At 49.5% G+C, this 141,847-nt stretch overlaps 5 protein-coding genes across 5 annotated transcripts; 1 reads left to right on the plus strand and 4 right to left on the minus strand.

The window, feature by feature from the left end:
* The first annotated feature begins 30,180 nt into the window (after positions 1 to 30,180).
* CDK5R2 (cyclin dependent kinase 5 regulatory subunit 2) lies at positions 30,181 to 31,290 on the plus strand. The gene has a single exon (XM_061205072.1). It carries the CDS (start codon positions 30,181 to 30,183, stop codon positions 31,288 to 31,290), a length of 1,110 nt encoding a protein of 369 aa, XP_061061055.1.
* Positions 31,291 to 49,196: 17,906 nt separating this feature from the next.
* FEV (FEV transcription factor, ETS family member) lies at positions 49,197 to 54,087 on the minus strand. Its single transcript, XM_061191150.1, is given in 6 exon segments — positions 49,197 to 49,786; positions 51,784 to 51,858; positions 52,598 to 52,703; positions 52,706 to 52,834; positions 52,992 to 53,121; positions 53,999 to 54,087. Coding segments are annotated over 6 exon segments (1,119 nt in total).
* Positions 54,088 to 57,411: 3,324 nt separating this feature from the next.
* CRYBA2 (crystallin beta A2) lies at positions 57,412 to 60,408 on the minus strand. Its single transcript, XM_061205085.1, has 4 exons — positions 60,248 to 60,408; positions 59,329 to 59,470; positions 58,040 to 58,182; positions 57,412 to 57,559 (listed from the first exon to the last, which is right to left on the minus strand). Exons 1-4 carry the CDS (start codon positions 60,406 to 60,408, stop codon positions 57,412 to 57,414), a joined length of 594 nt encoding a protein of 197 aa, XP_061061068.1.
* Positions 60,409 to 70,318: 9,910 nt separating this feature from the next.
* CFAP65 (cilia and flagella associated protein 65) lies at positions 70,319 to 110,608 on the minus strand. The gene is made up of 32 exons (XM_061191159.1): positions 110,435 to 110,608; positions 108,352 to 108,536; positions 96,838 to 96,940; positions 96,195 to 96,361; positions 95,807 to 96,006; positions 95,376 to 95,521; positions 94,673 to 94,895; positions 94,055 to 94,320; positions 93,397 to 93,597; positions 92,808 to 93,167; positions 90,470 to 90,607; positions 88,780 to 89,025; positions 87,985 to 88,209; positions 86,934 to 87,092; positions 86,555 to 86,705; positions 85,970 to 86,098; positions 84,672 to 84,885; positions 84,231 to 84,359; positions 80,867 to 81,043; positions 80,509 to 80,575; positions 80,251 to 80,361; positions 77,746 to 77,937; positions 77,480 to 77,638; positions 76,147 to 76,290; positions 75,857 to 75,970; positions 75,557 to 75,664; positions 73,421 to 73,465; positions 72,984 to 73,183; positions 72,402 to 72,530; positions 71,399 to 71,863; positions 70,565 to 70,702; positions 70,319 to 70,451 (listed from the first exon to the last, which is right to left on the minus strand). Exons 1-32 carry the CDS (start codon positions 110,591 to 110,593, stop codon positions 70,319 to 70,321), a joined length of 5,583 nt encoding a protein of 1,860 aa, XP_061047142.1. The 5' UTR covers positions 110,594 to 110,608.
* A 20,155-nt stretch (positions 110,609 to 130,763) lies between these two features.
* On the minus strand, positions 130,764 to 137,127 carry IHH (Indian hedgehog signaling molecule). Its single transcript, XM_061205099.1, has 3 exons — positions 136,553 to 137,127; positions 133,867 to 134,128; positions 130,764 to 132,133 (listed from the first exon to the last, which is right to left on the minus strand). The coding sequence occupies exons 1-3, from the start codon at positions 136,862 to 136,864 to the stop codon at positions 131,475 to 131,477; spliced, it is 1,233 nt and encodes a 410-aa protein (XP_061061082.1). The 5' UTR covers positions 136,865 to 137,127; the 3' UTR covers positions 130,764 to 131,474.
* Between the last annotated feature and the right edge of the window lie 4,720 nt (positions 137,128 to 141,847).

Consider the following 141,847-nt stretch of genomic DNA (forward strand, 5'->3'; position numbering starts at 1 on the left):
GCTGACAAATAGAAAACAGTAACATATATCATAAATGTTAACCCAACTATATCAATAGTAATCATTTTGGACATCAAAGCTCTAAATGCACCAATTAAAAAACAGATTGTCAGAGTGGATAAAAAAACAAGAGCCAACTATATGTTGTCTACAAGATACACACTTTAAATACAAAGACACATATAAATTAAAAGTAAATGGATGGAGAAAGATGTACCATGCTAACAATAACTGAAAGAAAGTAGGGGGACTTCCCTGGTGGCACAGTGGTTAAGAATCAGCTTGCCATTGCAGGGGACATGGGTTCGAGCCCTGGTCCGGGAAGATCCCACATGCCATGGAGCAGCTAAGCCCGTCGTGCGCCACAACTACTGAGCCTGCGTTCTAGAGCCCGAGAGCCACAACTACTGAAGCCCTTGTGCCTAGAGCCCATGCTCCACAGCAAGAGAAGCAACCGCAATGAGAAGCCTGTGCACTGCAAGGAAGAGTAGCCCCCGCTCACCACAACTAGAGAAAGCCCGTGCGCAGCAACAAAGACCCAACACAGCCAAAAATAAATAAATAATAAATAAATTCATAAAAAAAACAAACCAATACGAAACAGCTTGAGCACTAGTTGCTTAAAAAAAATAAACTCTAAAAAAAAAAGAAAGAAAGAAAGTAGGAATAGCTACATTAATTTCAGATAGAGCAGACTTCAGAGCAGAGAAGGTTATCAGGGATAAAGAGGGGTATTACATAATGATAAAGGAGTCAATTCTCTAAGAAGACATAATAATCCTTAACGTGTATGCATCTAACAACAGAGTGTCAAAATACATGAGGCAAAAACTGATAGAACTGCAAGGAAAAGAAGATGAATCCACTATTATGGTTAGAGACTTCTACCCCTCTATTGGAAATGGATTGATCAAGCAGGCAGAAAAATCAGTAAGGATACAGTTGAACTCAACAACACCATCAAATAACTGGATATAATGGACATCTCATGGACTTCTTCATCCAACAACAGCACAAGGCACATTCTTAAGCTCACATGGAACATTCACTAAGATAGACCACATTCTGGGCCATAAAATACACCTTAACGAATTTAAAAGAATAGAAATCATACAATGGAATTAAACTAGAAATCAGTAACAGAAAGATAGTTGGAAAATCCCCAAATACTTGAAGATTAAACAACACACTTTTAAATAACACACGGGTCAAAAAAGAAATCTCAGAATAGCCAACACAATCTTGAAGAAGAGCGTGAAGTTGGAGGGCTGACACTACCCACCTTCAAGACCTACTATAAAGCTACAGCAATCAAGACAGTGTGGTAGCAGTGATAGGACAAATAGATCAATGGAACAGAATGGACAGGGCTGATATAGACCCACATCAATGCAGTCAACTGATCTTTGACAAAAGAGCAAGAGCAATACGATGGAGAAAAGACAGTCTTTCAGCAAATGGTGCTGGAACAACTGGACAATCCATGTGCTAAAAAGAATGAGTCTAAACAAAGACCTTCCACCTTCACAAAAGTTAACTCAAAATGGGTCACAGACTATTTTTTGTTTCTTTTTATCTTTTTCTTGCCTTCTTTTGTATTGATCAGTATTTTTTTATTATTCTGTTTCCTTCCTCTATAACTTGTTAGTTACACATTTACTATTATTATTATTATTTTGTTACCCTAGATATTACAGCATACATCCTTGACTTAACAAAGTCTCCTTTAAATTGTACTTTTACCTTTCTCTAGACAATTCAAGGACCTTACAACACTTTAATTCTGTTTAGCACCCTCCTGGCTTTCATACTATTGTTTATTCTAATATATTATAAACCTCACAATAGATGACATTTATTGTTCTGAACAGTCATTATTCAATGAAATTTACCTACAAATTTACCCTTTTTTCTGCTTTTCATTCTTTCTGCATTTCCATTCTCTCTGGTAACTTGGTTCTCGAGGTCCTGGTTGCCTTGGTTGTTTTTTGATGTCATCAAACAGCTATGGTTTGTGTTTTATCTAGCTTTAATATTTGTTTTCAGCGAGAGAGTTATTCTGGTACTAGCTACTTCATCATAGCCTGAAACAGAGTTTCTTTCCTGGGTTCTTAATCTTTCCCTCAATTCTAGCTCTTTCTGCTTAGTGTAAAAAATCATGTATTCACAATTCCCTAAACACAACCAGCCATTTCAGATCTCTGTGCCTTTGTTTATGCTGTTCCTTCTGCCTATCCTCAACATCCTCCTTGTTTTTATGGCTAAGAGTCCCTTTAAGTCTCAGCTCATATTGACAAGTTTTCTGGGACCCTACCTCCACCCTTGCATCTTGGGTGAACCTCTGTTGTATCAGTTATCACATTGTGCTATAACTGTTATCTATCCTCTATACCAGACTTACAGAGGATACTTTAGGGATTCCCACACCTAGTACAGTGCTTAGTACAGTACAAGACATTTTTTGATTGAATGAATGACAAGCATATCCTTCAGATGATCCTTCTCAAATCTTGTGCTAGTTAGGCTCCTCTGATCGCAAGGGATGGAGACACCCTCCCCACTATAGATTTATTCTGATGATATCACTTTATTCTAATATCATCATCTACATCATCTACATATGGCAAGAAGTTCAATAAATATTTTATAAGAAACCAAGAACAGTTAATCCTTATGTAGCCTGGGGCATAATTTGAGAACTAGAAGGTGATTTAGAACCTTAAGTAAACTTGTGACTGGGTCACAAGGGTTATCATGCCCACAACATCATAAGTGCTTCAGTTCCCTGCCATCATGGGGACTCAGCTTGTTTCTTTCTTTGATTCTCCTACTCTTCCTGCTGGCGGCCAACCCCTCAACCTCTTCTCTGAATATCATTTGCTTGTTCATTGATTTTGCTTACTCATAGCTTCTGCTTCTTTGTGGCCTCAAAACCTCTGCACTTGCCCCCTCTTTTTGTGTTCACTCAGTTTCTCAACCTGTCATCAACTTCCGACTTCTGCATCTCAGTTTCAGCTCCACAAGAGAGTGATCTGATTAGTTCATTTAGACAGCGTCAATTCTCTTGGCAAAGCTCTTGTGCCAGGTCACATCATGGTCATCATTCTTTCATTTATTTGCCTATTTAACAAATATGCACAGGCCACTGGCTCACTTCTAGATAATCTATCATAAGGTAGGTGCCCAATCCTGGGCTAACAGCTGTGGTTGGGGTAGAGTGGAGGACAAGGTCATAAAGTGGTAACAGTGTGGAGATCTATATTTAAGAAACTGTCTTAGGAAGGGGCTGTGGCCACACCATGCATTCTAAGCCTTGGCTAGTTCAGGAAACAAATTCCAGCAAGGCTTTTGAAAATAATTCAAAATTGAGAACCCTGGTGCTGAGTGAGCGGTATCTTATGTTCTGGTGAGTAAGAGTGTCTTTTGTTTGAGATATGAGTACTGAAGGTGACAGAGTTAGTTTGGAGGATGGGAAACAGAATTCATTTTAAGATGAAAACTGAAGAGTTGATTTGTATTCTGGCCTGGTGAGTGGTTGTCCCACCTTTGCTGCAGGAACACCTGTAAAGTCAAGATTCCCTAAGAAATTCTGTCCCCTAAAACCATGAGATACGTCTTGGTCTGGAAGATGTTCTGAGGAAAGAAGCTTAGAATGTTTGATTTTGGATTAAATGCACAGTTCAAGAATTTTTAAAAACTGATCCACAGATTAATTGTTGAAATGATCCTCCTGGATGCTGAATAGTATCAGCCAAAAATGGGGATTTGATATTGACATGTTCTTTCCTATGAACAGATCCAGCTTACTTCCTCCCACCTTTCTTCCCTCCCTCCTTCCCTCCCTCCCTTCTTTCTTTCCTTCCTTCTTTTCCTCCTCCCTCCCTCCCTCCTTTCCTTCCTTCCTTCCTTCCTCTTTCAAAATGTTTTCCTTTTTTCAAAAACTCAAGAAATACATCACATACACTTAAGTGTATTACATGAATATGTGTCGTTTAAAGATTAATCATCCAATGTATATTCATGCACCCACTATTTAGGTTAAGAAACAGAACATTCTGAGGGTTCCATATGCTCCCTGTGGACCCTTCCACAGTTACATCCCCCTTCCTCCTCCACAGAGACAACCTCTGCCTGTCTTCTGTGTTAGTTCTATCTTCTAGTCTCTATAATTATCCTTATAATTTCTAATACCTTGGTATTCCTCTACCGTATATTGTTTTGTTTCATAAAACAGTGACATGCACAAAACTGGATTAGTAAGGACAGTGTATCGTTGCCTCTTTAGATGAAGGTCCTCAGGAGAAGGTGAAACGATGACCTCTGGGTCAGAGGTGACCTCATGTTCACTGAAAGTTTACAGGACAAAGTCACAAGTGAGTCTATGGGAAATAGGACTCATCAAAATTGGCCTACATGGCAGGGTGAAGTGTCAGACAAATACTGGACATCAGGCAGAATATGGTCAGGAAGAGTGGGCGGCTCTGTATTTTGTGATTTGAAGTTCCTATGGCCTACTTGCAGCTCTCAGGAATGGGTCAGAGCAAAACATTTTTGTGAGAGTGAAATAAATATCTTCAAACAATGCAGGCAGGAGGGCATCAAGGGAAGAGCAGGGACTTCATCCACACACGGTCAAGACAAGCCTCCTGGTGATGCTCCAAACGCCAGAACCAACTAAAGGTTTATAGTCAACCAGAAGGGCTGTGGGAATGAGCCCCTCAAAAAGAAGAGATGGAAAGCCTTCAGCATCTGCGATGCTGCTGCTGCTGTTGATGGTGATGATGGTAGCTGAATGCTCACTCTGAGCCCTGCATGGTGCTAAGCAGTGTCCATTTTTGTCTCATTTAATCTTCATAACAATCCAGAGAGGTAGATATTAATATAATGCTTGTTGTCCAAATGAAGAGATTGAGCATCTGAGAGTTTCTTAATTAAGAAACTGGCCCAGCGTCACATAGCTGGTAAATTGCTTCAGATGTTTTCCAGGGATCAAGGCCACATTATCTGCTGGGAGAGAGACGAAGAGACTAGCACAGGTGGTGAACTGATGGGAGCACGCTTGAGTTAGTGGCAGTAATAATAGAAATAGGGGCATTCCCTGGTGGTCCAGTGGTTAGGACTCAGTGCTTTCACTGCCAAGGGCCCAGGTTCAATCCCTGGTCGGGGAACTAAAATCCCACAAGCTGTGTGGCCAAAAAAAAAAAAAAAAAAGCATTTACTGGATGTGCACTAAGTACCTGACATAGTTCTAAGCACTTTTACATGCATTAATTTGAAGTGAAATAATACCCAAATACACAGAACTGGCACATGAGGCACCAAGCTTGAGGCTTTTGGAAAACTTAGAAATACCCTCTGGCCACATCAAACAGGCAAAAAAATCCTAGCTGTACTGTAGATGTTTCTTCTGCTCAGAGGTATCCATTTATTCAAAATTTATTTATGAAATGCCTCTTGTCTCCCAGGTACTGTTTTAGGCACTGAGGACATAGCAGAGAACAGAACAGGCTCAAGGAGAAGAGGAAAGTCCAGAAACATAAAAAGAAATAAATAAATATTCAGAAGCATCTGAATTTTTGACCCTCTGATCAACACCACCAGAAAAGGAAAAAGAGAAGTACTATTACATTTGCTACTGATACTACAAAACTGTGCCCTTACCTAATTTCATTTCAGCAAGTCTTTACTGTGAACTATTAATGTGCCAGGCACCATGTGCGGAGGCGCTGGCCCAAAGATGAAGATGAGGTTTCTTTCCTTGGGAAGCGCAGTGTGGGAGGCAGACAGGTAAGCGGATAATTATATTACAGATGATTCGTGCTATGATTGAGGTGTGAACAAAATTCTGTAGGAGCAGAGAAGAGTGACTAATTCTGCCTGGAGTGTCAGATAATGTTTAATGGAGGAGAGGACATCTTAACTGGGTCTGAGGGAGGCTAGGAGATGGCCAGGTGGAGATGGAGAGAAAAGACATCTAGGGAGGAGTCATTTGTGGATAGAATGATGAAGTTACAGAGCTAAGTTCTGAAATATGGACTGCACATGGACAGCCTGGATCCCTCAGACAATGGTGGGGAGGGGTAGTCCACAGGGTTAATGATTTATTGGAAAGGAGGATTGAGGCTTGTGTTGCTACCAGTTAAAATAACTGAGTTGATAAGCAACCCACTGACTGTTTCTCTATGCAGAAACCATTCAGGCGTCCACCATAGTTTTTCCACTCTATGTTTAAGCTAAAGTATCAAAAAGACTTAAAGCACTGCTGTACATATTTGGGGAGGGCAGTGTAAGTTGGTACAGCCCACATGAAAAGCAGATTGTCAATATCTATAAAATTACAAATGCTGCATATATCTTGTGACCAAGCAGTTTCACTTCTAGGAATTTATCTTCAGATGCACTCACTGGCACATGAAATAACTTATGCATGAGTATCCATCGCATCTTGTTTGTTATAGCAAAAGACTGAATACATATTAAATGTTCATCAAGAGGGGACTGGTTAAATAAATTATGGTATCTCTTTAAAATGGGGTACTATTCAGTTTAAAAAGAAAAGAAAGAATAAAGTAGCTCTTTATAGTCCTGTTTGGAGTGATACATTGTCAAATGAAAAAAAGCAAGGGACAGGCCATTTGTATAAAATGGGGATGGAGAGAATTCAGGTCTTCCATAGAGTGTTCCAGCAGTTGAATTAAAGAACCCTGGGCTGCCCTGCCTCCAGACTCCTTGTGATAGGTGACAAGAAAGGTCAGCTGAGAAGGAGTCTTCTGTGACTTGTAGCCAAAAGCATACAGACACAAACCTGAGGTCTGCAGAGGTCTTTGTGTTTGGACCAGGAATAATGCAGAAGAGGGAGTTAAATCTTTGACTTGCAGAAATTCTCCAGTTGACTCCATTTTAACTCCAGTGGGCATCCCCAAGTGCTTCTTCCCTCTGGGTATCCTGAGCTCTGTATCTCAGAGCAGCCAGTCATTCACATGATGCAGCTGTGGGGATTTCTGTGCAGAGGTGCAATCTGGCAGAATTCAACTTGCCTTCTTTTAAAATACAACCTCATCAAAGTAAGAACACTAAAAGCCTGATAGAATCTATTTGTAGTCAGGGGCAAGAGGGCAATACACTGGATGCTAGAATCAAACCTAGCCATTCTCCACCCACAGGAGGACCCAGATAATCCTGACCTGCCATAGTGACTATAGAGCTGAGAAGTCTCTGGATCAAGCTTCATGTGGTCTGAGAACTTGTCCACACAGCTGAAACTGTCCTGTCAGTATCGTCCAGACAATTTTGAGGACTCACTGTCACTCACTTATCTATTCCTTCAAGAAAGTTATTTGTCCCTGGCACTCTGCTAGGTACTAGAGATACAACAGTGAGCAAAACTGAAATGGCCTTGCCTTTATTGACTTACAGTCTAGAGGAGGAGATGGCAATTAGTTGAATAATTATCAAATAGGTGTACAATTACAACTGAGCTAAGTATTGTAAAGGAAGTGTTCATGGTGGATAAGAGTGGTTAAGAAAGATACCTATATTAGAATGGGATCAGGGAAGGCCTACCTGAGGAAATGACACTTGAGCTGACATCTGAAGAATGAGTGAGAGTTAATTAGGTGATGTCGGAGAAAAGCATTCCAGCAGAAGGAATAGTTCCTGCAAAGGCTCTGGGGTTGGGGGTAGCATAGAACACTCAAGGAATTGGAAGAAGGCCAGTGTGGTTGGAGGGCAGAGAGTGAGGGGGTGTGCTGGGAGGTGAGGCTGAAGCCTGGAAAGACAAAACCAAGAGACATGTAAAGTATTTTTGTAAGAGCGATGGAAAACCATTTGTAGTACAGAGTGTTAGTTGTTCCCCAATATCCATTTTCCCCTCTGTTCTTTTAGTATTCAAGTCCCAGAGTTTTGGCTCAGTACATTCAGATCCCAGAGTTTTGGTTACCCAGTTAAAGACTATTTTCCAGACTCCTTTGCATATAGATTTGCCCATGTGACCAAGTTCTGACCAGTGGGTTGTGAGCAGAAGGACAGGCTCCCATTTGCTCCTATTTTCTTCTCACTGGCTGGTGTACAGACGTGATGGTCCGGGCTGGAGGAGTCATCCTAGACCGTGAGGTGGAAGCCATATGCTGAGGATGGCAAAGCAACAAGATAGAGGGAAACTGGCTCCCCATCACCATGGAGCAGCCCTAGCAGCCCCAGACTGTTAAACTCAGACTATATATGACAAGTTAATAAATTTCTAACCTGTGTAAACTACATTTTTTGGTCTTTATCATAGAAGTTACGCCTATATTCTTAGTGACTGTTACAGACTGAATGTTTGTGTCCCCTCAAAGTTCATATGGTGAAATCCTAACCCCCAGTGGTATTAGGAGGTGGGACCTTTGGGAGGTGATTAGGTCATGAGGGTGGAGCTCTCATGAATGGGATTAGTGTCTTTATAAAAGAGGCTCCAGAGAGCTCTCTTGCCCCTTCTACCATGTGAGGACACAGTGAGAAGACGGTCATCTGTGATCTAGGAAGGGGGCTTGCAGCAGACACCGAATCTGCCAGCACCTTGATTTTGGACTTCCCAGCCTCCAGAACTGTGAGAAATAAATGTTTGTTATTTAAGCCACCAATCTATGGTATTTTTGTTATGGCAGCCTGAAAGGTCTAAGACAGTGACACACCACTGAAGTGTTCTAGGTGACAGAATCAGATTTCTCTCTTGAAATGGTCGCTCTGGCTGCTGTGTGGAAGGTAAAAGCAGTGAGAACAGTCAGAAGCTATTGCAGCCGCCATCAAGGAGCCTGGTATCTTGGACCTGCAAAGTAGCTATGAAGATTGGACCGGACTCCATTAGAACACCTTTAGCCTGGTGTAGTGGAAAGAGCATGGACTCTGGCCTCAGGGAGAGCTAAGTTCTGCTCCTGGATCCACTACTCTGTAGCTGTGACCTTGGGCAAGTTACTTAGCATCTTTGAGTCTCATCTGTAAATTCAAATTGAGGTTCTTTTTAGGGGCTGTATGGTTAAGTTTAAGATGGCCTTCAGAATTGAACTGCAACATCAGCTCTTCTCTGGGTCTCCAGCCTGCCGACCTACCCGCAGAGACTTTGGACTTGCCAGTCTCCATAATCACTCTTTCCTTAAGATAAATGAGCCAATTCCTTAAGATAAATGCCCCCTCCCAGCTATCTATCTATCTATCTATCTATCTACACATCCTATTAGTTTTGTTTCTCTGGAGAACCCTAATACAGGAATAAACTTTCTATTGGTTTATAATATACATACAGCAGAGTGCACAAATATGAAGGGCACAGCTCAATGAATTTGTACAAAGTTAACACACTCAACCACTATCCACAAGAAGATATAAAACATTGGAATTCTGTGAAGATAGCTGTGGCAGAGGCATAGTGTTTCACTCTAAATCCCTACATAAAAACAGACATAACAATTAGATAGCAAAACTAAAAACCCATGGATAACGTTTACAACAAAATTAGGTGGTAAGTTATCCCCACGAAGCCCAAAATACAAGTGGGTGAGGACAAGGCAGCAAGACGGAATTGGCAACTGTGCAGAGGAAAGCAGAGGGAAGTAGTGGGCTTCTTATGAAACTGAGAACAGGAGGGACATAAAAATAACTGATAGGTGTTCATGCGTTAATTTGAGAAAGCAGAAACTGGGAGGGGTTTTACCTAATTCAATCATGGGTGAGTGCAAGCAGCCTACAGGAAGGTCTGAAATAAATGGAGCTCTCTAGCCCTTGTGAACTCCCAAGACGGCCATCAGTCAGGGCTCTCTGCCAGGACAGGAGCCCATGCTGAGAAGAAAGTACTTGGAGAAGAATCAAAATTTGGCAGGATAGGTACAACAAAGATAAAGACAAGACAAGGCCCAGACAAGAATGGGGAAGGGAGTAGAGCCAGGAAATCTGAGAAAGCATGCTGCCACATTTTTTATTACTATATGAAAATAGCAGAAAAAGGAACTCTGTGAAGTTAGAAGACTCACTCGGACCCACGTTTCCCTCTAAAGATTCAGGATAATTAATTTCATGTAAAAATAAACAACAGAAAAGTACTGAGTCCAAATCAATTACAAAGTTATAAGAAAATAAGCAGAGCCTACAGGCAAAGAAAGCATGCGTGAAAGACATGCCCACAGGGCAGATAAAAACTGTGACCTTAACTATTTAGAAAGAAGATAAAAGATGTTTAAAATAATACAAGACATAAAAGGACAATGGATAATGCAGCAATGGATAACTAATGGAATGGGCATTGGGATAGCTTCCAGTTGGGGCTATTTCAATGTCCCTGCTAAGCACATCCTAGTATATGCCTTATGGTGAATATATATGCATTTCTGTAGGTTATAAACCTAGGAGTGAAAATGCTGGGTCACAGGATATACATATGTAAAACTTCAGTAGGTACTGCTAAAGTGTTTTCCACAGTGCTCGTATCAATTTACACTCTCACCAGCAGTGTGTAAGCGTCCCTGTTGCTCATATTCTTACCAACACTTGCTATTTTCTGTCTGTTTTCATTTTAGTCATTTTGATGGATTGTAGTGGAATCTCACTGTGGTTTTAATTTACATTTTTCCTAGTGTCTGATGAGGTTTAGCACCTTTTCAAAAGCTTAACGGCCATTTAGACTTTCCATTTATAAAACACCTGTTCAAGTCTTCTACCCATTTAAAAAATTGAGTTGTCTGTCTTTTCCTGATTGATTCTTTTTATAGTTCTGAGATTCATTTTATATTCTGTAACCAGTCCTTTGGCAGATGTATAATATTTCTTCTCCCACTCTCTGGGTTTCCTTTTCACTCTCTCAATGATGACTTTTTTTTTTTAATAAATTTATTTATTTATTTATTTTTGGCTGCGTTGGGTCTTCGTTGCTGCGCGCGGGCAGTGTGCGGTCTTCTCATTGCGGTAGCTTCTCGTTGCGGAGCACAGGCTCTAGGCGCGGGGGCTTCAGTAGTTGCAGCACACAGGCTCAGTAGTTGTGGCGCACGGGCTTAGTTGCTCCGTGGCATGTGGGATCTTCCCGGACCAGGGCTCGAACCTGTGTCCCCTGCATTGGCAGGCAGATTCTTAACCGCTGCGCCACCAGGGAAGTCCCTCAATGATGACTTTTGATAAACAGAAGTTCTTTTTTTTAAAATTAATTAATTAATTTATTTATTTTTGGCTGCATTGGGTCTTCGTTGCTGCGTGCAGGCTTTCTTTAGTTGCGGCGAGCGGTGGCTACTGTTTGTTGCGGTGTGCAGGCTTCTCATTGTGGTGGCTTCTCTTGTTGCAGAGCACAGGCTCTAGGCGCACGGGCTTCAGTAGTTGTGGCTTGCGGGCTCTAGAGCGCAGGTCAGTAGTTGTGGCGCACGGGCTTAGTTGCTCCGTGGCATGTGGGATCTTCCTGGACCAGGACTCGAACCCATGTCCCCTGGCTCGAACCCATGTTCCCTGCATTGGCAGGTGGATTCTTAACCACTGTGCCACCAGGGAAGCCCCTAAACAGAAGTTCTTAATTTTAGTGTAGTCCAGTTTATCAATCACTTTTCATATGGTTAGTTATTTTAAATTTTATGTCCTATTTACAAAATATTTGCCTACTCTAAGTCATGAAAACATTTTCTTAAGTTATCATCAAGAAGCTCTATTCAGTCTATGATCCATTTAGAATTGATTTTTGTGTATGGTGTGAGGTAAAGATTAAGATTTACAATTGCTCCAGCACCATTTATTGAAAAAAAAAAATCATTTCCCCAGGGTATTAGGACTTTATCACAAATCAAGTGACCGTACATTTAGGGATCTGTTCATGGAGTTTGCTCCATTTGTCTATCCTTGCCCCAATACCATGCTGTTTTAGTTATTATAGATTTATAATAAGTTTTGATATCTGGTTACCTGGTAGATAAGCTTTCCAACTTCTTTTTCTTCAATATTGTCTTTGCTGTTTTGGCTATTTGATTTCCATATAAATTTTAGAGTCAGCCTGTCAATTTCCACTGAAACATCTACTGGGATTTTGATTGGGATTGCATTCAATCTCTTGATAAATTTGGGGGAAATGGATACACTATTGAGTCTTACAATCCATTAGTATGTTTTTTCTCTGTTTATTTAGGTTTTCTTTAATTTTTCTCACTGTTTCCTAGTTTTGCATGTAGAATCTTGAATATTTTTCATTAGATTTATTCCTAGGTGTTTGATGCTTTTTTGATGCTGTGTTAAATGACATCATTTTAAAAATTTCAATTCTAATTGTTATTGCTTATATGTAGAAATACACTTGATTTTTAAATATTGACCCTTATATCTAGTGACCTTGAGAAATTCTTTTGTTAGTTTTGTACATTCTTCTTTTTACTTTCTTCACACACAGTCTTGTAGTCTCTAAATAATAAAGTTTTCTATCCCTCTTTATACCTTTTATTTCTTTTCAGCTCAGATCTCCAGTATAATGTTGAATAGAAGTAATGATAATGACATTCTTGTCTTGGTCTTAATATCAGGAGGAAATCTTACAGTATTTCACTAGTAATTATAACACCTGATGTGGTGGTGGCCGTGCACAGTGTCGGATCTGATCCTGTGAGAAGGACATCTGCATAGGAGAGTGACCTGGCCTGGGACATAGGAGCCTGAATGGGGTGAGAAGGACATCCCAGCAGAAGGGTGATACAGTACAGGGTGTCAGAGCCCAGGAAGACTAAGGAGGGCATGTTAGGCAGCCTGGTATGGTGTGTTGGTGCCCCAACAGGGGGAGGAAAACGTCCATGCATGGTAAAAGGTATTAGACCCCAGGAGGGGTAAGGAGAGCTTCTACATAAGGGATGGCCTGGCACAGGGTATCAGAACCCAAGTGGAGTTAGAAGGACATTTATGGAAGATTTGCAGAGGAGGGAAAGTGGAGGTGACAGGAGATTGGTAACATACAAAGGGATGGATACAGTCGGGAAATATATTGAGGAAAATGGGAACCAGGTTTCTTACTGTTAGAGAAAGAGGTTATAAATATGAAGAGGTACAACTACAATGAATGCTGGAAGGTGAGATTAGAATTGGAGGTATTAGTGTGAATTTAAAGTTTTCAATGTACACAGATTGATATAGGGGTGTGTGTGTGTGTGTATGTGTGTACACATGCATATATTTCTTAGCTCTGTCCATTAAGAAGATCTAGGAGTAGCCCCACCCCAATAGCAATGAGCATATCTAGCATCCAGATCTTGGTTTCTAAATGCCTTTCTTTGCTAAAAGGAACCAGAGCTCCTTGAAGAAATGGTTGATTCCAGTCCTGAGGCAGGAAAAGTACAAGATAAGCCTAGAATTTCTTGTTGTGCCAGAAAATAAAGAAGTGCTCAAATGATAATATCCATTCTGTCAAAGGAACATAGAAACTAGCTTGAAGGGGCTCCCACTGGCCAAATCTGGGACAATTTGGACATGGAAATAAATGACAGTTGTAACACACTGAATGAAACAGGAATCCGTGAATCCGTATGATATAAATAAATTAATTCAAAATTTCATGATGAATGGGATATTTACATAGTCTCAAAGTACCTTGCCAAGGGAAGAAGAGTAACTTCTGCCAGCAGAGATGCTGGTGGATATAATATCTTAATCAAAGGATCAAGATTAAAATAACAGTAAAGAGACATAACAATTAAAAGCAATGTGAGATCCTGGGTTAGTTTCTGAAACTGAGAAAGGACCTTAGTGGGTCAATTGGTTGAGATTTGAGTAAGATGTGTAGATTAGATTATTTGGTAGTAATCCATCCATCAGTGTTAATACTGATTTTGATGGTTGCATTGTGGCTAGGAAATGTACACTAAAATATTCGTGGGTGATGAGGCATTGTATTACTCTCAAACAGGAGAAGAAAAAACATTCTTTGCACTGTATAAAGAAAAAAGGTTAACTACAGTTATTCTGGACTTGGGAGAGTGTTTATCTGGAGTCCTGATACATGAAGTAGGGAGGGCAACACCACTTCCAGGAGGAGTAAAGTCTTACCCAGAATGAGTGCTTTTATTGTAATTTGTGCAGGTTCCAACTGTGAATTCCTTGAGGGTGGGGCCTCTATCTTATTTAAAGGGGCAAGGGTAGATATTGTGGGGCCTGAAGGTTGTATAATCTCAGAGCCCTTCTTAAGAAAAAGGTTATAAAATTATGAGTATAACATTAGGCAGGAAAGTGAATATTTATTTAGAATGAGAATATAAATCATAACAAATTATAAATTCTAAAAACTGACAAATACCACTGATATCACAAAATCCAGAAAAATATAATTTTTTTGTTAGTTAACTGCTTGATATATCCCTCTGTAATACTTTTGTACCACATTTCTTGGCTGCATACTCTGTGATCACACCTTTATATGACAACAGTTTTATAATATCAGCGTCTAAGAGAGAATGGAAAGATAATTTAGTCTTTTCTCTAGCATGGGTGATCAAATAATTTTAAAAAATTATTCATAGCTTTAAAAAGTTCATTTTGGCTTCAAAACTCATTGATAATGTCATGTCAGTTTTTTGGTTTTTTTTTTAATTTAATTTTTATTTATTTATTTATTTATTTATTTGGTTGCATTGGGTCTTCGTTCCTGCACGCAGGCTTTCTCTAGTTGCATTGAGCGGGGGCTACTCTTTGTTGCGGTGCGCAGGCTTCTCATTGCAGTGGTTTCTCTTGTTGCGAAGCTCGGGCTCTAGGCGCGTGGGTTTCAGTAGTTGTGGCACGTGGGCTCAGTAGTTGTGGCTCGTGGGCTCTAGAGCGCAGGCTCAGTAGTTGTGGCGCACGGGCTTAGTTGCTCCGCGGCATGTGGGATCTTCCCGGACCAGGGATCGAACCCATGTCCCCTGCATTGGCAGGCGGATTCTTAGCCACTGTGCCACCAGGGAAATCCCTGCAGGTCAGTTTTTAAGATTGTTATCTAATTTGGAAAAACTGCTACTAAGCTTCTTTCATATACGAGTTGTACGATTTCAGGGCATAACCAAATATATTCCTAACAAGAGAGAACTTCCATTTTTGTGTCTGTGAGAACTGAATTCTCCATGTACAATTTTCCACACCTGATAATTGGAAGAATCTTCCACAGATAAGCCTCTGGCTCCCCACATTTCAAACCTTATCTTCCTTACTCATTCACTTCTGGTGCTAGGCGCTGTAGGACATGTCCATTCTGCAATATAACCTCTGACCTCACATTGCATCATGATGCTGGGTCCACTGGCATAGTGAGTGGGCACTAGCCATAGTTCTGGAAGACACTCTTATACCAGGATGTGAGATAGTTAATAGTTAGCTATACATAGAAACGCCTGCAGATTACACAACTACAGCCCACTGTATGGGTTGAATGGCTCTCCCTTCCCCTGTCCCCCCACCCAAAGATATATCCATATCCTAACCTGTAGAACCTGCAAATGTGACCTTATTTGGTTATAGGGCCTTGTGAATATAATTAAGTTAAGGATCTCAAGATGAAGTCATCTTGGATTTTGAGTGGGCCCTAAATCCAATGGCAGGTGTCCTTCTAAGAGAAAGGCAGAGGGAGACTTGAGAGACACAGAGGAGAAGGTGATGTGAAGATAGAAGCAGAGATTGGAGTGATGTTTCTACAAGCCAAGGAATGCCAATGATTGACACAGTCATCAGACGCTAGGAGAGAGGCATGGAATGGATTCTCCCTCAGAGCCTTTGGAAGGAACCCAACCTGCCAACACCTGGATTCTGGACTATGAGAGAGAAGTTTCTATTGTTTTAAGCCACCAAGTTTGTGGTGTTTTGTTACAGCAGCCCCAGGAAACTAATACAGCCACTAAATCCAAATTAAGTATTATCCCAATTTTAGCTTGATCCCAGAAACTTTCATAGCAATTCAACACCCTCTGCATAAGAGAACAGGTAACAGAGGGGAAGTTGGAGTGGTAACAGCAGTCTTAACCAATTTTGGTTAAAATATCAGTTTTTCAAATTTTACAAAGATCATATAACTCTCTGAATACATTAATAGGGCCCCTCCCAGGACGTTGGAAGGGGTCTGGCCAAGTGAGAGTCCCTGAAGCTTAGAAATAATAAGTTTCACAGAATGGCTACCTCTGTGTAAGAGGCGGTGTAGTGTTATAAAGACAAGCACTGGAGCCAGACGGCCTGGGTTCAAATCCCCTTTTCACAACTATCTGGCTGTTGACTTCAGACACGTTACTTAAACTTTCTGTGCCCCAATTTCTTCCTTTGTAAAATATGAATGATAAAAGCAATATCTACTTCATAGGGTTATTGACCGGGTCCAGTGATATAGTGCATATAAAGTGCATGGTACATGTAACACACATAGAACAGTACCTACTCCTTGGTAAGTACTCAATACACATTAGCCATTTTAAGATTTACTAGGCAAGCCATTGTACTAGGCATTGGGGTGTAAAGACAAATGAGAAATGGTCCTTGGTTTTAAGAAGCTCACCATCTATAGGGGAAATAGATTGTAAAACGGTTATAATACAATGCTTTAAGTGCAATGAAGTGGATGCTATGTCCCAGATGTATGGGAGTACAGAGGGGGATCCTCTGTTCGCAGATCGGGGTCATTCCAGGAAGGTTTCCTGGAGAGGGTGACATCTGAGTTGAATCTGTCCATATGTTCGTCTGACAAGATGATTTATTGAGCTATTAATTTTTATATTGTTTTTCCTGAATTCATTCATTGATTCAAATACTTGTTGAACACCTACTATTTGCCAGGCACTTTTATAGGCACTGGAAATACTGTAATGATCAAACATATCAAAAAGCCCTGAACTGGGACTTCCTTGGCAGTCCAGCAGTTAATACTCCGTGCTTCCACTGCAGGGGGCGTAGGTGTGATCACTGTTCGGGGAACTAAGATCCCACATGCTGCGCGGTGCAGCCAAAAATTAAAAAAAAAAAAAAAAAAAAAAAGCCCTGAACTTACTTATTTTGAAATGTATTAAAAAATAAGTTGGATAGAGGAATAATATGTGATAAAGCAAATATAGTAATAGGTTAATTATAGACTCTGTGGCGAATATATGGGTTTTCACTGTACAGTTCTTTCAACTTTTCTGTATATTAGAAAAGTTTCATAATGAAATGTTGGTTAAAAAAAATGAATATCTGTACAAACACTATACATCCATTAAAAATGTTTTGGTAAAATATTTATTCCAACAGAAAGATAAATATTATTTATTATAAACTGAAAAAAAGTAGGGTTCAAAACCATAATTGTAGTTCCATCCAGTTTTCTTTATGTCTATATGAAGAATGTACACTAGGAACAGCACATACAAAGGTCCTAGGCAGAAGCTTTACTGGAGCGTTTGAGACACTGCAAAGAAGCAGCTAGGATTAGAGAGAAGGAAGGGAGCAAGGTAGTAGATAAGCTGATAGAGATAATGGGAGGGGCAAGTTTCGTTAAGCTGTTCTGGGAATTTATTTCTGCGTAAGAGATTATCTCAAATTTAGTGACTTGAAACAACAACCATCTTTTCATAGCTCACAACTTGTAGGTCAAGAATTTGGACAGGGGGGCTTCCTTGGTGGCACAGTGGTTGAGAGTCCGCCTGCCAATGCAGGGGACATGGGTTCGAGCCCTGGTCCGGGAGGATCCCACATGCTGCAGAGCAACTAAGCCTGTGCGCCACAACTACTGAGCCTGCGCTCTAGAGCCCTTGAGCCACAACTACTGAACCCACGTGCCACAACTACTGAAGCCCGTGCACCTGGAGCCTGTGCTTAGCAACGGGAGAGGCCACCGCAATGAGAAGCCCATGCACCGCAGGGAACAGTAGCCCCCGCTCGCCGCAACTAGAGAAAGCCCACGTGCAGCGATGAAGACCCAATGCAGCCAAAAATAAAAAAATAAAAAATAAAAATAAAAAAAGAATTTGGACAGGACACAACTGGCTGATCTTTCCACGCCATGTGGCATTAACTGAGGTCACTCGGTGGTTTTTGGCTGGCAGATGGGTTGATCTGTAGGGTCCAGATTGGTTTCATTCTCATGTCCAGTGCCTTGGTGGGCATGACTAGACTCATCAAGGCTGGGCTCAGCTGGGACCCTTTTTCTCTCCGTATAGTCTCAGGGCTTTTCCATGTAGTCTCTCCAGCAGGGTAGCTGGATATCTTACATAGTGGCTCAAAGCGCCAAGATCAAATGTTTCAAGAGACAGGACAAAGAAGTTGCCTGTCTTTTTAGGCCTGGCTCCAGAAATGGGCGCAGTGGCACTTCTGCCATATTCTATTGGTCAAAGCAGTCATGAAACACACCCAGATTCAAGGGGTCGGGGAGCAGACACCAGTATACCTCTCAATGAGAGGAGTGGCCATCTTTAATCTACCACATAGGCCCTTGTAGGTCAGAATAAGGATTTCGGCTTTTACTCTGAATGAGAATGGAGCCATTGGAGTGTTTTAAACAGAGGAGTGACATGATCTGGCCTCTATTTTTTTTTTTTTTAATTTTATTTATTTATTTATTTATTTTTTAAATTTATGGCTGTGTTGGGTCTTCGCCTCTGTGCGAGGGCCCTCTCCAGTTGTGGCAAGTGGGGGCCACTCTTCATTGCAGCGCGCGGGCCTCTCACTATTGCGGCCTCTCTTGTTGTGGAGCACAGGCTCCAGACGCGCAGGCTCAGTAATTGTGGCTCACGGGCCCAGCTGCTCCGCGGCATGTGGGATCCTCCGGGACCAGGGCTCGAACCCGTGTCCCCTGCATTGGCAGGCGGATTCCCAACCACTGCGCCACCAGGGAAGCCCTGGCCTCTATTTTAACAAGACCACTCTAGCTGCCATTTAGGGAGAGGGAAGAAGTAGGAAGACCAGTTAGAGGGCTATTGCAATAAACCAAGCAAGAGATGATGGTGGCTTGGGCTAAGGTGGTGGTGAAAAGTGGTTGGATTCTGGACATACTTTGAAGGCAGAGTGATCAAGATTTGCTGCTGGATTAGATGTATGTGTGAAATAAAAAGAGGAGTCAAAGATAACTCCAAAGCTTTTGTCCTGAGCAAATGGTAGACTAGAATTGCTGTTAACAAAGATGGGGATGATAGCAAGAGTTGGTTTTTAACATGTTGAGATGCCTATACATCCAAGTGGAGATCTCAAGTAGGTCTGGTGCTTAAGGGCACAATCTAGACTGGAGATAAAAATGTGAATGTCATTAGCATATGGGTGAATTTCACCTAGAGACTGAATGGAGAGAGAGAAGAGGTCCAAGGACAGCCTGGGGCCCCAGACTCCCTCTTTTCCTTCCTTCAATCCCCCTTGGCATCCCTGGCCTCCAAAAAGTTGATGTTTCAGATGTTGCCTCCAGGCCACCTCTCTTCCAGTCTTTTGTGAAAGCCTAAACCCATTGAGAAGATTGTGCTTGGGAAGTGAAAACTGCAGTGGTTTTGAGGAGAGAGAGGCAGGAGCTGGGTGAGGAGAGGGGGTGATGTCTTCTGCTGGTGTCCTTATATGGCAGAGAGAGTGGGGAGAGAGAAAAGCTTTCTGTTGTCTCTTCTTATAAGGACACTAATCCCAACATGAGGGCCCCACCCTCCTGACCTCATCTAAACCTAGTTGTCTCCCAAAGGCCCCATCTCCAAATACCATCACATTGGGGGCTAGGGCTTAACATATGAATTTGGTGTGGGAGGGACACAATTCAGTCCATAGCAGGCTAGTTAGGGTAGACCTCATTAGGACAATGGTTTTTGACCAAATACTAAATAAGATGAGGAAGTCAGCCCAGCCTATAACTAGGAGAATGTTCCAAGAAGAGAAAAACAACTAGTGTAGAGCCGAAGGTGGGAGGCCAGCATGGTGGGGGCACAGTAAAGGGTGAGGTTGAAGAGATAAAGGCAAAGGGAAAATTACGTGGGGTCTCAGAAGCCACTTTCATACCTTTCCCACTGGATGAAAATTCTGTAGGACAAGGACTTTGTCTATTTTGTTCACTGCCTGACACGTAGTGCCACTTGATAAATGTGGCACTTGATAAATGTTAAATACATAAAATTCATATGTTATTACAATGAGTTATTTCACATAATCTGACAAGATCACAAGTTGGTGAGAATGTGAAGCAATAGGAACTTGCATACATTGCTCATGGGGGGTGTAAATTGGTACAGGCCCTTAGGAGAACAACTCAGCAATATCTAGCAAAGTTGAAAATGTGAATGCTCAATAATCCAGCAATTCCACTACTGAGCATATTCCTAGGGAAACGATTGCACATATGCACCAGAGACATAAAGTAATATTTATAACAACATTGTTTGTAATCACAAACAATTGAAAACAACCTACATATCAGTCATCAGGAGGGTAAATAAATAAAATTTACTATACTCATAAAGTAAAATATTATGCAGTAACAAAAATCAACATCAACAAGGATAAATCTTACTTTTTAATGTAAAGTAAAGAAAAAAATTTTCAAATTAATATAGTATGGTTTCACTTATATAAAGCTAAAGTATCTGAATAGATAGATAGATAGAAAAATAGGTATAGTGATAGGATTCTAAGATGGCCTCCATGTTCCCCCTTCCCCAAGTTACTCCCATGATTATGTTACATTATATGACAAAGGGGATTTTTGCAGATGTACTTGAAGTTACTACTCAGTTGACCTTAAAACAACCTTACAACCAACAATTGGGTAACAACCCAATTAAAACAACCTTAAAACAACCTTAAAACAACCTTACAACCAACAATCTGGGTAAGCCTAACTAACCTAATCATACGAAACCTTTAAAAGCAAGAAGTTGGGCTTCCCTGGTGGCGCAGTGGTTGAGAATCTGCCTGCCAATGCAGGGGACATGGGTTCGAGCCCTGGTCTGGGAAGATCCCACATCCCACATGCCGCGGGGCAACTAAGCCCTGAGCCACAACTGCTGAGCTTGCGCGTCTGGAGCCTGTGCTCGGCAACGGAGAGGCCGTGACAGTGAGAGGCCCGCGCACCGCGATGAAGAGTGGCCCCCACTCGTGCAACTGGAGAAAGCCCTCGCAGAGAAACGAAGACCCAACACAGCCAAAAGTAAATAAATAAATAAATAAATTTATTTAAAAAAAAAAAAGGCAAGAAGTTTTCTTCAACTGGTCACAGAAATGGGAATAAGAGACATTCCACGCGTGAGAAGGATTCCATCCATAATTACTGACTTGTGGGTGGCCTCCAAGAGCCAAGAGCTGGCCACAACTGACAGCCCGCAAGGTAACAAGGACCTCAGTTCTACAACCACAAGGAACTTCTGACAACCTAAATGAGCCTGGAAGCAGACTCTTCCCCAGAGCTCCCAGATAGGATCCCTGCCTTTGATTTCAGCCTTGTGAAACTCTAAGCAGAGAACTGAGCCAAGCCCTCCTGACCTACAGAAGCGAGCTAATAATTGGATGTTGTTTCAAGCCTCCAAATGTGTAGGTTTGTGGTAGTTGTTATGTAGCAATAACACACACACACATACACATTTGCTTAATTGGGATCTGTATATGTTGTAAGAGAATAAAGAAATATTTGGAAAGATAAACACCAAATTTGGAATACTGGTTATTCTGTTGGGCAGTTGGTGATAGGGAAGAGAAGGCTATTAGGGAGAAGATAAGAAAATTAAACTGTAGACAATATTTTATTATTTAAAGCAGGTATATTGTTTTAGTTTTTATACCTTTTTGTGTTTTTCACATATTGCATAACAATTTTAAAGATTCCTGACCCTCAATCACAGCCTGGAAACAGTAGAGATGCTAGACTCTGAGGGGCCCTTTGGGCTTGGACAATGAGTTCCCCCACAGGTATGTGCTAGAGACCTTCTTCTGGTTACTGAAAATATCGTGTAACCTTTGGGAGGAGGATGGAGTCTTCATAACGACGGAGATTGAATTTCCCTCCACCCCAGTAGAATCAGGCTAGGAGTCAGATTTAATTTAACACCCCACCTCCACCCCCCGCAAAAAAAAGAAAGAAAAAGAAAAAAGGAAAAGAAAATGTCTTGTTCACCAAATTTGTGTTGAGTGAACAAATGAATGAATGGAAAGATGAATTATGAATGGATGCCCAAGGACTCATGAAATCACTATCAAAATTGTGTATTTGGACCATAGAGTAGGATAGGAAAATATTGTCCTGTTGCAGAATAACCCGTAACTACTTGAAAGAAAATGGCCTCAGAGTTAGGAGAGAGAGAGAGATCTGAGCCATGTTGTAACTGAAAACTGTGGTTTGGTTGGAGCTCCAGTCACTCTCCTGAGAGAACTCCCAAGCGCAGGCCAGGCAGAAGTCCTGCAACAGAACCCTGGGGCAGCTTAAAGCTCAAACCCACCCCCACCCCAGAGACGCTGTGCTAATGACCCTGATAACAAATGGTTCTGTGTGGCCACAGCTGCCTCTTACACTGGTTGGGGGCAAACTTGATTCAGAAGCATGATGGAGGGTGAAGCATTAAATTTCTTATTTAGCAGGAAGCTGATACCCAAGGAATGCAACCTGGCAGCTGCCCAGAAAGAAGAGTTGACAATTGTGCAGCCTGTAGGAAAATGGCTTTCTTGTTCCAAGGCTTTTACTTTGAGAAAGGGTTACTGGGACTTGATGAAGAACACCAATCACCAGCTGTAGTTTGGACAGGGAGGTTTGAGAAATCCAGCAGGAAATAAGTCCTGGGGTCAGAACCCAGGCTGTGGTCAACAGTGTCTCATCCAGATTCAGTCCTTCACTGACAACCAGATGCGAGAGACCACCCTCCTCAGTCATCAAGACCAAACATGTACTTCTCTGAAGTTACCAACAAATTTCCAGAAGGAAAATTTCCAGGCAGGACATTCTAGTCACTGGAATTTTTTTCCTTGCAAATATTAGATTTGCTACTCAAATTACCTTAAGATTAGGAAAAATGTGGGAAAGAGGGGTGTTTATTGGGTCATAGACCTGCATCAGGCCCAGCTGGATCCAGGGGCTAAAATTACATCAGGAGTCTGTCCCTCCATCTGTTAACTGTTTCCCTGCATATTAGTTCAGATTTCAGATGACCTCCATCCATGTGGGGGCAAGAGAGTCACCGACGTCTCAATGCTTTCATCCCACTAGCTTAGCAACCTCAGAGGAAGGAAAGCATCTCATTCTCAATAGTTCTAGTAAAACTCTGAGAACTGAATCTCATTAAGATTGGCTTTGGTTACCAGCCCATCCCTGATCCATTATGACCGGAAAGGTAGACGGTCAGGTACATAACTATTAAAGAGGCTGTTGGAAGTATCAGGTGAAATCGTGTCTATGGATGTGCTTTGTAAGCTGTAAAGCACAGTACACAGTACAGGTGGTCCTGAGTCTGGCCCTTAGGTACATGGAAAAGACATGCCTATTGCCCCATGTAAACCACATGAATTGAGAGTGTGGGAGAAGTGGTTTCCCAAAAGCAAATTAGGGTATTCTTACTACAGGGAGGCTGGATGCTCCTCCAGCAGCAATAGCAGTGGTGCTCAACAGAAGAAACAGGTAGGACCCAGCCACCTCCCCGAGTTTTCCTCTTTCTCTTAATTTTTTCATACAGTGATGCCACCTTAAGACTACCCCAAGAAATTATGATTCCATAGGTCTGAAGTAGGCCCCAGAAATTGTATTTTTACAAAGTTCCTTCAGGTGGTTCTGCGAGGCAGAGTGGTTTAGAAGCTACCAATTAATCTAGCAGACAACCTTCTTACACTTCTCTGCTACCTACCCAAAATCAAAAGTGAGTATATGTGGGCCTCTAGGTGATAAAATCAGGACTGCTTTTTTACTTAAAGGGGATAAAAATAAAGGATTCACCTTATATTTTGAGATCATGGAAAGGAAAGCATAAATTAATGAATCTGTTACAAACCCCAGCCCCTAATCCTGGACAAATAGGAGGTAAACAGAAGTGGCTCCTATCCGACAAAATGTTGGGCCGTAAGCAGGCCCACCAGAGCTCTTCCCACAAGCAGTTACTCATTAACCCTCATGCCCAGAGGGCAGAATCGGTCACTGTGAGCAGGTGGTGGCTGAGGCCTGGCTCTGCCTTGGGAAAGGTGCTTAGCATCATCACAGCTTGGGGTCGGACAGGAAAGGCCATGGACTGGAAAGGACATAATACCAGACGGAGGAACTGGACCTCAGTTAAAAATTGATTTTAACCCCCTACCAGTGGTTGCTTAGCTGTGAGAATTCAGGATAAGCTGGAGTTAGATTAGTTGCAAAGGTAGAAGGTGGAGGGGAATGGGCAGGATCACTCAAGTTGTCCAGTTCCATTCTCTGTAACTGATCATAGGACACTGATCAACTTACTACTGTTTATTATTTTTTTTCATATGTCTCTAATTTCTGTTGTATGGTCTTTGAAGCCTGGAGACCCACCTCATCCTGTTTCCTATTCCCAGCACCTAGCCCAGTACCTTATAGGTGACGGTTTCTCAAATAGTATTTGCTAATATGGATTTTATAATTTTGCAGAATATTTTCTCAAACCTTTTGAAAAGAAAAACCGACCCTACATGGAGCCTCTGGAGCTTTGGAGAGACAGCAGTGTGTGGGATGAGTAGCCAGAGAGCGCCCTCTGAAAGGTGCAGTCAGAATATGGGGCCAGCATGGTGCCAGCACATAGCAGGTACACAGAGATTCACCAAATTAATGAGGCCTACAGTGGGCCAGAGAAGGGGACCAGTGCCTTATACGCTGTCAGGTCTTTGTAACCTCAGGAATCAAATCAGACAACCCCCCAGGAACAGTCTGAGTAGCAATAGCTGCCAGTACGATTGCCCAGAAGGAAGGACAGCTCTAAATTCAGGTCTCAAAAGCCAAACAAAAAGAAATGATAGTACAACCCTGTCCCTTTAATGAAGAATATTCTAATGAGAAAAACAAAAACAAAAACATGCTAATGGTACAGGTCAAATAAACTGTTCCTGCTCTGTAAAAATAATGATGACAGTATAATTTTGTAATAACTCACATTTTTTGAACACCAAGTACCATGCACATGTAATATACAAGCATCGTGGAGCATTGTGAGATTAAATAAAATCTTACAGCAACCCTGTGATGGTCCACCTTTATAGACCTCAGGAGAGTTTGGAAACTTGCCCGAAGTCCCTCAGCTCATAAGTGGAGGGGCTAGACTTGAACCCAGACCTGCATGACTCTAGAACCCACATAGGAACGCCCACACTCTCTTTTTTTAAGGTGACAGATATTTTCTGTGCTATTTGTGAATGAGTCAGATCTCTTCCTGGCCCCTCCCTCTGCTAACAAAGGAATCTGGGCCAGTGAGCCCCTCGTTCACTCCCAAAGGAGGACTGTACTCCAGGGCTCAGCCTCTCTCAGGCGGCAGCTCCCGAACTCCAGGGCCCCTGAGTGATTCCTGTAAGTCAAGATAAGAAAGGCTTTCATGGTCATGGCTAGAGTTTAGGGACTGAGTACCATGTAGGAGTCGTTGGGGCAGATGAAAGCGGGGCAGAGACAAAGGTTGTAGGGATCCAGGGAATATCTGACCTAGAGTTCTCGAAGGCTCTTCTCTTTCCCCAAGAATCTCCAAGACAGGGTTTTCAAACCTCCCTGGGGCCAGCCAGGGCAGAGGGCACCCCTCCCCCATCCCAGGGCACAGAGACGGGAAGGCAGGACTCACAGAGTGGAATTGAGATAGAGGAGGACAGAGACAGGGAAAGAGACAGACAAGTAGATGAAGACCCAGTCGCAGTGGCAGCTTTCCTGCAGCCACCTGCCTGGTTGAGATGGAAACGCTGATTCTAGCTCCAGCCCCCAAACAGGCTAAGAATATCCTAGAAAAGCAACAGCCACCACCCCCGCCCTCCTTGATCTGCTCCTACATCTGGAGTGCCGTGCTGGGCTCCAGCAGGGGCAGGGAAGAGACAGAGATGCTTGTGCCTTGGGGTTGGGGGTGAAAGGGAGGAGGCAAAAAAGGGGCGTGATGGGAGCAGGAGAAGAAGAACTGAGAAATAAAGCTATTGGAGAGTATACATATATTGAGAAATAAAGCTGGAAGGATTGGGCAGAGAGAACTGTTCACAGGGGGCACAAAGCGGGGTGAAAGCAGGAGCCAGAGATCTGGGGAGAAAATATCCAGGTATGAGGATGTGGGAGGGCTGGCATCAGTAACCCAGAAGGGAGACCAAGGCTTTATTAAGGAATCAGAGCCCAGGGCAAGGAAAAGGAGCTCCAGGCTCACCCTTGTCCTCCCCTGACCCTTAATCCTGGGCCCTCCAGCCTCTCAGCATTGGTCCCTTCTCTCCCTGTCCCAGAGCACCACCCTCAACTGTGCTTATCAACCCTATTTTCTGTTCTAAAAAATCTATATTTGGGCTCCTCAATTAAGTCCTCCTAGCAAGGGGCCTGCTGGAAAGGGAAAGGTGTGAGAACATGGGGGTCTCCCTCCTGGCAGCTAGCAGCACCTCCGTTGTCAAGTTCATCTCTTCTCTCTGCTCAGCCCCTTTCTCCACTCTCCACTGTTGCCTGGGGAGGGATTCTACTCCCTCCACTGCCTCCCCACCCCAGCTCCCCTGGGGTAAGGTCCTCCAGAGAGGGAGGGAGGGCTGGTGCATATCCTCTCCCTTTGCACACCTCAGGAGCTGAGACCCTGGGGTGGGAGTACTGAATCAGGGAAGGGGGACAGCAGGATCCAGGCATTCAGATGCCCAGGCTGAGTCTCTACTCTGGCTGTTTTAAGAATCTACATTATCATCACCTCCTTTGTAGGGGCCCCTTGGAGACCTGGGATGCAATGACCTTGAGTTCTAGGACCTCCAGCCTTGATGTTTACTGGGGGGACCCTGGAAATTGGCCATCTTGGCATCCTGTCCTTTGTCTCACCACCTTTCAGGGGCCCCCTAAAGCTTGAAGGGACCTAGGAAGGTTTATGTTGCTGAGAGCCTGAGCACCCCTCCCCTTCATCTCCTGGGCAGAACTGCAGAAGGGCAGGCCTCACACGGATGCTCTGCACACAAGACTGAGCCCATCAGGCAGAAACAGATTAGGGAGAACCAGACAGGGCTGGAGCTACAAAGTGAAACAGATTCATAGGGCAGATTTTATTTAGAATCAGAATCATAGAACTGGAAGAGGCTTTAGGAATCATTTTTAAGTTCAATCCCAAGATATTATCTTATTTCTTCAATATTCTTTTTTTTTTTGGTCTGATAATAAAAATATGTAGAATTCCTGCATTTTAGTATGAAGAAAGGGAGGCCCAGAGAGCTGAAATGACTTCCCCAAGTCATACAATTTATAAGCTGTGGACTTATAAACTCCTGCCTCCTAGACTGTGACCTCTCAGAAAAAAAGATAAAAACAGCCAATGGGCAGAAGAGTCTGAGCAGCATTGCCTGGGGATGTTCCCTTAAAGATGGGCCTCATCTGGGGAATTCCCTGGCGGTCCACTATCCTTCCATAAAGCCCGCCTTCTCATGACGCCTTTCTGGTTTCACTGTGCTTACCCCTCTTGGCCTCCACCCTGGAGAGATATAACCTCCCTCTCTCCTCCCTTAATTCTGCCAGCATTTTTTGTAACAGAAACGCCGTCACTCTTTATGGATTTGTTTTTTTATTTTGTCTGCTTGTCCTTTAAAATTCCATCCATATTCATCTGGCACATCTTTGACTAGGAACTCAGAGCCCAGCTCTTAACTAAGTTGTTATGTAGCAGCTGCTGCTGATGGGGGAAGAGGTTAGAAAGATTGATGTTAGAAGGGGCATCAGTTCCCTCCCAATCAGTCCAAAAAAGCTTCTTGGAAGAGATGGTATTTCAAGAGCTTGACCAAGGCAGGTTGGTGGTCTGAGGGAGGGTCCTGGCACCGTGATAGGAGCTCAGAGGTTCAAGAGGGTTAACCAGACTAGGAGGGTGGTGAGCATGTCAGCCAAAGACAGAGGGTCTGAGGCAGGGCAAGATGAAGAGTGAGAAGAGGCAGTAAGGTCTTTTAAGGTACCTGGTTTGGGGACCCTGAAGCAGAGGAGGGAACTCGCAATTCTAAGAGGACAACAGGAGGTCACTGCTGGGCCTGGAGTGGGGATACCATGGTGGTGACATCTGTGGGTGCTGCATAGACTCTTGTCCTAAATGACACCAGCAATAGGCCTTGTCAGTGAGGGACTCCTGGGATCAGAGCTGGGAGGACCCACATGCCATTCAGATCCACGTGCCCGGTATTTCTGCCAGTGCACCTCAGTCTCTATGGGGCCTGTCCTTAACTACTGGTGAACCAACTGTTCCTTGGGTGTCAGATAAAGGCTGACTCAGAAAGCCTTGTAGGAGGAAGTAGGGCCAATTACAGAAGCTGAAAAGAGGGAACATTCTTCTGTAACTATAGGGAGAATGAGAGGTTGGGCAGGTCAGCTTGAGCTGTGAGAGAATAAAGATCATATCTAAGGGAGCAGGAAAGACCCCACTGAGAAAGTACAAATGGGTGCTGAGTCAGGGAGGGGTACAAGCTGGCCTGTGTATGGTGGTGTACGGTGGTAAAGAGGTGGGGAATCAATACAGCTAGACCACAGGCCCCCACAGGGGCGGGCCTGTGGGACAGCTGCGAAGAGCTGGTGCCTCTGATTCTGGAATAGCCTCTCTGGAATGAACTAGGCGCACACATGCATACATACCAACCCTGACAGCAGTGGATCCTTGGAGCTGTCTTGGTGGTCTCTGAGGAACATGGAGGTGACTCCAGGGCCAATTCTGAGAATTCTGCTGAATCCATAGGCCAAGGCCTCTCTCCCCCATGAAACCCATACCTACCTCCAAGGCCCACTTAAGAAACCAGAAGACTCCTGTGTTGGGGAGCCAGAGAGCAGGCCAGACTGCCTTCTACAGTCCTACAAGGCAGATAGAACAGCCCAGAACCAGCTGGGCTCAGGAGGTGCAGGTAAGGCCCAGAGAGTACCAAATCCAGGACAAAGGCCTTGTGGGTGCCGAGGAGGGAAAAGACAGACCCAGAGAGAAATGAGCAGGATCCAGCCTAATAGCGTGCAGCTGGGAACTGGGACAGCTAGGACCTGAATGGCAGGGAGCATGTAACAATGAAAACCCATCTCAGCCTGGACCCAGGCTGGGCTGGAGGTGGGACCAACGCTCCTGGGCCTCCCTTCTCACAGGAGCCCCATCTGCTATCTGAGCCTGGGCAGACCAATTTTGACTTTCCCCAGGGACCAACCACCCATCATCCACCCAAGTGTGGAATCAGGGGATTTGGGTGGGGGAGGGGGCAAAGAGCACAAGAGCAGTGGCCCAGGGACCAGAGCTCATGGCCTCTCATCACAGACTCAGCAGCAGAGAATCAGGTCGGCAAACGGTGGCCTCAGGGACGAATCTGAGCGTCTTGCCACCCCCCAGAGTAAGGACCCCTAAGGAAGCGGTTTGTGACCTTCAGGAAGGCCAGGGCCCAGCCAGCACCCCATCACAGGCAGAACAAGAATGTGCCTGCTGCAGCCCTCCCAGGTGGCCTCCTAGGGGGAATGGAGGGGAGGAGAGCTAAGAGGGAATCAACTGACTGCTAGATTGGACGAGCCGGTGCAGTGCGACCCAGCTGGGGCCAGGGCCCCTTGATGAAGGCACTCACTGCTCACGCTGCCCCCCAACACATAATCAAAAGGGGGGAGAGGCTGTTCCCATGGCATCTCTGCTATCGCGATCCAGTGCATCAAAACAAGTTGACTCGGGGCCCTAGGACCTGGAGGGCTAGGTGGGAGCAGCCCCCCGCCCACCCCACCCACGGGCACTGACCCTGAGGAGGCCCTCGAACCAGCCACCTCCTCCTCCTTACCCCTTTCCAGCGAAGGGAAAGGACCAGAGACAGAGTTGGGGGATGGGCGGGACTTGAGATTGGCATGTGAGATTCTATTGGGCAGCGGAGTTGCCGGTTAGAAGGGCAGCTCAGGCGAGGATTGGCTGCGTGAGGCGGGGCGCGGCGCGGCGAAGACCGGGCCCAAGGGGTGGGGCTGACGCTGCAGCTGGCGCAGCTGAGACTCTGAGCAGCCGGCGCCGAGCAGCCGAGCAGCCACATTCTACTGCCCGTTCCCGCGCCCGGGCCGGGGCTGGGCCCCCACCGCCGGGTCCCCGGGGGCTGCAGCAGCGGGCAGCGGCGCCGCCCGCGGTTCCCGCCGGGGCCCGGGCGCCGGCCCCGCTCTGCAGGATGGGCACGGTGCTGTCTCTTTCCCCCGCCTCCTCGGCCAAGGGCCGGAGGCCCGGCGGGCTGCCCGAGGAGAAGAAGAAGGCGCCGCCCTCGGGAGACGAGGCGCTGGGGGGATACGGGGCGCCGCCAGTAGGCAAGGGCGGTAAAGGCGAGAGCCGGCTCAAGCGGCCGTCCGTGCTCATCTCGGCGCTCACCTGGAAGCGTCTGGTGGCCGCGTCTGCCAAGAAGAAGAAAGGCAGCAAGAAGGTGACGCCCAAGCCGGCGTCCACCGGCGCCGACTCCCTGGTCCAGCAACGCAACCGCGAGAACCTTCTCCGCAAGGGTCGGGACCCCCCCGACGGCGGCGGCGCCGCCAAGCCCCTGGCGGTGCCCGTGCCCACCGTGCCCGCGGCCGCCGCCACCTGCGAGCCGCCGTCGGGGGGCAGCGCCGTCGCCCCACCTCCAGGCTCGGGCGGAGGGAAACCGCCGCCGCCGCCGCCCCCAGCCCCGCAGGCGGCGCCGCCGGTACCTGGTGGCTCGCCGCGGCGGGTCATCGTGCAGGCGTCTACGGGAGAGCTGCTGCGCTGCCTGGGCGACTTCGTGTGCCGACGCTGCTACCGTCTCAAGGAGCTAAGCCCAGGCGAGCTGGTGGGCTGGTTCCGCGGAGTGGACCGCTCGCTGCTGCTGCAGGGCTGGCAAGACCAGGCCTTCATTACGCCCGCCAACCTGGTGTTCGTGTACCTGCTGTGCCGCGAGTCGCTGCGCGGGGATGAGCTGGCGTCGGCCGCCGAGCTGCAGGCTGCCTTCCTCACCTGCCTCTACCTCGCCTACTCCTACATGGGCAACGAGATCTCCTACCCGCTCAAGCCCTTCCTCGTGGAGCCCGACAAGGAGCGCTTCTGGCAACGCTGCCTGCGCCTCATCCAGCGGCTCAGTCCGCAGATGCTGCGGCTCAACGCCGACCCCCACTTCTTCACGCAGGTCTTCCAAGACCTCAAGAACGAGGGCGAGGCCGCTGCCGGCGCCGGGGGTCCTCCCAGCGGGGGAGCGCCCGCGGCCTCCTCCTCCTCGGCCGCCAGGGACAGCTGCGCGACTGGAGCCAAGCACTGGACTATGAACCTGGACCGCTAGGGATACCCAAGGGCCGCGCCCACCCCCCGCCCCAACCCCTGACACACACTCGGAGCCCCCGGGACCATCAAGCCGCCGCCGCTGTTACCGCCGCTCCGCGCCGTGGCCGGAGGAGGAGCCGCCCCTGTCCGGCAGGGGAAGGTGGAGGCCAGGATGCCAGAGGCCGCGGCGTCTGGATTTGCTGGGCGCAGGGTGGGGGTGGGGGATGAGCGCGGGAGGTGAACCCCCAACCTCACTCTTTCTATCTGTCTGCGCCCCCATCTCTCCAATTCTACCCGGGTCTCCCCCTTCCCTTCTCTGTGTGTCTGTAAGTCCATCTCCCTCGGATTTGTCCATTTCTTCATCTCCTTCCTGTATTTTCACCTTCCCTCCTTCCTTCATCTTCTGCCTTCCCAACTTCCTCCTTGCCTTTCCGTTTTCCATTCCTTGGGTGTGTATTTCCGTCTCCATCTTACCCCCTACCTCTCATTGCCCCGTTTCTCTTTCTGCACCTGTGTCCCCATCTCCCCTTCTTCTCTTTTTCCTCGCTCCTGGCATGTGTCACCATCTTCCCTCCTGTCTGCCTTCCCCCCTCCGCCTGTGTTAGCTTGCATTTCTTCCCCCAACTGAGCCCCCGTACTCTCCTCCCCAGACCAAAGGGAATATTAGCTCTTAATTTGGATCGGCTGAGGTACTGCGAGAAACTGCAGCCCCAGAAGCCCAGACAACCACCAGGATGGTCCTTCACCCCACCCCCAACCACCTCTCCCTACCTTTTCCAACGTGTTGCATGCCGGGAGATGGGGGGAGGGGGATGCCAGCTTCAGGAGACTGAGGTTTGGGGAAAAAATGAACCTAGGAGGTCACCCTGGCGGCGGCGGCGGTGCCTCAGCCGAAGGGTGGGAGGAGACAGAAAACTCTTCTTACTCTGAGGGAGGGACACCCCTCTTCCTTATCCTTAGGTGTTTTTGTTTCCCCCTCCGCCCCCACTCCTTTTAATTTATTTGGTTGTTTCCGGAGGGAGGGGGGAGGGGCGGGTTGGGCCGGGAGCTGTCTGAGGTGCTGATCTGAGGCCGGACCAGAATTCTCCCGGGAGGGTACCAGGGACTGGGTTGGGCCTGGTGCCGTGTCCAAGGTGCCAATGATGCGGGCCGACGATGCGGGCCGCATTGTCTGTCTGTCCTTCTGTCCGGGAGAGAACTATAAAGCGCTGGAAGCGCCTGCAGATGTTTTTGCGCCAGCCTTTTTTTGGGCCCTGGGAGGGAGGGAGCGGGAGTGGAACTGTCACAGGCAGGGCAGGAGGGCCCCCATGGGTTTAGTGGGGAAGATCGAGTCTCTGAGCACTGCTACTGTCTTCCTCCCCCCTCCCCCAATGGCTTCCATTTTACAGAGAGTAAAGTGAGGGAGCCACAGAATGGGGCCTGGTGGTGAAGCTGAATTCCTGCGCCTCTGCCCCCACCCCCCACCCCCGCCTTCATCTTTTCTGACCTACCTACTCATTAATGCCCAGGCCATTTAGGGAATAAGTAATGAGGACCTCAGAAGTTGTTCCCCTTTTACAGAGTGGCTCATTGAGGCAGCACCAGCTAGTTATTGTTGCTGCTTTTCTCTTCCTCCTCCATCTCTCCCTGCCATTCATCGTGTCAAGAGTCCAGTCTGGCCTAAGTCTGTCTTCACCACTCTCAGGTGGGGCCTGAATGCCACACTTAGCCTCATACGCTTCCGCCCACCCGTAGGGCTGCTTCAAGGCTGTTTCAGTCACACGCCCACCCAGGGCAGCTTTGGGAGGTCCAACCCTGTTTGAGATTCAGCCCTGGCCCTTTATCCCCAGGGAGGCTAGTACACAGGCAGCCTGGAAGACAGGAGCCATTCTTTGGGGTTGAAAGAAGAAAAATAAGCTATTTGGCCTGAAATTCCTCTTTGGTCTGAAATTCCTCTTTGGTCCCCATTGCCTTCTTAACCACATAGCTAAGCGCCCCCATTCACTATTTCATTGGCCCAAGGAGGCCTGGCTCCATTGGAGCGCTGGCGTCTCTGACCCTGGTCTCCACGGAGACCTCCGGAGGATTCGGAGAGAGAAGCGGGCGAGACCAGCCAAGAAAAGGCCCTGGTTCGCTGTCCGTGGTACTGACGGGCGCGCTCGGGCTGGGTGAGGGCTTGCAGGGGCAGGAGGATTTGCAGACTCGGCCTCAATTAGGTTTTCCGGATAATTTGGGAGTAGGGTGTGATCCATTTCTGGTGGCAAGGTACAGGAGTCTGGGCCAAGAACCCAGGAATGCCGGCTTCTACTTGCCCTCCTAGGAGGACAGACCTCGACTCTCCCCCGGCCTCGGCCCTGCGCCCTTTCACCGGGCCTGGAGCCGGAAATGCCCAGTCCAGATTTGTGAATCGAGTTCCCGGGGGGAGCTGGGGAGAGCTGGCGGAAGGGAAGGCGGGAGCAGCCGCCCATTGGCTGGAATTTGGCGCAGTCAGCGCGGTGCCGTCATCTTTCTAGGTTTGGGAGGAGAGAGGGAGGAGCACTCGGGTCACCCCGAGGCTGTCGCCATAGTAACCAGACTGAGCGGGCGGGGCCACCTTTCCACTCTCTCACCTCTGGCGGGGCGGATGGGGAGGAGGACAATCCTGGTCCGCCTTATTTGGAACTAGTTAGCGAGACTATTTTATTGGGATTTCTGTGTTAGAAGAGCCTAATGGGGATGGGAAAGAGACCCGAGAACCTACAGAGACCCCCAAACATCCTGCCCTTGGAGGGAGGGGCCTCTAGATTCTGCCCCTGAATGCATATACTCAACACCCTTCTGCTGCTGCTGCTCACGCGCGCGCACACGGACACACACACACACACACACACACGTACGCGCGCGCGCGCCTCCAAGAACCTGTGGTCTGGCACTTGGAGAGCTAGAATGAGAAAAAAGCCTCAGTGCGTGATGTCAAATTAAATCGCACTTTCCTTGCCATGCCCCAAGGCATGAAACACTGCCGTAATCCGATTAGGGGGTGCGGGACTGGAGGAGGATCAGCCTGAATACATGGAAGAATTAGCCTCCTGGGTCAGACTTGGTCAGACTCCTGTTTTATCAGGGAGAAGGCAGTCATAAGGAGGAGGACTCAGAACAGTCTTCTGAGAAGGCAAAGTGAGAAGGGAGTAAATGCAGAAACAGAGTGAAGTGCCTTCTCTTTATTGCCCAGAAGTGAACCTCTGGGAAAGTGAGTCCAGGCCTAGGAGGGAGGTGGTGAAGAGGGCCCAGAGCTTTAGAGAGAGTCCAGCAGGGATGAGGGAAGGATGGACTGAGGAAAGAATGGAGATGGAGGATAGGAGACAGAAACCCAGCTGGAGCCATGACTCAGCATTTCCCCTCAGCAAAGGGCAGGGGTGACTCTCCCAACACAGGGACAGCAGAGAGGGGAGGGAAGCAGGAAAGCAAATGGGCAGATAAATGGCGATCGGACCATTTGCATGATACATACATTGATATACAACACATTTTAACACAGAAGCAGGTACGTATGCATTTATACTGATGAAGTTTCATTCAATCATAACATATACACATCTCCACTTTCCTTCCCTCCCCCACTTCCTGGAGCAGAGGACATTCTGTCCTGAGAGCTATGTTTGCCTGTCCCTGGAACCCTGGAATACGTTGGCACTTAATGGGAAAGGAGAAATACCAAAAATTGCAGACGTGTGTGTGTGTGTGTGTGTGTGTGTGTGTGTGTGTGTGTGTGTGTGTGTGGAGTGGTTGTCATGGTAACTGCTTTGCCTGCCAGGCATGGTGCCCAGCAACCAGAGCATCTGGCAGTATCCAAGGGGACATCCTATGGCCTTTACCCACTGGGACTCTGCCTCAGGCACCCAGATGGGCATCTCCAGAAGATTTCTACTACAGAGGCTGCCAAAGCAGCCCCTCCGACCATGCCACCATGACCAGGGACATCTGGCAGCCAGGTTTGGGGGCCTGACCTTCTTAATGTGCCCCACTTTAAGTGCTACTCCTGACCCCTTTATACATCGTAAACAACACTTACCATGAGTAGCCTCAAGAGAGCTGGAGTTAACACTTTAAAGACCTTTATTAAGACCATTACCTTTCCTCTCAGCACCTTGCCAGACATCCAACAAGAAGGTCATCTATACCCACACACGTTAGGTGTGTAATTGAGGGATAGAAAAATAGTTTTAGTTCAGTGTGATGAAAGATTGGGTGTAAGATAGATAAACTGCAGGGCACAGTCTCAGGATTCAAATTCCTTTGGCCTGAGTCTAATACACTGATGAGGTTTTTAGAAGCAGTCTCTCTTTTTCACTCGCAGGCTGGCTGACTGACGTTTTACTCCAGCACTCAACCTTCCTTTTTTTTCTGGGCATTCAGGTTTAACCTCTTAGTTTCTGGCTTAAAATTCTCCCAATCCAGTTTGGGCTTTCAGGGGGTTTCTTTTCCCCTGGATTCTATTTATTTAGCAATTAGCTGCTCCCAAGGTCTCTTTCTACTTGGCGATACTGCGCACCATAGTTACTCCCCTTTTACGACTTTCCCCCCACCCCCATTACTTTATACCCCTTGATCATAGTGTCCTGTGACTGATATTTAGCTTCAAGCCCATAAAATATAAAATTAGTCTCTCTGTGTGCATTTTTATATGTGACAACCTAAAAGGATGGAGGGGTGTTGAACAATGTAAATAGGGAAAGACGTATTTCTTTATAACCTTTCTACATTTTACTCCTTTTAAAAAATAATTTACATATTATCCCAGAAAAACACAGAATATCAAGAAAAGCATAAGAAAGAAGAGTAATGATGGAAGGCTTGCCCTACCAGATATTAAAATTTACTATAGAGCTAAGGTAGCTAAAACATAAGGCACTGATACAGGAATAGACATATCAATAGAACAGAACAGATAATCCAAAACTAAACTCCAGCATACATAGGAATTTAATATATGATAAAGGCACCATTTCAAATCCACGGGGGAAAGATAGATTAGTCAGTAAATGGTTTTGGAACAACTGGATAGTCATTTATATGAAGAAAAAATGTCAATACTTCCTGATTCTTTACCCCCAAATAAGTTCCAAATTGATTAAAAAGACTTAAAGAAAAAAAACTATAAAAGTGTTAGAAGAGAGAACAATTTGAAAGTATCTATTAGAAATCTAAACGCACATACTTTTCTACTCTGGAATTCCAGTTTCTAGTATTGACCCTAGAGAAATACTTAAACATATAAAGAGACGTGATAAAGATTTTTTATTGTATTATTGTTTAGAGAAAGATAAATTGAAAGCAACCTAAATATCCACCAATAGGTTAGAAATTTTAAAAACTTTGATACATTCAAATTACTAAATCTACAGTATTCAGTTTAAAAGAGTGGATTGGACTGTATGTATTATACTGACATGAAAGATCTCCAAAACATGTAGTATCATTAGAAGTTGCATAACAACACACACAGTACAATATCATTTATGCAAAAGCAAAACAAATCAAACTATAATTTGTGTGTGTGTGTGTGTATGGATAATAGAAGCTTAAGAAAGATACACATTACTCTTAAGTGACTTCTGGGAAGGAACTGGGATTGATGTTGTCTAGGGAACTTTTGCCTTATCTATGGAGTTTAATTTTTTTACAATAAAAATGTATTAGTATGTTATTTGCATAATTAGAAAATAGTAATTAGTATGTGACAGTAGTCAAATATTAAATAAAAATACTCGAAGAGTACCTGTATTATTATTATTAGTAGTAGTAGTAGTAGTATTGCATCTTGGGTTGAGTGGAGAACATCTTTTTAGAGATAGAGCGAGCTTAAAGAAAAAGATTGATTCATCTGACTCCATTTAAGCTTTTGAATATTAGAGAAATAGAGAAAAAGAACAACCATAAACAAGATTGAAAAACAAATGACAAGATGAGAGAACATATTTGCAACACAATATATTTTCCATAGAAAATTAGTTAAAACTGTGAAGAGAACTTCACACAAAAATGTAAATAATCAATAAACACATAAAAAGATACTTGACTTCACTCTTGACCAAAGAAATTCAAGTCAAAACTGTTGTGGGATATTGCATCTCTTATACCAACAAAGATTATAAAAATGGAAAATCCCAACCACGATAAAAACCTGGGGAAATGTGCATTTTCTCACACTGTTGTAGACATATATGTTAGTGGAGTCTTTTTGCAGAGCTACTTGGCTATGGATCAAACTGTGGAAGGCAGGAAGCTCTTAGTCCCAACCACCACATTTCCAGAAATTTGCCCTGAGGAGATAATTGGGAAAAGACCAGACGCAAGGATACTTATCATAACATTGTTTATAATAATAAAACTTCGGATGCATCAGTAGGAGATTAAGTAAATTGAGACAAATCAATATTCATTGGGCTATTATGGACCACTAAAAATGATACACTGATCTATATTAAAAATGACCATGACAAAGTGAAAATAGCAGGTTGAAAACAATATAATGTGGTCCCATTTTTGTAAGGAGAGAGAGCTCTTTAAATAGCTGTCCTCTTCCTGTCATTCAGATCTCGATTTAACAGCCACCTCTTCCTGATGAATTCGTCTCAGCCTGCCCCACAGTCACCCTTCATCACATACCCCTGATGGATTTCTCCACATTTGTCCCCACCTGATAATTTTTTGTTATTTATTTTGTATCCTGTCAATAAAAGGCCTATCTTGTTCACTGCTAGATTCCCTGCACCTGGCAGTAAGCAGTCACTATAGATATATACTGTATCTGTGTGTGTGTATGTGTGTGTGTGTGTGTGTGTGTGTGTGCAACAACACAAACTTTTAGGATGTTTAGTAAAATGTTAATGGTTGTTCTCACTAAGTGGTGGGATTTTATTTTACTTTATTTTATTTTTTTAACGTTTTTATTGGAGTATAGTTGCTTTACAATGGTTAGTTTCTGCTTTATAACAAAGTGAATCAGTTATACATATACCTATATCCCCATATCTCTTCCCTCTTGTGTCTCCCTCCCTCCCACTCTCCCTATCCCACCCTTCTAGCTGGTCACAAAGCACCGAGCTGATCTCCCTGTGCTATGCGGCTGCTTCCCACTAGCTATCAATTTTACATTTGGTAGTGTATATATGTCCATGCCACTCTCTCACTTCGTCCCAGCTTACCCTTCCCCCTCCCCGTGTCCTCAAGTCCATTCTCTAGTAGGTCTGCGTCTTTATTCCCGTCTTGCCCCTAGGTTCTTCATGACCTTTTTTTTTTTTTTTTTTAAGATTCCATATATATGTGGTGTTAGCGTACGGTATTTGTTTTTCTCTTTCTGACTTACTTCACTCTGTATGACAGACTCTAGGTCCATCCACCTCAGTGGTGGGATTTTAAATGATCAGCTTTAATAATGATCTCTTCTTAATTCTTTTCTGAGCTTTTTAGTTAAGTACAATAAATTAAACTATTGTCATTACCTAAAAAAAAAAGAAGGAAAATTGTAAAGAAAGAAAAAGAGATAAAAAGAAAGAAGGAAAAAAAAAATGAAAGGAAGGGGGAATTCCCTGGTGGTCCAGTGGTTAGGACTCGGCTCTTTCATTGCCACAGGCTGGGGTTTGATTCCTGGTAGGGGAAGTAAGATCCTGCAATCCTGCAAGCTGCGCGGCACAGCCGAAAAGGAAAACAGTGAGGCTAGGCAGTGAGTGTCTGGAAAAGCTGGAAAAGGAGAAACACACATCTACAGCCCTGCCCTCCTCTTTCACACATCTCCAAAGTCTCTTTATTCCCTTCCCTCTCCTCAAGCTATTTCCAAATCCCTAGGATTTAAGAATGTCCCTTGATGGACAAGGGAAGTGAGACACCTATCTATCCCAGCAGGCGTGTGTGTGTGTGTGTGTGTGTACACGCACAGCACACGTATAGTACACGCACATGGGCACACACATGTATATACTCTTACAAGGACCAAGACCATTTAAAGAATACTTCTCTATCTTTTGCATAACTGCCGAAGAAGACCCATTGTCCCTTATTCAAACAATAAAGCTAGGGGAAATTTTCCTCTTCACACTAACTTATTCATATCTTTTCTTTAAACAATGAGAATTAGCACGGTGCCTGACACTTAGTGGATCTCAATAAATGGGAAATGGATAAATGAACTAAAATAGTGACAGTTTCCATGTTTGCCTTTGGTTGTCAATAAGTATACAATTAAATATATATCTTTAGGACACAGCTGTGGTAACCAACTCCTCCCAGATGTTTGCTATTTCTCCTCTCTTTCTGAATGTTCTTGTTTTATGCTGGGTTTGGAGATTAGGATTTGTTTCATCTTTTAATTTTATTTTGGTACTTTTATAGGGTCTTTATTTCATTCTTTAATTTATTTTGGAATTTATTTTTGTATGTGGTGAGAAGTAGAGATATAACTATTTTCCCAAAATGAATAACAGGTTGCACCAACTTTTGAACAGTCTTGCTTTTCTTCCAGTGAATGCCATCTCTATCTTTTATGAAATTTCCACATATACATGGGTCTGTTTCAAGGCTCTACTGGGTTCCATTGGTCTACTTGACTATAGCTGTGACAAACCACATCTTTAATAACTGTAGCTCTGCAGTATGCTCATTGTTCTTTTGCTAAAACTGCCTTGGCTATTTTTAAACACATAGTCCAGAAGAACTTTAGAGCCAAGCCTGTCAGTTTCCATAAAATTACTTTAGGACTTGGATTGGGACTGTATCACTTTATAGATCAATTTGCACAGACCTGACATTTTGCAGTATTGAGTCATTCCACCCAGGAACATGCTAAGTGTTCCATTTAGTCTGATCTTCTTTTATGTCCCTTAGTGAAGATTTATAGTTTTTTTTTTTTCATTTAGATATTTCCCATGTTTTTCATTAGGATTACCTGGGAGTATATTTTTATTGCTCTTGTAAATCTGTCATTCCCAATTCTTTTCCTTATTTCTACACAGTTATGGAAAAACCATAATTTTTTTGTGTTAACCTTGTGTGTTAACCTTTTGTGTGTTAACATTAGAATCATTAGTTCTAATTGATTTCCTGTTGAATCTCTCGGATTTTCTAGGTAGGCAGTCATATTGTCTGCAAACTAGGACATTGTGACTTTTTCCTTTTCAATATTTGCGTAAAACAGATTAACTTTTCTTGTCTTATTGTGTTGACTAGGACCTCCAGTAGAATGTTCAGTGGTAGCAATGATGATAAGGTTAGAAAGGATAAAGAAGACATCCTTGCCTTGTCCCTGACTTATGGGAATGCTTCTTGTATTTCACCAGTTGCTTTTTTATCTTTTAAAACGGAATATTCTGTTTTGTGTATACTGCTATATAGTAAGTCATCTCAAATCATTTTTTGGAACTTGATAAAACTTTAATCAAAATAATTATTCAAATTGTCTGTTCTACGTGAAACACCAGCTGAGCCATGTGGCCTACAAGGTCCTGGGCATGTGCAATTTGGGGATAGAGGATAGGGTGGCTGAATGTCCCTCTGGGACTCCTTTGTCCCCCTGACATTTAAAGGCAGTGTGATGTGATGTACAGAACAAAAGACTAGGAGTCAGAGGTTTGAGTCCCTACTCTACATTTACTAGCTGTTGCTCTAAGACAGTTATTCAACCTCTCTGAATTTCAGTTTTCTCATCTTTCAGATGGAAACAAGAATCTCAGATTTGTGGTGTCTTATCAAATGGCTATAATAAGAATGACAATATTATTTTTGTTGGGGTAACTACCATTGCTGTGGTAGTCAGACTATTAATAAATTTTGACAGAGGGATTAAGGGACCAAGACAAAGTCCAGAATGGAGCCCTGAGCTGCTCTGACCAGCTCTGCTGGCCCCTGAGGCAGTAGGGAGCCCTAGAGGTCTGGGCCTCCCATGAGCAATCTGTGACCTGGGTGACATGTGTTTACTCCTTGCTGCCAGGCCTCGGCCCTAGTGGGACCCACGTGCCTCTTTCTGGGATGCCAGCCAGGGGACTTGCTTCAGCTGCTGGTGGTAGATGCTTGTGCCAGCCTGGCCCAGCACAGCAGCATTCCTGAGTCTAGGCATTTGGGCCCGGAGACCAGGCCTCTCTTGGGACACCCCACTCCAGGGATCCCCCTGCCCCAGCAGGGAAGAACAGCTGAACCTGCCTCCTCAGCTCACCTGCTTTGTGATGAAGGGTGGAGAAAGGTGCATCTTGGGGGCACCTTAGGACACGAGGCATGAAGAATATTCAAACTGTGAGGACATGGAATAGCAGGCACGACATTATGCCAAAGCCTGTACTAACAACCATGCTACAATATGTAGTGGAAATATGCTGAGGTTTGCAGCAAATCTGGGCCCTGCTCTTTCCTCACGGTGGGACCTTCAGACTTGTTTCCCTCGTCTGTCATACAGGAATTAAAGAGACTGTTGTATCTGGTGAAATCACATATATGGATGTGCTTTGTAAACTGTAAAGTACAGTATACATATAAGGTGGTCCTGAATCTGGCCCTTAGGCACATGGTTACATACATGGCCAATGGACAGATGTGTGTACAGGATGGACCCTAGAACTTGTCTCTCCGCCTCTGTGTGTCAAAGGTAGAAAACCAAGGGGAAAGAGTTGGAGAATTGGGAAGGTGATCATAGGAAAGGAGAATGAAGCCCAGAGGTTACCATCAGAGCCTGGGACCCTTCCCTACTTTCCCCACTCATCTCCCCATCTAGTGTACCCCCAGATCTCTCCATGTTGCAGGATGATAAAGGATAGCCCTGCATGGAACCTCCCTGATAACTTCTGCTGTGTTGCTAAGCAACTTGGCCTCCTCTTCCAGAAAAAGGAACCCAGGGTCTGGCCTTCCAGCCTCCCTCAGCTACTTCCTCCTCCCCCAACCCCACAGAATCTCAAGGAAGGAGCTTCTCCGACTCATGGAAGGAGAAGTGGGATGCAGTGTTGGGGGATTAGACTGGGGGAGGTGGTTTGAGCTCCCAGGGCAGATCTCTGTTCTGGGCTGGTCAATGCTGGGGGGATGACATTTTTGGAGCGGTCCTCCAAGCTGGAATCTTTAGGCATGTGCTCTGCCCGCAGCAAACCAACAAGGTGGGTATAATCAGCATTTCCATTTTATAGATGAGGCCACTGAGGCTCAGAGAGAGTAAGTAGCCTTCTCATTCCTACAGGGAGTAGGCAAATGTTGGGTTTGAATCCATGTCCATCTGGGCTCCCTCTACTCCATCATGCCATCTGAGATAAATGCAAGGGTCACATTGGCCACAAGACTTCTAAAATGTATTTCTCACTCTGTTATTTGTCTGGAACCCAGGTGAGCACTGGAATTGGGAACCTAGCCTGGGGTTGGGCTGAGATTTGGGGAAATAGTCCTGCCAATTCCTGGGCTTCTCAGAATCTCAGAATCTGCTCATTCCTCCATGAGAGATGATCAAGGGAATAAGGGATGGGGAAGGGAGTGAAAACTGAGCTGCTGGGGTTGAATCACCTTGCTACCATTTAGCAGCACTGTGATTCTAACCAACTTATTTAATATTTTGTGCCTCAGTTTTCCTCATCTATAGAATGGGAATAATACTAGACCCAACTCCAAAAGGTTGTGAGGATTAAATGAATGTAAAGCTCTTTAAATAGTGCCTGACACATAAGTGTTCAATAAGTATTAGCCTTTGTTATTACTTCTAGGACACTTTAATGTATAAAGCTCTTTCACATCCTTAGTGGTTAAGAGAACTCACTGCCTCTGAAATCAGACTGGGTTCAGATTCTGCTCTGCCCTTTCTCACCATGTGACTTTAGACTTAACCCCTTGGTGCCTCAGTTTTCTCATCATAAAATCAGGGAAATCATAATGTCTATATCAGAGGATTGTTGTAAGGATTAAATGTGATTTGAGTATTAGTTATGGTAATGTTTGTTGCTGTAAAAAGAAAACCTCCAAATTAAATGTAATAGTCCAATGCATGTGGATGAGTGATTTCTCTCTCTATGATGGATCCTTTCATAATGGAGCTCTGCCATCTCTAAGGAACTAGTCGTCCTCTAAATCCAGGTGGCAGAAAGGGAATAAGAGAGTATGGAGAAGGCACATCCATTTCCAAATGTTTTGGCCTGGGAGCAACACATACTATCATTTTCATTCATATTCTGTTGGCAGAAACAAGGCACATGGCTCCCACCAAGATGCAAGGAGGGCTGGAAAATTAGTCCCTGGCTGGGCAATCACTTTCCAATGACAACTCCACTACCTGAAGTGAAGAGCATGCAGCTTGGGGTGGGGAGGGGGGTTGAGCTAGCTGTGTCTGCCGCATTGAGAAAAATATTAGGATATTATTAAATGTGTTATAGAGTGTGAGAATTATGTTAAGTGCTATTGCTAATATTATTTTTGTTTAATCCACATACTAACCATAGGAAGTAAACATTACAATTATCCATATTTTAAAGGAGAAAATGAATTTTCTGAGTGGTGTGGCCATATTCCCAAAGTCACACAGCTGGTAACTAGCTGAGATCCTATCATCTTAAATTCAGTACGTTCTCCAGTTACCCCATAAAGAAATGGAGGATGCACTGAGTATAGGAGGCTGGTCCATGTGATGGGTGTGGCCACATAACCAGTCAAGAGGCTGGTTCTTGGTGAAGCTCACCAGGTGGGTGACTGGCCTAGAAAAGTAGATGTTGCCACTCAAGATCCTTCCCAGGACACGTGGAGGGCATCTGATTGGGACTGGAGGGGAAGAGGCAGGTGCTTGCTTTGTTTGGGGTTGTCTTATTTGTTTGTCTAATAATAGAAAACACTGATATGTGTACAAAGGTACTTATATAATCATGTATTCTTTCAACCCTATGAGGTAGGTTCTGTTATTATCATATCCATTTTATGGGTGGAGTAATTGAGGCACAAAGAAGTAAAGTAAATTGCTCGTGGTCACACAGCTAGTAAGTAACAGAGCCAGTACTTGAACCTAGGATGTCCAGCCCCAGAGCCCTTGCACTTAACCATCATGCCTTTTGTTTACAAAGAAAGGAAAGGAGGAAGTAGCAAAGAAGATCCAGTAGGAGAGAATTTTCAGAAATAGAAAAAGTCACAGTCAATGGGACATTGGGCCACTTGCCTCAAGACCCACCATCCCAGGAAAGAGGAGGGTCAGGGGAAAATCTTGCTGACCAAACTGATGTAGGAATTGCCACCAAAGTCACGTTGTAGTCAGACCCTCAGCCACACCCTAGAGTACAGTGATCTACTCAAAGCTTGTAGGAACACAGTTAGGAAAGTGAAGGCTTGCAAAAGACAGTGGCACAACAGAACAGTCTGATTTTTTTTTTTTTAATCAGACAGAGGCACTAACTAACTAAAGACATTCGTAAGACAAGTCATCAATATGTCCATTGTAACCTATCATTTTCTGCTATGACTAGACAATTAGATGGAGTACATCTGCGATGGGTAGGCTGCAGGTCACATCCACATGAAGAAGCTTTCCAGGAAGGCCCAGTGGGAGGGGATCTGGTGTGATGGGTGAGGACTTGAGCTCTGGGGTCACAGGCTGAACCAGTCACTTAAATTCTCCAAGCCTCAGTTTCCTCATCTGAAAGTGGAGGTAACCATCCCCACCTGGCAAGGTGTGGCCAAGTCAAAGGAGAGACCACAGGCAAAACATTAGCATAGGGCACAGCCTGGCACAGAGTCAGGTTCAATGAATGGTAGGGCACATTTTTATTATCAGCAGGTCTACTTGATGTGAATTATAAAAAAAGGTTGAGGAACAAGCTGAAGTTAAGTGTATTTCAAAGACACATTGAAGGGAAAATGAAGGCCAGAAAAGCAGAAGGCTCTGAGAAAAGTACATCACAGTAATGCATTTTGATGTCTGTCTATGGTCACATGGGCTAATGTATGAGAAAGTGCTTTGTAAGCCTCGGTGCCCTAGGTGATATCATTGCTCTGTGGCTGTGCAGGTCTATGGCAGTGTGTGGGCATGGATGTCCTCACACAGCATGCTAGTTGGACTTCTGATTTCATCTGCAAGTGATGGCAACTGGAGCTTGGTCACAAGGAGCACACGTTACTGGAGGACACACGGGTCTGTGTAATCCCGGGAGGGCGGGGGAGTGATCCTACAAACACGGTGACCAAGGCCACTTGGGACGATGGAGAAACCACTCCAAGCGCTGGGAAAAGGCCTGGTGAAGAACCAGAAGGCACAGGTCCTAGAACAAGCCCTGAGACTTTGGCCAAGTTTTTTTTAACATCTTGGGCTTTGGTTTACTCATCCTCCAAGTGGATAAAGCAATCCCTGCCCTATCTTCCTCCATGACCCTGGAGGGGATCAATAAAACAATGGATGTGAAAGTGTTTTGTAAACTCTGTAGTGCAAGCACGTGGCAGGGGGTGGGGAAGTGAGCCATATTTTCACCAATGACATGAGTGAAGAGATAGAGAAAAGGCTCAGACCTTCAGGGAATGAGAGAGGGGCTGGACCCTGGATTGGGAGAGAGAAGCAATGGTGGGATCAATATCTTGGAGAGCCAAGGACCAAGAGGTTAAGGGTCAATGAAGACAGGCCTGGATCATAGGAAGCTGAGTGTGGTAAGAGTGTGGCTTCATCAGGATTTGGGTGGAGTAGAGTCAACCCAAGACCACAGTAAATGGAATCCCAGAAGAATTATCTGAAGGTTAAATAGCAAGTCAGTTGACAATCTGGGACCAGAACTCAGGTTTTCCAATGCCCAGTCCTATATATCAGCTTCCCAAATTGGCTCTTTGTGCAGGAAAGAACAGAGGGGCAAGGTGAGCTTTAAGGATGTGATATCACAGGTAAGAAGACCCCCTAATCTAACAACACCTCCCCCAGCTTTCCAACGATGTCTAAATCCCTCCTTTACCAACTCACTCACAGGACTTCAAGAGTCTCAAGGTTGAAGTCACCTAGTACACCTCCCCTCTCAACCTCCAAGGAAGGGTCTGCTGAACACTCCAATGACAAAGCACTCCTCATCATGGTCCAGAGCAGAAGGTTCTTCATTAGATCAGGTTGACATATTTGTCTCACTGTAGTTTTCTACCATGTGTCCTGGTACACGTATCCAGGTGCTCTGCCACAGGACATCTCTTTGAATAATTGAGGACAGCTCCCATGCCTCTTTCCCCACTATGACTTTCCAGACCACATCTCCCATGGTTGGTTTTCCAGCATTGTTCCTCTTCACTTCGTGGGTCCACTATTCTGTCTGTTCTCCGTTTGGTCTTCTCCTGAAAGTGTTATCTAACACTGTGTACAATATGCTGGGGGCACAATCATTATAGCAAGTGGATCATTTCCTTCATCCTAGGGTGCCATAGCTGCATCAACGTGTCCTCAGATCACAATGGCTTTTTCTGCATTTACCATACAGGCTCCTGTGTAACATTGTGTTAACTAAGACACCACTAATTTACACATAGGCTCTACAGAGCACCACCCTTGCATGTCTCACACTCTGGCCTTTAGAGATCTAAGTACAGGACCTCACACTTCTTGCCAGGAAATTTCACCTTTTTACATTCAACCCACAATTCTTAGCAGCCCAGATCTTTCTGGAACCCGGTTCTGTCTCCCCAGTGCATTCTTTCTCCCTCCCCGCTTCTGCCCCCTGCAAAGAGGCCCTTTGCCTCTCCCTCTAAGTTCCTGAGGCCCTCACCAGGCTGGATTCCTCCCCTGGCCGTCTGCTCCTTGGAATACATGATCCCACCTTCTTACCCCATGAGGTCTAGAGAGCATAACAACGGCATGGACCATGTTGATACCAGAATGTTAAGGGACTAAAGCAGGGTACCGTTCAATTCCAAAGGGCACAGAGAAAAAGGAGATTAAGACAAAGCCTTATAAATAGTGGCCTTTGTGTAATGAGAGTGTAGGTGACTTTCCCCCATGTTTCATTACATGCTTAATTCAGCTAATATTTCATGGAGCCCTTATTGTGTATTTTCCAAATTTTCTATGCTGAGCGTGTTATTTGGAAAACCAGAAAAAATAAAGTGAAGATGAAATGAAAAGAAATAAAGACTCTTTCCCTAGGTGGACCTCGATGATTTCACTCCCTTTGGGAAAGGGCATTCAGACCCTCCCTGCACTTAGTTGTCCTGCCTTCCCCCTGCATTTTCCCTTCCGGCCCATGGGGCACAGGGAAATCTCCTCAACTGCCTTGTGGGAACCCAGGCACTCTCCCACCAACTAGCGAGGAACCTTTGGTCCAGGAAGAGATATGGCTCCTGGGAAAGAAACACTAGGACCATGGAGAAGGGGGAGCAATGGGCTTGCCTTGGTGTGCAGCTCAAAGTTCTGGCTATCACTTCAGGTACCTCCCCCGTGTTGTTTCCGCCTAAAGGAACGCGTTCAAGGCAGTTTTCCTGCCAACAGGTTTTGTAAAAGGCTCGGAGAAAGCATAAGAGCCATGGCCCCCGGTGGGCACAGTATTCAAAGGGCCTCAGGTGGTGAGGAAAATGGCCCTGCCAGGAGGATGACCCACTTGACCCACTTCCCAGACTTCTCGAGGCCGGACCTGGGGTGCAGGGCTAGGGTTCCCCCCTTTCGCCCCTCCTCTCTGAAAGCCAAGTTTGGCCTGAAGTGTCGGGTTCTCAGTTTAGCTGCAAAACCTGGCTCTGGCTTACCCTCCTGAGACCAGCAGAGGGCGCGCGCCACCCGCGAGAAGGAGGTTGCAGCCGCAAGCCCGGAGGGGAGCGGCAGGCGCAGAAGGGGAGATTCCCTCCTCCTGAAAACCAGGAGGCAGATCCAGAGAAAAGATAGCGCTGGAGATAGGGGAACGGGGTGGGGGTGGGGGGGTCGTTTGTGAGTGGGAGTGAGAGAGAAAGTCTGAGTGAAGGTAGGATGGGGAGGAGAGGAGAGGTGGGGAAGGGCATGAAATGGAGAGACTGAGGAAAGATTGAGATGGTGTGAAGATGAGACAAGGCGGGGTGGAGGTTGGGAGGAGGTGAGGAACTTGCGTAAGGATGGGTGAGATGGGGGAAGGTGGCATGCCGCTGCGCGTTGGGAGGGAAGTTGGGATGGGGTAGGGTGAAGGGGCAAGTGGAAGGCCGGATGAGGCAGGCTGGGCTCGACTGCCAGGTAGGAGGGGCGCTGCAGCAGGAGCCCACGCACTAGAGGCTCCGCGCTCCCCTCCAGCAGCACCCAAGCCTGCCTGCCCTCATTCTCTCGAGCTTTTCCTTGGCAGGCCTTTCTGCTCAGGCCTGAGCTGGGCGTCTCACTACCTTTTCCACTCCCCCCCCCCCCGCAAGGTTCTGGTGCAGCTAAGAACAGAGAGAAGAGGCCGTGGGGAGCTTGGGAGCTTTAATAGGTCTGGAAGGGAATAGAAACACAAGGCAGTCCTGTGGGAGGTTGGGAGCGGGAGGAAGGGGGCCCGGAAGCTACCTAGAAGCGTCAAGGGAGACGCGGCCCTTACCAAGCCCGCTGAGCTGCCAGGGGAGGAGAAGGTGGACTCTGCTGGACCTCGGCCATACTGGAATCGGGGCAGCTCCGTGGGGGACAAAAAAAAGAGAGAGAGAGAGAGAAAATTTGGAATAAGAGAGGGGTCATAATGGAGGGGCTTCCAGGAGCCAGAGGGAAGTACAGATGGAGGGGAGGAAAAATCAGGGGAGACCCGAGAACCCCTTTCAGGGATCTGAGGTCTAGAAGAAGGTTAGAGGAAATGCGGGCACAGCCACCCTCCCTCGGGGGTTGCGGGATGAGGCGGGGGGCAAATCCGGCGTTAAAGGAAGATTGAGGCGACTTCAGGCCCCTTCCCCCGGGGCTGGGTGCAGCGGGCGGAGTAAAATCTGAGGTTGAAGGAACGGCGGCGGAGGCGCCGGCCCCTCTCCGGGATGTGGATGGGATTGAGCGAGGCTCTGGGCGTCTGGGAGAGGCCACGGGGCATCCGGCCGCCCCGTCTAGTGGTAATGGCCCCCCAGGTGCGAGGCGGCGGCCACCGCGCCGAAGGGCCCGGACGGGGGCTGCAACCCGGGGCTGGGGTAGAGTGCGGCCGTGGCGGCGGCGGCGGCGGCGGGGCCCGGGCCCGGCCAGTAGGAGAAGCCGGCGGGCGCGACGCCGGCCGAGGCGGCCATGAGGTTGAGTTTGGAGAGGCCGGGGAAGGGCAGTGGGGCCAGGCTGGGGGGCAGCTTGTAGAGCGCGCCGTCCTGGGCGGCGGCGGCCGCGGCGGCGGCGGCGGCGGCGGCGGCGTGAGCGTGCGCGGGGGGCGGCTGGCAGGCCTGCGCCAGGCCCTGGAAGTCGAAGCGGTAGGCGTAGCGCTTGCCGTGCACCTTGCTCATGATGTTCTTGTCGTAGTAGTAGCGCAGCGCGCGGCTCAGCTTGTCGTAGTTCATGTTGGGCTTGCTCTTGCGCTCGCCCCAGCGCCGCGCCACCTCGTCTGGGTCCGTGAGCTTGAACTCTCCGTGGCCACCCTCCCACGCGATGCAGCCGGCGTTCGCGCGGTCAGCCAGCAGCTCCAGCAGAAACTGCCACAGCTGGATCTGGCCGCTGCCTGTGGGGAAGGGGGGCAGTCAGACACCGGCGGGATGAGGGAGTCTAGCGGCGGGGGAAGAGGTGAGGTGGGAGACGACCTCCCCCGCCCCGAGTCGGGGGTGGGGACCGATGTCAGGGAGGAAAAGGGCACGTCCAGATGTGTAACTGGGCACAGCTGGAGCGGCTGGCCAGGGAGGGGCTGATCAGCAAAGCCGTCCCTAGCCAATACTGCGCTTTTGCACAATGGAAACGAGTCTCCCACTAAGGAGGACGCAACCCCGCGGGCGCACAGCTTTGTGAGAACTGGGGGGAGAAGGGGAAGCATCACCTCCTCCGTGTAGAGGTAGAGGCGCTCCAAGGCACAGGGCTCTCGGAGGTGAGCAAAGGCGGGATATCAGCCCTTCGGCTGAGTGCCCTTACTCGGTGCAGAGCCTGCACAACCGCACAGCGTAGCCTACCTAGGCGGTTAGACTGCCACATCCCAGCTGGACCACGTCCAGAGATCCAGAGGGAAGAAGCAGGCCTGCAGCAGGATCACCCCAGCCACCGGACAAGGCATACAGTTGGACCCCCTGCCCGAGGTGGAGACGAGGTGGTGGCTGGCTTCCTCGAGGTACCAGATCAGACAAGAATGGGCACAGTGGCTCCCTAAGCGTGAGAGGAATGGCAGCCTATGAAGTCTCCCCACCCTTGCCAGCGTCTGGTGCTGGGGCTACTCCGGTTCGGCCTCTTTTTTCGAAACAGGCGGGATTCCCAGGGTACCAAGGTGTCGTAGTTCCCTGGGGGCGTGATGCGCCGCTCTGAGAAGAGGAGAGGAGACCGGGAAGCCTCTCTGCTTGGCTCCCTGCCTCCTCCCATCGTTCCAATCTCCAGACTCTTCTGCCCCGTCTGGATTTGGGGGGTTGCTAAAAACGGCCAGGAGGCTTTCCCAGGTAAGTGGGTAGTGAGAGAGAACTCCTGCTTCTCTGTCTTAGAGCCTCAATCAGACAGTTGGAGAAAAATCTTGATAGCATTACCCGCCCTCCCCACCCCCCCCCCACACTCTTTCAGAATAAAAAGGATTTTCCTCGAAACTGTCTGATTGTTTTAAATTGAGCCTGCTGAAAGTCTCTTCTTTTTTCAACAACTCGCTCAGAACCCAGATGCTGCCCTCCACCATCATTTTGATCCCAGTCCCTCCACACCAGCCCGGTGAGGAGCTGCCTGGCTCCAGGTCAGGAGCATTGAATTTTAGGGTCAGAAGCAAGGGAAGATTTGGGTAAAAATGTGCATCTGGTACTGAGGGACGTAGAGGCTTGGAAACTCATTCCTGTTGGGTGTTGTGTTCCCTTTTGCATAAAGCAGTTGCCAACATTGTTTTTCTGGTTACGGTGACTTGGTGAGATCTAGGGTACCGACTGGGTGGGGACCTGTGGGGAGGCTTGGCCTGGAAGGCCAGCCAGGTTCGGCCACCAACATGGCAAAACCGAGGATAATTTAGCCACTGGCAGAGAGCGGGTGACCAACCTGGGAATCAACTGCAACGGCCCAGAGGACTTGGCTCACAGAGCCTGGCATGGGCCAGTGGGGCAGGTGGGTGCTGGCCCTGGTGCTAGTGGTGACTCGGCCTGGAGTGGCCAGGGAATAATTCTCCGGGTCACCTTGCTGGGCGGTGCCGATGCCTTGGGCTCCCGCTGCCAGTAGGGAAATGACACCAAGCACCTCAGCCCCAGCCCCACAGCAGGAAAAACATTCCCAGCTGAAAAGGGGGTGGGGGCAAGATCTTCGTCTGCCCTGGCCTTCGAGTTCAACCCTGGGTCTCAGAAGGTGCAGGAGCCACAGGCCAAATGAATGTTCCCCACACCCCCCTGAGCCTCCCCACAATCATGCCCCGACCCTCTGCTTCCCAAAGCCCAGCATTGCATATCGCTCCCACCCTCTGTTCAGGTGGCAGTGGTGCCTGTCTGTATGCGGTGGGTACCCCGGGCCCGATCCATTGTCTTTGCCTCCGCCCGTCCACCCCGCCGGCCAGCTCACCTTTTTGTACCGCGGGGCTCAGCGGCCCCCATCCCGGGCTCTTTCCTTCCTTGAAGAGACCGTCTCCGACGGGATCTGTGGCAGCAGGAGAAAACAATCAGGCGGATCCAGGCGGAGGTTGCCGACTTGACCGAAGGGGCCCCGGGCCAAGGCTCAAGGGGGAAGAGGGGGGTGCCTTGGTTCCCCGGCGCGAGGCTGGGGGCCCGATCCGTCCGGCTCCTCCTCCCGGAGCCCGGCCCGGGCGCGCGCCGCGCGGAGCCCCTCCATAACGCCCAAGTCAGGAAACGCGTCCAGGAAAAAGGAAATCCGCTTTCTGAACGGGCCGGCGGGAGCCTTATAAAGCCGAGCGGGGTTTGCGCCAGCGAGCCGGAGCGCGCAGAGCCCACCGGAGAGGAGAGGGCGCCTGGAAAGCTGGGCTGGTGGGAACGCTCGGAGCACGGAGGTGAGGAGCCACGAGGGCGCACGGGAGACCGGCTGACCACAACCTCCCAACACTGCACGCGCACTGAGTCCCCTGCCACACTGTAGACCTCTGCTCCCCCTGCCAGGCTCTTTCAGCCCCTGAGCTGGCGCTCTTGGCTTCCCAGGCTCCCAATCTGCTCACTTCAGGTCCTCTAAACCTCACACTAAACCCCCAAAGCGCTCCATCTGCCTTTAAGGTCTCCCAATGCCCTAGATTGCTCAGTTCTCCCAGCTATCGGATTCTCTGGACCGCGCCCCCTTCCCTTGGACCGCAGTATCCCCTTCCCAAGCCCCAGCCCAGACTTCCCGCCCCGGGTCCTGGTGCCTCCAGCCCCCGGCTGGTCCCTGGTACCTGGCAGGTACATGTTGATCAGCAGGGGCTGGGAGGCGCCGCTCTGTCTCATCGCCGCCAGGGCCTGGGCGGTGGGAGGTGGGGGTGGGGGGGTGGGAGAGGGGGATCGCGTCAGGCTTTGCGCTCCGGGGCACCGATCCCCGCCCGAGGCGACAGCGGGTGACAGGGAGAAGGCGCTGGGTCCAGCAAGGCCTGGCGGGAGGGGGCTGCCCGGGTGTGGCGGGGGATGGAGGGGTCCTGGAGCGATGCTCCCAGCTACCAGGCTGCTCGGAACCCTCCGGGCCCCCGCGCGGGCAGGGGCCGCAATTTCCGTTTTAATTAAAGAGCTGCAGCCTCGGCCCCCCGGACCCCGCCCCCGCCCCTCTTATCGCCCCATCGCAATAAAGTCTCCTACTTGCCGCGCGGCAGCCAAGCGCACCCGGCAGCCCCCCGCACCCCGCAACCCGGGAGACGCGCGGGGGATGGGCCTAGGCCTCGCGCTCTGACAGGGGTCAGGAGCCCATTTCTTTTCCGCCTCCCTGACTCTGAGCAAACAGGAATGGGGCGGGGCACCCGGCCCCACCTCGGACCCCCGGGGTCACAACGGGGTGGGGGCTCCCTCCTTCTCACCCATTTCCCCCCCACACCTCACCGCTCCACTCTCCTCCCCTCCCCTCCCCCCCAACCCGGGTTCCCGTCTCCAGGCTGCGTTATCTGCATCTTCACTTTTAAATTTCCGCTTCCCTCCCTCTCTCCTGTCGCTGCGCTCCCGGTCGGCAGCCGTTGCTCCCTTTATCTACCCCCCTTCCTCCATCCCCGCTACTCCTCCCTCCTCCTCCTCTCCCACTCTCTGCTCTTCCCTGGAGACCCGATCTCCTTCCCTGTCTCCCTCTTGTTTTCCCCGGTTTCCTGCCTTTCCGGGGCTCCCAGGCCTCTGGGCCAGCGCTGGGGCGTCTCCCGCACAACTTTTAGTGGCTTGCCCTTCCTCCCCCTTTCTAGGTCTCTCCTTCTTCTTCCATCTAGTCCCTCCTCCTCCCATCTCCCCTCTGTCTCCTCTCTACCTCTCCATCCCATCTCTCTCTTTCCCTTCCTTTTCTCATTCGTTTGTTCTCACTAATTTGTGGCAAATGGTAGGCTCGTGATGCCCCTTCCACCCCCACCCCCAACCATTTCTCTTCTATCTTTCCCCATCCCTTGTCATCCCAGCTTACCATCTACCCTCACAACTATTCCCATCCTGATTATCCCAGAACTAGGCTGCAGTTGGCACCTTGCTCTAGTAGGAGTAGAGGAGTTAAAAGAGGTGCACCGTACAAGGTCCCCAACCCAGGGGGAGTGGAAGTAAATACACTCCAAGAAAGGGGCAAAGAGGGGTATTAGCAAAACTGATGTGGTTCCCAGGGGCCTGGAGTCTCTGGGTACCTGTGGGGCTTCCTGGCTCTGGAGGGGCACACTAAGGAGGGATGCTGGCTGAAGATGAGTCTCTGGGACAGGAGCCCACCTGCAGCCATGCAGCACCTGGTGACTCTGGTCAGAATTGGTAATCTCAAGGCCTTTCTCTCCCACTGCTTGACTTCAGGAGGTGAGGAGGCCTGGGACTTCAGGGCACTTGGATGGAAGTGGGCAGGTTTTCTGCAAGATTCCTGGTCCTGGGTTGCCTGACAGGATGGCTGGGAAGTCCAGCTGGGGGAGGGGTTTCTGTGGGGCCTCTTGCATTCTTCACTTGCTATAATGGCTGGGGTGTTCCTCCTTGCTGGTGGAGGGTAAAAAATCAGAAGGAACCAAGGAGGAGTGTGGGAGGTGAGTCTAGGGGAAAATGGGGGGATCCCAGGACCCTAGAGGATCCTAAAGGGACAGGGGTGGAGGCTTCAGGATGTGGAGGTGGAATCTGGTGGGGGAAAGATGAGAGGTTGGGATGCTCCCTGGGGACAAAACTCAGGGCTTTGAGGGAGCAGAGGGTCTTGAGGGTCCGGCCGAGGTCTCACTCCCTCTCCTTCATGCTTTCTTGTCACTTCACCAGATAGAAAATGAGGAACAGGAGGCCAGAGTTGCAAGAGTGAGGAGGCAGCAAGTTTCACCCACTAATGCTCTGAGTGGAAGGCTGAGGCAGAAGGGAGAGGCACTTAGAGTGGGAGTCTATCGGGACATCCCAGCTCTGAGCTGATGAAGGATCAACAGCTCAGGCTCTGCCCCCACCCCCGCCTCACTGAGGACTCAGGGACTGAGGGGTAGGTGGGCTCTGGGAAGAGTTTGTGAGGGAGTGAGGGGCATACCCCTACCTCACCTGGATCTTGGCTGCACCACTGGAAAGGAGATGACCTCCTCCGTCCCCTTTGGCCTTTGGCTGAGTGCAGCCAATGAGCAAGTCCAGGCAGCTTCCCTGCCATCCTCCTCCCACCTGACTGGGTGTGAGCCCCACCGTGTTCTGCAGACCATCAGCCTGCCCAGAATAGAAGGAGGGTAGGAAGGTGAAAACACTCAGGCCCAGCCTGGCCTCTGTGCACCCCCTCCTTATTTGCTGATGTGGGGAGCAGAGTTGGACCCGTGGGTCTAAGAAAACCTAGAAGGTCCATGCTGGCAAAGGCTGCAACAAATATTAGCTCCCCCAACTCCTTTATTGTACAGGTGGGGACACTGAGACCTAGAGACAGGGCGTGCCCTGGTCAGGGTCACACTGCCAGTTCCTGAAGGCATCTTGATGGGTGGTCCTAGTAACCATGGACCTTCCTGGAGGGAGGGCAGCTCAGCTGATGGTAGATACCAGATCTCCCTTTGTCCACTGCCTGCCCCCAATACAGGCAGTGTGGAGATGGGCTGCTGGGCTCTGAGGCCAGTTTGTCTGGGTCTGGGTTCAACTCCAGATCCCCCATTTCCTAGTTGCGTGGCTTTTGGGGAAGTTACATAACCTCTGTACCTTAGTCTCTTCGTCTGTAAAATGGGGATTATAGTACCAACCATACAGAATTATTAGGCTTATATAACACATGCTGAGTGCTCAGACAAAGCTGCATATATTTAGATGTTGTTACTATTACCATGCCCCCAAGGGGACAGTTAGGAGCCTGTGACCACGCAGGAACCCCAGGCTCCTCTGGAGCCCACAAAGATTTGGGGCTCTGCTGAGGCCTGAGGTTTTTGGCCACAGCTCAGGTCAGCCTCCGGTTAACAGCCTGGATTTGGGGTCTGGAGCCCTGTGTTCAGGTCCTGGCTTTGTCACCAATTAAGTGAATGACCTCATCAAGGCTTCTCCCTCTCAGAGGAGCTCCAGTTTCTTCATTGGTGAAATGGATGAAGAATGGAAGCTATTAGGAGGATCAAATGTGACAGGGGCGATGGACTTTAGAACCCATCTAGGTATAAAGCAGAATTCATACCCCACCTAGAACTCTGTCCTTGGTCCCCTGACCCAACCCTGAGATCCATGGGGAGAGGCAGGGAAGGGAGGTCCAATGGTAACTGCCCTAGTGCTTTTCTGAACCACAAGCATTTTCAGGGAGTTCTCCTTGAATCCTCACAACAACCCTGTGACAGAGACAAGGCAGGACTCAATAGCCCCAGTTTACAGGTGAGGGAATTGAGGCTGGGGGATGCTACGTGACTGGGTCCCAGGTGTTCTGACTTCTGGTCTAGGACTCTTCCCAAGGGAGCAGATGCCTGACTGTGCACAGCTGGGCCCCTGGGAAATGCCCAGGTCCAAATCTGACTTTTCTCCAACATCGCTTTGACTCCCCTGGGCTGGGGCAATGATCTGGGCCACCCCTCCCCATGGATAGGTCCACCAGGGGCTTGAAAACTCAAGCATCCCTGAGGGACAGGATGAAGGACCTCCCAAGGGCCTTGAAGGCCCTGCCTATGTGGGTGAGATTATCATAAACTGAGCCAAAGAGGGAGCTGGAAAGAAGCCACATTGGTGCCACGGACTCTATGGATGCTGCCGCCGCACTCAACCCCACCATGGCTGTGGGCTTCTACCACCTGCCCCAGAACCAAGGCTCACTGTGGTCAGTGGCTCAGGGGTGGCCTCTCCAGCTCACTAGTCCTCTGAAGAGTGGGGAGGAAGAGGAAGAATGAAGAGGGAGTTGTTTGAGACAGCTGAGAGGCAAGGTATGCAAATGCTTTGTACAATAAATGCTGGAGCTCAATACCTCAAGGGATTGTTATTCAAAGGGTCTAGGGCTTGGCTCAGTGAGAGGACATCTCCCCTAGGAGGCAGTGGGACCTCCCAGCAATTACCCCTCTTACACCCTTGCTCCTCTATAAGGCGGAGATTCTACAAAGCTGGGAAATGGGTGCAAGCTTCCCTTAGGCTGGATAGGGAGCCAGAGTGAAGATATAGGCTGGAAAAGGTAGGGGTGGGGGTTAGAGAGGAACCCAGCAGGGCTCCTGCGCAGAGTTAAGGAGGTCCTGCCCCAAATGATGGTGCCTGGCCCAGGGGGTGTGTGAAGGTTGAAATTCAGCTATGAGCCCTGCCGTGGAGCTATGTGCGCCCAAACCAGAAGATGGCAAAGGAACTATCTGGGCTAGCGGTACCCCTGGTCCAAGCTGATAGGCCTTTACCAAGGAGAGGTGTGGGGCTGGTTACATTTAACAGGATCCCCAGGATTCTTACCAGCATTTTCATCTCAGACCCATCAGCCACATACATCCTAAGCCAGTGTATGCTCCATAGTCAAGGGTCCTGGAGCCGGAGGGGAGGGGAGGGTTGGCAGAGAAGGACCCTCAGAAGGATAAGGATGGAGATTGCAAAGCAAGACACCAAAAAGGAGGCAAGAGGGGCAGGCAGGTTCAGGAGCCTTTATTGAGGGTCCTCAGGGGAGGCGCCAGGGCTGTGGAGCTTAGTGCTGGACTCTCCGAATGGACTGCAGCTGCCCGGTGTGGGCCTGCGTGCCGAATTCACTGTAGTTACGGAACTCTCCGCTGTGGCGATCCTGCTCCAGTACATACTGGTAGCCCCGGTAGCCTGGGTACTGGTAGGCCACCCACCTAGGCCAGTGAAGGCACAGGGGTGGTAAGTAGGCTCTGCCCCCACCCCCACCGATGTCCTCCATGGCTGGTCCTCCTTTCTCAGCTCCCAAACCCCAGCTCCAAAACCATGGCTTCGGTTTTCCCTACATGGATCTCTCCCTGCCCTGTCCACTGCTCCAGGTCTTCCTAACACCTTCTTCATCTTGTCTCCTATTCCCACCCTCCATTGCCCCCTCACCCATGTTTTCAATCCCTTCCTCTACCCCACGTTGCCCCCCTGACTCATTCTCCTATTACCTGCCCCATCCCTCCTAGTCTGTCTCCACCATCTCACTTCCCCTTGCCTCTCAGTCTCCCATGACCTCACTCCCCCTGTCCCCTAGCCCCCAATGTCTCTCTTTACTGTGTCTCTTAGCACCCCCATCACTTTTCCCCACCCTCCTCCCTGGTCCCCACTGCCTCCCTGCTCTTCTTCCCTGTTCCAGTCCCAGGACTCACGCTCCAGAGCTGACTTTGAGGGAACCCACATCCTTGCTGGCCCAGCCCATGGAAGGCAGGGATGGGTAGTCATCATTGAGTTCAAACTTGCAGCCCTGGAAGTTTTCCCCCTCAAACAGTGTCACACGGCTGTCGCTGTGGTTCTGAGGCACAAGAAGGTAGGGGTGGACAGGTCAGGCCCTCCAAAGAGGATACATTCTCAGCCCGACTCCCCCAACACTCTGCCCAGCATAAGCTGTAAAGACACAGGGTCCATAAACACACCCAGAGTTCACTCCATCAGCTCCATATCAGTCTGGGAAGCTGGGATGCTCAGAGGTCCCCAGCCTGGTCCCTTCTATGGCTTTGGATTGAGGTGGTGAGACTGAGGGGGTTGTTCCCAGAGACACTTCCAGGTCAGGGATAGAGAGCATCTTTTGACGTGGACATGTTTTGCAGGAGGAAAATCAGAGGTCCTGAGAGAAATCTGGTCCACTAAACAAGACAGTTTCCCTCAGGAAGCATTGACTATCAATCCCCTGCCCAGCACCCTGGGCATAGCTTCTCATAGGGTAGGACCCAGAGAAGGGTGGAGAGCAAAGTCAGAATGTACAGGCCGGGGCATCAGTGTTTGTTGAGTCTGGGCTCCCATTGCCCCAGGGCCTTCCCCCTGCAGGGCTCCTTGGCCTCCTGGGATGGAGAAACTGGGCTGAGGCAGCACCTGCTTTCTGTCCTCCACCACACAGCCCCAGGCCTCACCAGTAGGGTAGACAAATCAGCAGAAATGGGAATTGAGATCCTCCCCTCCAGTGTATTTGATTCATTTCCAACCCTGTCCCCCCAAACATACACACAGAGACTAACCCCTCCTCAGCCTTGATCCCTGATTGAGTTCTATTCTCATGTTAACCTTTGTGACCAGGGTCAAATCACTTTGCCCTCTGAGCCCCATTTCCACACTTATGTATGAGGTTAAGAGCAGTCACCCCACCTCACAGTGCTGTGTGACAACAGAAGCGCTCGCTGACACGTGCGGACGTGTGGACGACTGGGTGTGAGGAACGGGGCCCAAGACTGGCACGGTCTCGGGGCTGTCCGTGGTGCTGATTTCCGATGCCTGGCTTAGGCCCAGGTTCCAAAATTTCTGAGACCTCTCTGGTTCTGGGAAGTAATGCCACTCCCACCCATCTAGGAGTTGTGTTTACACCCCCCCACACAGTGAGTGGATGGTCTTTCCAGGTGCCGTGGTGGGGCCAGGGCCTGGAGCTAGGAGCTGGGATGCAGAGGAGGAGGGGGAGGGCTGTGCTCACCGCGCAGAGCACTGGCCGGAAGGACAGCAGCTGGTCGCTGTGGTGGCCGCCACTGCCGCTCCAGGCACTCCAGCGAGGATAGTCACCCTTCTCCAGAATGAACTGCTGTCCCTGGAAGTCGGGGTACTCGAAGGCCACCCAACTGGGGAAAGATAATGGAAGCTTCGAGGCATCTGCCCCAGCCTCATTCATTCCTCCCCCTCCCCCTTGCTTGCTACAAAACCGATCTTTGTCTCCACCCAAGGCCTTTCCCCTAACACACCCATCACAAGGCAACCCAGCCCCTCTAGAGGCTAAAGACCCTAAGCCGGCTGCTATCTGGGGTTTGAGGGGTCCAGGCTTCCAGCTCAGGGCCCCCAGGCTGGAAGGAATTTTCCAGTCTACGAAGATCACCCGACCAAGCACTCCTACCGCAAGGATTTTGGCCCCTGCAAAGGTAGGTGTAGGAACCCCCCTAACCTGCGGTAGCAACCTGTGATAGCAACAAACTGCAATAGCTCAGGGGCCTCAGCTTTCTTGAGGGTCCCAGTCTCTAGGAGACCAGGGTGGGGCGAGCGGAAGGGATTTGGCTTCTTTTGCTAAACGAAGCTTAGAGCCATCTAATTTTGGAAGGGACAGAATTACACTGGGAACCCCTTCAGGGTTCAGGCTGGCCCCACGGAGTCCCGCAAAGGGTCGCTTCTCGCCTTTATCCCTTTGGCTCACACGAGGATACAGTCTTTCTCATGATTTGTTTTGGGGCAGGTGGGGAGTTTTGAGGAAGCCTAGGTATGTTCCATGTTGCTGGGTCTCTCTCAGGCAGGGCTTACATACAGTCTGGGGAATGGAGGACTGGGAGCCGAGGACCCAGTCTCGGAGCTTGCGCCAGGGGAGCCTGGCGCCCCCCAACCCAGCCCAACCGCGCCGGGGCCTCACTCACGCGCCATTTTCCACTTTGACCGAGCGCACCCGGCGCAGGCCTACGCGCTCGCCGATGTTGGCGCAGTCACTCAGCAGCCGGCAGCGGCGGCCCTGGAAGTCCTCCTCATCCCAAAGCGTGAGGCTGGCGGGCGCTGGGCCCTGCGCGGGGGCGCTGCTCATGCCGCTGCAGACAGGGACGGGACCAAGCGCTCAGCGTCTCGAGAGCCCACTCCCCGCCCAGGCCCGCCCAACCCCGATGGGAGGTGAAAGACCGCGGGCTGGACCCTGGCTGCTAGCGGCTTTTCCCCGTCTCGCCCTCCCCCGCCCGAAGAGACTCCGCCCCAGCACCGAGTATTCACCGGGTGGGTGAGCGCGGTACTGACGGAAGCGGAGAGGCTGCGCGCGAGCTGGGCGTGCGGGGCTTTATACGAGGCCTCGCCCGCTCTCCGCACCCTCTCCCGCTGGGGTGGGGGGAGCTGAGTCAGCGGGCAAGCTGCGGTCAGCTCTGGTGTCCCCGGGGGAGCCGCGGCCTTTCCCGCAACCGCTGACCTGGCCCCAGCCCTCGGGGATTACAATAGAAAGTGCTGAGACACATGTCCGGCGCTCGCCACAGCCGAGGCTGACTCCGCTTTTTCTTTTTGGGGGGCCTGAGCCAGGCCGAGACCTTCAGGGATAGAGGTACCAGGCCACCCGGTGGCCACCCCGCTAAAACCGCGCTTTCCTGGCTCGAGATGCGGAAGTTCTTCCCAGCGTCTAAACTTTTCTTTAGAGGTCGAGGCCTCTCTTTGGGGCGACGCTAGGGAGGAAGTAGACAAGGTTCCCCATAAGAGACTTTCCTCACGACCCTCAGCCCTCTTTTCCCTGGAGGGTGGGCCATCGCGGCCCGTTTCTTCCCAAGATCGAGTCCCCAGACCCGGCGCTGAGCTCCCGAAGTTTTCTTGCGCAGAGGTGCTGAGAAGAGGCGATGACCAGGACTCGCCGCAAGGCGGCGCTGAGTGCAGGAAACGTAAACCTCCCAAGGGAAGGCACGGATTTGCAAAGCGTTTAGGGAGTGGCTCGCTACCGCAAGTGGGAAGAACATCTCAACTTCAGCGCAGCCGGAACCGTGGCGCTCCCAGCCACCAGACAGAGCTCCCAGTTTTGGGGCCTCCGGCCACGACGTCAGCCTGAGATCTAGCAGCTGATTATTGAGCGCCTAGTTCGGGCCAGACCCTCTACTCAGAGCTTTTACGTGCGTCATCTCAGCTAATTGTAGCACCGACCAGTTGAGGCAGGCGGTGTTATTGCCTTGCATTTCACAGATGATCCTGAGGCCCAGAAGGGTACCGGAACGCAGTCCGGGAGGTGTCACAGCTGAGAAGCGGCCCAGCTGAGGTGTGAACCTGGGTTTCTGTTTTGACTGTAGGTCTTAGGCTCTTACCCCCAATCCCACTGCCTTGTACGGTGGGGGGAGGGGGGAAGGTAGGGTGTGGGGAGGGAGAAATTTAGGGGGAAAGGCTTGGGGGCCCAGGGAAGTTCTAGGGAGGAAATTTCTTCACAACTTGCAATAGAATTTCCTAACCATCATGGCTGTCAAGGAGACACAAAGGCTTCTGGCAAAATTGTGAGTGTTCCTTAATGGAGGGGGTATTCCAGCAGAAGCGGAGGGGTGAGTAAGAAGGAAACTAATATTTTGTTGTACCCATGAACCAAGTGCTTCTCTTATAGACTCAACCGTCCGAAGTGGTAGGTTTCGGTGAACAGATGTGGAAATTGAGGCTTGGGAGGTACAGGGCCTTTTCCAAACCCACGTGGCTAGCTAGTGTCAGAGCAAGATTAGAATTTAGACCTTTTGACTCCAAAGCCAGTGCTCTTGCCACCCAACCTCCTGTGACTAAAAGGGCTCACAGGCCAGATGCAGCTGCCCCAAATCCGGAAGTCTAGTTATGCTGGCTTCTATGCTTTCTCCCAACTGCCAAGCTCACTCCAGCCTCAGAGCCTTTGCATTTGTTGCTCCTGTTACCTGGAGCGTCTTAGTCACAAGATCTTGGCATGCTGGCTCCTCTTTTACCACCTGGGTGATGCTGTTCCTGGCATTTACTGTCCATCACATCACCCTATTTTCTTTATAGCATTTATTACTCTGTAAAGTTGTCTTTTTCATCTTTTGTGTATGGCTGTACTGAGTGTTTCCTTTTGTACTAGACTGTAAGCCCCATTTAAAGGGGCAGGGGCTGTGTCAGTCTCGTTTTCAGTTGTTATCCTCCAACCTAGCACAGTACTGGACACATAGTAGGTGCTCAATAAAACTTCTCGAATAAATGAGTGAACAGGGTGGTCAGGTTGGGCCAGATGTCCATGGGGGAAGGGGTGTAGAGGAAATTCTCCAGTGAGAGTGGGGGGTGACGGTTTGCCCATCCCACCGACCTCCCCACCCCTGAACAGGCACTGGGGGAAATTGGAGTCTCCCTTGAGTCTCTCTTTTCACTGGTGAGTAATTGCTGTCAAGGATCACAACGTGTGTGAAGGTGAATGCCAAAAGTACAAGGCCCTATAACATAGAGAGTAAAGCCCAGTTTGGAGGTTTTAAGTCAGAGCAGGGACAGCCACAACCAGGTTTGACTGCTGATGTGGTCAGAAGCATGCGCAGTCCCCTGACTCCCTATGCTAGAGGGGGTTTGGACAAATAAGGTATAATTTTCCCCAAACCCAAAAAGGGGAAATTCAAGCTATCGAGGGAGGCAAGAAACAGTCCTGGGCTGTTCGTGACCCGGCAGTTTGTCTCGGTTTCACAAGTTAGGGCTATCGCAGCGGTGAGAAGTGAGGGACCGAATCTCTTCCCTTCCTTCTCCCTCCCCCATCTCTATCCAGCAATTCTGGATACGGCCACCAGGGGGGGCGCGCGGGCCGCTCTGGGTAGCACGCCGGAGAGGTGGGGACGGGGGGCGGGGAAAGGAAGGGGGAGTCGATCTGAGGCTGAGGTCGGGAGGGGCGCCGGTGGCGAGTGCGTCAGGCTGTGCGTCTGCGCTGGTCAGTGACGCGGGCGCCGAGTCTAGTCCCGAGGGTGCGGGGGTGGCCGTCAGAGGGTGGACGCTGTGTTTTCGGGAGCTGGGGCTGGGAGGGCAGTTTCAGTGTTGGTGGGACCACCGTATTCCACAGGAGGAGTGTGTGTGTGTGTGAGTGTGTGTGTGTGTGTGTGTGTGTGTGTGTGTGTGAATTAGAACAGCCATCGCTCCTCTCCTAGTCCTATATTCTGATCTTGGCTCTGCACTAAGTAGCTGTGTGGCACTAGCTAGCTTCTCCCCTCCTCTGACTCAGTTCCCTCATGGGGAAAATGGTGTGTAGGTCCCACTGCCAGCACAGGATAGTCCATGGCTTTCAGTTCTACCTGTCTTCACCAGCTCTCTCAGAAATGGGCACACCCACCGACACTGCCAATAGCCAGTTGCCCAGATCTCTAGACTCTCTCAGGCTCCCCACATCCCTCCAGACCCCTCCCTGGCTCTGGGCCTCATAATCACCAAGAAAGGGAAGAATGAGCCACTGAGGGGAAGGGGCTGTCAGGCAGCCCTTACTGGTGTGCTAGAATGGGGCTCTGGGATCCCTGCCCCTTTTCTGTACTATGGATCCCCTTCTGGCCTCCTTTCTCTACCAGGCTGGTCCACCTCCAGCCCCCCTTCCATCCCCCAGCAGCTGGTCCTGTTTGTTTTCCCAGATCAGTTGTGCTCAGAGCTTCCTGAAGGATGGATGCACAGGTGGCTTTGTTTGCCCGCTCAGCACCCTCACCCCTACCTCCTCCACATCCACAGCCTCAGCCTCTGGGCATGGGGAAGGGGGAGGAGTTAGACAAAAAAACAAGTGTCCCCAGGTCTACACATCCAAGAGACCTCACTCAAGATCTTGTAGGGAATCTCATTACCCGAAGAGAACTCCCCACCCCCACCCTGTCCAGTCCTTCATCTCATATAGGGACCTTTGGTCCCACTTAAGAATCCTCAGGACCCACCCCCCATGATTCTGCCAAAGCACCCATCCCATAAGGCACACTAAGATCCCACAGAGAAGCCCTCAGACTCAGTCCTGTGTTCTCAGTGAGACCCTGTATCCCACTCAGATCTCCATCCCATATGGGGAAATGTAGATCTGACAAAGAAACCCTTAAACCCAATCCTGGACTCTCATCCAGGTCTCCATCCCAGGTAGAATCCCCAGAGAAGTGACGTCTCCCTCATATAGGACCCAATCCCTCGAACAGCCCGACTTCACGGTACTGATGGACAGCTTAGAGGGTCCCGGTGGCCAAAGTCCTCTCCTCAAGTCGGCCTGCTCCCACCCCTTTCCCTCATTTCACTGGGAAATCAGCCAGGGCTTTGGTGACTGAAGATGCAAATTTTGTGAATGTGGTGCCTTCCCCCACCCTGTACCATCACCAGCCCCTCCTTTGCAGCCCTGCTCCTCCACTCCCCACCCCCACCCCAGCTCGGGAGCCAGGAACAGCAGTGAGCACCTTCCCTGGGGCTGTGAGGTCTGGTCTCCTGGGAGACAGAGATAACGCGGGTGAGAGACTAGCTCAGCTCAGGCTGGGTCCGACAGCTGGGCCTGAAAGAGGTGGGTCCTGATGGGGTGAGAGCCCCACCCACACAGACTCATTGTCCTGTCCCTCTATCAACAGAGCCCCTCTTCTCTGCCCCTCAGTGGGGATGGAGAGCTGGCCCCCATCCAGGGAGATGGGAGGCAGCTTTCACCACCACCCACTCACCCAGGCACAAAGCCACAGGGCTTGCACAGGGCGGCAGGGAGAGGGCACACACATGCACACGTTCACATGGACGGAACCCACATGCATCACATGTGAACAGTCTCCTTCTAAGATTCAGTAGACACCTCAATGGTCAAACTCATTTATGGGCAGACATTTGTTCACTCACTTATTCCTTAAATATTTAATAAAATGTACTATGTGCCAGGCACTGTGGTGGGTGCCTTGTGTACTTTCATATGCACACAGCCCACTCCACGGTTGCCTAGAGAAGATCATCTCAGTCACCCACTCAAGATCATACAGACACTGAAGGGTTAAGAGTGTGGGCTCTGGAGTCACACTGCTGCCTGGGTTAAAATCCAAGCTCCACTGCTTATAAGTTGGATGAACTTGTACTCTACTACTCAGATTTTCCCCCTGAAAAATGGGAATTATAGTCTTTAAAACTGTTGTAAAGATTTAAATGCATGTAAAACCCAGAACTAGCCTGCAGTAGGCATCAAATAAATGTTTGCTGTTACTGTTGTGGTTATAACTGGCTTTGCTGCCTTGTTCTTCCTATCCCCCTGGGGCTGGGCTGGGTTGTAGGGAGGAGTCGGGTAGCAGGCATAGCGGCATCCCCTGTCCTGAGAAGCCAGCATAGCATTCAGGATGGGGAGCCTTCCTGCTTCACTCCATTAGAGCCGCTCTACTGATGAGCTCAGTTGGGGAGGGTCGGGGGGGTATCCCAATTTCCTTTGTTTTTGTTCAAATCTCTGCTGTCTGGGTGGAACCGGAGACCTGACTTCTGGTCCCAGTGCTTTTCCTGGGTCCATATGTGGCCTTGGGCAGGTCATTCCCCATCTTGGGGCCACAGTTTTGTACCTGAAAACTAAGCTAACTGCTGATCCTGGAAGGGCCTCCCAGCCCTGACTCCTGTGATCCTGTGATGCCTCAGGAAGGCTCCCTTCCCTCCCCACCGAGCCTCTGCCTGCACCCCCACTCCCCACTCCCCACTTTTCTCACACACACCTGGCCTAGCCCGAATGAGGGGGTGAGTTGCCACTGTCGTCATGGGGACTAATCTCCGAGAAGGTCAGTGAGGCTCTGCTTCTGCCTTGGCTGGATTGGGGATTAGCGCCTGTGTGCAAGCCCTCCCGCCCCCTGGTGCCTCCACTCCCAGGTCTCCACACTCTTACATAGACCCTGGGCAGCCTCCACACCCAGAAGTTCCACGGCTGGGCCAGAATCAGCAGGTGGGTAGTGGGGCCAGGGCAGCTGCCACAGCTGTCTGTCCAGCTGTGGCCAAGAGAGAAAGCGGGAGAGATGGAGTCAGATCCATGCCCCTCACTACTCACGTGGCCTGAGCTTTGTCCCTCTTCACCTTCTGCCCTTTAATGGGGAGAGATGGGTCTCCCAAGTTAGGGGTATCACCTCTACTTCCAGCCCTGGCTCACGTTTGCAGGTCACATAGAAGCCACCTCTTTCTCCTTTGTTGTGGGTAATTTCCCCATCCCGATGTGGGGTGGGATGGAGGCTGTTTTCACATAGCCTCCCCCTTCCCCCGCCCACACTGTCTCTTCCATCCCTGGTTACCCTGACCTCTGACCCAACGTCTTCAAATCCCATCTCTCTGGAGTGTACATCCCTTGTTATCTCACATTGCCTCTGTGTATCTCTGGTCTCTCTCTAGCTCTCACTTTCACAATCTGGGGTTGGGGGGGGGCAGTGTCTGCAGCCTGTCTGGACCCTGAAATCTTCCACACCCTCTGGGCTGCACCCTCTGTCTGTCCCTCTGTGCTTCTGCTTGGATTCTCCACCCTCTTGCTCATCCTTTTCCCCTCTCCGTTTCTCATGGGCAGTTTCCTGGTCCCCCTATGGCCAGCCACACTCCAACTGCTCTTTCCCTTTTTCCGCTTCCTCCATTACCTGTCCCCTCCCCCGCTCAGGGTGCTGACAGGGATGACAGGAAGCAGGCTCCGGCTTTGAGCAGGAAGGGGGAGGGGGTGGGGGCCGCCTCGAACACCAGCTGCTGAACACCCCCCTCCCCAAGCCCTGCACCTGCAGGGCTGCCTGGCGCCTGGAGACTCCGCCCCTGGCCAGGCAGGGGAGGATGGACCTGGAGGAGAGGCCAGATCCCCGGCCAGGTCCAGGAAATGCGGGTCTAAGGGATGGGGGGGTGGAGGTCTGGGGAAATTGCCGCCCCCGCCAGCAGGGGAAGAGGCAGTGGCTCTCTGTCACAAGGGCAGACCCCAGCCCACTGGTGGCCTCATTCTCCTCACCCCCGCCCCCAGGACTGCTGTGTGTGTGTGTGTGTGCACGCGCGCGCGCACGTGCGTGTGTGTTGGGGGGTGATCATTCCAAGGGGCGACCTTTTTGTTGTGCAGCCCCAGAATCTGGAATCCTAGCCAGAGGGGGAGTGCTCTAGCCACCTTCCATGACTGGGGGAGGGGAGAGGAAGCCCTCAAAGACACAGGGAAGATGTGCCAGCACCAGGGCCAGGCAAATCAATCAGTGCCAGGCTGGGCCCAGGACAGAAGCCTGGTCAGGGAGGCCAGGATAGGGGCTGCGCACACCCAGCCTGGGGCCCATGGACTTCCCCTCACCCTCATGCCCCAGGCTGCTGCACGTAGATCCAGCCTGCAGTCCGCCCTCTCCCCAGACCTGCCTGGGATCTGTCAGAGCCATCTCATCCCCTCCCCCTCCCTTTCTCTGTGCCAAGGACTCAGCAGATCCTGTGGAGCCTGCGGGTAGTTGGGTGAGGGGTGGTAGTGAAGTGGGGGGAAAGTGGAGGGGGAAAGCCAGCACCCCCAGGAACATCCAAATTGGAGTCAGAAGGGAACAGTGACTCCTGACCCTCATTCCCATCTCCCTGGGGACTGCCTCGGCCTGGGTGTGTGGGGTACAGTCCCTCCCCATAATGCTTCCTCACCCTTAGGGGAAACTGGGCTCCTTACTGCTGTCCAAGGAGCCTTCCTTCCACCCCTGACCTACAACTGGCCCTTCCCTCTGGGGCTGGCTCAGCATCACCATCAGTTTTGGGAGGTGGAATGGAGTACACCTGGAATCACAGGGCAGAGACTCAACTGGGAGCTCAGACTGACCCCAGGCCTCAGTTCTAGGCTCTCCAAGCAGGAGGCCAGGGGTCTAGGGCAATCTTCATCCTCCTCCCCCATGTCAGATCTTAACACTTTGAGTCACTGAAAAGGGGGGTGGTCTGTTCTAGGTTTGGGTTGTGGCTAATGACCCATGGACTCCCACCTAATCTGAGGGCCACTCAGACCTACCCCACCTCCAGCTGACTGAAACAAGAGGCCCTGGGATTATGAAGTTTGGGAAAGGCAGTGAGCTACAGTGCCTGGGAACCCCATCAGGCAAGGGCTACCAGACCCCGTGTTTGTCCTTTTCGATCAGTCTGTCTGTCTTGAACATGGGAAGACTGAAAGATGGGTCAAGGAGATGGCAGGGAGTGAACCCTCAGGATGTCAGCCAAAGATATGTGGAGGAGCTGGACTTGATCCATTGTGATTCTAGCTCCCCCCACCCAGATTTTCCACACCTCATAGCTGTTGTTCCAACCCCTTGAGAGCCTCAAACTTCCCAAGTCAGGGGCCTCAAAAGTATTGCTAAAAGCCCAGAAACTAACTAGGATATGGGGACTGGTGGGCCCCATGCGGGAGGCCAGACCAACCCGCCTCATTGCGCAAATGGGGGATGGGGGTTGGAGGAAAGCCCGAGGAGAGACCATGAAATGACTTGCCCAAGGCCACAGAAGTCGCTGGGACAGAGTCGGACTAGAAGCCGGGTTTTCACCTCCGCAAGGGCTCCCGACCAGGCCCACAGCCCCCCATGCCACCCGGTGGAGCCTGCTCGGCCGGCCCGTATTATCCGGAATCGAGCCGGGCAGCCCAGAAGTTGCGGGCAGGACCAGGCAGGGCGGGCGGGGCCGGATGGGAGCCGGATCTCCCCGAGGAGCGGCGCACAGCCTCTCCGACCCTTATGGCGGCGGCGGCGGCGACAGGTGCTTGCGTGGCGATCGGGCCGGGCCCCCGGGCGGGTGCTGAGAGGCCGCCCCTGCCTCACGCGAGCCGAACGAACAAAACGCTCAGGTCCGGTTTGTGCGAGGGGCTCGTCGCGGGGCGGGAGCGGAGGGCCCGGGGCCAGGCTGTGGCCCTCGGTGTTCTCCTGGTCCTGGTCTTCGGCGAGCGCAGTGCGGCACAGCACTCCGCTAGCTGCCGCCCTCACCTGCGCGCGTCTGCGGCTGACACGTCGGCGGCCGCAGTGGCCACTACAGGTGCGCACCTGGCCCGCCCCTCCCTTCCTGGCCACCCTCCACCCGGCCGGGCCCTGCCTGGCTTGGTCCCCAGCGCACGCCCCGGAGCTTGTGCCGGAGCCCCGGCTCAGCGCGCTTTATACGGCCTACTCAGTCCCCGCCCCTAGACACACACACACACACACACACACACACACACACACTCACACCTGTCCGGGCGCCCGTTTGCTCGGGGCAAATATTGACTCAGAGGAGGCGGAGCGCCCCTCTCCCCGCCCCCGCCTAGGCTTTGGGGCCGGAGCTCCTCCGAGGCCTTGGCGGTGGCGGTGGAGGGGGGGTGTCGGGGACCTGGGCGCCTCTGGAACAACACCAGATGTCACTTTTCCACCCACCTGCCTCGGGGAGAGGGTGGGAGGAGCCGAGGACAGAGGCTGCCAGGCGGAGGTTAGGGGGAACTGGAGGTGGGTATCCTAGGGAAAGTGGGACATCCCCTGGTCTGGGGATTCAGATTCACGATGGGAGTCGTTTAGTAGGGTCTGTGGCCCGCTGTCTAGCGATGATCTCCACCCGCACCCCAGCGTCTAGTTCTTGGCCCTCCGCGAAGTGCCTCGATTTCCCTTCCTTCCCAACCTCAGCAGAGTCCCGGGAGCCCGGCAGATGCTGAGAAAAAGCTAGAGGTGGAAGGGCCGAGCCTCAGAGCAAGCGCGGCGGGGAAAGGGTAGGGGTGGCGACCTTGCTCCGCGGCCACCTGCTGCGCAGACCAGGCCTGGCGCTCGGCTCCTGTCCACCCGGCTCTGCTGGGGCAAAGGCCAGCCAGGCCCCGCCCGAAGCGCCCTCCACTGGCCAGACCAGGTCCAGCGCCTGGCAGCGAGCAGCGAGAACTCTTGCCCAGCTGCCGAGTGGAGTGGAGAGGCGCAACCTCCCAGCCCCTAAGTCTCCAATGAGTCGAGGCGGTCCACCTTGGCCGCTTCCACCATCTGTCCCTCTCAGACCGCGCGCGCGAGTTCTTGTCGCGTCGGGGAAATAAAGTCAAGCCAGATATAGAAAAAAAGCTAGATGCTTTACTGGGGGGTGATGGAGAGGGGGGCGGGAGGAACCTAGAGCTGCAAGTCGGAGAGGGTGGGCGCTGGCGTCTGCAAACAGTTGGTGGGGGGCGGCTCAATCGAGCCGGGCATCTCCGCTTGCTGCGGCCCCGGGGACGCCGCCGGCAGCGAGTCGGGAGTCAGAATCCTGGATGACAGAAAGCCCCAGGTAGTGGGGTCGGGGAGAGGCTTCCCGCCGAGCCTGCCCGCCCCTGCAGCCCCTTGCGCCCCTCCAGCGGCCGCTGGCCCGGGGCCCCCAACCTGGGAACGCTGAGCGGCGGCAGGGCGATGACGCGTGGCCGCGAAGTGAGCACCACCTCCCCGCGGCTCGCCTCCACCAGGATGTTCTGGATCACGTTCTCCAGCAGCGCCTCCTGCAGGCTAACGAAAGCCGGGAGCCTACGGGGCGGGAGGCGGGGGCGCCGGGGTCAGCGCCGCCACCGACCGCGCTCTCGTTCTCCGCTGGCCTCCTCTGTGCTGTATCGTTTGCCGCGTGCTCTACGTGGATTCTCACTTTAACTCCCCGCCCTCCCAACACTATGAGGCATCCTTGTTCCAATTTTACAGACGTTCTAACTACGGCTTAAACAGACCAAGTTGCCAAACGTCACGCTGCTGGTACACGTAATGGGATTCGAACCCAGGGAATCGGAGTCCCCATCCCAGGGCCAGGGTTGGGGAAAGGCATCGAGCGATGGGACGGTGCAGAAGGGACTCCTGGGGAATCCCACCACGGACAGAAAGCCACAGAGCAGCCCCAGGGAAAGGCGGTGCAAGAAGAGGTGGTACTTTTCTCCTGGCTCTAAAAACTCATTTAAGAGACTTTGACGACTATAATCACCCTCCTGGAAGTGGTGTGATGGTAAATGTTAATAGTCTGCTCTTGGAGAAGAAAATTAAAGCTTGGATCACCATTTCGTAAATACTCCCACTGAGGCCTTAAGCGTCCAACAGTGATGTCAATGAACACAATGAGTTGGAAAGAGAAGCTCACACAGGTAGAGCCCCAGCACACCATTGCCTCCTAGGATCCTTCTGCACTTGACCCACCACCCCCCCCCCCCTCCAAACCCTCACCTCGCTCTGGCTGCTTACCGGCTGATGGCCTCCTTCTCATCCTGCTCTTGCTTCTCCTTCAGTAAGACCTTCAGCTGTTGCTGCCACTGCCATTTCAGGGACTCCTGGGATGTGGGCTGCAGCGTGGGCTTAATCTCCGTCCAGGGCAACTTCTCTTCCTTCTCCTGCAGCTCCTCCTCTTCCATCTCCTCCTCCACCTGTTCCTCCTCTTCCTCCTCCAGCTCCTCCTCCTCCCCTTCGTCCTTCTTCTCCTCTTCCCCCTCTTCCTTCTTCCTCAGCCTCCGTTCGTCTTCCTCCTCCTCTTTGTCTTTGCTGACCTCAGAGCTGTTGGAGGACTGAGACATGGCTGGCACTAAGTGCAGGCTGCTGTTCTGGGCCATGAACCTTGCCGACTGCTCATTCCAGAACTGGCAGAAGTAAGGCATTTGCTCCACCAGGTTTCGGTCCACAGCCTCATGGAAGATCTTGTCCTCCAGCAGACCCCTGGGTGGCAGGGAGGAGGAGAAGGTCCTCACTGAGAGGCCTTGCAGCCCCCTGTGGGGGGCTCTGGCTTCAGGGTTCCCCAAGGGGTGGTTCTTGACTACTGTGTCCACAAACATGTGCTAAGTGCGGGGAAGGGAGCCCCTGATCAGTTGCTCCCTCCCATTCCTTCTTTAGAAAAAGGCATCTCTGGGCCCCGTGGATTCTTAAAGGTGAACATTATATGGTAGAGGAAGAGCCAGGATGTCAGAGTTACACAGATGAGGGCCGGAGCCCTGGAGAGACAGTGAACTGGCTCCAGACCACATCTACCAGCCATGACAAGGCAGAACTCGGGACCCAGCCTTGAGGATCCCTCCAGCCAGCTCCATTAGAGCTGTACCATCCTGGAGGGCCTGGGACCACCAGTGGAAGGATCTTGTGAGGAAGTTCTATCTTTCAGGAAAGGAAGGGCTGGGATTTCAGGGGCTTTGGGTGGACCCAGAATTGACAAATGAACTAGGGAGATGGAGGGGTGGGCATTTAGGGGGTGGGTGGTCACCTGATTATGGTGGTGAGACAGTCAGTCAGGAGCTGCTTCTCCTGCTTGGAGACAGGGGCCCACTTGTCCGGGGATTCTTCCTCACCAGCCTCCGACTCCTCCCCGGGGTACTTCCTCTTTGGCAGCTCCCTGGGGCAGGCCGTGGCATTCTGAGTGGCCTGGGCAAGCCACCACGCTGGGGTTGGGGGCATGAGCAGTGATGGCGGCTGCCCAGTCATGAGGACATAGGTGAGTCTGGGGCAGCCCCAGCCTTAACCCAACATAGTGCTGCTGCATTTGGGGAACCAAGCCCAACTCTCAGAGTCGGCACAGGACCCGGAGAGGCTCCAAGTTGGAAACGGAAGGAAGGAGGGGAGGCAGGGAGGCCTAAGTGGGTTCCCCAGGGGCTCTGGCTCTTTGCCCCCTCCTCATAAGGGCCTAACAGTAATGGGGGCATTCTGGGCCCAGCAGTGCCCCAGAAGTCCCAGTGATGCCGCACGTGCTCCAAGCCCTCAGCAAGGGTTAGGTCTGGGCAGTCCTGTTCTAGAGCGGGAGGGTGGCAGAGAGCAGAGAAAGCAGACCCCTCCCTCCCTGAGAGTTCACCGGTGCAAGAAGTGGCGGGTAAAGTCAGAGAAGTTGGCCAGGAAGTAGTCGGTGGCATGGGCGCGGGCAGTGAGGCCTAAGCTGAGCATCCCTGGCGAGGGCGGCTGGGGGCATGGCCAGCGTGTCTCCTCCTTTGCGATCTTAAGGTTCCAGCTGGTTGGCCAGTTGAGACACCACTGGTTCTTGATGGGGGGCAGTGTCTTTGGGAAAGGGGAGGCATGGATGACAGGGGCTTAGGGACTGCATTCCCATCACTGATGGGTCCCTAGCCCCCCAACCAGGTCTTTTGTGACACCCCTGGCATTTCAACCCCACCCATTGGCACTTTCATCCCTCCCTTCCAGAAGACTAGACCAGAGGTTGGAGGTATCTCTGGAGAGGAAGCAAGGATCCTCTCAAGTTATCCCAAGGAGATAGGCCTGGGCTTACGTCCTCACCCTGTACTTCCTCACAGGTTCACAAGCTGTACAATATGCCCTTCTCTGTGGAAGCAAAGAGACCCCTGCTTAGGATGTAAGAGGCCTAGAGGGACTCCCGTCTTCCTCCCCTTCCTGCTGACCCACAGAGGGCCTGAAATCAATGTCAGCACCTGCTGCCCTCTTGGTTCTGCCCAACTCCCAGCCACACCCTCTTCCAGAACCTTCCCTAGGGAAGTGTTGCCTGCAGACATGGAAAATCTGGTTACCTAACTAAAGGAAAGAAATGGAGATGCCACCAAACAATGCAGGCTGCCCCAAGGGTACTTGTCTGGTGCCCTGGAGCTTTGTGGTTTGGCTTGCTAAGGAAACAGCCTCCCTTATTAAGACTTAATTCAGAAATCCCTTCTCCCATAGCTCTCAAGGCATGATTTGCCTTCACAGTTGGGCCAGAGGTTCAGAGGGGAGTAACGTCTCCCTGGGGGTTCAGTGTGGAGTACACAGGGGTGATTGAGGTGCAAGAATGCAACCGTGGGGACTTCCCTGGTGGCGCAGTGGTTAAGAATACGCCTGCCAATGCAGGGGTCACGGGTTTGAGCCCTGGTCGGGGAAGATGCCACGTGCCAGAGAGCAACTAAGCCCGTGCGCCACAACTACTGAGCCTGCGTGCCGCAACTACTGAGGCCCGTGTGCCTAGAGCCCGTGCTCCGCAACAAGAGAAGCCACTGCAATAAGAAGCAACACAACGAAGAGTAGCCCCTGCTCACTGCAACTACAGAAAGCCAGCGTGTAGCAATGAAGACCCAACGCAGACAAAAAAAAAAAAAAAAAAAAAGGATGCAACCGTGGGGAGGAGGATCCAAGGTGGATATTTTGAATCATTTATTATCAGTCTCCCCTGCATAAATAGTAATAGCCCATGTTTAGTGAGTGCTTACTGGGTGCCAGGCACTGTTGTAGGCACTTTACATGCATTAACTCATTTAATCCTCGCAGCAGTGCCACAAAGCAGATAACAATTTATTCACAGTTTAAAATATTTTGGGGCTTCCCTGGTGGTGCAGTGGTTAAGAATCCGCCTGCCAATGAAGGGGACACGGGTTTGAGCCCTGGTCTGGGAAGATCCCACATGCCACGTAGCAACAAAGCCCATGCGCCACAGCTACTGAGCCTGCGCTCTAGAGCCCGTGAACCACAACTACTGAGCCCGCGTGCCACAACTACTGAAGCCCTCGCGCCTACAGCCCATGCTCCACAACAAGAGAAGCCACCGCAATGAGAGGCCCGTGCACCGCAACGAAGAGTAGCCCCCGCTCGCCGCAACTAGAGAAAGCCCGCACGCAGCAACGAAAACCCAATGCAGCCAAAAATAAATAAATAAAATAAATTTAAAAAATAATAAAATAAAATATTTTAACAACTTTTCTTTTTAACCTTTTTTTTTTTTGGCCGTGCTGCACAGCTTGTGGGATCTCAGTTCTCTGACCAGGGATTGAACCCGGGCCGTGGCAGTGGAAGCCCGGAATCCTAACCACTAGGTCACCAGGGAACTCCCTTTTTAACCTTCTTAATATGGAAAATTTCAAAAGTATACAAAAGTGGAGAGAGTGCTACAAAGAATCTTCCATTACCCCCCACCCAGCTTCAACAATTAGCAGTTCATGGCCAATTTTGTCTCATCTATACCCCATCTCTGGATTATCTTGAAGCCAGTCTCAGATGTCATATTATCCCCCATTATACAGCTGAGGGAACTAAGAGGTTAAATAACTTGACTAAGATCACAGAGCTAGAAATCATCAAAGTCAGGAAACAAACCCGGGCAATTTGTTTCCAGAGCCTGTACCTGAAACCACTACGCCGCACTCTCTTCCATCAGAAGGTGAGCTCTGCCTGGTTTCCCCTGGGTCCCCAGTGCCCAGCACCGGGTAGGTATTCATTAAATACAGGCTACATGAAGCAGGGAATGGTCAGCCAGCTTTCAGAATCCAGAGAGTCTCTTGGGGATGTGCTATGCTTAGCTTAATGAAAGAAATCTAATCTCTTAAGTCAGGCTGACCAGTTTTTTAGGACCACCTCTGATCACCACCTCTGTCCCCTCTGGCAAGGCCAATCAGAAAGCTCTGTGGTGTTCAAAGCCCACCCTGCCCTCCTCACCTTTGCTTTCCTATCTGTGATGGTGAACTCCACTTCCTGCCGCTCCTTCTCGTCCTTCCACTCCTGCAGTTCCTTACGGTACTGCTTCAGGAGTTTCTGCCGGTACACCTGTGGCTCAGGACAAGGAGAGAGAAGACCAAGGTCTGGAGGGCCTTGGCCTGGGCCTGTGCTGTGGGCCTCCCACTCTTCCAGAGGTTGGCCTTTGCCTCTCTCTGGGGGTCTGGGGATCTCACAGACCACCCCACACCTCAAGACTGGGAGCTGTGCACCATCCCAGCTTCTCTCTAAGGCTGATCCTACCTTGCATACCAGGTCCATGCTATAGAAGCTGGCATGCACTGAGGCCTTCAGGGTCACCACAAATGGGATCGTCTCTTCGGGAGCCACCTTTCCTCTCATAGGACTCACAGACACCTATTTATTTTGGGAAGGAGTCTCTGGAGCTTCACAGGGATCGGATGGGACAAGATGGGATAGGGGATGGGACGGGGTGGGATGGGATGGGATAGAGTGGAATGGGGTGGGATGGGATGGGGTGAGTCTAGAGCCCCTCTGGAGGTTCTGATTCTGCAAACACAGGGAACTCTCACCTCCCCAAAGTCCAGAGCCTTTTGCTGCCAGACAAAGACAATTGTCTCATTCTTGGAGATGTTGTTGAGGAACAGCAGGCGGCTGCACTTGCTCTGCACAGGAATGTTTCCCAGCGAGATATGAGATTGGGACAGGAAGACGTTCTGTTGGTGGAGACAACACAACAGCAGCTTTGGGAGGTGAAGAAATACTAAGCATAGCAACCACTACCAGTCACTGCGTGCTTTCAACAGGCCAGGTACCACTGTAGGCAACTGACATGCATTTGATCCTCACAGTGGCCCAATATATAGGCCACTACTATATATATAGGTACTACTATCATCTTCACTTTATAGATGTGCTGCTAAGGTTCAGAGAGCATAAATCATTTTCCAAAGGTCTCTCACAGGCACAGCTGGGATAAACCCTGACAGTCTCACTCTAAAGCCTATGATTTGACCATTAAAATAGGCTTGGAAGGGCTGAGAAATCAGAATTCGCTTAGAGAAGGCAGAACTAAAGCCAACAAAATTTGAGTCTCTGAAGGATGGTTGTAAATTAGTAGGTGATCAGCTGTTGGCATCTTCACTGGGCACACAGCAGGAGCTGTGTTGTAGGGGTATCTGGAAAGATTGAGGCCATGGAAGGGGCACTTTCTCTCTGTCTAGACACTGAGTGCCTCCAGAGCTGAGACTTTGTCTGGCTCTTCTCTGTGACCCCACAATACTCATCCTTCAGTAAGAGTCCAAAGAGGGTAGGAGTGGAAGAGTGGACAGGCAGATGTACTGGTGGATAGTAACTGGATGAGTGCGTGGATGGATGGATGGAGAAGTGGGTGAATGGATGGATGGAGAGATACGTGGATGAATAAACCCGCATGTGGATCAGTGGGGAAATAGATGGATGTGTCAGACCTCCCAACAGTGAAGAGTGTGTGAACTAAAGGTAGTGTTACTGACCCTAGATATTTCAGCAAAATCCATCTAGGTCCAGGGGAGAGACTGTTCTATGTGAAGATAATATCTCAGAGCCCTAGAATGGCAGAGCTTCTTTCTACTCCTTTCAATAGCCCCATCCCAATGCCCAGAGGCAAGGGCGGGTGGAGGGCCCTGCAGCAGGGGGAGTGGCCGGAGCAGGAACACCTGTGGGCACTAGGTGGCAGGGTAAGCCTCTCATGGAGCTGGTGCTGCCTCCTAAATCTGGAGGAGGGCTGCTTCCAGGTTCACCTCTGTATCCCTCCCTTCTCAACTCCGTCTCTTCTTTCACAGCCTCCCCATCCCTCTGCAGTGGACACCCTGGGCCCTCAGTCTCCTCCTAGGCCTCAGGCCTTCCCAGCTCCCTTCCCCCTACCTGTCCAGGAACCATCAGCCTCGAGTGGATGGAGCTATTGTCCCATGAGGAGATGTTGTGGAATGGGGCTGTGTCGCCCATGATGTGAGGGTCATAGCCCACTCCCTGGAAGCGGATGATGGCTGAGTTCCATCCCAGGATGTGTATGGGCACATCCACCTGGGAAGTTAGGAAGGTGGGGGAAGGCACTGGTCAGAGCAAGGCCTGCTGGGGAGGCCACCTCCAACCCCCTCCCCAAGCCCGTGTTAGCCCAGGCTGCTGCTCACCATGTAGGTCTTGGCCTCAATAGGTGAGAAGATCCAGAAGACAAGAGCAGTTGTACCTGGCTGGATCTCCCCTTTGGGGTTGAGGCAGCAGAAGATGGGGTGATCAAAATTTTTTTCCTGAACCTGCGACAGGATGCTGGTCTGGATCTCATATGTCACGGGCACCGAGCCACCGTTATACAGCTCATAAATCTGCAGGGGGGAGGAATAGGGAAATCTCCACACCAGCTCAGGGCTGCAATTCAGAGAGCCTGGGATTCTGTGTCCACTGTGGGAGGGCAGGTTGAGCCCCGTGACGTCACCCTTACAGTCCCAGAGCTCCCTTAAATACCTCTGATTTCCCTTATGGCTTGATCACCCAAGAAGTATATAACTATATTTTCAGCCTGTGACATTTTAGTATAATCTGTAATTCTTATTTTATTTGCTCTCAACTTACCTTAGTCAAGGTATAAGGGGACACTAATGCTTGTGTCCCTAGTGTTGGGATTTAGGGAAATGTCCATGCATGCACCATCCAGACCCTTCATCGTTTCCTAAGCTCTCATTCTAACTACCTGTGAGACTGCCACTTTCCATGTCTACCATTAGAGGTAGTTGTGCTTAAAGGCAGATAAGGGAGCAGAAGGAAGATATGAGGTCCCCCAAGACTAACTCCAACGTTGGGGAATCACAGAACGGCCTGCCTGAAACCAGAGATCTTCTGGTCCAAGCCTCCGTGTTAGAGATGAGAAAAAGGAAGACAGTGAGAATAAAGTTTGTCTGGCTTTAGGTCCAGCCCCCTCATCTTTCTCAGCACCCACTCCTGAATGTGCTGATGTTCTGTCTCTAGCTTGGACCACCCTCTGAGCTTCAGACCTGGTATCCAACTACTACTAAACAACTCCTCCTGGTTGTCTCATAGGCCTCTTAAATTCAGCCAAAACCAAACTCTTCACTCTAAAACCTATTCCTCCCCCAGTGTTTCTTGTTTCAGCAAATGGCACTACGTATTTCCAGTGGCTCAAACTAGGAATCCAATACATTTTTCATCCATCCCTTTCTCTTACTTCCCAGATCCAATCCCCAGCAAGTCCCAGTGATTCTGTCTTCAAAATGTAAATTAAATCTGTTCATTTCTCTCTGTTTCCTCTGCTCTCTTGCAGGTCCAGGCCACCATCTGTCATCATCTTATGAATGAAAAAGGAAGCTTGGCTGCAGTTGTAGAGTTTGGCTGGAGGTACAACTGGGTCTTCTCCAGATCTAGGGGCCTTTTCCATTGTCTATGTTCAGGGCCATGGGGGAGTGGTCTGGTCTCTCTGGCATGTGAGTCTTTGCCTTCTCTTTTGAGGGTCTGGGATTCTGGGTGGGGCTTCTGGGAAGCCAGTGGCGTAAAGGGTGGTGTAAGGCAGTGAGCAGAGCTCGGGGCTATGAGACCCCCTCTCAGGTCTAGGAAGCCCATTCCTCTGCCTCTAGGTTGAGTGGCTAGAGGCCCCTTCCCAGAAACAGAAGGGCTTCTCAATTGTTAGAAATTTCAGAGTGGTGAGATGTTTGTGAAGATACTATATCCTCTCTTGGAGATTTCCAATGTACATTTTCAGAACAAAGGAACCTGATTCCCTCCAATTAATAAAGAAAATTCTATAGCTTTGAGGATTTACATTCTAGCTTTTCACGCTCCAGAAAGATGCCCTTTTTGGGGCAGTGATTTTCAAACTGTGACAGAGACCCATTAGTAAGCAGGTCATGAAACCAATTTATCAGGTCATGTCCAGCATTTAAAAAATGGAACAGGGCTTCCCTGGTGGTGCAGTGGTTAAGAACATGCCTGCCAATGCAGGGGACACGGGTTCGAGCCCTGGTCCGGGAAGATCCCACATGCCACGGAGCAACTAAGCCCGTGAGCCACAACTAATGAGCCCACGCGCCACAACTACTGAAGCCCGTGCGCCTAGAGCCCGTGCTCCGCAACAAGAGAAGCCACCGCAATGAGAAGCCTGCGCACCACAACGAAGAGCAGCCCCCACTCGCCGCAACTAGAAGAAAGCCCGCGCACAGCAACGAAGACCCAACACAGCCAAAAATAAAAATAAGTAAAATAAAATAAATAAAACATTTTAAAAAATGGAACAGAATAAAATAACAAAGAAAACATCAGAGTACTTAGCATGTAGTGGTGCACGTATTGATTTGTTTTGTTTCAGTTGTATGTGTGTGTATGTACTGGGTTTTCCAAAATATATTAGTGTGGCTCATGGTCAAAGAAGTTTGAAGAACCCTGTGTTAGAGGAAGGAACTCCCTGCTTTTGCATGGGAATGAGGCCTGGCAAAAGGTTTAGCACCAGTGCCAAGAAGCTGAAACCTCTCGCCTTGGGTCTCTCCCAGTTGCCCAGTCTTGGGGTTCAACCTGCCACCCCACCTCTTAGAGTGAGGGCAGGGTCCTTGTCATCCTGTCAAGGGCTGATACAGATACACGGAGATCAATACTTAAGCCTCCTGGTGACCAGGACAATGTAGACCACTGACCTGCCTCGGGGGCAGTGTGTCGCCGATGGGGACAGGGATGAACTGATGGCTGGTGGAGGTGAAGTGCACGTACTTCTGCTCTAGCTTCACTGTCACACCTATGAAATTTAGCTGGAAATAGAAAGCCTGTGAGTAGCATCCTTCCCTGGGAGGAACTGAAGTACCCAGCAGAGAGATCTGGACCCCATCTCTCTAGGGAGCACGGCTCCCTGTGCCTCTCTCTTGGTTTTCCAGGACAGGACCAGGGCTGGGCCTCACCAGGATCTCCCGGCCATGGGACACCTTGAAGAGCACCGGGAGGCGATCAGTGCCAATGAACAGGTGGCTGGAATGGAGGAGAGAGTCTGGGATGAGTTACTGAACCCTGGTACGAGTGGGAGAACAAGAGGTCATGGCACACCTATGGCTTTGGGGGCAGCTACGTGGAAACCCCTGAGCTGGGATGGGGCAAGAGGAAAATTAAATTTCCCCTGCAGGTGGGAAGGCGGGGCCTTCTCAGGGTGGTGGCCACTCAGGGTACCCTGGAGTCACACAGTACAAGGCCAGCTTCCTCCAGGAGTCGGGGGGAAGGGGGTCTCCAGGACTGGAAGTGCAGGGCGGGCGGCGGGGGCAGCACCTGTATTTGAACTCCACCATCTGCTCTTGCCCAGGACTCAGGCTCCCAGCCTTGGGGCTGATGGAGAATATGCAATTGTCCTGCACGCGCATTTGGTGCAGCTCGGTGCAGTCAAACTCCACCTGCTCTGCCCACAGCTCCAGGTCGATCTGCTGGTCACTTGGGAAGAGGAAGGCCCTGGGAAAGGGATGCAAAGCAGAAGGGGTGGAGCCTCTCAGTCAGAACAGAGGCAGGAGCTCTGAGCCCCAGGCAGGATGGATGGAGGCCTTCTCTTCATCCCCCAGTAGGCAAGCTGTCCCATGCATGGCTGGGCAAACGCGGCAGTTGTGGATTCTCATTTCATAATGGCCCCCAAACGCAGGAACAGAAGCAGGGTCCTGGTGACTAAATGGAAAGTGGAGATTGGGGCTCCCATTGTGGGTGCCAGGGGTCAGGGTGCTGCTTATATATGTGGGCCACTATGAGCTGGGCGCTGACCCTGGAGGGGTTTGTGTGACAAGGTGTTAGGAAGGGCCATTTGAGCCACCTAGGAATGCCAGCAGCACCAACCAAGGGTCCCCAAGAGGGCTAGTAGTCTTGAATCCAAAGCAAGGCTGGGCATAGAATTAGTGCCCCTGTAATGCCTGGTGCTGTACTAAAGCAGATACTGCACTCTAAATGGTGACCAAATAAGTGACAAAGGGGTCCCAAGGTCACAATCTGAAAAGAAGGATCCCTGGACTCTCAGAGGGATGGCACAGAACTGTCCTCAAAACGGGCAGAGGTTATGATGAGGGAACATCCAGAAGGGGGAAAGAAAACAGCCAACACATCTGAAAAGGCTCAAGGGGAGTTGGGAAATGCAAATCAAAACTCCCTTGAATCAATCTTAAATATTTTCACATCTGAATCGTGACAAATAGTTACATCCAATGCTGGTAAGTTTAGAAAGAACGGACATCTTTGAACACAGGTAGGGAGAGAAGAAATTGCTACCACCTTTTGTTGTAGGAATTTTGACAGCATCTTTTAGAATGCTGCGGACTGCGGAAGCCTGCCAACCTGTCCCCCTGCCTCAAGCCACGAGTCCTTCCCAGAAGGAGAAGGAGTCCAAGGCCCTGCCCGCCCCCCATCAACGTTGCAGCCACGCTGTGCCCTCTTCTCTTACCCATGTCCGCGCTAGGCCCTCCGTCTGGGAGGCTCTTTGCAGCCTCTCTGCCTCTGCTCCCTGGGCTGCAGGTCTAGCTTGGCTGTAGCTTTCTCCAGGAAGCCTTTCTCATGTGCCCACCCCCACCTACCACTTCCAAAACAGAGGCAAGTGGCTGCACAAGCCTCTTTCACAGCACTTGTCACCCTGCACCAAAAGGTTGGTCCGCCCCACCTGGAGGGCAGGGCCTGGGCTCATCTGCATTGCTATTCTGAGCTCTGGGCCTGGAGCCTGCACCTAGGAAGCCCCAGTCAACATTTAGCCAATGACTTAATGAATGAATGAGGGAACAGATGATGTTAACCCGTGTATCTGATGCCTGTGAGGGATCACCCCTTAAATGCACGGCAGGTTTTCTGTCCTGCCTGCTGCTGCTTGCAGGCCAAGTCCACACTCCCCATTTCTTACTGGTCTCGGCAGGAATAAAACCTTCAGTCTGTTCCTTATGAGTTTAGCAGAGACCCAGCTAGAATTTTCAAAAATAGCCTTCTAAGAAATTGAAAGGAAACACAACAACACAGAAAGCCTAGGAGAGTCAAACCTTCCAAGGAAGGTTCCCTGCGTTTGGAATCCGGGAACAAGCACGGACTGCCTTCCTGAACCTCCAATGATCTCCCAATGGACGGCCCAGCTCGGTGGGCACTCTGCCCGGCTTTCCTCCACCCCAGTTTCCAGCAACCTGGACCCTCTCCATAGAGAGTGTGAGCTGGCTTGCTCCTACACAAATACACACGCATGCACAATCCACCAAAGTACCCTGCTCCACACCAGGACACGGGCCAGCGCCGCTTTTCCTGCCCCCACTCCTGAGCCCTGCAGGGCCTGGCTCCCAGCCACTCAAACAACCCAGGGAATGGCAGATCCAGAGCTCCAGGCGGGCCCTGGGCCTTCCCCACCAGCCTGCCAAGCTTCCCAGTCACTCAGGGCCAGGAGCCCTGAGTTACTCCCAGTCCCAGCCCTCCTCACACAGGAGCCGCCTAATGAATCAGCTCCCCCGGCATCCTCCACCACAGGGAGGGGCAGGACAACCCAGAGAGTACAGGGTGACCACTGCACCCCGGATGATGCAGCCCCCCACCAGCCTCACCCACACGCACCCCATGGCTCCGCTCAGGCAGGAAGTTTCCTGAGATCACAGAGGCCCCCCGCCCCGCATATGTTCACTCTTATCCACTCACTACCATGCCCAGGCTGGGCCCCTGGCTCTCTCCCCTAAGCCTGACACAGATGGGGACACTTCTTTCTCACCTCCATCTAGCCAAGCAAAGTTGGAAGTCATCAAAAGGAAGTTTACTAGGAAATCAAGGCGCGTGGCAGAGGAAGGGAGGGGAAAAATGAAATGGCACTGGCATGGAAACAGGATGCTTACTGGGCACCAGTTTGGGGCCCCAGTGGGAGGAAAGCCAAGCACAGGAAGGGCCCAGCTTGGCGGGCTCAGGTCTCCAGGCCTGGGCCCCATGTGACTGGGGAAGTGCAGCCTGCCCCGTGGCCAGCCTCGACCCTTCCTGCAGCTCACCTGGCTCTGCTTAGCCCTGTCATCTCCCTGACAACGGCGCTGTGGCAGCAGAGCACTGTCCTTCCCTGCCAGAGACCCTCAACTCACCCCCCGTGCAGGCCTGGCCCCCATTGACCTGGGGCTCTGTCAGGGCTGCCCCAGCGCCTAGCACAATGCCCTGGATGCAGGAGCACCTCGCAGCTTCTTGCTGACTAACCAGTGTAGGCAGGGATTCTGGAGTTGGACAAATCTGGGCTTGAACTTGGCTCTGCCTCTAATGGCTGAATGCTCTTGGTTGAGTCCTTAGCCTCCCATCTGTGAAAGAGTCAGCAGAGGGGGATTTTTTTCACAGGGTTGGTGTGAGGCTCGGAGGAGAAGAGGCTCATAAAGCCCAGTGGCTAGCATGCAGCAGATGCGTGACGGTTACTTCTCATTTCTTAAGCTCTGAAGATGACCCTGCCAGTCTCCATAGGGTGATTCTACCATTTCTGAGCCTGTGGACCCGACTCAGCCAGTGACAGGTCTGGTGTCCTGCTGGGCGGCCCTAGTCCCACCCTGGCCTCTACATCCATCAGTGGGGGCGGGGGGCACACTTCACAGACACCAGGCGGCCAGGGCTACCACCAGCAAGAGAAGGCCTCCAAGCCCCTGTCTCCCGGGCCCCCCGGGCATCCCCTCTGTACCAGTCCAGGGGCACCACTCCACTGTTCTTCAGGGCCAGGAGCACCACAGAGGGTGGGGCGTCTATTGGTGCTGCCCCAAAATTGAAGTTGAGCTTCAGAGGGGTGAAGACAGAGGGGATCTGGCTGGTGCTGTGTGGAGCAGAGAAATGGTCTCAGAAACAGGGCTGGGGACAGGATGGGGCCCTTCCAGGGGTGGCTGGCTTGGCACCCATCTCCCCACAGGTGGGAAATTGGAGAATCTGGGAGTCAGGGGCAGGGGTGGGTCAGCACTTTAGACCTCAAGCCCATCCCTGCCTTCTCCATGCTCCTCCGGGGATGGGCAGGAATTGGGGAGGAGATAGGGAGCCCCTTCTGGGACAGGGCCTGGGGCTGAGGGCATGGATGGAAAGCTCCAAGAACCATCCCCAGACAGGCCCTGCCTCTCCCACAGGCCCACCTCACCTGTGCCGGGTGGGCACTCTGTAGGTGAGTTCCCAGGGGGTGGGGTCGCGCTCCAAGTAACTGTTGAGCAGGTCTAGGGAGAAGAGGCGCCACAGGTGCTTCCGGGTGATGCCCTCGGCACTGCCCATGGAGCAGATATCCAGGATGGAGAGTAGGGGGTACACGGCCATCAGGGACACGCGACACAGCTCCTGCTTCTCCCCAACCTTGTTATCTGGGGGAAAGCGGTGTGGGAGAGAGGGGTGGGCTCACCTCCCAGCTCCCCTGGGGCAGGGCGTACAGGCTGAGGATGCAGGGGTCCCGGGAAACCTGTCCCAGGACCCTTGTCAGGGGCAGACTCTGGGATGCTTCCAACAACAGCCAAACTTTATCTGATACTTTCTATGGACCAGGCACTGTCCTAAGTGCTTTGCAAACACCACTGTGCACTGTTTTCAAACTATTGATAATACTTACTAATGGCTTTATTGAGATATAATCTATATGCCATAAAATTAACCCTTTTAACACATACAATTCAGTGATATTTTTTGCATATTCAGAGTTGTGCAACCATCACCACAAATTTTAGAACATTTTCAGGCTTTCCCAAAGAAACCCAGTACCAAGTAGCTGTCACTCTCCGTTCACCCCTGGCAACCACTAATCTACTTTCTGTCTCTGTAGATTTGCCTATTCTGGGTGTTTCACATAAATGGAATCATACAATGTGTGGCTTTTTGTGACTGGCTCCTTTCACTTGGCATAATGTTTTCAAGGTTTGCCCGTGTGGTAACATGTACTTTATTTTTTTGCCTGTGCACCATTATTATCCCCATTTTACAGATGTGGAAACTGAGGCATAGGGAGGTTAAACAAGTCGCTAAGATTACATGGCTAATAAGTGCTGAGGCCAGGATCCAATTCCAGGGAGTCCACACTCTTAGCCACCCTCCTGTGCTGGACTCCTAGCAGGCAGCCCTGGGACAGGATGGTAACAACCTCATTTTATGAAGGAGGAAACTGAGGCCCAGGGCAGCTGAGGATTTGCTTAAGATCCCACAGTAAATCAGCACAGCGCCCAGCTCTTCACATTGAGTCCTCCACAGCTCAGGCACACACAAACGGACACCCACACATACAGATGTGGTTGGTATGAGGCATATACACCAGACACCCAAAGGCACACCCTGGCACACTCACACCCACTCTGCTAGCTCTGTCTGAACCCTTGGCATCCTCCCACCCCAAGTCCTGGTCACACAGTCCTCCCCCTTTCCTCTCTGGTCCTGACTCTCCGTGCCAGATGGCCCAGGTACCTCTGTGGGAGAGGAGAGAGTAGCTGATGGTCCAGGAGTACTGGGAGCGGTGTTTGGGACAGGCGGTCAGGCAGATGGTGTCCTGGGACCGGGGCGGCATGCTCCCCTCTGTGCGGTCCAGCTGCAGAGCTGCTCAGGAATGACCGGGTGGGGTCAAGGGCAGAGGAGGCCCTCAGTGCAGCCCAGAGAGGTCCAGCCTTTCCTCTTGCTCCGCCCCAGATACTCTCCCCTGGACCAGCATTGCTCTGGTTAGAGAGCAGTCCCTGAGCCAGGAAATGGGGAGAAGAGTGCTTCCTCCAGATCAAGACAGTGTGAGGACATGTCTTGGTGTCACTGGCATCTGCTAAGCACTTTGCGCCACCTAGCTGCTCGGTGAGGCAGGCTCCACCAGTAGCCCCATTTTACAGATGAGGGAGCTGAGGCTCAGAGAGGACAATCACCCGGCAACGCCACACATCTAGGAAGTGGAAGCACCAAGTTTTAAGCCCTGCTCTGCCTGCCCCCGAACCATGGTCTGGTTAACCAGTCTTAACCAGCGCCCCTCATTGCCTGCCTCCCAGCCCAGTCCCGCCCAGGCCTGAGTACCGAGGGGGCCATTGCCGACAGCCTCAGGGCTGCACTGCTCCAGGAACAGGCGGTAATAGAGGGTGCAGTTGCCATCGTTCAGGAGCACCAGCATCCTGGTCTGCTTGCTGTTCACCAGCACGTTCCCAAAGTCCAGCTCCTTTTCCTTTGCCTGAGGGCCAGAGTCAGCCAGGCCGGGGTGGGGGGCTCCCCCAGGACCATGGCCCCGTCTTTCCCAACCCTGGCCTCAGAGAATCCCCAAGGAAGGGCAGGTCCAGGGGTGAGAGCCGGGGGGCCAGAAGACTCCCACCCCCTGCGTTCAGGCACCCTGTGGCCTTCCCTCCCGCATATGCCCTGGTCCCCTGCCCCCTCCCCTACCCGCCGGGGTCCTCCCACTCACGGAGAGGCTGCTGGTGATGCCCATGCCCACCAGCCGGAGCATGTAGTGGGTGGTGGCGGAGGGCTTAGTGTTTGGGGGCAGGCCAGCTTCCCAGACCCACATCCCCACTCGGAACAGGTACTTGGTCTCCTCCAGAGGGCTGAAGGTCCACGTCAGCGTCTGGGGTCACAGAGATTAGCCCTGCATGGGGGTCTCTGGGAACCCCTGCCCAGGCTCTTGGACGTCTAAGGTCCCGCTGCAGGATATCAGGCTATGGTAACCCATTCTGAGTGTCTCCCCGTTCCAGGCACTTACACACATCATGTGCTATGTTATCTCCCTTAGCCCCTCGATCCCTTAGCCCCACGAGGTAAGTGGTATTATTTTAGTGCCTCATTGTCTGATGAGAAACTGGAGACTCAGAGAAGTGGGGTAACTTGCCCAAGGTCACATAGCTGATGAGGGCGCTTGGTAGGAGCTGGGGTGTGAACTCTTGAGGTTGACTCCAAAGTCTGTGTGGTCTCTCGCCTTGCAGATTACTACCCCCGGCTTCTAACAGACACCGTGTGTTGGTGGTTCTTGGCTCAAGTTTGGCCTCCCCAACTAGGAGGCCCTAGACCAGGAATGGGAGTCTGCTAGTTTGGATCTCATCCGTGCCCCCTCCAGGGACCTGCCACTTTGACGTCCACGAGCCCTCTTCCTCACTCCTTAATGATAGCCACCCATTTGGCTCCACACCATCTCCCAGTGATCTCACCACTGTGGGGACCAGGGATGGAGACTGGACTCGTTTCTGGGCACTGACATCAGAAACCCTGCTTCAAGTCCCAGCTTTGCACTTCCTAATTCACAGTCTCAGTAAATGGCTATTTTTCCCCTCTAAGTCTCAATTCTTCTTTGTAAAATGGGGGTGTGGTAACAATCATACCAACCCATAAGGCTGGAAGAAATGACTGTGGATTGAATGGGAAAGTAAGCCTGCCCCCTGATAGGCATGAGTAAGAGACGATGGTGAAGGTGAGGATGACGGGCCCCTTCCCTCTGGCCCTTGGCAGTGTGGCAGGGCACTCACAAGGCTCTCATTGGGCTGGATAATCCCCCTGGTGGGCTGGACGGCCAGCATCTTCCGGTGCTGCTGGGAGACCCTCCACTCAAACTCCAGAGGTAGACGCGAGGGGTTTTGGAAGGTGAAGAGGCTGGTGGAGGAGCAACCCACCCAGGTGGGCTTGAAGAAGATGCTTTTACAGGTGTCCAGCTTCAGCTGCAGCGGCTCCTCCCGGCTCTGCATGCTTACCTCCTGGGGCCAGTGAAGGGAGGACAGTGCCCTGACATCACCCTGCAGCCCTGGCTCCCCCAAAAGTCACGGGCGGGCAGCTTTTCCCCCTCGGAGAGGGCAGCAAAAGGCCCTTCACCAGCCTGCGCATGGGCAGCTTCTGCCAAAGGCAGAGTATGTAGTGACTGACCCAGGAGATAAGGAAAAGAACTCAGGGACTGAAAGAGGATGTCCAGACCATTTCATGGGCCAGACATGGGTCCAACACCCCGGACCCTTTCCCTGCCCTGGTCCCAAACACCCTTCTACCACCTGCAGATATGAGTCTTGGGTTGCCCCCAGTCCTTCCTTGGGGACCTCTGCACCCCTTTTCTTGTCCCGACCCCATAAGGTGGACAGGCAGGGCCCTGAGGATAGTTGTTCCCAGATGTGGCCGAGGGGTCCTCTCCCTGCCGTGCCACTTCCTGGAGGAGGAATAGCCCCTGAGCTACTTTAGGGGAGCTTTAGAGGCCAGTCCCAGAATGTGGCTTTGAAAAGGGAAGCCCCAGACTATGGCCCCCTCCCGAGGACCCAGTCCTTACCCCTACCTCCTACCTTGAGATACTGGGGGCAGAAATTGAACTGCAAGTAGAACACATGCTGCTTCCAGGAGGTGCCCTTGGGGTAGGTAGAGATGAGGAAGATCTGGTGGGCCCCAGGGGGCACGAGGCCCGAGCTGGGCCGTAGGGAGACGTCCGAGCTGCTTCTGGGGGCCAGGTTGAAGGTCAGCAGCATGGAGCCTTTGTTGATCAGGAGCAGGCTGCGGTAGGAGGGTTCGCTGGGGGACACTGCAGGAAATAGCTGGGGTGCGAGAGAAGAGGGACCCATGCTCAGATCTACACGCCCTGCCCATCCCCCCCCCGACACACACACACACACACTCAGGGAAGTCTGTGTGGGCTTGGGTGGAGCCATCTCTCAGGAGATCCAAGATGTCTCTGCACAACCCAGTCAGTGCCCTGGGGGCGGGGAATGGAGGGACACAGCGTGGCACCAAAAAATGCTTCTGTCCTCCAGACACCTCCAGGCAGAGAGATGGGGTGGCCACAGGAACAGGCTCTGGGAAACTCAGGCCCCTGAGACCCCCCACCCCAGGTTTCTTCCATCTTAGGGCACCCTCAAATCATCCTTTGGAGAACCCAGTTTCCGAGATCTTGGTCCAGAAGCTCTGGGGGTAAGCAGCCCCTTCTAGATGATTCTCATGCTGGTAGCTGAGGGGAACCCCACTCTGGGAAAGGGAAAGCCCCAGCAATCCCAGCTTCCAAACATTCCTTAAGCATTTAGGGTGTAGCCAGCACCAGGCAAAGAGCTGGGCCGGGTACCAAACACAAGGCTGAAATCGCTGCCCTGGGTGCCCCATCCAGCTGGGGCGATGAGCACCGTGCGTGAGGCGGCGGGGGGGGCGGTTAGGGGGCAACATGGGCCCAGAATCTGCTGGATTTTAGTAAAGGCCACAAACTGCTGCGAGGAACTGGCCAAGGGAAAGGGGTGGGGGTCAGCGTCAGCGAGGGGGTCCCTGTGCAGTCAGAAGCGCTTTGGGAAGGGGTGCCCTTGAGCAGAAGTATAACTAGTGGGGGGGCAAGATCACCCCAAGCACATTGTCCAAAAGTGGCACCTTTCTAGCAACATGAGGCGTGGGGAAAGTGCAGACGGATGAAAAGACTGACAATGGAAACGGAACTGGGAAGAGGCATCGAAGGAGAAACCAGGATTAGAACTTGGCCACCTGGCTCTAGAATCTATGTTTCTCAGCCTTGTGTCATCCTGGGGCTCAGGTCAGACGGGGCCTCCAAGGGCCCTTCTGAGAGACCTGGGAATGATGACTCCCTGAGGATGGGGTTAAACCAAGGGGCGGGCTCTGCGACCCCTCCAGGGCTGGATGATCCCCACGGGCAGGGGCTCATGACGTGGGTGGTCATATCCCTAGCAGGCACTCAGTAAACACAGCAAACAGAGGAGCTGGAGACTTTTAAACCTGAGTGAGAGGACCCGGGAGTATTTCAGATGGGGCAGGCTGGAGCCATAGGTCTAAGCCCCAGCCCCTTCCCAGTCCCAGTGCTGCGGTCCAGGAGAGAGTCCTTGATGGGCTCAGAGCCCCAGGGGCTGGCAGTGGGGAGGTTGGGACGGCCAGCGAGGGTGCTCGACATGTTTCTGAGGCCATCAGAGACAGGAGAGGGATCTGCAGGCCACGGCAGAAGCCAGGCTCCCCTGTTCCACCTCCCACCGCTGCTGGGGCCACGCTCACCTTGGGGGCATCCAGGGTATACTGAGGGATGTGGTGCTCCAAGCCAGCACAATAGCTGTGGCCTCGTGCCCGGAGCCTCAGGCACCAGGACGGGCACACAGTGCAGTCCTCTTCGATATTGTTGTAGCTCCGCAGGACCTGCAGGAGGGCCGGACCCATGGATAGGCTGAGTCCTGTGTCTGACCCTGTGGGGCACCCCAGCTTGCCTGCCCTGTACTGTAGGAGCCCTACATGGGGCCCAGAGGGAGGGGCCCTCTGGGAAGACAGCTCGGAGAACAGCAGTCATAGCAGCCCCTCCCGCTGTGCGCCAGGCCCTGCCCTGAGCACTCAGCACTGAGCACTCAGCAAACGTGCTCTCTGACCCTCCCAGCCAGATGAGGGTGGGGCTGGGATGTGAAAGCAGCACTCATCCTGCAGGAATGTGCCCAGAGAGCGCTGGCCAATAGAAATATAATGCAAGCCACAAGTGTGAGCCGCAAACGTCATTTTAAATGTTCTAGTTCCAGCAATCCCACTACTGGGCATATACCCTGAGAAAACCATAATTCAAAAAGAGTCATGTACCACAATGTTCATTGCAGCTCTATTTACAATAGCCAGGGCATGGAAGCAACCTAAGTGTCCATCGACAGATGAATGGATAAAGAAGATGTGGCACATATATACAATGGAATATTACTCAGCCATAAAAAGAAACGAAATTGAGTTATCTGTAGTGAGGTGGATGGACCTAGAGTCTGTCATACAGAGTGAACTAAGTCAGAAAGAGAAAAACAAATACCATATGCTAACACATATATATGGAATCCAAAAAAAAAAAAAGGTTCTGAAGAACGTAGGGACAGGACAGGAATAAAGATGCAGATGTAGAGAATGGACTTGAGGACACGGGGAGGGGGAAGGGTAAGCTGGGATGAAGTGAGAGAGTGGCATGGACATATATACACTACCAAATGTAAAATAGATAGCTAGTGGGAAGCAGCCGCATAGCACAGGGAGATCAGCTCAGTGTTTTGTGACCACCTAGAGGGGTGGGATAGGGAGGATGGGAGGGAGACACAAGAGAGAGGAGATATGGGGATATATGTATACGTATAGCTGACTCACTTTGTTATACAGCAGAAACTAACACACCATTGTAAAGCAATTATACTCCAATAAAGATGTCAAAAAATAAATAAATAAAAAATAAATGTTCTAGTAGCCACATCAACAAGGTGACACGCATAAAATTTATTTCAACAATACATTTTATTTAACCCAGTTGATCCAAAATCTTTTCATTTCAACATATAATCGATATATAAGTGATGCGGGAGGCATTTTGCATTCTTTTGTGCTAAGTCTTAGAAATCAGTGTGTCTCCTCCCCTTACAGCATATCTGTTTGGACTAGACACAGTACAAGTGCTCAGCAGCCACATGTGGCTGGTGATTGGCATATCGGACAGCACAGGGTTATAGCCTGTAGCCTAAAAGTCTGACAGGCTCAGCAAAGCCAGGTGTCCACAGCCTTATTCCTACAAACGTCCGAGTTCCCCCACTGCCAAGATATTAGAACAGAGGCAACTAAAGACTCAGCTTTGGGAAAACTTCTCAAAAGTTTGGATATGCTCCCAAGTTTATAGATGAAAAGACCAGGGCTCAGAGACATTAAGGGACATGCCCAAGGTCACAGAGCTGGTAAGGGACTCTGACCTTGACTGCACAGCTCTCCTCTTCCCTGGGCCTCAGCACCCAGCCACTGGGAGAGTACAGCAGGGTGGGTAGAGCAGAGAAAGGAGGGAAAGGGCAGGATAGACTGAAGATGAGGAGGGAGTGACACGTCTGGGGCTAAGAGGCTGGGCCGGGACAGCCTGGTCAAGGGAAGTTGGACTAGAAGCCCCTCCCTACACGCACCTAATCACCGGGTGCCCCGACTCTGCCCCCCAGGCCCTAGTTCCTGCCCACAGCTCTTTTAGAGGGACCACTTCCTACTTCAAGGACTAGAGAGAGGCCAGGAGCCACCCCACCACACCAACCAGGAGCCCCAGGAAACTATGCGCACCAAAATTTTCCAAAGCTCTTGAGCCCCACTGAGTTCTCCCTCTGGAGGGGGTGGGAGGCACATGTGAGTGAGACATAATCAGCTGGGCCAAGAAGCCCCTCGGCCAAGGCAGGCCATGAGCCTGGGAAAAGACAGACCACTAAGGCTGCAGTCCAGCCAAGGAGACAAGAAGAGGGAGCAGAGCCTGGCACGGAGAGGATGGATCCTACATCACCCCATCACCCCCTCCGACCCCATACCCTGCCGTTCAGGCTCCAGGGCAGAGAACCCACCCTCTCATCTGCCCACACACCTTATAGACAGCAAAGGCTTCAAGCTCCACGGCGTACAGGCAGTTGGGGTGAGGCGGCTGGAAGTGCAAGCGCATGGCCGTGGACTTGAGAGGGGGCACATCGCAGGGGTTTGGAGTCACCCAGAAGGGGCAATCAGTCCTGCGTGTCCAGGCCACAGTGATCTTGCCTTTGGTGTAGTTCATCAGGCACAGGGGGACAGGGTTGGGGTCCTTGGGCCTGGGGCAAGCACCAAAATCCACCTCGACAGGCTCAATACTGACGGGCGGGGGAAAGATGGCCATGTCGTTGGTGCCGTCGAAGAAGTACTCGGTCATGGGGGGGATGAGGGGATACTGCGGGGCTGGTTTGTCCTCCAGGTCCTGTGTGGGGAGAGCCGGTTGGCGGGGGCCCAGCTGCCATTTCTCCTGCCGCTGCCCCTCATCCGCATGCTCCTTTCTGGAAAAGGCTACAAGAGCTCCACACACGTCACCCCCGACTACTAAGGGTACCCACAGGGCTATGGAGCACAGGACTGCCCAAGAATTGAGAAGGGGGCATGAACCTGGGGAGGGTGGATGGCCCCCGGGGCCCCAGAGGGGTCCATCAAACCTCAGTGGGAATCATCAGGGCACCGTTCTTATCCCGCTCCAGCTTCTTCTCCCTCAGCATGATGCCCAGGATGTCAGGCGGGTAGAGCGTCAGGCCCCGCACCAGGTGTGTGCGGTACCAAGCGAGGTGCTGAGGCCTGAGGATGGCCGGCTTGGTGCTGTCCGAGTGGCACGTCCCAATCAGGTCGAGGAACAGTGGGTCCTGCGACATTTGTCTGTGTGAGGCTAGATTTGAGCCTCCACTCGCCACCTTGGCCAGAGACCAGCTGGTCAGGGCACAATTTGTACCACCTTGTCCAGGGGCCTGGGTTGGGGTCATCACTTCAAGGCTCTCTGCTCTGCACATGCTGCATGGGGCGAGGTCCAGTCCCCCCTACACCAGCCCATTAGCAGCATCAGCAGCAAAGTCCTCGGCCTGGCAGCAGTCACAGCAAGACTGGCCTACCCACCCGGCTCGGAGCGAGCATTCACATGTCCCGGGCCAAATTCTGGCTCCAAAAGCCAGGCTGGGGCCCTGGAGGTGATGATCCAGGCAGACAGCCCTGGAAGTTCCAGAATACAGGGGACTGAGCACCTAGCACTGTCTTTATTACTGGGCCTCGGATTGGCCCCTCCAGCTCCCCGGGGAGCCCCTCCTCACCCCCTCCCCCATAGCTCACCTGGTGGTGGATGAAACAGGCCACCCTCCGAAAGTAGATGATGGGGTGAGTGGGCTGGAAGGCACAGTGCAGGGTCATGCGGGCCTTGCCCACCAGGGTCCCAAAGGCAGGTCTGATGCTGAAGACGCTCTCCTGACAGTCGATGTCAAACTGGAAGTGGGCCGTGCAGTCCGACTTGTTCTCAATCCACAGGGACTGCTCCGAGCGCTTCCCAAGGTTGACCCAGCTGAAGTCCACACAGTAGTACTGCAGGGACACGTCAGGACCTGGGCGGAAGAGATGGGGGCTCTGTGAGTGGGCCCTGCCACCTGAGTGGGGCTGGGGTATCAGCCTCCCCGAGGATATGTCAAAGGGTACCACTGATGGGAGGTGGTGCTGCCTGGAGACAGAAGATTGGGTTGGAAAGGCCTGAGCGGACCACCAGGTCACCAGGGGTGAGCGTGGGAACAATATCTCCAGGTGTCTTCAACTGGTTCCTCACTGAGTCCACCAGGGGGCAGCAGACACCCAGGCTGAGGGCAAGGAGGCCCTGGGCGACTAGGAGCAGGCACTTGCCAATCATAAGCATGGGCTGCTCCTGTCTCCAGAGCGAGTGCAGTGACCTGGGATTGCCAGTACCTCTACAGAAACCAACGACTTTGAGCAGGGTTTGGGAGGCACAGCCAGAGGGCATGATGGACAAGTAGTCCATAGTCTTGACGTCCAAGGTCTCGGGGTGGAAGAACACTGACACGCATTTCTTCTCTCCTGGGGGCACGATGCCATGGGCCGTGGGGCAAGAGAAGGCCTCGTCTTTGGCCAGCATGTCTGGGGCCACTTCTATCCTGAAGGGGGCACTCACCTATGGGGCCAGGCGGGGACAGGAGGTGGTCAGGTCACAGGGTGGCTCGTCTGTTATTACCAAGGTGCCCAGCCGAGGGGGTGAGGGCAGCTGAAGCCCCACCTGTGCCTCAATCATCAGCTTTGATTGTGGAGCAAGCCTGCCTCTGCCGGGAGGAAGGAAGGGGCCGAGCCGTGTGCCCTGCACTGGGACCACCCAGAGGGGGCACCTTTTCCTTTTCCCAAAGGTACCACAATGGCTAGCTGTGGTGCTGGCATCAGGACTCCTTAGGGCTGCTCTTGGGGTTGCTCTGGGGGGGGGTCAAGGGATACTCCAGCCCGGCCCCCAGCTGAGAGGAGAGTGGGACCCCTTTTGACATGAGTGTATCAACAGACATGGGTACGTGAGGTTGCAACATTCTGTACAGGGGCTATTAGGAGCACCTGGCCCTGTGGTCCCTGAGTCCTGCCCCCACTACCCCTATGTGCACAGGACGCATACCACCGATGGGTTATACAGCTTGATCTGCCTCTCAGCGGTGCAGCCCACGGCAACAGAGCCAAAGTGCAATACTTTCTGGACGCCCTCGGCATCCTGGTCCTCCGGGCGCTTCTGCTTTATGCTCACCAGCAGCTGGGCGCATTTGGCTGGGCAGAGAGGGGGGAGTCTTGGGGAGAAACCCACCAGGGCCTCTGTGGCCCCAGCTGAACAGCCCTTCAAAGAAGACGGGGGTCCCCAGGGAAACACTGGTCTGCGACACAAAGGAAGACAAAGAAAAGGCAAAGCCTGCAGGGCTCAGGGGAGGGCAGGAGGCTGGAGGAGGTCCCGTGGAGGCCAGGCCAGGGCGGGGGTGGGAGGGGGCACACTGAGGCTTCGATCCCCAGAGAGGTGCAGCAGGGGGCTCTGGGGACAGGTGAGAGGTCGGGCCTCACCCACAGCCTGCAGCTGGATGCTGCTCTTCTGCTTGCTTCCCTCCCCGTACCAGCACGTGGCCTGAACGTCATAGATGATAGCCATAAGGGGCTGAAAGGTCACCTTGATCCGGCAGGCCTGGCCTGGCTCCAGCAGCCCCGTGGTCGGCAACATCTGGAATGGGCTGGGGGACTCCCAGGTGAAGAAGGTGGGCAGGTCCCTGGAGGGGGTGGGCAGGTTAGAGCCACTGGGCTCACTGACCACTGCCCCTGTTTTAGAAAGGCGGGGATGCCCCCTTTACTCCCCCTATCCCCTTCCACCATCACACAGGCCAGTCTCTCCTGCTCCCAGGAACCCTCCTCACAGTTCTCACTCTTCCCACCTCTGAGCCTCAGCCACGGCCCTCACCCCGCATTGTCCAGGCAGAACCAGGCCTCAGCCATGTCCCCCATGGCGCACATGGGCAACTGCAGGGACGGTGGGCAGATCAGATTGTGGCAGGGCAGGGCGGCTCTCAGGTCCACACAGAACATCCCCTCTGCTTTCTCAAACCACAGCTGGTCCACGCACTCCTTCTGCGGTGTGGGGGCAGGGAGGCAGAGGCCTTGGCTGATCAGTGGTACCCGGGTGGTACTCAAGAACCACTCACCCGACCCCAGCCCTTGGCCATCCCCTCAACACAACTGCTGAGGGCTGGGCTGCGCCATGGCCCTCCATCTCAGTCTCTGAAGAGACTGTTACTTGTGTTCCAGCACTATCTTGGTCTCAGAGATGTAGGGCTTCTTTTGTGAGGAACAAAGTATTTGGGGGAACATTTTGAGAGCAGGAAGAGCCCAAGGAATATAGGGCTTTCTGATGGCCAACACAGTAGCACAGCCTTTCCCCCCAACAACATCCAACTGGGAAGCCCCCTCTATCTAATGAGTTTTGGCTCCAGCTGGTGGGATGTGGGTGTTGTGGGAGAGCTCCTCGCTGCTGTGCCCTGCATCCTGCTCTGAGGCCACTGTGCCTGTGTCCCTCCCTGCCCTCCGCTCACCATGGCAGACCTTACCTCCTCCAGGGGCCGGAAGATGATTGGGAGTGAGAGGGTTATGCCTGGGCTCAGGAAGATGGGCTGGGGGATGACCGTGAAGAAGAATTTGGTCTTGGGGGGCCTGTGGGAAGGAGCCAGGGGATAAGCACTTCAGGATCAGAAAACTAGGAGAGGCAAAAAGATTAGGGAAGATTCTGGAAAGCCAAGCACACTTGAGTCTGTGGGACCGTGGAAGGAGAAACACAGGTGTTCTGTCATAGGAGGAACTGTCTCCCTCATCCTACCACTTCTCTTGCAGACCTTCACTCTAGGATGTCAGAGCACTGAATGAAAAGATACAGGGCCAAGGGAGCAGCACTTGTACCTCAGATGCACATGGTGGTCAGTGGGGCCTGGGATGGGGAAGGCTGCCCTGATTTAACCAAACCCCTGAGCACTTGGCTGGGGGAAACCAAAGCTGAGAACAGAGGCGCCAGGGATGCATTTCCAAGCAGAGACCTCGGCACAGCTGTAGAGTTCCAGAGTGGGTCAAAACTATAGATTCTGTAGACTTCAAAAATACTAATAGGGGACTTCCCTGGTGGCGCAGTGGTTAAGAATCTGCCTGCCAATGCAGGGGACACGAGTTCGAGGCTGGTCTGGGAAGATCCCACATGCCGTGGAGCAACTAAGCCCGTGTGCCACAACTATGCGCCTGCGCTCTAGAGCCCGTGAGCCACAACTACTGAGCCCGCATGCCACAACTACTGAAGCCTGCGTGCCTACAGCCTGTGCTCTGCAACAAGAGAAGCCATGAGAAGCACGCACACTGCAACCAAGAGTAGCCCCCGCACGCCCTAACTAGAGAAAGCCCACGTGCAGCAATGAAGACTCAATGCAGCCAAAAATAAATAAATAAATAAATAAATTTATTTTAAAAAATATATTAATAAGAGGCCAATATTATCAAAAAAATCTATAGCAATAAGTTCAGATAAAATAAACGTATTCCTAGGAATGTATAATTGACCAAAACTGACTCAAGAATTACACATTTTATGGCCACCCTTTCTAAAAGTATCCAAAAAATTGAATAAATAGTCAAAAATCTTCCCACAAAGAAAACACCAGGCCAGATGGCTTCCCAGCAAGTAGCACCAAGCATCTGATAATCCTTGTTTTGTCTTCCCAACAGCAGAAAACAAGGAAACCCTCCCCACCATATTCTATGAATCCATCATAATGTTGTTATCAAAACCTGACAGTTATGAGAAGAAAGAAAAATTACAGGCCAATATCACCCATAAACAAAATATTGGCAAAAAGAATTTAGCAATCTGTATAAAAAGAATACTCAATCATGACCAAGTTGGGCTTACTCTAGGAATACACAGTTGGTGTAACATTAAAAAAATCAGTTAATGTAATTTGCCGTATTAACAAATTAAGAGAGAAAAAAATCAAATGATCATCTCAATAAAGAAAAATATTAAACTTCAACATATGTTTATGACAAAAACTCTCAGCAACCTAGAAATAGAAGGGAACTTCCTTAACCTGATAAAGTCTAAAAAAAAAACAAAACAAAAAACAAAAAAACAAAAAACAAAAAACAAAAAACTACAGGAACCATCCAAATTAATGGTGAAACACTGGAATCTTTCATGCTGAGATCATGAACAAAACAATGATGCCTTCTATAACAGCTTCTGTTCAGCACTTTCCTTTTCAACAGTGCAGTAAGGAAAGACAAAGAAAGAAAGGAGATAGGGTTGGAAAGGAAGGAAAAATGCCATTTTCATATAAGATATGAATGTGTACGTGGAAAAAAAGAATTAACAAATACATTATTAGAATTAATGAGAGAACTTACCAAGGTTTCTGGGCACAAGATTATGGACAAAACATCCATATTTTTAAAAAAAACTTTATATAAAGCCAGCAACAAGCAGAAAATGAAACAACTTCAAAAGATATCATACTCAGCATCATCAAAAATATAAAACACTTACGGATAAATCTAACTAAAGATGTGTAAGACATCTACAGAGAAAAATTTACATTTTATTGAGAGACATGAAAGAAGACCTAAAGAAATATAAAGATAAACCATGAGTCATGAAAGATAAAAACTGTCATGAAAGACTCAGTTTGTAATGACATCAAGTCTCCCCAAATTAATCTATAATTTCAACTAAATCCCAATCAAAATCTCAAAAAGTAGTTTACGTGTATGTGTGATAAGCTGATTTGAAGATATGTATGAAAGTTCAATGGCACAAGGATAGCCAAGACAATCCTGAATAAGAATGAAGTTGGAAGACTTACACTACAAGATAATCAAGATTTATTATAAGCTCTACTAATTAATTCAGGATGATATTTATTGGCCCAGGGAGAGACAAATAGAGCAAGGGAACAAAACAGAGTTCAGAAATGGATGCATACATACATGGACACTTGATATACATCAGTGGTGGGGGAGATCATCAGGGAAGGTATGAACTTTTCAATAAATGGTGTTGGGACAATTGGACATTTGGTTGAGGAAAAAAAATGTCATTGGATCCCTACTTCAAACCGTTCACAAATATCAATTCCATATAGATAAAAGACAAAAATTAAAGGCAAAATTAGAAAGTCTTTAGAAGATACTATAGGAGAATATCTTCATGACCTAGGTAAGGGTAGAGAAGAACTTCTTAAACAAGATACAAAAAAGCATCAACCGTAAAAGAAAAATATTGGTACATTTGATTCCTTTGAAATTAAGAACTTCTTTTCTTCAAAAGACATGATAGAGTAAAAGACAAGTCACAAAGTGGGAGAAGGTATTCACAACACATAACTGACAAAGGATTAGTATCCTCAATAAGAATTTCTATTAAAAAAATACATTCTAAGGGCAGACAGCAGAAGCAAGAAGAACTACAATCCTGCAGCCTGTGGAACAAAAACCATATTCACAGAAAGATAGACAAGATGAAAAGGCAGAGGGCTATGGACCAGATGAAGGAACAAGATAAAATCCCAGAAAAACAACTAAATGAAGTGGAGATAGGTAACCTTCCAGAAAAAGAATTCAGAATAATGATAGTGAAGATGATCCAGGACCTCGGAAAAAGAATGGAGGCAAAGATCGAGAAGATGCAAGAAATGTTTAACAAAGACCTAGAAGAATTAAAGAACAAACAAACAGAGATGAACAATACAATAACTGAAATGAAAACTACACTAGAAAGAATCAATAGCAGAATAACTGAGGCAGAAGAACGGATAAGTGACCTGGAAGACAGAATGGTGGAATTCACTGCTGTGGAACAGAATAAAGAAAAAAGAATGAAAAGAAATGAAGACAGCCTAAGAGACCTCTGGGACAACATTAAACGCAACAACATTCGCATTATAGGGGTCCCAGAAGGAGAAGAGAGAGAGAAAGGACCAGAGAAAATATTTGAAGAGATTATAGTCGAAAACTTCCCTAACATGGGAAAGGAAATAGCCACCCAAGTCCAGGAAGCGCAGCAAGTCCCATACGGGATAAACCCAAGGAGAAACACTCCGAGACACATAGTAATCAAACTGGCAAAAATTAAAGACAAAGAAAAAGTATTGAAAGCAGCAACGGAAAAACGACAAATAACATACAAGGGAACTCCCATAAGGTTAACAGCTGATTTCTCAGCAGAAATTCTGCAAGCCAGAAGGGAGTGGCATGATATACTTAAAGTGATGAAAGGGAAGAACCTACAACCAAGATTACTCTACCCAGCAAGGATCTCATTCAGATTCGATGGAGAAATCAAAAGTTTTACAGACAAGCAAGAGCTAAGAGAATTCAGCACCACCAAACCAGCTCTACAACAAATGCTAAAGGAACTTCTCTAAGTGGGAAACACAAGAGAAGAAAAGAACCTACAAAAACAAATCCAAAACAATTAAGAAAATGGTCGTAGGAACATACATATCGATAATTACCTTAAACTTGAATGGATTAAATGCTCCAACCAAAAGACACAGGCTTGCTGAATAGATACAAAAACAAGACCCATATATATGCTGTCTACAAGAGACCCACTTCAGACCTAGGGACACATACAGACTGAAAGTGAGGGGATGGAAAAAGATATTCCATGCAAATGCAAATCAAAAGAAAGCTGGAGTAGCAATACTCATATCAGATAAAATAGACTTTAAAATAAAGAATGTTACAAGAGGCAAGGAAGGACACTACATAATGATCAAGGGATCAATCCAAGAAGAAGATGTAACAATTATAAATATATATGGACCCAACATAGGAGCACCTCAATATATAAGGCAACTGCTAACAGCTATAAAAGAAGAAATTGACAGTAACACAATAATAGTGGGGGACTTCAACACCTCACTTACACCAATGGACAGATCATCCAAAATGAAAATAAATAAGGAAACAGAAGCTTTAAATGACACAATAGACCAGATAGATTTAATTGATATTTATAGGACATTCCATCCAAAAACAGCAGATTACACTTTCTTCTCAAGTGCACACGTAACATTCTCCAGGATAGATCACATCTTGGGTCACAAATCAAGCCTCAGTAAATTTAAGAAAATTGAAATCATATCAAGCATCTTTTCTGACCACAACGCTGTAAGGTTAGAAATCAATTACAGGAAAAAAACGTAAAAAACACAAACACATGGAGGCTAAACAATGCGTTACTAAATAACCAAGAGATCACTGAAGAAATCAAAGAGGAAATCAAAAAGTACCTAGAGACAAATGACAACAAAAACATGACAATCTAAAACCTATGCGATGCAACAAAAGCAGTTCTAAGAGGGAAGTTTATAGCAGTACAAGTCTACCTCAAGAAACAAGAAAAATCTCAAATAAACAATCTAACCTTACATCTAAGGGAACTAGAGAAAGAAGAACAAACAAAACCCAAAGTTAGCAGAAGGAAAGAAATCATAAAGATCAGAGCAGAAATAAATGAAATAGAAACAAAGAAAACAATAGCCAAGATCAATAAAACTAAAAGCTGGTTCTTTGAGAAGATTAACAAAGTTGATAAACCATTAGCCAGAGTCATCATGCAAAAGAGGGAGAGGACTCAAATCAATAAAATTAGAAATGTAAAAGGAGAAGCTACAACAGACACCGCAGAAATACAAAGCATCCTAAGAGTCTACAACAAGCAACTCTATGCCAATAAAATGGACAACCTGGAAAAAATGGACAAATTCTTAGAAAGGTATAACCTTCCAAGACTGAACCAGGAAGAAATAGAAAATATGAACAGACCAATCACAAGTAATGAAATTGAAACTGTGATTAAAAATCTTCCAACAAACAAAAGTCCAGGACCAGATGGCTTCACAAGTGAATTCTATCAAACATTTAGAGAAGAGCTAACACCCATCCTTCTCAAACTCTTCCAAAAATTTGCAGAGGAAGGAACACTCCCAAACACATTCTATGAGGCCACTATCACCCAGATACCAAAACCAGACAAAGATACTACCAAAAAAGAAAATTACAGACCAATATCACTGATGAATATAGATGCAAAAATCCTCAACAAAATACTAGCAAACAGAATCCAACAAACTTTAAAAGGATCATACACCATGATCAAGTGGGATTTATCCCAGGGATGCAAGGATTCTTCAATATACGCAAACCAATCAATGTGATACACCATATTAACAAATTGAAGAAGAAAAATCATATGACCATCTCAATAGATGCAGAAAAAGCTTTTGACAAAATTCAACACCCATTTATGATAAAAACTCTCCAGAAAGTGGGCATAGAGGAAACCTACCTCAACATAATAAAGGCCATATACAACAAACCCACAGCAAACATCATTCTCCATAGTGAAAAACTGAAAGCATTTCCTCTAAGATCAGGAAAACAACAAGGATGTCCACTCTCACCACTATTACTCAACATAGTTTTGGAAATCCTAGCCACGGCAATCAGAGAAGAAAAAGAAATAAAAGGAATACAAATTGGAAAAGAAGAAGTAAAACTGTCACTGTTTGCAGATGACATGATACTATACACAGAAAATCCTAAAGATGCCACCAGAAAACTACTAGAGCTAATCGATGAATTTGGTAAAGTTGCAGGATACAAAATTAATGCACAGAAATCTCTTGTATTCCTATACACTAATGATGAAAAATCTGAAAGAAAATTAAGGAAACACTCCCATTTACCACTGCAACAAAAAGAATAAAATACCTAGGAATAAATCTACGTAAGGAGACAAAAGACCTGTATGCAGAAAACTATAAGACACTGATGAAAGAAATTAAAGATGATACAAACAGATGGAGAGATATACCATGTTCTTGGATTGGAAGAATCAACATTGTGAAAATGACTATACTACCCAAAGCAATCTACAGATTCAGTGCAATCCCTATCAAATTACCAATGGCATGTTTTACAGAACTAGAACAAAAAATCTTAAAATTTGTATGGAGACACAAAAGACCCCGAATAGCCAAAGCAGTCTTGAGGGAAAAAAATGGAGCTGGAGGAATCAGACTCCCTGACTTCAGACTATACTACAAAGCTACAGTAATCAAGACAGTATGGTACTGGCACAAAAACAGAAACATAGATCAATGGAACAAGATAGAAAGCCCAGAGATAAACCCACGCACCTATGGTCAACTAATGTATGACAAAGGAGGCAAGGACATACAATGGAGAAAAGACAGTCTCTTCAATAAGTGGTGCTGGGAAAACTGGAGAGCTACATGTAAAAGAATGAAATTAGAACACTCCCTAACACCATACACAAAAATAAACTCAAAATGGATTAGAGACCTAAATGTAAGACCGGACACTATAAAACTCTTAGAGGGAAACATAGGAAGAACACTCTTTGACATAAATCACAGCAACATCTTTTTTGATCCACCTCCTAGAGTAATGGAAATAAAAACAAAAATAAACAAATGGGACCTAAGGAAACTTAAAAGCTTTTGCACAGCAAAGAAAACCATAAACAAGACAAAAAGACAACCCTCAGAATGGGAGAAAATATTTGCAAACGAATCAACAGACAAAGGATTAATCTCCAAAATATATAAACAGCTCGTGCAGCTCAATATTAAAAAAACAAACAACCCAATCCAAAAATGGGCAGAAGACCTAAATAGACATTTCTCCAAAGAAGACATACAGATGGCCAAGAAGCACATGAAAAGCTGCTCAACATCACTAATTATTAGAGAAATGCAAATCAAAACTACAATGAGTTATCACCTCACACCAGTTAGAATGGGCATCATCAGAAAATCTACAAACAACAAATGCTGGAGAGGGTGTGGAGAAAAGGGAACCCTCTTGCACTGTTGGTGGGAATGTAAATTGATACAGCCACTATGGAGAACAGTATGGAGGTTCCTTAAAAAACTAAAAATAGAATTACCATATGATCCAGCAATCCCACTACTGGGCATATACCCCGAGAAAACCATAATTCAAAAAGAGTCATGTACCATAATGTCCCTGCAGCTCTATTTACAATAGCCAGGTCATGGAAGAAACCTAAATGCCCATCGACAGATGAATGGATAAAGAAGATGTGGTACATATATACAATGGAATATTACTCAGCCATAAAAAGGAACGAAATTGGGTCATTTGTTGAGACGTGGATGGATCTAGAGACTGTCATACAGAGTGAAGTAAGTCAGAAAGAGAAAAACAAATATCGTATATTAACGCATGTATGTGGAACCTAGAAAAATGGTACAGATGAACCAGTTTGCAGGGCAGAAGTTGAGACACAGATGTAGAGAACAAACGTATGGACACCAAGGGGGGAAAGCCGCGGGGGTGGGGTGGGGATGGTGGTGTGATGAATTGGGTGATTGGGATTGACATGTATACACTGATGTGTATAAAATTGATGACTAATAAGAACCTGCTGCATAAAAAAATAAATAAAATTAAACTTAAAAAAAAAAAAGACAATCTAGCACAGCAAAGGAAACCATAAACAAAATGAAAAGACAACCCACAGAATGGGAGAAAATATTTGCAAATGAATTGACTGACAAGGGATTAATCTCCAAAATATAAAAACGGCTCATGCAGCTCAATATCAAAAAAGCAAACACCCAATCAAAAAATGGGCAGAAGATCTAAAAAGACATTTCTCCAAAGAAAACATACAGATGGCCAAGAGGCACATGAAAAGATGCTCAACATCACTAATTATTAGAGAAATGCAAATCAAAACTACAATGAGGTATCACCTCACACCAGTCAGAATGGCCATCATCAAAAAATCTGCAAACAGGGCTTCCCTGGTGGCGCAATGGTTAAGAGTCCGCCTGCCAGTGCAGGCGACACGGGTTCGAGCCCTGGTCCGGGAGGATCCCACATGCCGTGGAGCAATCGGGCCCGTGCACCACAACTACTGAGCCTGCGCTCTGGAGCCTGTGAGCCACAACTATTTAGCCAACATGTCACAACTACTGAGGCCCGTGCGCCTAGAGCCCGTGCTCCGCAACAAGAGAAGCCACTGCAGTGAGAAGCCCGCACACCGTAGCGAAGAGTAGCTCCTGCTCTCCGCAACTAGAGAAAGTCCGTGCGCAGCAACGAAGACCCAACACAGCCAAAAATAAATAAATAAATAAATACATCTATTAAAAAAAAAATCTGCAAACAATAAATGCTGGAGAGGGTGTGGAGAAAAGGGAACCTTCCTATACTGTTGGTGGGAATGTAAATTGGTACAACCATTATGGAGAACAGTATGGAGGTTCCTTAAAAAACTAAAAATAGAGCTGCCGTATGATCCAGCAATCCCACTCCTGGGCATATATCCAGAGAAAACCATAATGCGAAAAGATACATACACCCCAATGTTCATTGCAGTACTATTTACAATAGCCAGGACATGGAAGCAACCTAAATGTCCATTGGCAGAGAAATGGATAAAAATGTGGTACACATATATACAATGGAATATTACTCCGCCATAAAAAAGAACAAAATAACGCCATTTGCAGCAACATGAATGGACCTAGAGATTGTCATATGAGTGAAGTAAGTCAGACAGAAAAAGACAAATATCATATGATATCGCTTATATGTGGAATCTAAAAAAATGGTACAAATGAACTTACTTACAAAATAGAAATAGAGTCACAGGTGCAAAAAACAAACATGGAGGGAAGGGGTAGGGATAAACTGGGAGATTGGGATTGACATATACACACTATTATATATAAAATAGATACCTAAGCAGGACCTACTGTATAATACAGGGAACTCTACTCAATTCTCTGTAATGACCTATATGGGAAAAAAATCTAAAAAAGAGCGGATATATGTGTATGTACAACTGATTCACTTTGCTGTACAGCAGAAACTAACACAACATTGTAAATCAACTATACTCCAATAAAAATTAAAAGAAAAAAAGACAATCTACAAAGAAGACATACAGATAGCTAACAGGCACATGAAAAGATGCTCAACATCACTAATTATTAGAGAAATGCAAATCAAAGCGACAATGAGATAACACCTCACACCTGTCAGAATGGCTATCATCAAAAAGTCTACAAATAACAAATGTTGGTGAGGACGTGGAGAAAAGGGAACCCTTGTGCACTGTTGGTGGGAATGTAAATTGGTCAGTCGTCATGGAAAACAGTGTGGAGGTTCCTCAAAAAACTAAAAAAACCCACCATATGATTCAGCAATTCCACTCCTGGGTATATGTCCAGAAAAAAACAAAAACACTAATTGGAAAAGATACATGCATCCCAATGTTCATAGCAATAGCCAACCCAAGCATCCATCAGCAGACAAATGAGTATATATCAATATATACCACAATGGGATATTACTCAGCCAGAAAAAAAGAATGAAATTCTGCCATTTGCAGCAACATGGATGGACCTAGAGAATATTATGCTTAGCGAAATAAGTCAGACAGAGAAAGACAAATACTGTATGATATCACTTCTATGTGCAATCTAAAAAATAAAACAAATGAATGTATATAGCAAAACAGAAACAAACTCACAGATATAGAAAACAAACCAGTGGTTACCAGTGGGGAGAGGGAAGTGGGGAGGGGCAAGATAGGGGCATGGGATTAAGAAAAACAAACTACTAAGTTTAAAGTAGATAAGCAACAAAGATATATTGCAGAGTACCGGGAATTATAGCAATTATCTTGTAATAACTTTGTTTTAAATTTTTTATTGGAGTATAGTTGATTTATAATGTTATGTTAGTTTCTGCTGTACAGCAAAGTGAACAAGTTATACATATACATATATCCACTCTTTTTTTAGATTCTTTTCCCATTTGGTCATTACAAGGTATTGAGTAGAGTTCCCTGTGCTATACAGTAGGTCCTGCTTAGGTATCTATTTTATATATAGTAGTGTGTATATGTCAATACCAATCTCCCAATTTATCCCTCCCCCCCTTATCCCCTGGCTACCATATACCTTGTAATAGCTTTTAATGGAGTATAATCTATAAAAATACTGAATCACCATGCTACACATCTGAAACTAATATAATATTGTAAATCAGCTATATTTCAATTTTTTTAAAAAAATGAAAAAAGATAATCTAATAGAAAAACGGGCACAGACTTAAACAAGTATTGCACAAATGAAATGGCCAATAACATTTGAAAAGACATTCAACTGTATTAGTAATCAGAGAAATGCAAATTAAACCCACAACAAATTACCATTATTGGCAAAAATTTTAAATCTTGACATTATCAATTGTTGATAAAGACACAGAGGAATGGGAACGCTCATATGTGGCTTGTGGGAATATAAATGGATACAAGTCCTTTAGGAAAGAGTTTGGCAAACATGTTCAAAAATCTACAAAAAGCAAACATGTACATGTTCTAAGTCACAGTAACTGTACTCCTATGTATCTACCCTAGAAAAACTCTTGAACTTATGCAACAGGAGATGTATACAGTCCCAAACTGGAAACAACCCAAACATCCCTTAACAGAAGAATGGGTGAATACATAGAAGCATACATTGGACTATTATGCTGTGATGAAAAAGGATGAACTATATCTGCATGTGGATGAGCCTTAGGAACATAATTGAGCAAAATAAAAGTGTAACAAAAGTATACCATGTTATCCCGCTTATATAAAGTTCATAAGAAGGAAAAATTAAACTATAACATTTAGGGATACAAACATAAGTGGTAAAACCTTTTGAGAAAAACAAGAAAATCATTATCATGAAAGACAAGGTAGTGGTTACCTTTATGGGTAGGGAAGGTGTTCCAATGGGGGGGACACATAATGGGAGAAGGTGAGCTTCAGACACTGTTATTATTCCATTACTTAATCTGGTCACAATTATTCAACAATTATTCAAATTGTACTCTCAACAATTATTCAAGCTGTACATGTTTTATATACTCTTCTGGTTTTATATGACATTTTAAAAGTGTGTTTTTTAAGAGTGGCTGCTATGGGGGCTTGAAGGCTCAGGGGCTTAGTCTCTGATCCCTCATACTGGTACCTGTACTTTATCTTCTGGATTTTCAAGGATAGATTTTTCAGAACCAGGTTCTTGGTGATCTCCTTCCCCAGCTCCCAGCCTTTCCACTGAAGCTCCTCAGCCACCTCAATGCCCCAGATGACCCTCTTCTTCACTTTGTCCTGCTTCTTTGGGAAGCACTTCTGAGTATCCATGGAACTGTCAGGCTGTCTGGTCGGCAGGGAGAAAGGGGAGAAGCAAGCGGGATAGGATTCAAAGACCCAGAGAATGGGCAAAGATCTCCCCACCTCCAGAAAGTAATGAATCACACCACTCTTCACCCCTGGGGGATGGTCTGGAGAGAAAAGGTGAGGGGTGGGTAGGCGAGTCAGATATTACCTCTTCTGAGGTCACTGGAATGGTTTTCCAACTAGGTTCCCAGAGACCCTGCCCCTGAAGCCTTCCCTGGCCACCGCATCGGCCATTCCACCTGGCACACTCAGCAGCCTTAGCTTGCCTGTTGTGCTCCTCAGTGTGCCCTCAGATCCGGGTCTGTTCAGATGCTGCCTCCTCCTCCTCTTCCTGCCATCCTACCCCTTCTCTACAGAAGCCTCTCCCAGTTGGAGTGGTCTATCCCCGGCACTTTTCCAGAGCACAGGGATACACCACCATTCCCTCTTCCATCCCTCACCTAGCTGGTAGAGCAGAAGAAAGAGCCAATTTGCCTGCGACCAACCCGCACCCCGTGCCTTGACTTCGAGACCACTCCAAGCACTTCTCCTAATGATGCTAGAGGTTCGCTATGCCAACGCTTCTTGTCTGTAATGGAAAATCCTTTCATGGGTGAATCCCTAGCCCCTATCTATCTGAGGAGGGAGAGGGATGGAAAAATCCCTGGAGTGGCAAGATGGCAGGAGGATGAAACGGGTGCCTCTTCCTACCAGTCATTGCTCTGAATGTAAATTCACTGCCATTTAACTTTATCTTTGACCAAGTATTGTTTTTATGTCATTACATAACATAAGGATATATTTATCTATTCGACAGATATTTGTTGACTACCTATGATGCACTGGACACTGTACTAGGTGCCAGGACTATAATAGTGAACAGGACTGGCAAATCCCTTCTTTCTTGGAGCTATATCTCAGTTTCAATATTTATAGAGAGTGTCGGATGGCCTGATCTGCCCGTGGAGGAAAGGTGACTTGGGTGAACAAGGATCAATTATTATAAATATCAATTGGTGCATCAGTTAGGGTCCAACCAGGAAAACAGAAGCCACTCTGGGTGTTTAAAATAAGGAATTTAATGCACAACCAGGGGATAGTGAAGTAACCCCAAAGTTAACAACATCAAGAAGCTGCCACCACACATAGGTTAGGGGAAGTGGTGGGGTTCTCAGAGCCCAGAGGCCCGTCTGGTGGGGACTGGGGTCACAGGGAGATGCAGTTGCTGATGGAGACACTGTCAAAAGCAGAGAGGGAAGAAGAGAAATAGCCTGGCTTCTCCCTTCTTCCCAGCTTCCAATCTCCTGCCAGCTCAGAGCAGAGTGGGGAAGGGCAGTGAGTGAATCTGTGAGCAAACTGGGCCAGAATGGCACAGATGGAGGGGTGAGATGACCCCTGGTCCACAGAGAGGCAAATGCAACCACCATCACATCTAAGGAGACACGAGAATTCACAAACGACACAGACACATGCTGCACAAATGCAGTCAGACCCCATAGTTACATCCCTAGACAAGCACCCCCTACCCTGGTCCTGCGCTATCACAGAGAGAGACCCCTGAAAGCTGCGAGAAGTAAACAACATCCATCCACTGGACAAACACAAAGCCCTAGGGGTCAAGACCAGAAGAGCTTTTTGAAGGAAGAGAGAACTACTGGCTACTCTATCAGCCCCCAGCTCGCATCTCCCCAGCCTTCTCCCCCCTCCACCATCACGCTCACAGCTGCTACCACTCCAGTTTGCATAGGGCTCAGTGTATGTAGGGTCTAGTACTGGAGTTTAGACAGGAGAGTGGGGTCATCTCAGATTCCTACCCCCGCTGCCCTGCTGCCCATCTACCCCGCTTGGCCCTGCTCCGCCCACTCCACCCGCCCCGCACGTGTCCTCACACAGGCACTAGCATTGCTGCTGCTGTAGGCACTCATGGCCACACTGCCGCCAGTGATGGTGGGAAAGGCCATTGTGCTGGCACTCAGGCATGATCCGGAGTTCATGGTGTAGTCCCCGCTGTCCCTAGTCCTCATGAGGAGGCTTAGGGCTGCCCTGATGAGCATCCGGTGCCTGGAACACAAGTCCAAGGGAAGCTCTCTGGCTAAGACAGGAGTTCCTGCCAGCTGGGAGCTGGGAAGAGACCAGAGGGGAGGCAGGAGGGGCATGAAAAAGAGAGGTCAATGAAGAAGACTCACCACGGCCATCATTTTCATGGAGGAGTGTCTGCTTCCTAGCTCTGGCAACAGGTGTGAAGTAGCACCGTGAGGAACAAGCCTGAATGCAAGATCCAGGGCTTTGCCTGGGAGCCTAGAGACTCACCATTCAGGAAAGGCCATTTGGAAAAGGGAACTGGGAATGAGGCCCAGGCAGCCCTGCTCTCCATGGCCACACTTGACATTTCTCAGCAAGCCCCCAGTGAGTGTTACTGAAGCATATGCATTACCTTTACTTGGCTTTTACTCTCTACTTGTTTCCTCTGAATGTGGCTTGCCTCCTGTGGGAAAAGGAATAAGAGTCAAAGAAGAAGCAAATGAGACTGGAGGATTCTTGGGCTTCTGGGTTTCCTCTATCAGTACACAACATGTAGTCCAGGTTTAAAGGAAGCATTCACTAAAATAATGACTCAGTCCAAAGATAAATGAATCAACCTCTAAAACAGAGGGATCCACTGATAGACTGCGGCTGGAAGTTATATGCAAATACATGCAAACATTATAGACAAATTATATGCAAAATGTCATGAGTTTGGGCATGTGCCCTTTTCCAGGGAGAGTGTCCACAGCTTTCACCAAATGCTCAAAAGGGTGCTTGGCCCTGCTCTAGGGGACACAGAAGTGTCCCAAACTGGCTCTGGCTCCCTCTCAAATCCCCCTTCCTTTAGCAGGCTTCCTTCAGCACATACACCCAGGTATGGCTACTATATTGGACAGCATCAATGCAATCCTTTTTTGAACATGTATACATTTTTAAGACTACTCAGTATCCTAGCCCACCTCTTTGAATAGCAATCTCAAAAATAATAACAACTTCTAGGAACATTTACTAAGAACTTATCATGTGCCAAGCAGTGTTGTAAGTCCTTCACATGTATTTTAATTCTTACAACAATTTATGATTAGATGGAATTGTCTTTTATTTGGCCTAAAATTCTCTCTTTTCAAGTCCGGGGTTCAGCCCCCTTTTACAACATATTATGCTTTAGTAAACAATTTCATGGTCGCCCTTTAGAAAGTTCCACGTTTCCATCAGACACTCTCCCGTCCCCTCCCCACCACCCATTCAGAACAAAAGATTCTGTTGATGCACTTTTTCCTAATTGGCAATATGTCCAAACCCTCTGGAGGGGACTATCTTACATTCACTCATTCATTCATTCACAAGGCATTTACTGAGTGCCTGCTATGTACCAGTGCTAGGCATGGGACAGGACAGGCAAGGCTCCTACCTTCAGTTGTGAAGTGAACGTTCAGATGGAATCAAAGAAATGCAAGCTGGGGAGATAGGGAGGAAGGTCCCATTACTTCTCTGCTATTGGATGGCTTTGTAGTACTTCCCCGGCTCATTAATGCCTGTTACCTTAGGGGATTCTACAGACAGCCCCTGCCTCAAGGCTCTGAAAGAATTTCCAATCAACACTTGTAGGAAAAATGAGAGACAATGGGATAGAAAGCTGGTCCAGACCAGGTCTTAGGGCTTAGAATTGAGCACTGGTCCTGGAGCAAGAAAAGCTGGGTTCCAGCATCTGCTCAGATTCGTTTCAGATGGGCAAGTTTCTCCATCTCCTCAAGCCTCAGCCTCCTTACCTGTAAAATGAGGGTTATCGTATTTCACAAAATTGATGTGAAGCTTGAAAGAAATAGGGATTTGAAAAAGCCCTAGACAAGCCTGTTACTATAATGAACAATTAAAACTTCCACACTAGCACGTGCTACTCTTCCAAAAGATTCACACATCTGCAATCATTGTGAGGACACTGGGCAAGGGAGGTGTTGTTTTAAATCTCTTTTTCTAATCTTGAGGATCTTAAAAAAAATATCATCAGCTTCCTTTATTTGCCTAATTTCCAACCTAAAAATTCCTAAGATGACCAGTGTAAAAAGTGGCGGGTCGCCGAGTAGAGGGAGGAAGAAAGAGGTAAAAAGAAGGAATAAAATATACTTAGAGCTGTTCCACCATCGTCTGAGATCCCCAGGCTGATCTCGCCCAAGTCTCAGTCCCTCCGGGCTCTCTGAAGGACATTGAGGGGACCCCTGGTCACGACTTCCCAAAGGAGACAGTCTCCCAAGACAGATACCTTCCCTGGCCACTCGCGCAGCTCCCCCTGGTCGCTTGGACCAACGCTCAGAACTCACACCGCCGCCATGTTGTCGTCTCTATAGATACAGGACGCGCAGGACACGGCGTCTCCTGGTATCCCAGGGCAACGACGGCAACCCGAAGGAGTCAAGGATCAGAGAAGGCGAAAGCTCCGCCCAGCTTTAACGCTCACCACCATTTTTTATTCTCCGACTTACCCTGCTAGCAGTAACTGTCTTCTACCAGTCACAACATAGTTGTCGTGACGTCCCCACAATCCTAGCTTTAGTTGAAGACCAAATTCAGAGGAGGCTACTACAAGGACTTGTCACACCAGTGGGAGTTGTTTCTGTTCTTTTCCGATACCCCTCGGTGACATAGGGTCAGAATCTCAACTGGAACTTTATTCTGTGATTGCAATTGTTAACTTAAAAGCAGCCGGTAGTTATTTCTTATTTGCATATTACTTTGCAAATTAATTCCTTTTGCAGGTGGAAGAGAATGTGTTCCAGGCATTTTCTCCTAGCATTTCCTCCTGCCCAGCACAAAGCTAACTCTTTTGAAGGGATCTGAAGGTGAATGTATGAAGAAGGCATTATTACACATAATATGGATTTTTGGAAGCCCATTGGTTCATTTGTTTGTATGTCCTTTGGGAGGAAGAGTCTCATTTGGTGAAGACTCCTTAGGTGGGTGAAGCTGAAAATCTCAGAGTTCATTCATGGGCAATTAAAGATGTTTCACTACCCAGGACAGTGATGGAGGTGGGTGTTGGAGGAGAGAACTTAGAGACTCTAGCGGTAAACCCAGAAAACAAACTCTCATTTTGGGAAAGTTGGAGTATATCTGAAAGGTGAAAGATAGACTCAGATGACAGTGTTGCCTGAGTTGGCCTGGGAGATCACATGGCCAGAGGCTGGCTGGATTGGAGGGAAGGGTCAGACCCGGGGGCCCATTAAGTTATGCCAGCACAGTTAGGTCTGGAGTTTTCTTGGGATCAAGGAATGTGGAACTCAGTAAGCTTTTCACTGGTTTTAACGTTATTCTCAGAATAGGAAACCTGTACTTTGGACATTACCACTTTTATGTTGTTTGTGGTTTCTATAATGATTTCTTTTTTGTTTTCCTCTAAGCTCTTTTTGAAATGTTCAGCCTGACTCAGCTGGACCTTAGGAACAGGGAAAGGGACCTGTTTGTCCATTCTTAGGCCAAATAGGGTGTAGTGACTCTGGGGGCAAGGCTTGGTGGTGGCCTGAGGAATCCCAGCGAGAAAACCCTAAGGGGGTTAGGGTTAGAAAAGCTTATTCTAGGGACTTCCCTGGTGGTCCAGTAGTTAAGACTCCATGCTCCTAATGCAGGGGGCCCAGGTTCGATCCCCGGTCAAGGAACTAGATCCCACATGCTGTAACTAAGAGCCTGCATGCCGCAACTAAAGATTCTGCACGCCACAACGAAGATCCTGAGTGGCACAAATAAGACCTGGTGCAGACAAATAAATAAATAAAGATTTTAAAGAAAAAAAGCTTATTCTAGGAGCCACACATCCTTGTGCCTCTTCACTGAAGGAGTGTCCCTCCAGAGCTGGCCTGCTCAAACCTTGGTGGATTCTGGGGTTGGGACGGTGAGAAGGGATTTGTAGTTGGTCCTCTGTGGGCTCTACTTCTGCAAGTTTCTAGCTGCCTCCTGGGAGTTCTGCTGGTGAGTGACCTTGACTCGCATGGTGGACTCCCAGGGAGAGGCCCAAGCTGGACTTTGCCGCAGGAAGCAAACAGCATGGAAAGGGGTGTGGCAAGGGGTTGAACCTGAGGAGGGGAGAGGAAGTTGGGTTTGCCACAGAAGTCCTTCATTTCAGGATCCCAGACGTATGGGAAATAATGGGTGCTGGGTCCTGGTGACCGTCTCCTCCATGGACCCAAGAAAGACAACAGGGTGGTGCTATTTTGTTCAAGGCTATGAACAAGTGTGGGTGATGATTCAGTATACTGATGAAGACCAGGATGTGCAAGAAAGGGAGGAAAGAGGACGAGTAGGAGGACTCTGATCCTCCTGGCTGGAAGCAGAGGAGTGGGGGTAATAAAGATAAAGCACACTCCGTGATCTGGGCTTCAGCACACACAAAAATATCTTTTCTAAGCCTTTTTCCCATAGCCATTCCCCCCCCCCGCCATTAAATAGAGAAGACTCTGGGCTGGGAAATCAGGCAGACCTGAGATTGATCCTGACTGCCACTTACTGGCTGTGTGACCTTGGGCAAGTCTCATGACCTCTCTGAGCCTCATCTTTTACCTGGGGATAATTATCAGAAGGCCTATGTAGGGACTGAGTGATCAGTTATGTAAGGTATTTGACACATGGTAGACAATCAACAAAGTTACACACACACACACACACACACACACACACACAGAGGAGGGTCACTCACTATATGGGAGGCCCTAGAATTTTGCCTCTCGGCTCTCTGTTCACCCTCACCCCCTACCACCTCCCAGGCTCTCTGCTGCACACTGGAGAAGTGGAAAGTTTTTCTCCTCTCTACAACCTCCTCTTTTGTTTCTCCAAGAAGGAGGCTGCCTTGCTGCTCCAGTGTGGAGAAAGAAAAAAAGAGATGCCAGGGTGATCTGCTGTCCAGTTGGCAAGTCACTCAGCTCCAGTACTTGCAAAGCCCTCTCCCACTTTCCTTCCCCTGCAACTCTGACTCAGTTTCCAGTGTTGCTTCTGAAATCAGGTCAGCATCGAAGATGTACTTAAGTTAGGGGAGGGAAATGAGGAGGTGGGTACTCCCACAGAAGCTCCTGACCTCCGAAATTAGTAGGGTAAATCTTCTAAGCCCAGCCTGATGAATGAAGAGAAGACTATAGCTAAGAGGGCCACTGGGGTGGTTCAAGGCTGGATCTAGGAGCAGGCATGGAGCACTCTCTGCATTAGACTGCCATGGTCCCCTGGGTTGCTTGGTGTGGAGAGGGTGTGTCAGGAGATTGATGGCACCTCCAGCCTGAAAGGGCTGCCAGGGCACAAATTTGGCAGGGGCTGGGGGAAGACTGCCATATGGCAAGGTAATTCAAAAGAAAGAGTTCCATTCTGCCTGAGACCCCTATAGGTTTTTCTAACTCTCTTGTGTCAGCCCAAAGCCCCTCTTCAAATTGCTTCCTCTACTCATTGCCCCCATCAAATGGTGAATAGGCACACAGACCAACAGTAGGGGGGGTGGACAGAAAATGACATGAGGCTCAATCCCAGAAGACCGAGTTCAAGTCCTGATTCTACCATTTAAGAGCTGAGCTGGGACTTCCCTGGTGGTCCAGTGGTTAAGACTCTGTGCTTCCACTGCAGGGGGCATGGGTTCTATCCCTGGTCAGGGAACTAAGATCCTGCATGCTGCGTGGTGCGGCCAAAAAAAAAAAAAAAAGGTTAAAAAAGAAAAAGAGCTGAGCAATTTGAGGCAAATCATTAAACATTCCAGAGCCTCACTTTCCCCACCTGTAAAATGGGGGCAAACAGGGGTAGCATTCAAAATACTTAAAAATTGGTAAGTTATGGGTACTGACCTATGAGAATGGACACCAGGGGGCCTTAGAGCCCAAGCTGGGTCCTGGGAGGCCACATTGTGCCAGGCCTTAACCTTTTAGTTGCTGGGTTGTGGGGAAGCCTGCAGGTGTGGAGAGAGGACTGGGAGAGCAGCCCCAGCAGTGGAGAACCCAGCCAGTGACTATTCACCAACTAGTACCAAAGTATTTCCAGATTTTAACAACCAGTGCAGCTACACTGGATAGTGGTGGCGTATTGGTTGAAAGTGAGACCTGAGGAAAAATCCTACCTCACCAGCTACTGTATACATGGTTATTTATTTTAAGCCAAAACTTGAAGTGTCTCTCCTTCTAATTCCTCCTGATTGGTAGAGGACCTGCCACCACGTCTAACTGCTCTGTCCCTCTAGTCTGTGCAGGCTTCTTCTCTGTGTTAGCTCTCCTAGCTGTCTTCCCCTACACCATCTCCTACAGACTCTCCAGCTCCATGCCCCTCTGACCAGCACCATGGACAGCTCCAGCTGACCAGCCCATCCTAGGCCATCCCCTTCCTCCTGCCTTCTCTCTCCTCTTACCCCACCCATGCCAGCACAGAAACCCTGAGGTATGAACTGAATGTAGGTCACCCCTGAGAAAACAGTACAGTGGAATTGTTCAGAACAAGCTCTGGAGTAAAGCAGACTGGATTTGAATCCCAACCCACCAGCTCTCAGCTGTTTGATCTTATTGCTCCATTTCTATAAGACCCAGCCTGCTCTTTTGTCAACAGTGAAAACTTTAACAGCTACCTCAAAGGTCGTAAGGTTTAAGTGGGATAAAAGGTTTAAAGAACTTAGCACAGTGCCTGGCTCATTATATGTTCCGAATAAATGAAGAACACCATTATTCTGTGACTTTCTATCCTATTTAATTCCTCAAACCCTTTTCCAATCCATCTCTGATGAGGCCCTCTCTCAGGTAAAGGTATTATAACATGACCACCAGCTTAGTGTAGCTGGCCTCCTTCGGTGTGAAAGTTGGCTTGGACTTCAAAGATGGTAATGAAGCCAACCTTTGGTCCATGAGATTCTCTCTTTATTAGATTTTTTTTTTTTTGCATTTAAAAAATTTTGAGTTAATTTTAGACATACACCAGAATAGTACAGGTGGTTCTCATAAACCCTTCATCCAGTTTCCCCTTAGGTTAACATCTTACATGACCATAGGACACTTATCAAAAAGAAGAAATTAATGTTGGTACAATGATACTATTAACAAAATTACAGAATTTATTTAGATTTCACAAGTTTGTCCACAAATGTCCTTTTCCTGTTTCAGTAGCCAATCCAGGATCCCCCCTGGGGCATTTCCTGAGACTTTCCTTGTTTTTCATGACCTTGATTCTTTTGAAGAGTACTGTCAATTGTTTTGTAGAATATTCCTCAATCTGGGTTTGTTTCTCGTGATTAGAGTAAAACGTGCATTATTGGGAAGCATAACACAGAGTTATAGGCCCTTCTCAGTGCATGATATCAGAGGGTACATCGTGTCAATATGTATTATTGGTGATGTTAACTTTGATCACTTGGCCAGAGTGGTGTCCGCCAGGATTCTCCACTGCAAACTTGCTCTTTCCCTCTCTTTATTAGATTTTGAACATGCCCATCTTTTACTTCTCTAGAATTAAGTGTTCAGAACCAAGAAACCTGTCCTCGCTGTAACCCATCCATCTGTACACTCCCAACCACTCCTGAGCCATACCCATTTCCTATGACCTGCCTGGTCACTTTCCTGTGAGTTTTCTGTTTTCCTTTATACACACACACACACACACACACACACACACACACACACACACACATACATTCCTTTCCTTTCTTTCTTTCTTTCTTTTTTTTTTTAACATCTTTATTGGAGTACAATTGCTTTACAATGGTGTGTTAGTTTCTGCTTTATAACAAAGTGAATCAGCTATACATATACATATATCCCCATATCTCCTCCCTCTTGTATCTCCCTCCCACCCTCCCTATCCCACCCCTCTAGGTGGTCACAAAGCACTGAGCTGATCTCCCTGTGTTATATGGCTACTTCCTACTAGCTAGCTATTTTACATTTGGTAGTATATGTAAGTCAGTGCTTGTCTCTCACTTCGTGCCAGCTTACGCTTCCCCCTCCCCGTGTCCTCAAGTCCATTCTGTATGTCTGCGTCTTTATTCCTGTCCTGCCCTTAGGTTCTTCATAATCTTTTTTTTTTTTTTTTTTTTTTTTAGATTCCATATATATGTGTTAGCATACGGTATTTGTTTTTCTCTTTCTGACTTACTTCACTCTGTATGACAGACTCTAGGTCCATCCACCTCACTACAAATAACTCAGTTTTGTTTCTTTTTATGGCTGAGTAATATTCCATTGTATATATGTGCCACGTCTTCTTTATCCATTCATCCGTCGATGGACACTTAGGCTGCTTCCATGTCCTGGCTATTGTAAATAGAGCTGCAGGGACATTATGGTACATGACTCTTTTTGAATTATGGTTTTCTCAGGGTATATGCCCAGTAGTGGGATTGCTGGGTCATATGGTAGTTCTATTTTTAGTTTTTTAAGGAACCTCCATACTGTTCTCCATAGTGGCTGTATCAATTTACATTCCCACCAACAGTGTAAGAGGGTTCCCTTTTCTCCACACCCTCTCCAACATTTATTGTTTGTAGGTATTTTGATGATGGCCATTCTGACTGGTGTGAGGTGATACCTCATTGTAGTTTTGATTTGCATTTCTCTAATGATTAGTGATGTTGAGCATTCTTTCATGTGTTTGTTGGCAATCTGTATATCTTCTTTGGAGAAATGTATATTTAGGTCTTCTGCCCGTTTTTGGATTGGGTTGTTTGTTTTTTGATATTGAGCTGTATGAGCTGCTCGTAAATTTTGGAGATTAATCCTTTGTCAGTTGCTTCATTGACAAATATTTTCTCCCATTCTGAGGGTTGTCTTTTCGTCTTGTTTACGGTTTCCTTTGCTGTGCAAAAGCTTTTAAGTTTCATTAGGTCCCATTTGTTTACTTTTGTTTCTATTTCCTTTTCTCTAGGAGGTGGGTCAAAAAGGATCTTGCCGTGATTTATGTCATAGAGTGTTCTGCCTATGTTTTCCTCTAAGAGTTTTATAGTGTCTGGCCTTACATTTAGGTCTTTAATCCATTTTGAGTTTATTTTTTGTGTATGGTGTTAAGGAGTGTTCTAATTTCATTCTTTTACATGTAGCTCTCCAGTTTTCCCAGCATCACTTATTGAAGAGGCTGTCTTTTCTCCATTGTATATTCTTGCCTCATTTATCAAAAATAAAGTGACCATAAGTGCATGGGTTTATCTCTGGGCTTTCTATCCTGTTCCATTGACCTATATTTCTGTTTTTGTGCCAGTACCATACTGTCTTGATTACTGTAGCTTTGTAATATAGTCTGAAGTCAGGGAGCCTGATTCCTCCAGATCCATTTTTCTTTCTCAAGATTGCTTTGGCTCTTCGGGGTCTTTTGTGTTTCCATACAAATTGTGAAATTTTTTGTTCTAGTTCTGTGAAAACTGCCATTGGTAGTTTGATAGGGATTGCATTCAATCTGTAGATTGCTTTGGGTAGTATAGTCATTTTCACAATGTTGATTCTTCCAATCCAAGAACATGGTATATCTCTCCATCTGTTTGTATCATCTTTAATTTCTTTCATCAGTGTCTTATAGTTTTCTGCATACAGGTCTTTTGTCTTCTTAGGTAGGTTTATTCCTAGGTATTTTATTCTTTTTGTTGCAATGGTAAATGGGAGTGTTTCCTTAATTTCTCTTTCAGATTTTTCATCATTAGTGTATAGGAATGCAAGAGATTTCTGTGCATTAATCTTGTATCCTGCTACTTTACCAAATTCATTGTTTAGCTCTAGTAGTTTTCTGGTAGAGTCTTTAGGATTCTCTATGTATAGTATCATGTCATCTGCAAACAGTGACAGTTTTACTTCTTCTTTTCTGATTTGGATTCCTTTTATTTCTTTTTCTTCTCTGATTGCTGTGGCTAAAACTTCCAAAACTATGTTGAATAATAGTGGTGAGAGTGGGCAACCTTGTCTTGTTCCTGATCTTAGTGGAAATGGTTTCAGTTTTTAACCACTGAGAACAATGTTGGCTGTGGGTTTGTCATATATGGCCTTTATTATGTTGAGGTAAGTTCCCTCTATGCCTACTTTCTGGAGGGTTTTTATCATAAATGGGTGTTGAATTTTGTCGAAAGCTTTTTCTGCATCTATTGAGATGATCATATGGTTTTTCTCCTTCAATTGGTTAATATGGTGTGTCACATTGATTGATTTGCGTATATTGAAGAATCCTTGCATTCCTGGGATATACCCCACTTGATCATGGTGTATGATCCTTTTAATGTGCTGTTGGATTCTGTTTGCTAGTATTTTGTTGAGGATTTTTGCACCTATGTTCATCGGTGATATTGGCCTATAGTTTTCTTTCTTTGTGACATCTTTGTCTGGTTTTGGTATCAGAGTGATGGTGGTCTCATAGAATGAGTCTGGGAGTGTTCCTCCCTCTGCTATATTTTGGAAGAGTTTGAGAAGGATAGGTGTTAACTCTTCTCTAAATATTTGATAGAATTCGCCTGTGAAGCCATCTGGTCCTGGGCTTTTGTGTGTTGGAAGATTTTTAATCACAGTCTCAATTTCAGTGCTTGTGATTGGTCTGTTTATATTTTCTATTTCTTCCTGTTTCAGTCTTGGAAGGTTGTGCTTTTCTAAGAATTTGTCCATTTCTTCCAGGTTGTCCGTTTTATTGCCATATAGTTGCTTGCAGTAATCTCTCATGATCCTCTGTATTTCTGCAGTGTCAGTTGTTACTTCTCCTTTTTCATTTCTAATTCTATTGATTTGAGTCTTCTCCCTTTTTTTCTTGATGAGTCTGGCTAATGGTTTTTCAATTTTTTTAATCTTCTTAAAGAACCAGCTTTTAGTTTTATTGACCTTTGCTATTGTTTCCTTCATTTCTTTTTCATTTATTTGTGATCTGATCTTTATGATTTCTTTCCTTCTGCTAACTTTGGGGGTTTTTTTGTTCTTCTTTCTCTAATTGCTTTAGGTGTAAGGTTAGGTTGTTTATTTGAGTTGTTTCTTGAGGTAGGATTGTATAGCTATAAACTTCCCTCTTAGAACTGCTTTTGCTGCATCCCATAGGTTTTGGGTCGTTGTGTTTTCATTGTCATTTGTTCCTAGGTATTTTTTGATTTCCTCTTTGATTTCTTCGGTGATCTCTTGGTTATTAAGTAGTGTGTTGTTTAGCCTCCATGTGTTTGTATTTTTTACAGATTTTTTCCTGTAATTAATATCTAGTCTCATAGCGTTGTGGTCGGAAAAGATACTTGATACGATTTCATTTTTCTTAAATTTACCAAGGCTTGATTTGTGACCCAAGATATGATCTATCCTGGAGAATGTTCCATGAGCACTTGAGAAGAAAGTGTATTCTGTTGTTTTTGGATGGAATGTCCTATAAATATCAATTAAGTCCATCTTGTTTAATGTATCATTTAAAGCTTGTGTTTCCTTATTTATTTTCATTTTGGATGATCTGTCCATTGGTGAAAGTGGGATGTTGAAGTCCCCTACTATGATTGTGTTACTGTCGTTTTCCCCTTTTATGGCTGTTAGCATTTGCCTTATGTATTGAGGTGCTCCTATGTTGGGTGCATAAATATTTACAATTGTTATATCTTCTTCTTGGATTGATCCCTTGATCATTATGTAGTGTCCTTCTGTCTCTTGTAATAGTCTTTAAAGTCTGTTTTGTCTGATATGAGAATTGCTACTCCAGCTTTCTTTTGATATCCATTTGCATGGAATATCTTTTTCCATCCCCTCACTTTCAGTCTGTATGTGTCCTTAGGTCTGAAGTGGGTCCCTTGTAGACAACATATATATGGGTCTTGTTTTTGTATCCATTCAGCCAGTCTATGTCTTTTGGTTGGAGCATTTAATCCATTTACATTTAAGGTAATTATCGATATGTATGTTCCTATTACCATTTTCTTTATTGTTTTGGGTTTGTTATTGTAGGTCTTTTCCTTCTCTTGTGTTTCTTGCCTAGAGAAGTTCCTTTAGCATTTGTTCTAAAGCTGGTTTGGTGGTGCTGAATTCTCTTAGCTTTTGCTTATCTGTAAAGGTTTTAATTTCTCCATCAAATCTGAATGAGATCCTTGCTGGGTAGAGTAATCTTGGTTGTAGTTTTTTCCCTTTCATCACTTTTTTAAAAAATTATTTATTTTAGGCTGCGTTGGGTCTTCGTTGCTGTGCTGGGCTTTCTCTAGTTGCGGTGAGCGGGGGCTACTCTTTGTTGTGGTGCGCGGGTTTCTCATTGCGGTGGCTCCTATTGTTGCGGAGCATGGGCTCTAGGCACGTGGGCTTCAGTAGTTGTGGCTCACGGGCTCTAGAGCACAGGCTCAGTAGTTGTGGCACACGGGCTTAGTTGCTCTGCCGCATGTGGGATCTTCCCGGACCAGGGCTCGAACCCGTGTCCCCTGCATTGGCAGGTGGATTCTTAACCACTGTGCCACCAGGGAAGCCCTCCCTTTCATCACTTTAAATATGTTCTGCCACTCCCTTCTGGCTTGCAGAGTTTCTGCTGAAAGATCAGCTGTTAACCTTATGGGGATTCCCTTGTATGTTATTTGTTGTTTTTCCCTTGCTGCTTTTAATATTTTTTCTTTGTATTTAATTTTTGATAGTTTGATTAATATGTGTCTTGGCGTGTTTCTCCTTGGATTTATCCTGTATGGGACTCTCTGCACTTCCTGGACTTGATTAACTATTTCCTTTCCTATATTAGGGACATTTTCAACTATAATCTCCTCAAATATTTTCTCAGTCCCTTTCTTTTTCTCTTCTTCTTCTGGGACCCCTATAATTCGAATGTTGGTGCATTTAATGTTGTCCCAGAGGTCTCTGAGACAGTCCTCAATTCTTTTCATTCTTTTTTCTTTATTCTGCTCTGCAGTAGTTATTTCCACTATTTTATCTTCCAGGTCACTTATCCATTCTTCTGCCTCAGTTATTCTGCTATTGATTCCTTCTAGAGAATTTTAAATTTCATTTATTGTGTTTTTCATCCTTGTTTGTTTGCTCTTTAGTTCTTCTAGGTCCTTGTTAAACGTTTCTGCATTTTCTCCATTCTATTTCCAAGATTTTGGGTCATCTTTACTATCATTACTCTGAATTCTTTTTCAGGGAGACTGCCTATTTCCTCTTCACTTGTTTGGTCTGGTGGGGTTTTACCTTGCTCCTTCAACTGCTGTGTGTTTCTCTGTCTTCTCATTTTGCTTAACTTACTGTGTTTGGGGTCTCCTTTTTGCAGGCTGCAGGTTCATAGTTCCTGTTGTTTTTGGTGTCTGCCCCCAGTGGGTAAGGTTGGTTCAGTGGGTTGTGTAGGCTTCCTGGTGGAGGGGACTGTTGCCTGTGTTCTGGTGGATGAGGCTGGATCTTGTCTTTCTGGTGGGGAAGACCACATCCGATGGTGTGTTTTGGGGTGTCTGTGATCTTATTATGATTTTAGGCAGCCTCTCTGCTAATGGGTGGGGTTGTGTTCCTGTCTTGCTAGTTGTTTGGCATAGAGTGTCCAGCACTGTAGCTTGCTGGTCGTTGAGTGGAACTTGGTCTTAGCCTTGAGATGGAGATCTCTGGGAGAGCTTTCGCCGTTTGGTATTACATGGAGCCAGGAGGTCTCTGGTGGACAAATGTCCTGAACTTGGCTCTCCCAACTCAGAGGCACAGGCCTGACACCCAGCCAGAGCACCAAGACACTTTTGGGAAGTCTGAGGTCTTCTGCCAGCGTTCAGTAGGTGTTCTGTAGGAGTTGTTCCACACGTAGATGTATTTCTGATGTATTTGTGAGGAGGAAGGTGATCTCCACGTCTTACTCTTCCACCATCTTGAAGGTCTCCTCTTTCTTTCTTTCTTTCTTTCTTTCTTTTTCTTTCTTTCTTTTTGGCCGCACCATGGCTTGTGAGCGCTTAGTTCCCTGACCAGGGATCGAACCTGGGTCCTCAGCAGTGAAAGCGCAGAGTTCTAACCACTGGACTGCCAGGGAATTCCCCTGAGTTTTCTTAAGTTGGGCATCCAGAGGTGTGTGCAGAAGCCAGATGCAGACACATCTGGAGTTTATGAGGGTAACAGGGTACTTCTCAGTTCATTTTCATGGACCTTTTGTCAAGGCCCAGCAAGTTTCTGCTTGCAGGGGCACTCTGAGAAAACGTGGCCAGCAACTGTCTATGGGAATGTCCAGCCCCTTTCTCAGGTCTGGCCCCAAACTTTGAGCACTTTCTTCAACATATAACATTTGGGTTTTTTAAATCTCTAGTAGCATTCCTTTCTTGACAGTGTATAACTCCTTGCTACCCACTAGCCCAGATCCAGGAACTTCCTTCCTTCCAGAAGGCTCTTCACTACTCCAAGAGTTTGCTATCACCAGATATCCTGCTACCAGAGTAGATACATAGCATTCTTTCAATCGAGTGTGGAGAGATGTGCTTTTCCAACCCTCCCCTTTGTCTCTCTCTGCCCCAAATCTATTCCAAGTCAGTGTGTCTTCTCACACTGCCCCTTTAGAAGATGAAGAAGCACCACACCTCCTCCAGCCTCATGCAGACTCCATTTTAAAAAAGCTTTTGTGTAAAAGTATATTAAAGGCTTCTGGAGAGCCTCAGGAGATGCCTTCATCAAATCCCATTCCCTCTTTGCCCTTTGTTCTGGTTACCATGGCTGTGTAAGAAATAACATCGAGATTTCAAACAACCGTTTTATTTTACTCATGATTTTGTGGGTCAGGAATCAAGAAGGGCTTGACCAGGCAGTTCTTACTTGGACTCTCTCATACAGTTACAGTCAGATGTTGGCCAGGGCTGCAGCCTCCTGAAGGCTCCACTGGACTGGACCTCCAAGATGGTGCACTCACACAGCTGATGGTTGATGCTGGCTGTCGGCTGGAAGCTCAGCTAGGCTATGGCTGGGAACACCTATCCATAACCTTTCCAGCTTGGCAAGCTCAGGGTAGAACCAGGCAGAAGCTACATGGCCTTTTCTGACTTAGTCTCAGGCCAGATTCAAGGGGAGAGCAGTGTCAAATAATTTATGGACATATTTTAACCATTGCCACTCCCATCAAAATAAGATCCTCTCACAGCATCTAGAACTTTGTTTTTCCAGGACCACCTTCCTGGAAGGTTCTTAGCTACCCCAGCCCTATCAGATCTTTAGGTGGAGGCTGGGAGCGCGTTCGTCCCATTCCTCATCAGTTCCCACCTCCCTCAGTTTGCTGCTGCAGGGGACCTGAGTTCTGGTCTGGACTCTGCTACTGTGTGATCTTGGGAAAGTGACTTCACCTCTCTGGGCCTCAGTTTCTTCTCTGCAAAGTAGGAATTGAAAATAACCTCACTTCACAGGATGTTAGGATTTTAAAAGGATTTTATGTAAATAGCAGACCCAGCAATTGATGCTCCTGATTGTGGAAGAAATATCTGTGGACAAGTCATTTTCCCTCTTGGAGACTTAGTTTATTTCTCTCTGCAATGGGGGGTAATTGCCTTATCCTGCTTTCCCATGCACATGAGAGGGGTCTTACACGGACTGCAGGGAGTGCCAGCCCAGAGATTGAGGCTCCCCAACCCCTACCTGGGTGGGAAGCCCCCTACATCTATTCCCTGTGAGTGCAAAGCAGCCTGGGTGTGGCTTGAGGCAGCGCAGGCTTGCAAGGTGGGGCCGCTATCTGCCCTACCTGGCCTTATCAGATACGGGCTGGCCACAGCTCGGGCCAGTGGAACAAAGAGGCTTTGAAAACAAGGCTGGGGTGTGGGATGTGGGCCCGAGCTCCCGGAGGTGCGCTCCACCCAGGGGACAGAGGGCATGGGTTGGGAGAGCGGCCACCGCCAACACCTGCCAGAAGTTTTCCTGCAGCAGGGGCACCATCTGAGGTGGGGAGCAGGGCCTGTGCTCCCCACTGAGGGCCTCCATTCCTTCTTTGGGGTGTTGCCTGCTCCAGCACTTCCCACCAGGCCCTCACCTCTGCCCCTTTTATGGGGTGAAGCGTTTCTCCCCTCCTACTTCCATTTCCCCTCTTGGCACCTTTGAGCCCCAATCGCACTGGCTCCCAGTCCTTGGCATGCCCTACAGTTCTCCTCCGTGCATCTGCTCCCAATGACCCAGCCACCTACTCTTGCCCAAGTCACACATACCCAGCCCAAAACCACTTCCAGGAAGTCCCCAGACATTGTACATCCCATCCCCACCCCTGGTCATCTCTCCCCACTTCATCCCGTGCGACACTGTAAGGAACTTCTCTCTAAATTTTCACCACCTGCAGAATCTGGCTGAGCCTGGCAGAGGCCCAGGCCCATCGAGGCCAGAGTTTAAGGTTGTACGAGTTATACACTGCACAAGGGCTCTAGGCTGGGCAGACAAGGCGGGGGGGGGGGCCTGAAATCCAGACGTTTTGCATGCCCCGCATGACCTCAGTGTGAAGCCTTCTCCTAAACAGACTTCCTGGCGCCAGGCCAGGAGAGTTGTCTTTTCTAGTTGCATCTCCTGAAGGGGTGTTTTGCTAAGATTTTTAATGGAGGGTCACCTGTTTCCGGTTCCCATCCTGGGGCTGCAGGTGCTAACAGCAGGCCTGGCTGCCTAAAGGATTGTTGCATTGGTTCAGCCCTTCCCAACACGGTGCTGCTCACTGTCAGAAGCCACTCCACAGGCAGCCCCTTTGGGTGGGAGTTGGGGGAGAGGGGTGAGTGTGAGCCACAGGGCTTCGGAAGAGACGTGCCCAGCGGTGATGGGGTCTTTCCAAACGAGAGAGGAGGCTGCAAGGACAGCTTGGGGATGGGTACCTGAGGAGAGGCCTCGCACAGACTAGTTGGGAAGGCAGGTGCAGTGGTCCCCGTGTTGTGGGCAGTCTGCCCAGGCAGCTTTAGAGGCCTCACAGCCAGGAGCTCCCCTAGTTTGTCTCCTGGACTCCCACAAGCCAGGTCTCCCCGAGCACCTGAGACTTCAGCATGGTCTTCTATTTTTTTTTTTTTTTTTTTAGTATTTCTTTCTTTCTTTCTTTGGTTGCGCTGGGTCTTAGTTGCGGCATGCGGGATCTTTTAGTTGTGGTATGAGGGATCTTTAGTTGCGGCATGCGAACTCTTAGTTGTGGCATGCGGGATCTATTTCCCTGACCAGGGATCGAACCCAGGCCCCCTGCATTGAGAGCATGGAGTCTTAGCCATTGGGCCACCAGGGAAGTCCCTCAGCATGGTCTTGCACCTTGCCTGGACTGGGATATCAGGGGCTACTCTCAATCTCCTCCCCATGCACTTCCGGGATGGGGGTAGGGGTGCAGGCAGAGAGAGCAAGAGCCTGGAGGGTCCCTTGAACCCAGGTAGACCAGCCTTGGACAATGAAAAGAGAAGATATCTATATGGGCAAGAAATCCCGGGACATCTCCCTTGAAGGTACGGACACTAAGGCCAGAGAAGGACCAAGGTCAAGGGCGTGGGGGAGCTGGATCTCATGTTTAAAAACCCAAAGTTGATGTGCGCCCCTTCCTTGCCCTCATTGCTCACCTGAACTGGCTTCAAGTCCTGGTCATTCTGCTGCCTAAATGTCACCTTCTTTCTGACCCCATGGCCACCTCTTCAGTCCAGGTCACCAACTTCTCTGCCCAGCAAATGAACTCCCTGCTTCCACAGCTGTCTCTCTGGTCTGTGCTCTACAGTGCAGCTGGGTGGGCTTTCTGAAACAATCTAGTTGCAAGCTTTTCCAGACTTCAAACCTCCTGGGTGCTCCCCAAGCCCCCGAGATAAAGTCCGAATTTGGGGAACACAAGGATCTGTGTTGTCTAACTCCGGCCAGCTCTCTACATCAGCTTTGCCATGCCCACCTGCGCCAGATGGCTTTGAGATGCTGACCTGATGCTGGTTCCTCCAAGCCTTTGCATTTACCATGTCTTCAGCCTGGATCTCTTCCTTTACTTAGCTGCCATGCAAACTTCTCCTTGCTCTACCTGCAGCATCCTCGCCTCCAGGAAGTCTTCCTAGTTCCCAGCATCTCCATGGCACTCTCATAGCCCCTGTGAGGATGTCAGCCATAACACTCAACATATGGTGTGGACCTTTGTCTCCCCATGCTGCTCCCTGCCACCCGGGAGTTCACTGAGTACAGGGACTGCCTCTTTCCCTCATTCTGACACAGTGCCTGGCACAAGGGTGTCCAGCAAACGATGACCAAACAATGACCATTGTGGATGCAGCTGCCTTGGGGGCTGAGCTTAGGCCCGAGAGGAAAGGCAGGCATGGGGCCAGTAGCTACCCGGGCCTGGGCAGTATGGTTGACCTTCCTCTGGACCTCGGCATCGTACAAAGGATAAGCAAGCTGGGTTCTGGTGGGAGGAATTGAGGCCATCGCACTGCAGAGGTGGAGGATGACTTTCCAGGCTGTCTCTGCTTGTCCAGCTGGCACTGTCACTGCAGTTCTGGGCCACTATTCCCAGAAAAACTGCAGGGCCTCACCTCTACCCCAAGGTTGGTCTTTTGAGGGTCTGAATTCAAAGTGTTTTTCTGAATCTTTGCAGCCATCTCTGTCTGAAGAATAAATGTGTTTCCTGAGGAGATTCTTACAGAACAGAAAGGTCTAGGGACACCAAATGGCTCTGTGTCTGCAGGACAAAGTATGCCCAGGTCCCGTAGGAGAGGCAGGTAGGCCCCCCATAGGGGAGAGTCTCGATCTCTCTCCCCCGAACCGCCCTCTCCGCCACCATGCAAACTTTCTATAAAAGAACGAATGTGCAAATGAATGGACAAGAGCCTCCTGACCTTGACCTTTTGTTTCTCACTGCAAATGAGTTCATAGATGTTCTGGTCCCTACGAACCTGGTCCATGAGAGTCTGCCACAAGGTGATGAGTAGTACACTCATCTGGCAAATCTGACAAAACAGATTTCCGGTCCTGAAATGCTGAGCGTGCCTTCTGGAAAAGACCCAAGTTCACCAAGGGAAAAGCCTTGTGGTAAGAACAGTGGACCTGCGAGCAAGATGCATGGGTTCAAATCCTGCTTCTGTCACTTGCTGCATAATCTTGGGCAAGTTACTTAACCTCCCCATACTTCTGTGTTCTCATCTGGAAAATGGTAGGATTACAGTATATACCACATAGGATTGTTATGAAAATGAAGTGGGTGCTACATGTAAAGCACTTAGAACAATGCCTGGCAATGGTTAGTCTTCATTAAATGATAGCAGTTGTCATTCTAGTCTGTGGGGGCCTATTCCTCCCAGATGACACAGTCTCCAGGGCAATGAAGTTTTCTCTGGAGTTTTCCTTCATGGAAGGGGGGATGGTAAGGTAAGAGTCTGGGCAGTCATGCCCCCCCTCCCCCCGCCTTCCCACACAGAAATCTCTGTCAGAGGATAGAACCTGGGCAGGGGTGTCCTTTAACAACTGGTTCTCCATGGTCAGGGGAGCTCTAATTTGTAGCATATGCCAATTTCCATGGTGTAAATATGCCCACTATGGCCTATTTCAACTGGCTCACAATATTCCTGAAAATTTAACAACTGTATCAAAGGACCTGGGAGTCTCAGATGGTCTATAATGAGTACAGAAAAACCTGCTATGGGATACAGAAACCAAGAGAAAAGGAAGAAGGGGGTCATCGTGTCTTGGCAATAAACTGGCATCCTTTAGACTAAGCAATGTTTCTCAAAGTGTGGTCCATGGACTCTCTGCCGTGTTTGGGGTATTTGTAAAAATAAGTTCCTGGGCCTCAATCTGGATCTATTAAAGCAGAATCCTGAAAGTGGGACCAGGAATCATTTTTAAACAAGCTGCCCAGATGATTCTGAGGTTTGAGAACTGCTAGGTTAGGGACCCCTGACTTACCCAAGAAGTCAGGATGGGCCACAAGGCAGGTGTGAATTCTACAGAATATTTTCATACCACGGTTCATTATCCACTGTGAAAAATCAGAAATTCAGGCCCTGAGAAAGACCAGAATAAGCAGGGAAAGCACCTTAAATCAGGCACAAGGAGATTGTTCTAGATGAGTGAAATGACCATGGACTAGTTACATCAGTTCTTTCTCTGGTCTAACTGTTTAGGGCAAACTTTGGAGTCAGCATGGAAAGGCCTTGCCTAGCACAGAGCACAGCTCTCTGTTGAGACTTTGCAGACCTACTGGGTGAGAAAGGGCCCAGAGAGTGGGTGGGAGCTCTGGAGGTTTTGTCCTTGGAGGAAGGTGAGCACAGCCTTGGACAGCCCCACCCATGGCTCCGGGCTATCTGTGTATCGGCCCTACTCGGCATCCTGGACACTAGGGCTCTAACAACTTAAATAATTTTTATTACAAAAGGAAGAAAAGACCAAAACATCCCCAAAATTTTCCCATGGGCTTCCCCCTCGGTGCCAATAAATAAGGTGGGGGAGACTGACCAGAGGAGGGGTGGGGTCATGGTTCAGCAGAAGTGGGAATGCAGAGCCTGGGCAGGGGTGGGAAGGACATCCAGCCCCCTCACCCAGTCCTGGCACTATGATCACATTGGCCGGAACGCAGAACTCTACACTGATAGCGACAGTCTCTGGACATGTCCCGAGGAGCGTGGCCGGAGAGGAAGGTTATGCCTCAGGATGGCCAGGCTGGCTGCCCCAACCTGCAGCCTTCTGAGTTCTAGGCAGCATTGAGTCCAGCCAGCTCCCTGCTGGCTCCCAGGGAATCTAGCAGCATCAACTGAGGTGCAAGCCCACTTAAGAGGGGCCTAAGATGGATGGAATGAGCCCTCCCCACTGGGGGAGGCAAGTATGAAAAATCATAGTGAGAGCTGGCTGGGTTGGGACCCACTGGTCTCTAGGATAGAAAGAGAGGCCACCCCCCCACTGCCAGGTCAGCTTGCAGCTTTGTCACTACACCATGATGGGGGTGGAGGACGCTGGCATTGCCCAAGTCTCAGTGATGTATACCTGTGGTGGAGGAGATGGTAGAAACCAGTGTCCAGCTCAGGTCCCTTCCAGGGCCAGCGCCCTCCTGGCAGGTAGGCCTTTGGACCCATTTGGGCAGTTCTGGGAGGGCAGTAGAGGGATCCTTTCAGCTCCCTGCCCCAGCCATGCCCAGCGAGTGGAAGCTGCCCTCTTCCAGCAAGAGACGTCCCAGGCGGTAGAGCAGCTGGGGGTACCAGTGCACACCCTCCCCTGGGGTCCAGCTGCCCCACGCCAAGCTGTGAAACAGTCGCAGGGGCCAGAAGGCCAACTGAGCCAGATGGTGGTCAGCCACGGCCGCGAAGCAAGAGGCCACCACGTCCTCCACTACCAGTGTCCCATGCCTCGTTAATGGGGCGTAGGCCCCAAGGGCCACATGTGTGGAGACGGCTGCCACTCGGGCAGGCTGCAGGCCTGGGACCCCCGCCACCAGCACATACTGGCCGGGCTGCACTTGGCTGGCAAACGTGGCCCGGAAGTGGGTGGCTGGCTCTGTGTGATTGTTGGCCGTGAAGAGCAGATGGGCGGGTGTGAGTGCCAGTCGGCGCGGGGGGTCCTGGGTCTCGATGACCTGGAAGGCCCTCAGCCTGTCTGGTTCGCGATCGAGGAAAATGAGTACGTCGCTGAAGGTGGGGTTCCCATCCTCCCCCATGGCCAGCACTCGGTCTCCTGGCCTCACGGCTGACAAGGCCACACGTGCCCCACTCTCCAGGCGCACCTGGGCTCCAGCAGGGAAGCAGCCGCCTGTCTTGGCCGCGGCCGAGTGCTCTGTGGGAAGAAGGGACATGAAGGCATTACTGCTGTGGAGCTTGGATTCCCAGTCACAGCATCCCTCCCCAGTCCAGCCAGAGTTCCTCTTGCTCCCAGGCTGCCCCCCATCGCCATATCCTGTCCCCTGCCCCCCACTTTCTATGCAGCTTGGAATCCACCCCAGCCCACAGTGTGACCTTCTGCCCTCCTCCCCAGCCTAATGCTTTGCCAATGAGAGAGCATACTGAGGCTCCAAGACCCAGTGGGTGTGAGGGAAAGGGCCCCCCTGAAGCCCAGGTGAAGCACCCCCCATCTGCTCCCAATCCTGACAAGGCTGTGAAGTAGTCAGAGAGGCCAGAGGTCAGCTGAGCCAAGCAGTGGTCAGCTGTGACTTGACACCCAAAAGCTGCAGCTTCGTCGAGAAAGCAAGTTGCTTAGCACCTCTGGCATCTGGATGTCCCATTATTTCTCACCCATTGCTCAGATGCTCCCCAAAATTGCCCTCTCAGACTGACACCCCAAGTTCTGTGCCAGAACCGGCCCTTGGAGTCTATACTCCAAGGGAGAGGAAGACCAGTCAGTGGCGAGAATACAGACTCCTGGGGAAGCTCAGAGTGAATGGCCAGGCCAGGGTGTGGCTCAGTGGCAAGGGTGAAATCACCATCTTCAGTTCATGTGCTGGGTCCTTGTGCGGGGACGGGACACAATGGCATCAGTGGATGGGATGCAGAATAGTGTTTGGGGGTTAGGAGTTATGAAGGCAAGTGGCCACCCTAGGAGCTGGCACCTGGCAGACGTTAGCAGGTGAAGGGTTGATGTGACTTGAAGCAGACACAGTTGGCAGGGAAGTGCTGAGGGGAAAGGTCAGGGTGGGGTCACCACTGTGAGCCCAGGTGGGATCAGGAATAGTAAAAGCCTGCCTGGTCTCAGTGTGCCAGGTCTGTGAGTGTGACAGCTGCATGGGGCCGGCATGGAGGGCTGAGCCTGCAGCGAGGGGGGACCACGCTGGCAGTCACACAGGAACCATTTGAAGCATCCATGACTGGGTTCAATGCAGGTGACAGGGACGCTGACAAGATTTGAGGGAGGGGACAAGGCCCCAGTGCCTGCCAATTCTGATCAACAAGGCGGCCAATCTGGGAAAATCCACTTTATTAAGTCCACTCTGTTTATTCTTGCCCTCATGGCTGGCTTTGCCCCCAAATGTCCAGCTTCAGGGCCCTGGAGGAGAGGTTGGGGACGCCTGCGCCCCCTGAGAGGGGCGTACACAGTGCCTTAAAGGGCCTGACCTGCAGCTGGGCTGTGGGTTCTGAACCTCTGGGCTCCTGGCTCCCGCTCAGGCACGCTGGTGTCTGGGCACACTCTGGCCCCTGGTCCCACCCCACCCGCTAGCGTTCTGCACCACACTGGGTGGGGAGGCCGTCTCTGTCAGCCTGGCTTCCTCCATCTGGCCAGCTTGCTCTGTCTTGCACCTCCTGCGGCAGGCTCTGGACTGTGGACCGCCAAGTCAGCACCCAGCGTCGCTGGGACAGGGCCCTGTCTCCCTAGGCTCCTGCCATGACACTATCAGGCACGGGTCGAGCAGGTGGTCAGGAGCAGCAGCGGGGAGCGCCGCGGACGTCCTCTTCCCCGGGGTCCCCGCCTCCATCCCTGGGAGGGCCTCTTCACCTTCTTGGCCCCGGCGGGCCCAGCGCCGCCTGTCCACGCCCTGCGGCCCCGGCCCCGGGCCCAGCCCCCCGGCAGCGGCTCACCGGACTTGACGGAGCAATGCACGTGCGCCTTGGACTCGTAATACACCCAGTCGAAGCCGGCCTCCACTGCCAAGCGCGCCAGCAGTCCGTACTTATTGCGGTCGCGGTCCGACGTGGTGATGTCCACCGCGCGGCCTTCATAATGCAGCGACTCCTCCGAGTGGTGACCATCTTCATCCCAGCCCTCGGTCACCCGCAGCTTCACCCCGGGCCACTGGTTCATCACCGAGATGGCCAGCGAGTTCAGGCGGTCCTTGCAGCGCTGCGAGAGGAAAGGAAGCCGAGTTAGGGGGAGGAGCTGGCCCGCGTACAGGTTACGGCGCAGCCTCGTCCCTCACTCTCCCACTGCACTCGCTGGAGTCGGGAAACCGGGGAGGGTGCTCTGACCCTCTCTCTTAGGAACAGAGTCGTAAAGTGCTCCTTCCCTTCTAGCATCAGCTGCCCCAGGGACCTGGCCCGCGCGGTGGCGCCACAGATCTGGAGGGCGCGTCGATCCGCTCACCCTTGGGGGCTTTTCTCTAAGCTCTCTCTCTCTCCTGCTGGGATTACTGATCCCTCCACAGACAGGGCTCCACCTTTTGAGCGCCGGGTCCCTCGGTCTCACCGCGGTACCAGGGACAGGGACCGCCTGCTGCCTGGAGAATAAAGGTGGTAGCAGAGCTGACTGCCTGCAGCCGGCCTGCTAGGCGTGCAAGGCTCGAGGTGCCCAGTAGGTGTCACCGTAGCCCCAGGGCTGAGGCCCCCGAAGCGGCCAGGGCGCAGCAGGCGCGGCAGGTGCGAAGCGCCTCAGCAGCCTGGGGGTGTGTTGGAGGGGAATCCCAAGCCTGCCTGGATCCCTCGGCGCCACAGAGCATTCCTGCTGGGACCTTCATGATCCAAAACCGGCCCGCACCCGCTCAGGGGAGGCGGCAGCCCGGGAACCAGAAGCTGATGTAAAGGCCAGTGCCTGGCCTGGCCAGATGGAGGACCATGCGGATCGTCTCCGCTGCAAGGGGTGCGCTCCGGGTTGATAAACCCAGGCAACGTTCTCCCTGAGTCGAGAGCCCTCAGCACCTCTGCGCCGCCCCTGTCTGGGAAAGGACCCGAGAAACAGAGCGTGTGATCTCAGGGAGCCGGCTTCATGCTCCGCCTCCCATGGAGTGGGAGTCGAGCCGCGCCCTGGGGGAAGGACGGCAGAGATCATCGTCTGTGCTGGCTCCCTTCGTGCCTGGAGCCCAAGGGACCCCGCAGTTGACTGAGGGGAGGGGCCTGGGGGAGAGGGGCCTTTCCACAGTCCTTCACTTTGAGGTGCCAGGCGCTCCCAAGTGTAGGCAGCCCATGTTTCGAACTACCCCCACCCCTCAGAGCCCGGGCCCCACAGACCCTTGGACTCGGTCTCCCAGGAGCCAATAGCGGCTAAAACCCAAGGCCCTGTCGGTCCTCCCAGGATGCATCCCAGGCTGCAATCTAGCTGGGGGTGCTCACTGCCCGGGGAGGGAGCTCCGCGTGTTCCTTGCCGCCAGGCTTCCAGCCACCCACCTATGTCCGCTCCGCGGCCCCTGCTCCCCGCCCCTCTATCCCCCACCACCCCTCCCCTCCTCGGGTCCAGAGCCCGGGCACGCGCTGTCAATGATTGCCCAGCCCGTGGCCCGGATCCTTATCTGCATTCCTCGGCGCCCGGCCCGGCCCGGCCACCAGCCAACCTTCGCCCCGACACCCGCCGGCCAGACCCGGCGCCAGGGCGCATGCTGAGGGCCGTGGTCTAGCTGCCGTTCCCAGAGCACCTAGAAAGCAGGCCGCCTGCCTGCGGTGGAAGCCCCGGGAGACCACTAAGGAAGGGGACGGAGATCTCTTCCCTTGCGAACCCGGCCGCAGGGAAGAAAGTTTGCTCTCCGCCCCCCCACCCCCACCCCTTCCCGAGGCGCTTGGGTTGAGCGCCGGTCCTGTTCCGAGCACGCAGAGACTAAAGTTAGCCCTGCTGTGGGGCTGCCCGGTATCCCAGCCCCTCTCTTTCAATCCATCCCCGCCACCAATTCCAGGGACCCCCCCGCCCCCTCCAAGTTCGGTCTCAGAGCCCGGAGGCCTGGCACCTCACCCTTCAACTGCAGCTGCGCCGCTCAGCTCTCGGGACAGACACGTGGGCTTGCCCTTCAAGTTCCCTTCCCCACCTCCACCTCCTGGCTCTAATATTCCCCGCTGTTCCTTAAACCCAGACCCCGCCGGGGCGCTGCTCCAGGAGGGGGCAGCGCTGAGAACCGAGAGCGCACGGGAAGGAAAGGCCAGTGGGGCCCTCCGCGCCCGGAGCTTCTTCGCCTCAGGGGTGCCAAAGCGCCTCGAAATGAAAGGGGCGCAGCCGTGCGGAAGATTAGGCCGGGAGGGACTGGTGCATCCCGGAGGCGCAGGAGGCAGTCGGGTAGAGGTACCTCCAGGTGCCGCGTCTGACCTGAGCTGCCAGCACTCCGGGGCAGAGGGGCCACCGCCAACCGGCTGGGCTGTGGCTCTTGGCAGCGGGGAGCTCTTCTCACAGCCTCCGGCGGGCTCGGGGAATACTAACACTCCGCCGGGACCCCGGCCGGCCCATCTCGGCGAGAGGGGCAGGTGCCAGGGGGCGTGCCAGCCAGTCAAGCAAAGGTGCCAGGGGGCGGGTAGGGCCGGGCAGGTGGCGGTGCTTCGGCGGCGGCGCCCAGCGAGGGCGGTTCGCGCTCACCTGGGTCATGAGGCGGTCGGCGCCTGTGTTCTCCTCGTCCTTGAAGATGATGTCGGGATTGTAGTTGGGGGTGAGCTCCTTGAAGCGCTCCGAGCTGCGCGCGATCTTGCCTTCGTAACGCCCGCTGGCGCCCAGGGTCTTCTCGGGCACGTTGGGGCTGAACTGCTTATACGCGAGCGGCACGAGCTTGCGCGGCGGCCGACGGCGGCTGCCCACCACCCGGCCCGGCCCGCAGCCCCGCGCCGCCGGCACCAGCAGCAGCAGCAGGAGCAGGCAGAACCGCAGTCGGGGCCGGAGCCGGGCGGGAGACATGGCCGGGGAGCCCGGGAGACCGGCGGGAGAGGACGCCTGGTGGGCTGACGGGTGGGCGAGTCGACGGGAGCGCTGCGGGGGCTCAGGCGTCCGGGTGGCTCCGGGGGGCTCCAGGTGGGGGCGCCATGGGCTGTGCGGCGCGGCGCAGGGCCGGCGGGACTCAGGTGCGGGGCGGGGGCCCGGGGCCCTGGCTGGTGGCGGCGCTCTGTCCCCCTCGGCGCCTCGACTCTGAGCTGCCCGGCTCGCCGGCCGCCAATAAATAGGCCGGCCCGTTTGTTTTGGCAACGCGGCGACGGCGGGGGGCGGCGGGCGGCGGGGCTGCGGGCCGCCGGTCTGGGCTGGGCTGGCCGGGCCGGCGGGCTGGCGGGCCCCGCGGTTAGCACCCCGGCCCGGCGGTCAGGCGGCTGGGGCGGAGCGGGAGCTGCTGCCGTCTGCGGCGCAGCCCGGGGCCGAGTGAGAGGGGAAATGGAAGAGATCCGGGCTCGGGCCCCGCGCAGACCGCACCCTACCCATGTCCCTGCCTCCTGTGCGCTCGACAGCAAACCTGCGGCAAGGGCAGCACAGCCTCCTCCCCCTCGGGCGGGCGGCCGCGGCACTAGCCAGCCCTCGTCCCGCTCGCTCCTCCGCCGCGCGTCCGCCCGCCCGCTGCCCTTGGCGCCCCCTGCACTGCCTGAGTCTGCCCTCCCCGCCCGGACGCGCCCCACCCCGCCTTGGCCTCGCCTCTGGGCTCCCCGCGGCTCCGGGGTGCCCCGCCAGGAGCTGCCACCCCCACGGAGACCGCAACCCACGTCGCGGCCGGACGCGAGGGGCGGGGGCAGTGGCCGGACCGCATAGCCGCCTACGGTGTCCTTTGCGGGGAAGTAAACCCAAAAGGCAGGAGGCCGCTCATAACCTGGTGCCCCACCCTGGCCCAGGAGGCGCGCCCTCTCAGCTTGCTGGAGTTGAAATTCTGTATCAACCCGGTGCACATCCCACGGCCGTCCGGTCTGAAGCTGGGAGTGGGACATTCAGCCTCATGAAGAGTAAAGGGGCGGGGGGGTTGAGTTGGGAACACTGTTAAAAGAAGCAAGATGAAGTTGCGAAGGAATAGGCCAAGGTGTAGAGAGGAGAGGCTAAATGGTGACATCAACAGAATACGGGAGAACCCCGACTGGCCACGTTGAAGACGGGCTGGCACAGATCGCAGGGGCCGGGGCTTGCTGAGAATGCAAAAAATGATTCAAAGCCGCAGCACACAGGAGCTGCTAAATAATTACTCTCTTATTTCTACTTCACAAATGAAAATGCGTGTTGGCAGTCAGAGATGTAAACACGGGTTGCATGTGTATTTTAATATGACATTCAGGAAAGCTGAATGAATTAGGATTCATTCTGTTAAAACAAGAAAAGACAAGTGTGTTAAAAACAAACACCACCACCACAAATTATGTAATTTGTTTGCAGTATTTTCTACAAATTCAATCAAGATAGAAATAAAAGGGTTTAAAAATTCTCATTGCAAGAATATTAATACAATAGGTACTGCTTATGTGCCTGATATATGGAAGCTATTAGACATTATTATACTAAGCATTCTACTTGCATTATCTAATTTAAACTTACAACTCCAAATGAGCTATTATCATCTCCATTTTGAAATTTTCATTTTCAAAAAAACTGAAGATTTTGCAGTTCAGAGAAGAAAAGCAACTTGCTCCTGGCTGAGGGATTCACCCCCTGCCCCCCACACCAACTGACACCAGAGCCCGGGCCCTCACTGGGCAGCACTCAGCCATCCAGTACAGCCTGGGTTTTGGACACTGGTAGATTTTCACAGATGTACTCACATTTTCTCTGGATCGATCTTATGAACACAAATTCAGAATTGGAAGGGACTCAAAAGAGAGTGCTTAATCCAAGCACTTCATATTACAGAAAAGGAAACTGAGGCCCACAGAAGGGAATTTAGGACGGCTCCACCAGGGTGGAGGGATGTCTGTCACTTGGAAACAAAATGGCTCGTTTCCTTTACTTCTCTTTGCCTGTACTTCCTCCCCACACCGTATGTTCGTTCTTATATTTGCATTCAGATTCTGTGTCTCCCAGTTACAGATTACTGTAACATTGCTTCTTTTCCTTGAAAGCTTCCAAAGTGCTTTAATGTATGTTTTTCGGGGTTCAAGAACTATCCCTGCAATATTCCCCACCCCCTCCCTCTCTCCTGCTCAGAACCTCTCCCAATCCAGACAAATAAGGGCTGTTTTTCAGAGGTCCAAAAAAGAAAATCCCATAGGCTCCCATGGTCACCTATCCCGGTGTTTTATAATAACTTTTTAGAGAAGTTTTGCCTTAAATTCAATCTTTCTTTCTTCTTCGTCTCAAATGCAAATTCAACTCCTTTCCTCTTTTTCTGGCCATAGAGATTAAGGCCGTTATCCTGCTTATTATCCAGTATGCATGGTCTTGAAGAGTTGTTAAATTCACTTTCAATCTTCTTTTCTCCAAGTGAAAGACAATTTCTTTAAGCTTCCCTCAGAGGTTCTACCTTATAACCATTTATTAACTTTACCATTCTTCCTCTCATTTCTTCTCTTAAGCTGTGATCCTGTTGAATACAAATCTCTGGTAAAGATCTGATCAGCGTCAAATAGGAATTACTTATGCAGTGCGGATATAGCTTGGCATCAGGGGTGCTTCCACAGCAGGGCAACCTTGTTGGTTTAGATTGTGCTCCACTAAGTCTAGACCCTCCTCGGCCTAGCAACTTAGGAGCAGTGACCAGGGTGTGTCCTGGGAGAAGCAGATGGGGGGCTAACATTTATTTAGTCCTTTCTCTATGACAGGTGCTTTAAGCACTTAGTAAAAATCTTCAGAATAACCATCTGTGCACAGCAATTATTCTCATTTTACCAGTATACAACTCTAAAGCTCTAGAAGTAAAGTAATTTGCCTGTGGTCCCACAGTCAAGACTTGAACCCAGAGCTTTTTTGCTCCAAACCTATAATCTTTTCTCAGGACACAATGGCCATTCAAGATCTGAATCTCAAATTTAGGTCGGCTTCAGTCTGATTTCCTTCAGTGGAGGAAGGGTGAGAGAACGACAGAGATTGGAAGCATCATAATTTCTACAGCAATGACCTTGGAGCACTTTTAATACAATTTGGGGCCTAAGGACCTTGGTCATTTCTTAGCTGTCTATGTTCTTAGCTGTTCAGTTGATGTAGGGTAGCTTCTGAGTTGGGGCAATCCATTAGACCTATCAGACAAAGCCTGGCTCTTTTTCTGGTGACTGCCAGGCTTTTGCCTGCAGTAAAATTGGAGAACCGAGGTGTGTCATTCTGGAGGCACCAATGGCCTGGGGTCTTAGCAGCAGCAATAGAGCCTTATCAGGGCACCTCACATCTGAGTCCTGGGCCTGTTGGTAAAATCACTTTTCTTCTCTCAACTTTGGATCTCTTCTACCCCTCAACCATCTCTATTTTGAAGAAAACAAAGTAAAATCTATTTCTTTGGATAATATGATTTTTTGCTTACAAGAGTAAAAGTTGGGAAAATAGTTTGGAAGGAAAGGGAGGGAGGAAAATACACCATTAGAACCTGATAATTTAAACATCTGTTTAGTAGATTACCATGTTGGCATTTTTAGTCAGTCTTGAATTTAACACTATAGTACAAATACACTGTACTAATAGTGATACACACACACACACACACACACAGTGTAGGTCCACACTTCTATAATCAACTAGTCTTTTTTCTCCTGATCCTGCTTCTTGACCAGATCAATCCTGCTCTAAATCCACAGGTGCTAAGCCACAACCAGACAAGTTTCAGGAATGCAGTTAGTCAAATATCCTCCACTGATTCAGTGCACAGCAGCCCTGGCTCAGGAGAAAGAGCACTAAGGCCTGGAGTTGGCAGATCTGTGTCTGAAAACTCTCTTTGATACCTTTTACCTGTGTGGCCTTGAGCAAGTCACTTGACTTTTCTGAATTTTAGTTCTCTCATCTATAAAGTGAAAATTAATATCACCTACCTTGTAGGGTTGTTAAGAGGGTTAAAAATACAAGCTGTAAAATACAAATCTTATGTATAATTCATTTTCATCCTCTGGACGGTTCACTGGCGGTAGCAGTTCTCTGATTCTTATTACTCGTCCACCGGAAATACATCAGGATGCTCATATATGTGAACCCAAGACAGTGGTGGGGATTAAGAGGCCCTACTTCTTTCTATTAGGGAAGCATCAACCTTGTGCATGCTAGTGTAATAGGCACAAAAGGATGGGAAATGCAAACAGAGAAGTAGAAGACATAGTTGTCCTCAAGGTATATACTATTTAACCTCAAATCATGAAAATAAAAGGCAGTTACAAAGCCATGAATGCCATTCATAAATGAGTACAGAATAATGCATTCTAAACTAGATAGGTTAATAGATAAGATGAACTTGATCTAGAAGAATATGGAATTAAGAAACAATTAGCCTGGGGTTAGACCTCTTGGAAGAGATGTTTTGAAGGAGGGAAAGGAATGACTGAAAGAAATGAAGAGGACACTCAGGAAAGACAGTGGCCCAAGCAAAGATGCTGGCACTCGTAATCATGAAGAGCCAAGTTGGATGATCTAGTAGAGGGGAGAAACCCTGATATTATCTGATGTAACCTTCACAAAAACCTTATGAAGTTTACACAACCATCTTCATTTTATGAATGAGGAACTGAGGTTCAGAGCTTCTAAGTGAGGAGGTTGGAGGAGTTGGGAGTTGGAATCCAGGCCTGTCTGACTCCATAATAATCCAGTTTCTTGGTGAGTGATTCCTAGCGCAAGCATGCTGGGTTGCTGACCTCTCTTCAAGTCACTCATTTTCTCTCTAAATCTAGGAAACTCTTATTATCTTCATCTTGGGCTTTTAAAATTCATACTCTCTTTGACTAACCATTTCCCCAACTGGTTGGGATCATTCTGACTCCTAATGTTGATTTTTTTGAAGAGGTTAGCAAC

Source organism: Eubalaena glacialis, chromosome 1, assembly GCF_028564815.1.
Source record: "Eubalaena glacialis isolate mEubGla1 chromosome 1, mEubGla1.1.hap2.+ XY, whole genome shotgun sequence".
Lineage (NCBI taxonomy): Eukaryota > Metazoa > Chordata > Mammalia > Artiodactyla > Balaenidae > Eubalaena > Eubalaena glacialis.

Bases quoted from the DNA above. Each gene is read 5' to 3' on its own strand.
- CDK5R2 (XM_061205072.1), top strand. From the start codon at position 30,181: ATGGGCACGGTGCTGTCTCTTTCCCCCGCCTCCTCGGCCAAGGGCCGG.
- CRYBA2 (XM_061205085.1), bottom strand. From the start codon at position 60,408: ATGAGCAGCGCCCCCGCGCAGGGCCCAGCGCCCGCCAGCCTCACGCTT. The intron at 58,183-59,328 runs GTGAGCACAGCC...CTTGTGCCTCAG, and splicing joins TCCGGCCAGTGCTCTGCGCG to AACCACAGCGACAGCCGTGT. The intron at 57,560-58,039 runs GTGAGTCCTGGG...TCACTGGCCTAG, and splicing joins CTCAAAGTCAGCTCTGGAGC to GTGGGTGGCCTACCAGTACC.
- CFAP65 (XM_061191159.1), bottom strand. From the start codon at position 110,593: ATGCTCATCAGGGCAGCCCTAAGCCTCCTCATGAGGACTAGGGACAGC. The intron at 81,044-84,230 runs GTACAGAGGGGA...TCCCTTTCCCAG, and splicing joins GGAGTGGTGCCCCTGGACTG to GGCCTTCCTCTTCCCAAGTG. The intron at 72,531-72,983 runs GTGAACTCTCAG...GGCCTGCCCCAG, and splicing joins ACCCGCCACTTCTTGCACCG to GGAGCTGCCAAAGAGGAAGT.
- IHH (XM_061205099.1), bottom strand. From the start codon at position 136,864: ATGTCTCCCGCCCGGCTCCGGCCCCGACTGCGGTTCTGCCTGCTCCTG. The intron at 134,129-136,552 runs GTGAGCGCGAAC...TTCCTCTCGCAG, and splicing joins CCGACCGCCTCATGACCCAG to CGCTGCAAGGACCGCCTGAA. The intron at 132,134-133,866 runs GTGAGCCGCTGC...TTCTTCCCACAG, and splicing joins GCATTGCTCCGTCAAGTCCG to AGCACTCGGCCGCGGCCAAG.